General features: G+C 31.3%; 2 protein-coding genes across 3 annotated transcripts; one reads left to right on the plus strand and one right to left on the minus strand.

Moving 5' to 3' along the window:
• The first annotated feature begins 345 nt into the window (after positions 1-345).
• On the plus strand, positions 346-66934 carry LOC127706306 (prolyl 3-hydroxylase 1-like). Of its 2 annotated transcripts, XM_052210820.1 has the most exons (19): positions 346-835; positions 9392-9544; positions 12933-13104; positions 28704-28829; positions 29688-29824; positions 30460-30609; positions 31146-31307; positions 33119-33175; positions 34708-34864; positions 36312-36399; positions 43913-43985; positions 44311-44545; positions 45513-45619; positions 50484-50579; positions 51239-51337; positions 53830-53980; positions 55713-55827; positions 59693-59765; positions 62168-66934. In XM_052210820.1, the coding sequence occupies exons 1-19, from the start codon at positions 479-481 to the stop codon at positions 62669-62671; spliced, it is 3012 nt and encodes a 1003-aa protein (XP_052066780.1). In that variant the 5' UTR covers positions 346-478; the 3' UTR covers positions 62672-66934. The 2 variants fall into 2 exon arrangements, with proteins under 2 accessions (XP_052066780.1, XP_052066781.1); XM_052210821.1 differs by lacking the exon at positions 51239-51337.
• Positions 66935-71023: 4089 nt separating this feature from the next.
• On the minus strand, positions 71024-97884 carry LOC127706714 (prolyl 3-hydroxylase 1-like). Its single transcript, XM_052211371.1, has 18 exons — positions 97367-97884; positions 96096-96248; positions 95551-95722; positions 89487-89612; positions 88501-88637; positions 87135-87263; positions 86441-86599; positions 85880-85936; positions 84586-84742; positions 83971-84058; positions 82993-83065; positions 82273-82492; positions 81739-81845; positions 80574-80669; positions 80023-80173; positions 74432-74546; positions 73614-73686; positions 71024-71653 (listed from the first exon to the last, which is right to left on the minus strand). The coding sequence occupies exons 1-18, from the start codon at positions 97805-97807 to the stop codon at positions 71024-71026; spliced, it is 3084 nt and encodes a 1027-aa protein (XP_052067331.1). The 5' UTR covers positions 97808-97884.
• Between the last annotated feature and the right edge of the window lie 13936 nt (positions 97885-111820).

The following is a 111820-nucleotide window of genomic DNA, read 5'->3' on the forward strand; positions in this document are numbered from 1 at the left end:
GATCCAGGATCAGAACCCCCCAATGAGACCCCCCATTATACTAACTTATCTCCCATTTCAAAGGGAAAATGTTCATACCGTTTCACAAACAACAAATGCAAAAGTTATTGACAATAATTAAACTTTAAAATTAACTTTCAAGAAATAAAAGTAAGCTTTCAAAATAATAACCCCGGTAAATAATTATTAAAAGCGATTCATAAAATCTCATCGTCTGCTATTGTGTTTTGATATCGTCCCTATATTTAGTTACATCCAAACTAACCTTTGAGATTTTCATCTAAATATAAATATTCGAAACTTCTTTAGATTTATCCTTACATCAGTATCAAATTTCAAGATGGAAGAAGCAGACGTCAACATTTCTCTTAGAAGTTTGAAATATCTGTTTAAAGTGCACTGTATCATTATTATCCTCTCCCTCTTTGTTGCAAAAACAAATAGTACCAGTAAAGATGTTTCAGTAACATATGATCACATGTACACATCTGGTTTAAACGCATATGTTGGAGGAAAATGGTTTCAATGCTCAGCATTTCTTGAAAAAGCTATCCAGGAGAGAAAATCTTACAAAACTGTCATAGTTGATTGCAGACTTCATTGTCGCAGTGATTCAGTGCTATCAGATTTCTTCATTCCAGCAGATCTGAATACGTCTGTAGATGCTTTACGACTCAATTTCTTTGAAAATCTAGTTAAAGAATCACATTGTCTGAAAGCATGCAAAACAGAGAAGCTTGGATATCAAATGTCTGAAAATCGTGTGTTACTTGAAATAGAAGAGGATTTTGATAATCTCAAACCATATTCTTATCTTCAGTTTTGTTACTACAAGGTGAATCCATGAGTAATGCATTTAACTATCCAGTAATTATGATTTATAGTAATAAGAAGATGTGGTATGAGTGCCAATGAGACAACTCACCATCCAAGTCACAATGTGTAAAAAGTAAACCATTATAGGTTAAAGTATGGCCTTTAACACAGAGCATTGGCTCACACCGAACAGCAAGCTATAAAGGGCCCCAAAATGACTAGTCTAAAACAATTCAAACTGGAAAACCAACGGTCTAATCTATATAAAAAACAAGAAACGAGAAACACTTATGAACCTTAGTCTTCATGAAGAACTGTAGATGAACAACTGGTTTTGCTTTCTACTGCCCTCCCCCTTTTCACCCAATGTATTTGTTTACTCATTATTGATGGCTTCATTAAACTTAATAGGCTCTAAATTCAATATACTATAATATACTAGAGGGAGCAGAATAATTCCAGTTAGAGTATTAGGTTTTCACCAAAAAATGTTACTGGCCCTTACATATATATGTATCACATGTACATGTTTATTTTCACTGCATTGCTTATGCAAACAGGCTTGATGTTTACTATGAAGACTGTAATAATAAACATTCTGAAGACAAAATTCTAATTTATGTCTTTAGTGAATAATTCTAAGTTGTTTGCACAATTATAATTCCAATTTCATAGAAATGACTGGAACTGGAGGAAGCTGTCAAAATTGCATTCATATACAGTTATTAACACTTTTATTAGAACTTTATTTTCCCAAAAAGTTTATCATTTCACAACAGCAGCCTCTGTGCTATGTGTGTCAGATAGACAAGGACATTCCAGAATTGCTACTGATTAATTTATTCGTATAATTGGAGAAGTAAACAAAAATATGTTTCCCCATTAAGTATTAAAATATTCTATGTAATTGAAACAAGAAAATGTGTCCACATGACACCAGCCCCAGCTTGTACTATCAAATTTCCATGTTCAGTGAACAGTGAAATCTTAGTCTAAACTCTCAATTTGGCATACATTTTAAAAAGTTCAAGCAATTGCACTATTAGAAATTTTCATTTTGATGAGATCACACTTTATGATTACTAACTATAAACAGTTGGACGCCCAGACAGGAATGATAACATGTATGTCCCCCACTATTGTCGGCATAGCATCAAAAGTTTTTATCAAGGAATTTAACCATAAATGCATTTTATTTATCCAGTTGTTGATGGTTATCATTTGTTCTTTGGATAAATATTTTGAATAACTGGCCATGACATGATGATAAGGTTGTCTTGCATAACAGATAAAAAAATCTTGGGAATGACCTAGTTATCTGAATACCTTGGCTTGTACATGTTGTAGTTGCAGATACAAAATTTAAGATGAGGGGTGCACACTTAATCTGCAAGGGGTTTATGGGCTGCATCATCATGTAAAGGACAGCATTAAACTTAGGGGATAGCACCTCTTGAATCCACCCATACCTTGAGTTTTAACTGTTTAACCTACCATGTGTACAATTTTCATTTTTGTAATTAGAATAAAAAAAATAATCACCTGCAAGAAATATGATTTTTGTTACATTTTTCACAATTTTAGCATACACGTAAAAAGTCAACATTTGCAAACTATTCTTTAAAATCTACCCTTGAGAAGAATATGTTGATCAATTTATATTAACAGCATATACATTGTAGCTAATCATTACTAATTGTATAAATAAAATTCCTACTGTGCTGCTGCATTCATTTATTTTCATGGGTACCAATTTTCGTGGATATTTGAATTCATAGTTTTGCCAAAGTCTGCATACATGGCATTCAAGCCTATGGAAAATTTGTACTCCTTGGAACATTTAAATTTCACCTATACCCACGAAAATTGGTATCCCAAGAATGATATTGAATCCACAGTTTATTGAGACCTATCATTGTATGGGACAATCATGATACACGTCACGAACAGTCATAACAGCTGCAGAGAAAAATAACATATAGCCACATATCTATGTAATTTTTTCTGCTAGGGTAATTTATCAGAAATTTTGTTTAATAGATCTTGAAAAAAGAAATAACAAACACAAATTATGTTCATACAGGCATAAATTTCCATAAACTAAACTGTTATTCGGCTTTGTCAATTTGTTGTTCGAAAATTTCATTGAAATATTTGATTTGTGGTCGAGGAAAAGATTAACATTATTTAACAATAACATGTGTAATGAAATTCATTGACTTCTAGTTTAAGAGATAAATAATTCAAGAGACAACTGCATCAGTATATATATACATCAACAGCAGAAACTAAATTTATGAATTACATGTATAGTGTAGATGAAATTTGGAGTTGTCCAAGGCTTATCTAGTCATTTGGTCCAAAAGAAGTGAGAACTTGTCTGAACAGTTTTACATGGTGCATTTAGTTTTACTAATTTATTGTCGAATTTGCCTACAATCTTATTTTTTTGCATGAATAAATTAGTTTTATAAACAGTTAAAGTACACTTATAAAGAACAAGGGTATGAAGACAGTTACTATTGTTCTCTGTGTAGTTTATTCACTTGGACCTTTAAATTTTTCGAATAGAAATCCATCACTCATTGATTACTTTACCTGAATAAAAAAAACTATCTTCTAAGTAGATTGATTGATAGATTGGTGCTTAACTTCACTTTCAGCACTGTTGTGCTATTTCATGGCCGTCAGTTTTTATTGGTAGAGGAAGCCAGAGTGCCGGGAGAGAATCACTGACCTTCGGTAGAAAAACTGCCTTTCTTATACAATTAAAATTGGAGTTGAGTGCACCTGCCATATGTTGTATTCGAACTCAAAACCTCAGTGTTGACAGGCTAGTGATTTAGTAGTTTGACTACTTAGACCATTCAGCCAAAGAGGCCCCTCTCTTCTTAGTAAATGAAAATACATGTATCCACTCACAAAACTGCATGTGATGTTGTATTTATTCAATATCAATAATGTACAAATACTGATTCAAACATTAAAAGTTGATTTCTGACATCTTAGTTCATTTTTGTTTTTTTTGAGTGGCTGACAAATAAAAACTGGAAAATGACAATGTTTGAAATGAGGCTTTCTTAAATGTAAATCTATAACTAAACAAAAACACACAAAAAAAAAATGCAGATTTCAATAGGAGCAATGCTAAAAAAAATTGTCAGAAATCAACTTTTAATGATGTTTTTATTGAACAGATTGAAAATATGCAATTGATTTTGAATATTTACAACATCACAGTTTTGTGAGTTGATACATGTATTTTCATCTACTTTGAAGATAATTTTTCTATTCAGGTAAATAAATCAATGAGTGATGGATTTTTCTTAGAAGAAATTTAAAGGTCCCAGTTGAAAAACTACACAGAAAACAATAGATATTGTATTTATTCAATGGGACAAAAGAACTGACAAAAGTTTAAATACTTTAACCAAGAGGAGATGACTCTTTGGAAAAGTTTCATTTGGTTCGTAATAAAACTTTCCCGACAAGAAAAAAATAGATTGATAATAGCATTCACATATGTTTTGTGTCAACTGTACTGTATTTAATTGTAAAATGACTGCTGCAAAGAAATTTCTACATGTACTTTGTACAAACTGATCATTATAACAATTATCTACAGATTTCAGTTCAAAATATTAAATTTTGTCAATATTACAATAATTTCAGATACTTTAAACCTCTTCCAGAAAAGTCAATGTAAATTCTATCAGGTAGTATTAAGTAAGACACCTACATATATATGTATAATGGTGAAGGCACTCTAAATATTTTATAATCAATGTTTTTTATTCCAATTTTATCCAGACTTTTGTTCTTTAAATCTTTATTTCCATTTTGAAAGAGTATGCATGGTTGTGGTAGACTACTCCCACTCCTTACCAAATCTTTTCCTTGCAGTTTTATATAATTTATTCAAATAATTTTGTTTGACATATATATATAAGGAAGTATGTGGATTAAATCAATGAGACAGAAAACCAACAAGATATTAACATAAAAAAAGCGTCTAAAGATCATTCAACAGTCTACAGGTACAACTCTATATCGTCAGTTAAGTCAAAGTTTTCTAGGTCATGAAATCTCCAAAATTCTTTTGGATTATTTTTAATTATTAAATCTGAAGAAGGTTTGGAGGAATATTGCCTATTTCATTAGATACAGCAGTTCTCAGTATCTGAAAGCAATATTTTCATGAATAAAGTTCATAATGAGATTTTGTATAAAAAGTAAGTACGATGCTCCTTTTGGCGTGGCTCGGTACTTATACGTCCTGCCATTGTGTTATTGTGCTATGGTCATTTTTTGTATTCTTGTCTTTCTTTTTTGCTTATGTGCTCTGTCTTTATGCCATTTTGTTTTTCTTTGTTGATATATTTGTTTTTTTTTATAGTGATTAAGATTATTACACAATGTTGATTGCTGTACCCCTATTTTTGACATTTTTACCTATTTTGTCTGTTTGTTTTGTTCACACCTTGTTTTCAATATAATGGAATTTTATGCGACTGTCATACAAGTGAGAGGTTTAGCTAGCTATAAAACCAGGTTTAATCCACCATTTTCTACACAAGGAAATGCCTTTACCAAGTCAGGAATATGACAGTAGTTTTCCATTTGTTTGATGTGTTTGAGCTTTTGATTTTGTCATTTGATAAGGGACTTTCCGTTTTGAATTTTCATCAGAGTTCGGTATTTTTTTTTTATTTTACTTTTTAAATGAAGAAGTTTTACTTCCAACTCAACAGAAGTACAAACCTTCAAAATGTTTTAGCAATAACTTGCACTTCTATTGTAACATTTTGATTGTGCAGACTTCATTTGTTTCCACCAAATTGGGCAAAAACACATGAACTTATATGCTGAGAACAAAAAAATCATTGTTTCCTGTTTGAAGTTTATTACTATTACGTAAGTTGTAAAATATTTACCACTTGGTGAATGTTAGTTTTAAAGGTTCAGTACAAATTTTGTCTCCTTTTTGTTGATAGTATAGAAATTTTTATGAAAAACAACTTTTCAGGAATTGCCTGGGACAAAAAATAGCAAAGCAAATATATGATAAAGTAATAAATCTAAAATGACCTGTTGCCTATAATTGCTTACATTCACTTCATTTGAGCTTTGGTGGATAGTTGTCCCATTGGCAATCATACCATTTCTCCTTATTTTTATGCCCCTGCAGTAGCGGAGGGGGCATTAAGTTTTACCCTTGTCTGTCTGTACGTCCGTACATCCCAAAGTTGGTTTCCGTTCTCTAACTTTAGTTTGCCTCAACCAAATGATATGAAACTTATACACAATGCTTATTACCACAAAACACAGATCAATTTTGAATTTTGGTGCGTCACTTTAACCGTTCTAGAGTTATGTCCCTTTACATATGGAAAAATTGCTGAATTTTTCGTTTCCGTTCTCTAACTTAAGTTAGCTTCAAATAAATGTTATGAAACTTATACACAATGCTTATTATCACAAAATACAGATCAAGTTTGAATTTTGGGGGTGTCACTTTTACTGTTCTAGAGTTATGCCCCTTTACAATGGAAAAATTGCTGAATTTTTCGTTTCCGTTATCTTACTTAAGTTTGCCTCAACCAAATGTTATGAAACTTATACACAATACTTATTACCACAAAACTCAGATCAAGTACAAATTTTGGTAGCGTCACTTTTACCGTTCTTCAGTGATGTCCCTTTATAACTTTATATGATATAATTATGCAAGCAGGGGCATCATCTGTGTCATTTTCCTCATTTATTTTTGATGTAGTGAACTCCTTTAAAAACTAAGCTTAGTTTGTCTATTAATTATATTGTAAACTCCAATGTTTTACCATGGAAAAATAAATTACTGTAACTAACCCACAAACATTATTTTTACAATAAGGCACCACATTTCACATTTTTTAAGATTTAAAAAAATATTAATAAATGTCATGTTCATTTATCATATGTCAAAGCCACATGTTTCTCCAATGACATATGCTACATAAAAATATTCTAAAAAAGTTGTTAAAAGCATTATTGAGATTTTATGTAATGACTTTATTTGTTTAGTTGATATAAAATAAGAAGTTACTAATACAGTTCAATCCTATTATTGAAATTTACAACTGAGTTATTTTACATAAAATATATTGAGTAAAAAAATTACGATATTTCTATAATACTAAATATAGACACAGTTTCAGTCATTTGAAAAGTTGAAGTCAAATAAGCTATACCATGAATTTCTTAATGGGAATCAGGAGCTTTTTATGCTTTTGGATAAATCATTTGAAAACAGGAAAATTTGCTGCTTTGCATATTTTAATTTTCTTACTGACATTTTTTTTTATGAGCACAAATAGTCACAGTGATTTTCCAAAGCTGACATATGATCATTTTTACCTGTCAGGATTACAAGCTATTAGGTCTGAGAAATGGTTTCAGTGTATAGGATTTTTAGAGAAGGCTATCCAGGGCAGAAAACTATACAAGGAAACATTAATTGACTGTAGATTGAAGTGTAATGGAGACCAAATGATTGACGATCATTTTCTTCTCAAAACTGACAAAAGTTCGAATGATTCTTACAGTTTGTATAAAGGGAATTTTTTTGAAAGGATGATTCGAGAGTCACATTGCTTGAAAAAGTGCCAGGCACAGGAGTTAGGCATTGAAAATATAGTAAATTCTGAATTTGACAAAGAATTTGAAAGATTCGTACCATACATCTATCTTCAACAGTGTTATAAACAGGTACTAGTATATCTTCTTGGACATTTATTAAAGTAAGATTTTGATAAGTTATAATGTTGACCTAAGGTTACTAACTGTTACTTGCATATATATTTATACATTATAATGCTTAAAAGATAGATTAATTTATTAGTCTGATCCAAAAAATTTCCTATTTTCTATCTTTATTTCAATATGTTTTCAAGACATTTTATGTGTTAGGTGTTGGAAGGATAGATCTATCCTAAGCTTCTACAGTATCGCCACAGAAAGCTCCTGAGATGCACATACACCCTTGAATTAATTTTTTTTCAGTTTCATGTACAAATGTTGACTAGTAACATTTTATTTTCATGAAGTATTATTTATATATACGGGGCCTCGGTGGCCGAGTGGTCTAAGTAGTTACTACTGTAATCACTAGCCAGTCAACACTGAGGTTGTGAGTTCGAACCCCGCTTGTGCGGGTGCACTCGACTCCAATCTTAATTGACTAGGATTGTCAGTTTTCCTATCGAAGGTCGGCGGTTTTCTCTGGGCACTCCGGCTTCCTCCACCAATAAAAACTGGCCGCCACGAAATAGCCCAAAAGCGGTGCTTAAAAGTGGCGTTAAAACACCAAAAATCAAATCAAATCAATTTATATATACAGCATGTTAGACATTTTCGTAGTGCTTCCTTGTGGCAGTCCTAACATACCCAGGCAATTATTTAAAAAAAAAAACTGTTAATGAATTATAAGAGCCATTGTTTAATTCTGTAGGCATTTAAACTGGTTCTTACAAGTTTGATAAATTTTGATAAGCCTCAGGTTAGTGTAATTTTGCAGCAAATGTCCAATCGGAACATTGCAGTGACTTCATTTACCATTAAATTGTATCATTATAGAAACAGATTTTATACCTTTATTCTGTTGACAACAATGTTTCTCCATTTCCTATATGAACTATGTATGTCTTGATCAGTGAATAAATATCATAATCAACATGTTGCTCTGGTAGACTCTATATTTATTAGGCTGCTGAATTTCAAAAATATTAAAATTCTTTGGTTTAATAATTCAATAATTTAATCTTTTGATTAATAAATGGTATGATATATTCAGGTCAATTTAGTTCATACATGTCTTTTTCGAGTTACTGAGTTCATCATAAACATGTCATAACTGAGATTTGACTTTTCTAAAGGTGGAATGCACAAAACATTTTTTTTTCTTTCAGCTAAAAATGATTAAAAGTTGTTTAAAAGACTTTAATACAGAATATCGGCCTTAAAAGGTCAAAGAAAAATCCAGGACATCAGTAATTAGAAAAAAGACTACAGCAAAAAAAAAATAATGTTGTTTTAAAAAATGTTTTCATTTCCATAAAGACTCGGCGACTCTTTTCACAAAAAATCTTATGATTAAAATTGATTGTAAGTTATACTGAAATGTGTATGAGTTACAAGTAATTTTACTCTTAAGATTTTTTGTGAAAAGAGCCACAGGACTTCCATTAACAAGAAAAAAAATCAGAATAGAAGGGGAAAACATGAAACTATTCTATTTGTATGATTCTGATCTTTAATCAAACTGATGAAACAAAATACCAGCACAGTTCATGTTGCTCAGTCTTTAGTTTTCTATGTTGTGTTTTGTATACCGTACTGTTGTTTGTTTTTTGATCGTTTTACGTTTTTTTGCCATGGCATTGTCAGTTTGTTTTTTACTTATGGGTTTGAATATCCTTTAAGTGTCTTTTGCCTCTCTTTTTCAGGCACATTTCAAGTTTGTCCACTGCCATTTTCAATCTTATGTAAGAAAGACTATGAAAAAAGTCTTGTCAATCCGTGTTTAATCTGTTTTCAGTTAGAGAGATATACAGATGCAGCATGTGCAGCATATACCTATTTCCTGAGGAACCCAAATGATCAAGATACAGTTACAAACATCCAATCATACAGACACGACTATAGAGTTAAAGATGAGGACTTTAAGGATTTGGAAAAAAAACCTTATCAGGTATGTAAAAAAGTGACCTCAGGGACCTTCAAATTTTTTTTTTACATCTAATGGAACAAAAACAAGTATCAGTATGTCATGTATGTATGTACTATAAATTCAGAAATTATTGCGTGCATTTATATTGTGATTTTGGAATAATTATCACAAATGTGAAATTAATTATTGCGATTTCCGGAAAAGCTGAATACATTATATGTCTCAGATGTTAGAATGCGAGTTCTTATTATTGTGATACTCGCCCAGTCGCATTATTTGCCTTAATAAAAACCTCACAATAATTTCTGAATTTACAGTATCAAAAAGACCCTCATTGGTAGTCAAGGTCGTTAAAAAAAAAACCTTGTCGTATGTATCAAGTCATTTTCTTTAGTTCTTTGTAAGTGATAGTCCATTTTGTCATTACTTACTTAGCATCTTTCATTCTTAACATAGTTAGAATAGAGCATTATCAGATCCTTGTAAGCATGGACACAGGATCTGCATTTAAGTCAGATTGAACAAATTTATAATGGTAAAAAAATATTCATTACAAAGGAAATTGAAAATCTTTATTTGAAAATATTTCACTCCTCTGGAAAATAGGTTTTCATCCATTGCAAAAACAGGTAAGCAGTCTTAAGGCCAATAATAACAATTTGTGAAAAGGATAAAACATTGACACTGAAGAAGGCCATTTGATGAGATGAAATATTTGTCTATATGATTTTACATGAATAATGTATACATATATATTCAAAGTGATAATTTATTTGAATGTAACACTAGTGTCTGATAATAATGTCTCATAAGTTCATTCATTTATCATTATATCAATAAAAAGCAGAGACTTACAAATGTATATCAAACGGAAGAACTTACTGGACTTGATTGTAATCCCCCCTCCAAAGTTTTCTATTCTTAAATGCTTTTATAATTGGGTATAATATATTTTGAAGGGTTTGCCTTCTTCAAAGTAATGGGATTTAGTTTGAAAATGTAGAGATTTCAAAAGAACTTTTATGTAATAACGCAAATCTGCTTTTATAATCTATGGTTTTGAAGTTTTTTTAGCACATTAGGTACCAGTCTTATATTACAACTCCAGTTTCCGGTGCATGTCTTAATATTAAGTGAAAAATAGTCCATTTTTTTTCTAGACTCAATGTTTTCAGTTTGATTAAAAATTTTTGCTGAATTGAAACATCTATTTGAATGTAAAAAAAAAATGAATATTTTCGGGACATCAAACCAGGTAAGTGGAAGGATATCATGTTTACTGGAAGTGGTGGACAAGTAAAAACTGCAAAAAGAAAGTAGAAAAAAGTAGTTTTGACTTCAAGGTTTCATGAATTTTTATTCTTCGTGGCATGATACACTTTTTTGGAGGGGGGATCACAATTTCACATTACATGTACTACATACAAGATATGTGCATGGAAAAAATTATCTATGTTGCATTTTATTCAATTTTAAACGATCCGCAGTTTCACATGTAAGCCTATGGATCAGACAATTTTAAGACTGCAACCATTGTTATAAATAGAAATTAATACTCCTGTATAATTTTAATGATTGTGGGGGACAAGTTTACCAGATTTTCTCTTTCAGTTGTTCACGTAACATAATCAACTTATCTGGTACATTTAAAATTGTCAAAAGGATATAATAAATTTACATTTAAAACACATGTTAAGGAATAAGGATTATAGATTTTATAATCCAAACTCAGTATATTATAATCATATTAGCATCACATAAGTATAATCATGTTCAGTCTCTAACTTTATGAATTCAGTGTCATCTGCAGTCTGTAAAATAAGTCGCCACATTATCAATTATGAAGATACCTTAAATATTTATTATACCCCACGCTTCAAAGAAGCAGGAAATATAGTTTTTTACCCATTAGTCTGTCAGTCTGTTAGCCATCTTGTTTTCTTCATGCTATATCAAAAACTAATCAAAAACTAGGATATTTGGTCACATATAATGTGATTACAGGGTCGCTACGTCTAATGTCAAGGTCACTGTACTATAAATAAACTAATTTATGCTGGAAAGTGTTTTCAAATACTTTTTATATATGATTACACCCTTACTTGTTTATGTGGTAACATACAATAAGTGGATAGAGCCCTATTGATTTTGTGGTCACTAAATTTTAGGTCAAGTTCATAGTTACTAACAATAGACAAAAAATGTTTTCTTGAAAGGAGTTTCAGGATTGTAAAACTATATTCTTGTCACAAGTATAAGGCTTTCATTTTTGTTAGACATAATAAAATAATTAAAAAGTAGACAGAAAAGACCATGCCAGCAGGTCAGTTAGACTGGGTTTTTAGACGGCGGCTTTCCAGTTGGAAATTGCGCCCTATATTTACCTAATTTTACAGAAGAAAAAAGTACTTAATGTTTTTGTTTTTGAACTTCAGTTGTGAGTTTAATAATAAATAACATTTTGTGTTGCTTATTTGTGTTTATTTTTATTGTTATCAGATACAGCTATTGGATTTCTTAAATATGAATGTAACTTAAGTTAGATCAGTTAGTGGTCCAGTGGGAGTCGTGTATACGCACTATCCCACGGAAGATACAAACCATGATAGTGTAGGTTAATTGCACCCTGGACCCAGACATGAACATGTTCTCTGACTGGTGATCAGTCAGACAGAAAACATACCCCTGTCTAACTCCCGAAATGCAAAAACTGTTTCATGATATACCTCCTGAAAATTCCAAATTGTATAAAGACAATAAATGAATAAATGTAAATAAATATATTAAACTATTAACTTATTGATATTATAAAATAGGGGACATCCTACTACTAAATTAATTTACAAGGATTCCAATACGAATTGTACATGCTTGTCCATTCAGTACAATCGATGTACTTTGTGCTGACATCACTGTTTAACAAGCTACGTACACGACAAACTGGTTAAACTTTAAAATAATTTAATACCCTGTATATCATGACTACCATGTCAGGGGGCGACCACTAGTTGGCACCGCTAATCTACATGTCTATATGTAGTGTGAACGACTTATTATGAATAAGTTTAATAATTGAATATGCAAAAAAGATGTTATAGCTTAAGCAACAAATTTGAAAACTTTAAATAGTGGAATTACAAATTGTTCTATAGTTATATGTAAAAGATGAATGCTTAACCTTAGGCAAATGGAAAAGTTGAATATAACGTTATAGTAAGTTGAATTTGTTTAATGTTGTTTGTATAATGTCTAGTGGTGACTATTTCATCCATATCTTAGGCAAAGAGTTTTTGTGATGTTTGCCTTGGTAAGCTTGAAATTGTGTAAAGGCAGCTAATATGATATATTGATGCAGGAGGATATTAAATGATAAACAGACTTTATACCATAAACTGTAAATGTATTGTAGGATTACAGAATAAAAGGAGAGAATGCTTATGACCAGGATGATTGGACTTACGCAATAGAATTGATTGAGCTTGCTATTACAGAATACTACAAAGAAGAAGAGAGGTGCCGAGTAGAATGTGAAGGACACTTTGACCACCAGTCCTTCCCAGACTTTATTCAGGCAATAGCTGGTAAGCTTAAATGTTGGAATTGTAAAATTCATGACTATGACCAAGGATTTATAAGTCCACTAAAGCTGAATTTTTATCTGTTTGATGTCTGAACAATATTGTATGCATATATTATCTCTGCTTTTCAACAAAGTTTGTAGGACAGTTTTTCATCAGAGATCAAGATTGAGGATAATGGTTATATCCAAGCTTCTGGTTAACCTCTGTTAGCCTGTGCATAGTTTCCATGAAATGATTTGTTGCAGCATATTGTTATTGCATTTTCCTCTTTCGATCTACATGTCTGTAGACAATTTGTTTTGAAAATTTTTTCTGTTTGATTTTATGTTCCGTAAAATTGATTAAAATTGGTCTTCAAAATTACAATGTTCAAAAAAATCATTCTGTTGGAGGTTTTGAAGTTGTTATATATTTGCATCTTAAGATCTAAAATATGGAGTGATATAAAGAATTAAAAAATAAATGGTCAAATTTGATGTTGAAAATTTTCAACAACATAGAAAAACAAGCATTTGTGAGAGATATCCAAATGTTCTCAATTATCCTGTATCCAAACCTTTTCCATAACAAGCATACCAGGCATACTTTATTTTACAGACGAACTTAAATCAAGCAATTCTGAAAAAAATCAAATACAGTTTAAAAATACCCCATAATAGACGAAAATAGTTAGTTTCGAATTATGTTTGTCTTTTCAATTAAAAGAAAAATGTTTGTACAAGAAAAAAATCATTTTTTATCTGCATTAAATTTTCAGTCAGTCAACTTTCTACCTTTTATAAAATTTGTAAAAATATTTTATAAATATCAAATACAGTTTCTGTGATTTTATTATATGCAAATTCAGCACAGGCACTTGTCTCTGAAAAATATTACCTATATACATTAATATAAATATAATTGTTATATTAAAGTGTATAGGTAATTTTTTTCAGAGACAAGGCCTTTGAAATTCAGTTAAAAGGAATAGTCAAAATATAAATTTCTATAATCTTTTATTGTTTGAATTAATGTCTGTTGACAGCTTTCTAAAGGCTTTTGATTGTACATCAATATATATGTTTGACACAGTAATAATGCCATAGTAATAGATTTTTGACAATGTGTAAAACATCAAAAGGGAAACTTGTAACATTGTTTTCAGCAAATTGTTTGTAACAGGTGAGATACAATGGTATATTTCTTCTACCATTAAAACAGTGGTGGATATTCCTATCTAGAACATGTGCTTAAATACACAACAGTGTACACCTACTGTAGTTTTTTTACAAGTATTAAGGGTACCTACTACAAAGCTGGGGATGTTCAGTATAACCTAAACATAAAATGTTACTGTGAATTTCAACTACTATAACTAGTTTAAATACTGAAATAAATACCTGGAATGAAAAAAAAAGATTTTGGAAAAGATTTTATAACACTGACTCTTTGTAACCCATTAACAATATTTCATGGCCATAGTATTTTGATCCCCTTACCAAAGAAAGTTTACCCTACCTTATTTCTCAGAATTTCAATTTATGATAGCATTTAAACTACATTTGTTCTTTTACTAGTTATAATGCTGCAGTTAGCATCTAGAATAAAAAAAACAACTGTTGGAATAGACACCTTCATATAAGTTGTTAGTCCTGACTCCCAATTCATGGAAAATTGAACTCCCCCCCCCCCCTCCCCCTTTCTATAGATGTCAGAATTTCAAATCATCATAGTTATTTAAACTATTTTATCAAGTTAGAATGGTCCAGTAAGTATCTGAACTTAAAAAAAATATGCTTGAAAAGATACATTTACACTTTTCCTAAACCATGACATTTTGCCCTGTACCCCTATCCAAGAAAAATTGGAACCACTTTAGATGTCAGAATTTTAAATCATCATACTTATTTATTCTTAATGCTACTTTATCCAGTTATAATGCTCGAAAATAGGCATGTTGAATCATAAAAATATGTTGAAAAAGATATCATAACATTTGCTTAGCCAAAAGATTTTACCATGGGAAATTGACACTCCCTCTAATAGTAAGAACTTCAAATGATCATGGATATTGAAACTACCTTATCAAGTAATGTTATTTTATCTTAGTTATTGTTTTTTTACTATGACCATGGAAAATTGACTCCCCCCACAAAAAATAATGTTTAAATTTTAGATTAGTATTTAAACAACACTAATGACTATTTAGTTATTATTATAATGCTTCAATTAGTGTCTGGAATCAGAAACTTAAGATCTGAAAACACTAATCTTAGCCATAATAATTTGACTTTTGTCTTTTAAAATTGAGCCTCTTGTTGGCTGTAAGAAACCTTTTTTTTTAGGCTTTGGGTATTTTTACCCCATATTATTGAATAAGGACCTCCAAAGCAAAAAGAATTGTCCCTGGGTCAAATTTAAGTTTGGTCAAATTACCATGTTAATGGTATACCTACTTCACCGAACTGCAAAAAAGAAAGCTAGAATTATGAAAATGGTAAAAAGACTCTAGGCACTCGTACTACATCTTCTTATTTATATCTATGGTATGAACATCCTTTAGAAAGAGAAATTTACCACTGTGGAGGTTTCTAAAGTAGATTGCTATGCCAACTCTATATTAAGAAATAAACCTGGAAATTTAAAAAAATAAGGGGCTACTAGACCTGTAAACAATATTTTAGAAAGCTAGATCACATATTGAAGGAACTATTAGCCTTTACTAATATCCAACATCCTTGTTCTGGATTACGTGATATTATTGAATAGAGTACTGAAGCTGCATAACATGATTTATTAGTACAGACGTTCTTGGTTTTTTTTATCATGTTAATTGGATCATTTAACTTGCAACAGTTTGTAGAATTAATGAACTTCAAATTTTATGACGTATTTTAAAAGCAAAAAGTAATACTATGGAATCATTATTATTTGGGATAAACCAATGTTTGATTGTTTTTCATAGGTATAGGTAAACTAGATTTAAATGTTCAATTTTCTATAGGCTTGAAGGCAGACATTGACAAAACCATGGTTTCAAATAAGCACAGAAAATGTCATTTTCCTCAATCCATGGAAATTGGTATCCATGAAAATATATGATTCCACAGTAAATGAAAAATAACATAACAAATAGTATGGAACACCTGTAACTTTGTGCTAGTATAATGTTCGTATTTAAGGTAATTACATGAATTAGATGTGTCCATTTTAAAGGCTTATTAGGGCTTATGTTGTAGTGTTTAATTTATTTCGACTTACTAAGTACAATTTGCTATGGAATGATTACCCTTCCTTTGATTTAATCGTCATTTGCAGTTCTCATTTCATTTTAATACCTGTCATTGAATTGTGCAGATTTTCTTAAATCTACTTTATATTGCCAGATTTTGTAAACAAATCTTTTGAATGAAGGAATGCTAAGCATAACTCATATGTAATAGAGAAATGTGATGCATAATACATAGAAAATAAGCTGACCGCAGGATAATTTCAATATTACATATTAGAGAAAAACATACAATGAGCATTTCAATATACATTATACATAAGAAATGACATAAGAAATGACATAAGACTATATATACATTATACTTAAGTCAAGTCATCAAGGTGCAAGGTGATAAAATAAAGCATACTACACTCCTATAAGACTTTAATTCCACTTAATTGCTTTTATGAAAATGTTCCAAAATATTTTTGTACATATCTTTATTGTAAAGAGTCATTCAAAAGGTGAGAGGTAGTAATTTTTAAATGGCTAAAAAAAGAGGTTTTGAATTCTTTCTTCTAAAATGGTATTCTTGCAAATTTTACAGAAATCTTTAGTTGACTCTTTATATGAGTTATTGCTCTTAAACAACATTTTTTTATCCTGTTTTGTGCATAAACTAAAGAAGATAGGGCTGCAATTGAAAACATCTTTGTTTCCCCACACCCCTAATTTTTGCTGGTGGGTAGGTAGGTAGGATTTTTTTTTTTTTTTTGAAAATGTATTTGTCAGACATGTAGTAAACATAATGTGTGAAAAATTTGAAATTACACTCAAGGTACTCCTTTTTTGTGTTGATGCTATTCATCAAGCTTTGTGTTCACCTTTACTGTGAATTGTACCCTGTTAGGCTGTTATTGATAAGCAGCTTCGTACATTTTGATAACTACTGTATTGTATACAAAACATTCTTATTTCTGACGGTATAATTGTGTCGTTTTTGTGTAACAGTAACATGTTGATATTCTTTATACACAATTTAAAAAATAAATTTTCACAGCTTTAATTCAATAGCTAAAACAACTTAACATTTAAACTCTATTGTTTAAGTATAACAAAAGTAAAACATAACATGATTTAATAGTATTAGGCCTTAATTAATAGACTCGAATGCAATTGACTTTTTTTAAAGATTGCTGTATGACTAGCACTAACTGAGTACTGAAAAATGACTAGAATGCTTTTTTACTTAATTTTCTTGATAATGTAATAAATTCTGGAAAGTTATTTAACACTTGAATAATTTCAGTTTATATTAAAATGTTTAAATAAATATACATGTATTAAATACCTGGAACTAGATCAGGACACTCCAATTCAAAGTAAACCCCTCAACTACTTAATAGATGAAATGTTATAGTTTTATTCAAAGACGTTAAATGAACAACAGCTCAACACTTTGTCGCTAACTTGCACCAAAACCTTGTCAGTGAAAGCCTGCTGTCACCCGTGTCAGTGACATCTTCAAATACTTGATAACAAATTCATTGTTTTCCAAATGTATACAATCTGTTGTTTACTAAAGTTTTTATTTTTCCTGTGTGTGGATATTTTATCCTTACACACGAAGAGAGGGTAATTTTGTCTGCCATTGACACAGATCAATGGGAACTACGCAGCCTTTTTTCAATTTTTGTGTAGCTGAAATGTCTGAGTAGTTCCAATTGGACGCAGACACACAATAAATAAGAAATTGAATCCTGATCGTTATTTCCAGAGTTGGTCAGACGAAAAAAAATAAATTAAGAAAGGACCCAAAAAATTTTGGAGTCAGTGGTCTTTTTTCCAGTCGATCGGGGTATGGGAAAACAAACCTTTTTGTTTTTTGGCTTAGAGAGAATATTTAAACAAAATGATCAACAAAAAAGAGATTTTTGTCATGAATTATATTGTAGTATACAATGTAGGAGAGTGTCCATTGTTGAAGATGCACATAGACCTAGGCGAGTGACTTAGGATCTCTAGAGCCTCTAGTTAGTTTTGAGGACACTATGTCTAAGATCGATGTCATATTTACTACAACAGGACCAATATTAGTGCTGAAAAATAAAGGGAGTTTCTGAATTGTAACTCTAGAATCTTACATGGGATTGGAACCAAACTAGCTTAGGTAACAGATCCTTGATTGGATTTGATAAAGTATTCATGTAAGAGGAGGGAGATCTCTTTTTTACATCGCGATGACTGTGAGGGCATTCCGATGTATTGTTGCCGACGAGATTTCTACTTACGTAATTTTCGTGTTTGACTGTTAACAGATCTATAAATACGCGGACATTATCGAATGCAAAATAACATTCCTTATCGCTTGTTATAAATTCATTCCTTAAAGGGAAACTCCGCCAAAAAATGAAAAATTGATATTTTGTTCTTTAAGCATAAAAAACCACTTGTTCATAAATAAAAAACTTTTATTCTCTATGTAAAGAGATCAATATCGATTTTTGAAATTCACTATCAGTTCTCGACATATCGCCATCTTGTCGGCATGTTCGATCTAAAAAGTCACGTGATATCTATAAACCACAAAGAACAAAAAGAATCGGGGATTTACCGACCGTGCGTTAAAAACTCCCATCATCAATTGGGAATTACCGTAGACGGTTATTCAGTGTCAAAATGTCTTGTCAAGCGTACGGTTGTTCTGTCAGGCAAGGTTATGACAAAAGTCTACATACAATCCCACAAAAAAAGACAGAATTGTATCAGACATGGTTGAACAACCTTAAACTAACAGCAAATAGTTGCATCTATAGCAAGCACAAGTTGGTGTGTGAAGACCATTTTGAACAATATTGTTTCGAGGGAGATTCGATGGTAATTATCCTTTTTTAATAACAAAATAACCTAGCAGTTCTGATAGCTATAGTTATCAAATCCTTATATGATAAGATCTCGTTGAATAAAAAAAATATAGATTTGATGAGGAAGAACAGATTCAATTATAAGAAAGACAAATGCAGTGTTCTTGGAACAATCACTGATTTACAGAAGATTCATTAGTATGCCTCTTTTATATAAAGTGCATTGATTTGTATAAAGAATAGTTCCGTATTTAGACAAGATAATTTTTCAATTAATAAAGTTATACGATATAAAATAACATTTTTTTAATTATGATATTTAACGGCTATTGACAAGGAGCAATGTTAGGAAGAGGTTTTAGCTGGGACATAATATGTTGATATAGTATAATATTCCCAGGTTATAGATATGTAAATATCGGACATCTCAATTTTTTTTATTAAAAGTGTTTTTTTTTTTAACTAATCTTTAAATTATATCAAATTGATACGGGATCAATTCGGAACGGTCACTTATAAAGACACTAAGCTGTACAGTTAAATGTGTGACTCTTTCTGGTATGTTCGGTGAAAAATTTATAGGTTTTTTTTCTTTTTAAATTTTATTTACGTTATCTTATTATATATATATATTTTGGCTTCCTCCCGAATTGATAATAGGTATGTCAGAATTATTGATAGATGTCGTGTCAGAGCGACACATTCAGTTAGGTATTCCAAGGACGTATATTAGATACACGTCCCTGGGTATTCCAGTGACATCCTGTCAACTAAAAATTCGTATTACACAATTATATAATACAGGTTCATGCATGGCCTCTTTATTGAGGTACCCGGTGTGCACAGGTAACATTTATTGAACCATATATTTGTGTCTAACGTTGTTTATCGTGTGTGTGTTTGAAATTATAATTCCACCTTTTAATGAATGATGTTCTTATAATAATATTATCCACTATTTTTGCTGATAATAAGTTTAAAAAAATTATAAACATGACCTTTGAACATTTTGGTAAAATGAATATTGTTTTGTCATGATTCTGGACCATATTTTTGAGAAAAAAAAATTCTTCACGCAAATACAAGCTTTTGTCGATTGGCAAACATGCAGATATATAAAGTAATGCAGCACTTATAGTCACTATCCATATTAATTCATTGAAGATAAGAGAGCCCCTTCTATATATGTCTAATGTCCCTATCTTTATAAGGATTAGGACGACAGGGGAAAAAGGAGCGGAGATAGAGTGGCATAGTGAAAAAAAAATAACCGAATAGAGAACAATATAGAGAATGATCGACGAAAAGCAAAATAGTTATTGTAAAGGAGCGGAGATAAAGAGAGGTATAGTGAAAAGAAATGTTTGCTTGACAAAGTTATTGCTCGCTTTGATATTTTTAGTTATACAAATTCACACATCGTGTTCCTTATTGGTATTCACGTGCACTAACTTGATGCTGGGAACAGTATATAAATATATATGTTCCTGCTTGATGTGTTAAGTTTCTGCATAGCATGGTTAAAAATAATTAGTATCCCATTTGTTATATCGTAGTGTCACGGTGTTACTTTGTTAAATTTATTTAGTTTGTTAATGATTGTGTAAATAAGAATAAATCTGTATAAAAACTTCATACCATTTTAGTGATTGCCTATATGCGTTTGATTATTGTTACATTTAAGATACATATATACATTTAGAACCTTTCATACATCTTAAAGTAAAAGATGTGTGTCTGAGTTAAACGACACAAGTACCCTGTAATACTAGTACGATTGTATAGCATGTAAAAATTCCTACTCAGTATGGTTGTATTGGAAATCTTTTCATACAGATTGACAACTCATGGTCCGACATGCATGTAATATTTTCCACATGACGCTCATAGTTCTTTCTACCATCATCATCTTATTCATTAAATATTGCTGTAAACATCGATGATTCACACCCAAACAAAATGGGAGTAATATACCTTCAGATCTTCTCCGTGGTATACACTTGTGAAATATATAGACGAAATTCGGTATTGAAGTGAATCTACATCTCACAAACACAATTTTTGAATTACGATTCTGAGTGAACACCCACGAAACCAATACAAACGTATGGCAAGATATAACCATGCAGGCATTTAGTTTTCGTCAGACACAAGATAAATAATCACTCTCATAAACGTATATATGCATGCAGTTTCAAATATCAAGAACAAGCGGTCGATGCCTATAGATCATTGTTAAGTCCGTTTACTAACTGTTCAGAGTCAGACATGTCAATAGTTCATTCTTGGAACCTTCATATATCCCATCCGACGATGGGAACTCTTTCTGATGGTGTTGACGACATAAGCTTGTTTATCTGTACAAGTGGTTGCATGGCCTCTCCTGCCCCAATTTACAAACAAATACGCTACTAGTCTGCTATCTCTGGAGCTCATCCTCAATGGCGCTTATGCGTCAGGAAACTTACAAGTATACTAGTAAAGATTGTTTCAAGAACAACGAGGTTTGGACGAACTGTTCTAAATTCGTCAATATCAGTAATACATTACTAAGATATGCCTTTAATTACAATAACTGTATTACTAATTTGAATTAATGACGGCTATCCTAAAAAAAATCCTCAAATAAATTAATGTATTAGCTTAGATTTATATTGTATGTATATTTATTAATGAAATAAACGATAATTGGTATTCTTTTCACAAATAATTTGTCTAAGTGATTTTCAAATGAATTTAATTATGTAAGAATGAAATGTTGATAAGAAAATTTAAAAAAATCATACATGTTGTACTGTTGTACTTTTTCAATTAAAAACTGTAAAATTGCGATAGTTTTACGATTGTTAGCATTTAAACATCGCCAGATTTAAATACAAGTTAAAGAATTCCGGTAAAGTAAATTAAACAGATGTGCAATGATTATTAATTGGGAAATGTAAAATTTAATTTTTAAGATTAAAAGTACTATTCTTTTAACTTCATATCTTAACTTTATGCTAATTGCATAGAACGTAACCGAAAATTGTTCCATTTTAATATTGTAACACTTCCGGAATTAAAAAGTTGAATGTTATTAATTTTCAATTAATTTATACAATTTAATTATTGTTTCTCTATTGTCATCGGGTATTTCATCTGGGTATATTAAACACGCTATACTCTTTCTGTTAATCCATTCAAAATGACTATATTCACACCTGTGTACGCTTGAATTCACACCTGTGTACGCCTGAGGCTAAATTGCTGCAAGGTAAAGTTCAAACGAATTCTCCTCAAATCGAGAAATAAACAATGACTTTACAAAATAATATACACACTCTGTTCACAAATATTTTGCATTGAAATGGTTATCAAAGTTATAACGGTAAATAAAACTTAAAATATTTTCAGTTCAATATCAGTAAAAATGTTCTATAGATATTTTATGAAAAAATCTCAATAATTTATGAAATTAATTCGAAAACATTTATATTTAGATAACTTCATATAGGAAGTTTTATTCAATCAATACAAAACGGTACACACATATTCATTTTCTTTCATTCTTATATTGTGGTTATTAACTACGACCAACGGTCATCTGTGCGCTTTTAATTACGTAAAATTCTGATAAGCAATTAAGACTTTAACAGATTTTATTTTTTCCCATGATTCAACAAATCGGGTTAAAACGTCACAACCCAGTGACGTAGGTCAACCAAAAAAGTTACAAATACTTGATTTTCTCCGTTATTAGAAAGAATATAAATTTAAAAACTTTGTGAATGTGTTTTTTATGTTAAGATGAACATATTTAGATGATAAGTAAAAAATCGCGGACTTTCCCTTTAAATGAAAGCTCATAAAATATTTTTGTTAAGAGCATAAATTAATAATATGAAAATGTTTTGTCGTTAGAAATATATATATAAGGTAAAAATCATTGATAATATCTATGCACAGGTACAGAAAAATTGTGTTAACGCATGCGGAAGAATATCTCAAGAACGTTTTGCGGGAAAATATGAATGCCTGCTCAAATCCAATCTATTAGAAAAATCATATTATTACAGAAGAGTGTCCACCATGCATTTGCACTGCACTATTATTAGAATAGTAAAAAAGAATGATATACAAATGGATGAAAATTATATTTTATACATGTAACTGTTATATACAAACATGAATATAATATATAACAACAAACCAGTGTATACTGATTTTTATTATATACTTAGTAGTAAATACAGATAAATTGTATGTGTAATACAATCATTGGCAAGCATGCTGTATCAGCCACCCGTGATGATATCGAAATCAGCACGGTTGCAAAGACTTTATCACACCTTTAATCTGTATGACGTCACGTCATCGATTGCAGTTACTGTTGCAAAGGCTTTATCAAACCCCTAATCTCTATGACGTCATATCAAACCTATAATCTGTATGACGTCATTTCAAACCTCCTTATCAGTATGACATCATGTCACATAAAAAAAACATCTACATAAGGTATATGTATATAATGAAGTGTATATGATATGACTTTTTAAATATCACACACCGTATCAACCCTCAACCAATATAATCCCTCGAGCAGAGCTCTTGAAAAAGCCATATGATATTCTCTATGTATCACTACAATATAATAGTTATTACGGTGATGTTGAACTCCCTGTCATTTATTCATTATCCACACACGAACTTGTCTCAAAAAAAAATATATCCCTGTACATTAACCTCACTTTCAGGTATACAGATGTGATTTTTTTTTCTGAGACAAGTGCTTGTGACCATCCAAAAGAACTTGCGGTCATCCGATGTTCAGTACTTCAGTACTTTGATTATTTTAAGATCATTACATTCAAGGTCAAGATCACAGTTACTAGTCTAGGAAGGAATTGAAACTTTTGAACAAAAGGGACAGAAAATGTATATTTTACACTGCATTACCATACTAAACATGACATAACATGAATGAACAAAAAGCTTGGCTCTGTGATGAGGGAGAGAATATTGAATGTATGCTTGTTTTGACTCACACTATTTTTTTATGGTTTTCATGTTTTTAGGGGGTGAGTGAGAAAGATTTATTACCCTCTTCATTCACCATGAAAATTACAATTTCAGTATATTTTTGGCTTATATCCTTCTACTCAATATTCTTCAAAGTAAGAGAGTAGTAGTCTGACTATCAGTAATTACACTCTTTAATTATATGGAAGACAACTATGCCATTATACCACTAAGCTGTTGCTGGCTAGAAATAAGTTTATGACATTGGGTATTGGGAGCTTGTTCACTTAGATTCTTTGATTATTTTTGTTTAGGAAGTTGACTAATTTTGTTTGAACGTACACTTTAAAAATATTACCCAGAATGCATTAGATCTTGAAATTGTAAATTTTAGGCAAAGAATGTAATAAGATAAACAAAAGGATTTCCTATCAAATCATTCATAGTTGAAACATATTGTGAACTATTTACTTGTCACATAATAAACATGAACAATCTTCCTGATGAATGCATTCAGTTCAACCAAACTGAAATAACAAAGTAATATCCAAGTCGTAGTAAGATTATTTTTTGATGATATGCAATTTTTCTAAGGAAAAGTACAAAAAATAAAATCTGACATCAATAAGAATTTCATATTTATAACTAGAAAACATATTGAGAAAAAGTTACTGAAATCTGCAGAATTACCTGATAACTTTTTATCCCCCCTTTTCAACTACAGAAAGAAGTTTTGAAGAAATGTCAAAATTGTGAGCTCACCTTCCTAAAGTAGGCTTGTTATTTATGACCTTCACTGATCCTTCGTTGAGCATCTTCCAAAAGCAGTAGTGGCATCAACACCCATCATCTGACATGAAGTCCAAAAGAAAATATTTAACTAAAGTCTATGATGGTTCCTTTTAGGTCATTAAATAATCCACTAGATGACTGGATTTTATGGCTTATACTATGATAAATTTTGTCATGGGATCAACACATGGGTTTAGAAATAGAGTTTTTTGAGCCATAAACAATATCTTTACCAAATTGAAAGACACATTGATTTTAAAGTTATAGGTCAAGGTCACAGCAGCACAGAAATTTAGGATTTGTTTTCTTCAGATGATTTCTTTGAACCATGTCCAACTTTTATTTATCTTGGTTTCATTTTGCCCCATGGGATGAAAACGACTCCTATCGATGTTGAGGTCATAAGGTCAAAGGTCAAGGTCACAGAAGCAATTGGAAGACTGAATTTTTTTTAATAAAAACTTGGGATTCTGGATGATATCTTTTGAGTCATATGTCAAAACAAAGCTTGTAATGACCCTTCACAAGATAAATACCTCTATTTAATGATTTTTTGGTTAGTAGTTCAAAGGTCAATATCGTCATGCCTACAAAGATACTGAAATTGAGTGGGAAATTTTGTTTCCACATAATATTTTGGAGCCATAAATCAGATCTTAACCCATCTTTGGAACAAAGGTAAATTTGGGTTAACTTAAGTAAACTACCCTGATATTAGTTTTGAAGTCAATAGGTCAAGTGTCAATGTCACAGCAGCAATTGATAGATAGACATGTGGACACATTTTGGTTTTCAAATGCCATCTTCTGAATCATATGACCATTTTTCACCAAATGAAGCTTGAAAATGACCCTTGGATAGAACAAGACTAATTTTGATTTTTGGGTCAGTGGGTAATACCGGTAGTTCAAGGCCACAGTATTGCAAGTTTATTGTCAGTAAAGGATAATTTAATCCCAAAGACATGGCTCAGGGCTTAGATACTGGCTCCAATTTAAAGAAGGTTAATAGTTATTTAGAATAGATACTTGCTAATCAGCATTCTTCACATTAACCACAAGCCCTATGGCAAAGGCCAGTATAAATGTTGTCAGACCACTAAAATGTTCCTAAAAAGAGGCCTCATAAGCCATATGAATTTAAAGAAATTTCATGAACGAATAGTTTTTCATTCTTGTTTGTCAAAAAGTTTTTGATAAAGACTGCATCAGTAAAAATTAAAATGGTAATTTTTCTTAAAAGTTGTGTAGAAGTGCTGTCTCAAAGTTAACCTCATGTCTCCTTTTATTCATAATAACTCCATGTTTCAAAAATAAATATGTATTATTGAAATTATATCACATACAGTTGTAGATAACCACTGTAGCATAATCAGTCAAAATAAAATTTAATAAGAATAATTATAAGAGATAAGAATAATTATACGAGCAATGTGTATTTTAACAATGCCAGAGTTTTATCAACAACTTTTGTCATTACCCGACCATTACTGTCAGTTTCATTGCATGTAAATGAAAATTAAACTTTTTTTGTGACAAGCCAGTCTTATTGTCATTACTGCTAAATTCATGTCAAATAAAAATAAAGTATTATTCAGTATTTGCTAGTGAAATCTGATATATTTCTTCCCTATCTTAATGACATTTTATATCTCAGAAAATGTTACAATTGAGGCAATAGAAATACTTTTGATTGAAAATTATGATGTTTGAGAAAGTACATTAATTTTCTTTACTCCGCGATTAAGGAAGTATATTAATTACCAGTGTAAGTTTCTTTACACCGTGATTAAGGAAGTACCAGTGTAAGTTTCTTTACACCTTGATTAAGGAAGTACCAGTGTTTGTTTCTTTACACCGTGATTAAGGAAGTACAAGTGTAAGCTTCTTTACACCGTGATTAAGGAAGTACCAGTGTAAGGAGGGGGGTGCCCCGGTGTGCCCAGGCCCCCCCTTATGGAGCTTCATTTATGGTTAATTCAGACTTTTTACCGGTTCCACTACAAATTTTTCAAAATCCTGGATCCTCATCTTAAGTAAAACAGAACACGGACAAGGTTTAACAATAAGGCATTTTAAACCCACAGTTATAGCAGTTTGGACCAATAAAATGTATAGAATTCATAAATACATGTTTTTCTTTTAGTTTGACTGAATACAGACTTGCTAGATGTTGGTTAATGGTTTTTTTACCTGGAAAAGGAGGTTAAGACAAGTAGCGTCAATTGAAAACCTTCACCTATAATATACATCTGTTCCCTGACAAAACATGATGAATGTTCACACAGACTTAAACTGTCTGCCATCATATTATTCAGCATTACAAGGAACAGTATATATTTGCCATATACTAGCAATGTAATGCTCAGTAGGTTGAAAAAATATTCATAAATCAATTTGATCCCATAAGTGGAATTCCTGTGCAACACCGTGATTATAAAAAAAAATCTGTTTAAATATGACCATTATGAAAAATGACTATGTTTTAAGAAGATCTATGTTTGGTTTGAAGGGTATGTTTCCTCTGCTTTACCATTCACTGTTGTTTAAGTTTAACCAGAAAAAGTAATTATACCTGTATAATCCAAACAATCCAAAGATAAAAAATAATTAAAAAAAAATTCTCACTTCCTACATCTAAAGTATTGTTATGTCGAATCTATTATTAGGTCAAGTACGTGAGCTCTCACTTGTTGTCAGTGTTTATTCCCCTCATCCGTTAATAACTTTTTGTTGATTCTTTTCCTCAGGAATGACTTCAATACTTTGAGTCAATCTTTTTCTCATTATCCTTTAGGGGCTTACTTTCATTTTGTTTTTTATCAGATAACTCCCATCACCCAGTTCAGATGAACTATGTAAAAAATACACCCACTGGACGTTAAGCAACCAACAATCAACCAACCAACAATCAATCAATCAATCAATCAATCAATCAATCAATTAATTTTACACCCTAGTATAAAATTGAGTAAAGGAATAATTCATAAGAAAGAAAGAAATTTGTTATCTTGTGTAATTAAGGGTATACAGAATTTTACAACCATCACCAAACTTCATATAACAAAGATATCGTTACAGCATGGCAGAGATAAAATCCTACTAATGGCCATGTTCTTGTAAATGAGACAGTCTAGGTTTTCTTTTAATACATGGTAATTGAATTTATTCTGTCATTTATCTGATAGATGTAAGTGTATTAAATGCCAATAGATTTTTTATTAATTTTAACATTTGAAAAACATATATATACATAGATTTTGAAGGTATAGAACCACTAATTCGGGCCCGGTCAGAAAGAACATACTAGAAAGTAGTACATATATTGTAAACAAAATAGTTCCTACGCATAGCTGCAACTTTGTCAATAAGTAAAATATTTGGGTAAATTTGGTATCAAATGAAAGCTTAAGTACTTGGGATCACTGTAGGCCCCTTGTTGAAAATTTATTTTGAATAATAAAAAAAAATATGATAAATTATAATAGGAGGGCACATTTGCCCTGTTGTTCAGATCGGAAGTACCTGACTTTGTACTACCAAACTTCTGGGAACCAGTGTGCTCTAATATGTTGAATTTTTCAGCACAAACCAGGATAAGGTATAGTTTTGACATGAAATGACTGCCACTTTATTTGAACTTAAGGCAAAGTAGCCATTAATGCTTAAAATTGCAGAATTTAACATAGAAAGCAATGGGGCTATGAATTAGTGGTTTTATTCCTTAAAGATGTTATGTTATTTATTTTTTTTCAGATCACTACATCTCTGTGTTACAGTGTCAGTTTAAATGTGAGAGGAAGTTGAGCATTCTCTTTAAAGATTATCTGCCAGATTTTGTTGGACAGCATTATAATTTTCTACAATATGCATATCACAAAAGTGAGTTTTGTTACTGTAATAGTTTAGTTATGTTATAATTCCCTCCCTTCAGAATTTTATGCACAGGCAGTTTCTGTAAAGGTCATACAGATATATGCATCAGAAATCAGAATGTGCATTTTGTCTATTCTTTAAAAATCGCAATAGTAAATGCACACATTAATATCTGAATTTACAATATTATGTTACAAATAAACCTAATTTTGGCAGATAAGGACACTTGTTCAATTTTATTAATAAAGTGCCATGGCAATGCAAATGCTTAAATGGAAATGTGGGTTATGTGTCACTTAGACAGCAACTCAACATGAAAAATAACCAAAAGACATCTAGAGGGCAATATACATTATTCAACAATAGACAACTGTCAATACAATATATATGCCAAGCTATAAATTGTCAAGAGTCTATGGAATGTGCCCATAGAACAAAACATTAAGGTGTGACATAAGATGGTCGCTAGCAAGAATGACTTATGAGTTCATATCTGCCTTTTCCCAAAAACGACCCTTCAAAAAAAGTAGTTATGGCAGGGAAGAAAGTTAAGTTTGTAGGGTGCATGACAAAGAATAAAGGAGGAGAATAAGAAAAATGTATTTTCGCCTTCAGTTCATTCTGTTTTTATAAAGAAGGCATTCCAGAAACCCTGGAATATATTTTTACTTTGCCTTACATAGTATATTAATTTAAGTTGGGGAATGAAAAAAATAGAAGTCTTTTTAATATCTACTTTAAACTAATGCATTTCTTCGTTGTCTTAAGAAAATTAAGAATAGTTCTTAGCATTCTTTTGTTATTTGTATTATTATAGAGTTTCATTTTAAATGTTAAAGAATATGAGAATTATCTTTTTTTAAGATGGAAATAATGACAAGGCTGTTGAGTGTGCCGCTACATACCTATTGTTTAATCCAAATGATGAAGAAATGTTACGAAACAAAGCATTTTATATGCAGAAACTTGGATATCATCAAGCTCATTTTGTACCTCGTCAGGTAAATTATAACTTACATACTTGTCACTTCAAGAAACAGGCATTGTCATTGAAGACACAGTATTCCCATAACAAGGTATTTTTTTTGGCTCCACTGCATATTGTATTTATAATCTATGTCCGTCATTCTGAAATCCAACAATTGATTGAGTTTTTGTTTTGTTTTGCCTGCAGATATCTGACTTTTAGTATATAATGTCATTATGATGACATACAGATGAAGTTTTGGGTTTTGTTCCAGTTGATCTACTTATGGCAGAATAGCAACACTTGGACATAGAATTCATAAAAATTGTACTTGTCTGGACTTTTTTCTCAAATGTCTGTAGATCTGGAGCTGATTTTTTATACATTAGTGTATAATAATAACTTGCAATCAAGTTTGACATTCTTTTGGTTGACTGACTTTTTGTTGAATTATGTCCCTTGGAATTAAAAAATTTCATAAAAATTATAAAAGTCCAGAATTTTATTGCAATCCTTGTAGATCTGGAGCTGATTTTTTATACATAAGTGTATAATGATAACTTACAATCAAGTTTGACATTCTTTTATATAGAATCCAATATAAAAGATTTGGTACTTAGACACTACCATTAGCAACATGAATGACATATCACAGTGTTTATTTTTCAGGATGCCAAAGAATATGAAAACCGTAGAGATAAAATGTTGGAGTTGTTGTACTTCATAAGAGATGAGTATAATGTAATGGAAGAGAGTGAAGAAGATACCATGAAGGGGGATAACCTTAGAGAAATTGAGTTGGAATTAGAAAAGATACATGTAAGGGAGATAAATCACTCAAATGTAAAGATTGGTTGTTAGGTTTACACCATGTTATTTTAAAACAATATTTAAAAAACATGGTATTTATTAAAAAAAAATTACTGTAAGCGCTTTACTCATTGAAAAATAATTATATCTATAAACTTAAATATGGTACAAAAAGTGAGGTAAAAAAAGGGGGGGCAAAAAATTATTAAAGTGTTGTGAATATTCAGACTTCTTCCAAATGCTTATATATTTCATGACATCTATATAATTGATACTGGAAAATGGTAATCTATTAGTTACTACTGTTAACTTAGAAATTATTGTGTACATTTATTATTGCGATTTTTAAAGAATTTTCAAAAATGCAAGACTACCTATTGCAATTTCAGGAAAATCTGAATACAAATATATGTAATGAATTTAGAATGTGAGTTCTTAGCGATGACAACTCTTGTCTCTTAAATATATATTATCAGATGTGTTTAAATAAGCTAGTCTTACCTATACTGAAAAAGTCCCTTATGGCTATTTGATTTGGTTTTTAGATGAACAACACCAAATCTAAACCAGAAAAACTGACCAAAGAACACTACATGGGAATTTATGAAAAGATTGGAATCAAAGTAAAAGAGCATAAAAACGACAGATTTGTTGCTGATGATTTTTACAGAGATGATCAGTGTAGAGAACTTGCCAATTTTGCAAATGTAATTATCTGTTCTGTGTTATGAATACCAGAGAAAGGCTTGTATAGTCCGCGGTTTTATTCTCCAAAATTGGACCTTCCAGACGGGGTGCGGACTATAGAGTACAATAAGCAAGAAATAAGAGAAAAATTTCAATTTCGCGGGCGAGTTGGTTTGTTTACGTTCCGCCATCTTTGTTATTTCTATTGTAGAGGGCGCTCTTATCATTTTTCAAACTAATAATTTTAACTAATCCATATTAATAAGTTATTTATATTCAATATCAAATTAATACTGATAAATATAAAAACTAAACCTTTCATTACAAATTTCTCGTTTCTTTTCAATGCATTGGTTGAAATAAACTGGTATCTGCTTGATTGAAACGATACAAACATAGTGAAAAAGACAACCGTAAACCAGCTTAGAATTTGTAAACTACAAAACGTAATCGGTTATTGTTCATTCCGTTTTGGTGTTTCATACTGACTAATATGGTTTGTATTAGCTTAAGACCCTTCAAACATTAATGTGATAGATATATTAAAGACTGTTTTACAAAAGGATGGAACTGTTTTACTTTCAAAGTCGTATTATAGTGATATCTGTTATGTACGGATTTCGACTCTCACCGGTTAATTTCTTCTTTTACACGTGCTTTTTAAACTTCCTGTTTAAACATACACAAGTTTCTAAATTGTTTTTTAAGTGAATTAAACTTATTTTAACAATCATGAAGCGTTCTAGAATCATTTACAAGCAGTTTCAGCTTCTGTTTGATGATGGAAAACAGGTTCTTCCAAGAAAATACCGCAAACGACCGCACAGGATTTGAAATTACCGGAGTTTCATTAGACCTTTTCTAACAGTTACAAAAAGTTTTTTTACCTAAAATTTCGTGGGGAGAAGGGGGTGCGGACTATGTACCACTGCGAACTATACAAGCCTTTCTACGGTAGTCATAAAATCAAGGAATTATTTATATCTGAAATAATTTTTAATTCTAGAAATTTTATAAGAAATGTATGATGAAAACTAACCCAACTAAATAGGGTTAGCCACACACATGGCTAAGGTAAATTTTACTTTCACTGATATTTCAGTATGAACTAACTAACCCCCCTTTGCCATGCATGCATGGCTAAGCCTCCTAAATTGGGTTAGTTTTCATCTGACATACATTTCTTATCAATTTAACCCCCCTTTGCCATGCATGCATGGCTAAGCCTCCTAAATTGGGTTAGTTTTCATCTGACATACATTTCTTATCAATTTTCCAGAATTCAAAATTATTCCAGATTCAAATGATTCCTTGTTTAAAGGATATTCTTGTAAGGCAAAATTATAAAAACTAATTCCATAAGGATACCATAATGATATTTCATAATTTGTATTTAGAGCAGTGAAGTCATAACTATTTTGTAACAAATCCCAGCCAGTATAAAATTTAAAATTCAGTCATTTTATGGGTTCAAATGAAAAAGAAAACTATTTACTTTTGACTCAATAAGGAATTGTAAATATAATTATTAATGACTTTAACAGCTCATTACTGACTGTTCATGAATAAGTAGAACATTTTGAAAAAACAACTTCCATAAGTTTTCAAATCTTAATATCAGGTGGAAATTTGTATAATAAACCATGCATTTTGTGTGCATAACATTTTTGGAAAAGAACTCATCCTGTAATCTAGTAAAATTAGAACAAAGAAAGTATTTTGTACCCCCCTGAAAGTAAAAATTGTGAATTATTAAAACTAAAATTATGGATTAAATATATTTTCTGATATTCAATTACATTCAATGGATATTTCTGATTTTATATTATAGATATTGGAACCTAATTCAAATGGAGTCCGATATTTGAATGTAGCTGAAGGTTTACAGGTACATATTGTCTCTTATAGCAAACTCCTGCCATTTCTCTAGCGATTTATTATGAAATTTTCTGTAGAGGGTTTTCCATAATATTATATAAACTCATCAATTAAATAAGAATCATTAAATGCATGAACTTTTGTAGCCTTAAACTAATGCAGAGTGGCAGGAACATGGAAACACAGATCTTTACAACATTAGAACAAAAAATACTAATGGCTATTGCTCAAAGTTTGATTTAAAAAAAGACTCATCAGTGACGCTCGAATCAAAAAAAAAAATTATAAGGCCAAATAAAATACAAAGTTGAAGAGCATTCAGGACCTAAAATTCCAAAAAGGTTTTGCCAAATACCACTACGGTAATCTATTCCTGGGGTAGCATATCCTAAGTAATTCAAAGCTTTGTGAACAGTTAATTTATAATTATGACCATATCAATGATAATTCATGTCAACACAGAAGTGTTGACTACTGGGCTAGTGATAACCTCAGGGAGAAAAACTCCACCAGCAGTGGCATTGACCCAATGGTTGTAAATATAAGCATCATAAGATACCAGGATTCAAATTTTATACGCAAGACATGCGTTTCGTCTACAAATGACTCATCAGTATCGCTCGAATCAACAAAAAAATTAAAAAGCCAAATAAAGTGCAAAATGAGTCTTTTTCTCATAGAACTAGTTCTGATAGAACCAATTTCTGTTATTCATTTGTCTTTATCAAACCAACCATGAAATTAGCTTTAAAAATATAGGATAGCATGAAGTAAGGCATATAAAATTGAGAAAGGAAATGGGGAATGTGTCAAAAAGACAACAACCCGACCATAGAGTTTATATTGTACCTATATTCTTCTTAGCTTAAAAACCTCTGCTTTTATAGGTATCACATGGCCACATTTTGAGTGACCAATCAATTAGTTTGAGTTAGATTCTTGTTTACCTGTAAATTCCAATGAAATTTTTTTTTTCATTGGGACTTTTTTCATTTAATGAAGATAATGTCAACATATGATTTTGTTTTTATTTAATGTTAAAAATAAATAAACTAGATAGAGCAATCCTTAGTTGTTAAATCTTATAAAATGGATGAATACATAGTTTTCACTGATGTCACACATAGGGGGAATTCCACTGTCATCCACCATTTTGTAGGTCAAGCTATTCAAAGCTTGCCTTTTAGTTTGTTTACAAGTTTACCTGTGACATTCATTTATTGATTTGACCGACTTACAGTTATATTAAATATAACTCCCAATAGTTTATCACTATAAAATGCAAAATACTTACAAATTTCTGAAGCAAAGGCATTGTCAAATTTTACAAATGAAAATAAACTTTATGGTTGGTGGGATATAACCAAAAGTGTTGTCCAACCCCTCTACTTTTATTCCTGGAATGCCTGTAACAAGCAATCATCTACAATAATTCATGCATGACAAAAAATTATCATAATCACAAATAGCCAATTGTGATTTTGTCACTAAATATTGCAACCTTGTTTGATTATAATCAGATTTCCTTTGTTTTTTTAACAGCGAATAAAGGAAAATACAGAATTGGAAATTTCTCTGAGATTGTTTTTAAGAGCCAGTGAGCTAGCACGTCATTTCAGTGCTCATTTTTATAACAAGACAAGTTTCTTTATAAAGAATGCTGCCATAGTCTGCGTAGACCCTGGATCAGAAGATCAGCGTATGTATTGTTGAAACAGAAAACTAGATATGAAATTTCAAGATTAAATATGAAGAGACATGTGTTATCAAATACTACTTGAACTTTAATAAAAATGGGGGCTGTTATTTTTGTTTTTCTGGCTATATAACAAAAAAGATGAATTTATAATTTATTGTCAAATTTCTTAGTTAAGGGGGAATGCGCCAAAGGGCCATCTTTGGCCTAAAAAAATGAAGTATTTCAAAATCAGCTGATTTATGTGCAAAGACAATAAGTATATGCAAAGACTAAACTCCAAGATCTTTCAAAGCAGTCTTTCTTTATGAACAGTCTACAACATTAACTCAGAAATAACAGGTGGAACACTGAAAAATAGCATGCATACATGGATTTTTCTAGCATTCCACAGAGTCCGGTATTCGGACCCATTCCCAATGGCAAATACCCTACATTTTTCCCAATTTTGGGAGCAAAATTCCCAAACAATCTCAAAATTTATTTTCATCTTTATTATTCATGACAGTGATGTTCATTTTGTTCAACCGCTAGCTTTATGCAGAAAATCGCCAACAAGTAATGTGTAAATCCGAGGAAAATCGTATCTGACTGACAAAAACATAAGGTGCAAAAATTTGTACACCATATCCGGATTTCGACAATAAATGTCTCTTCAGTGATGTTAGGAATCGAAACGGTATTTGGAAGGCCATATAATTTACCTCAATTTGAGATTGACTCTTGAATTTTGAAGAGTCAAAATAGGATGAACGGATCATATAAACCCGAAGGCAAATATAATACAAGCCCAAACAAAAAAATATAAACAAGTCTAAATTGAAAACAACGTTCAAACCTATGATTGCGTTGGATAAAAACCGCAATTTTTATAGGTGTGCATGCAAAACAAATTTCTTGGTAGAGTGGTCTAAATACAGCACAAACAACATTTTCCAAAAGACCAAAAAAGTGAAAAAGTATATTTTAACAAAACGCATTTATTGTATCAAGTAATTTGACATTTTTTACATTATAAGTGAAAAACTATATTTAGATTGAATCAAATAGCAAATATATGTGCAGTTTAAATTCTTTTTTTAATTAAGAATACTTATATCAATGGAAACATATGTTGATCTTTTTCGCTGATTATTAATCAGGGCTGTTTCAAAAATTATAGCTAAGGGTCTTTGTAGTCCTTTTTATATCAAATTTTATGGATTTTTTTTGGTTTGGGACATATTTAATATGAAGTATTAGGTAGAACATTCCTTTATTGAAGGGTTTTTCTTTCTGAGGAGTAATTGCCTCCAAAGACTTCCATGTACTTGTTTTTACTTTTTCTGGATTTGCTGTGATGGACATGTTTAATAGCTTAAAATTAATTTCACTGTGTTACATAAACATGGATAACCATAAGTTAAGAAATATGAATAAGTCAAGAATATGGTTTTAATATTTCTTTCAGATCCAGAAAACTGTATACCACAGGAAGATGGGAGTTGCTTAACAGAGGATGAAACTGATGATAATGAACTTCTTAATGATCAATTTGTGTAAGTTAAATTTGTGTGGACTTTTCATGTTTTTATTGTAAATTTTCCAGCATCATGCAGCTGTAGTAGCAAACTTATATTTGACAGATAATATTCCGTATGTGAACCCAATGATAATTCAGGAAATCGAAATGTTTTTATTTTTTGGAATTTACCAATTTCTAATGGGTTCAACATTTTCACGAATGACTTTAACCTCTTCAGCACTTACAATTTTTCCAAGGAAATTAACTTCTTGATTAAATAAACTGTACTTTATCTTAAATTTCAAGTTGTATTTCCTAAATCTGTCCAATACATTCTTTAAGTTTTCCAAAAGGTTATTAAAACTGTCCCCTAGTACTAAACAGTTAGTCTTCAAATAAGGGCAGTCACTCTTTCCTTCTCAGTCATAGCAAGACAAGCTGTATCACTATTAAATGTAGCAGGATTGTTCCCCAGTCCAAAAGCTAATTTTACAATTTCAAATTAACCTTATTTTGTAATGATGGCTGTCTTGTGTTTGTCCCTTTCATTTATTTGTAACTGCTTATATACTGTGGCCATATCCAGTGATGACATACATACATTTCACCAAGCTGCCATCCCTCTTCCATACTAATACTTGACTGGCTGCTGCCCATTCAGAGTTTGATACCTGAATGAAATGTTTCAATTGACTTGCTACCCATTCAGAGTTTGATAACTGAATGACATTTTTTACAGACTTATGTTTTAGATTTTCTTTTTAAGAGTGAAGGGGTGGTCTGTATAGTTTTTCAGGTCAGTCCTTGTTAATGTGTCTTTAATAGTCAATTTTTTTTAAGGGAAAGATAATCCACACAGTGCCACAAGCTGCCATCCTTCTTACATACTGATACTGGTCTAGCTGTCCATTCAGAGTAATACCTGAATAACATTTTTTACCAACAGATGTTTAAGATGTTCTTTTTCAAAGTGAAGTTTTACATGTCAGTCCTTGCAAATGCGTCCTTTTGGTCAATTGGTTAATGGAACAATAATTCATACAGTACCTCAAGCTGTCATCCTTCTTCTGTTCTAATACCGGACTAGCTGCCCATTCAGAGTTTGATATTTTTTACCACCATATGTTTAAGTTGGGTTTTTTTTCAAAGTGAAAGAGTATGCTACAAAGTTTTCATTTGAGTCCTTGTAAGACAAGCTGTATCACTACTAAATATAGCAGGACTATTCCACAGTTAAAAATTCTAATCAGCAAGTTCAAATTGACTGTACTTCATAATGAAGGCTGTCGTATGTCTGTCCCTTTCATCAATTTGTAGCTGTCAAATGATGACATAATAACATTTCCCACAAGTGTATTTCAATGTGATTCGATGTTTGGAATGGGAAATGCATGTTTTATAGTCAATTTGTTAAGGGAATGAAAATCAACACAGTACCCCCAAAACGCCATCCTTCTTCCGTACTAAAGACGGCTGCCCATTCGGAGTGTGATACCTGAATGACATTTTTTTACCAACATATTTTTAAGATGTTCTTTTTCAAAGTGAAGGGGTGTTCTTCAAAGTTTTTCATGTCAGTTTTTGCAAATGTGTCTTTTATAGTCCATTTGTTAATGGAACATTAATCCACACAGTACCTCAAGCTGTCATCCTTCTTCCGTTTAGAATTAGCTCCTCTTCTAAATCTGTGGCTAGCATGTTACACACTATTTTTGTTCTTCAAACTTCCCAGTCTATCTTGTCTGCTACTTCTGCTGTAAATGTTCTTCCTGTATTGATACCTTTAACAACAATAGTATGGTAGTTTGGTATTATTTTTATATAGACAGAAAGAGGGTTGTCGCAATACTCATATAATGGAGATTGTTCACAGTTTAATTGTACCACATGATACACATGTATACATATTTTACGAAATCAGCAGTTCAATGAAACCTGTTTTAAGCAGTCACTCTTGGGAAGTACCAAAATGGACTGCTCAAGAGAGGTGACCTTTTAAATGAGGTCTGAATAAAAAATTCTGATGCTGACATCCCCTCTGGCCAAGATCTGGGGAAATTGTTTAAATGTTTTCAATCGATAGAGTTATGGTTCAGTTAAATATAAAATGGTGGATTATGGCGCTGTTAATTCAGGGTTCGACACTAACGCTAGTCCGCTAGCCTGAGGCTAGTAAAAATTAGGGAGGGCTAGTAAAGTTTTCATCACAGTAGTCCGACGGGCTAGTCAAAATTTTTGTTTAAAATTAGGAATTTCACAAAATTTTAATAGTCAACAAATGCCAGATTTTTTGCTGACCTTTGCTGTCTTTACTGTACAGTTTATTCACATATATTTTTAGGACTTTTTATTGTCAGACATTTTTAACATGAAAAGTACTTTTTGAGGAGGGGAAAGAAATGAAAATAATGATGTAATTAATACATTGAAAACCACATGTTTTACAAACACTGTGATGATTCTGATCTCAAAAGTGCTTTCATGATATCAAAACAATAACATGAATACGAAATTTACATTCATTACTACTGATGCCATCACTGTTTGGGATAAATGTACAACTTATTGGGAGGAATCTGAAGCCATTTTTTTTAGTTTAATATTGGGAATTTTCTCCAAAGGAAAAAACCTGTATTTCGGATGTAATTTGAGGCAAACAATATCATCATATATACATGTACCAAGGATTTTTATAGTCTTACTATACAAATCCTTGTATATACTTAATAATAAGTCTTTGGTAAAAATATACAGATTTTTAGGGGGGAAACTGACAAACAACAAGGGAAAAGAAGGAGTCGATGAAAAATTATGACAAAAAAAACGCAAGGGCAAAACTTTCCTCTTTTGTGGGTGTATTTTTGAATCCATTACTTATCCATCTTCATTAAAGACACTAGTAATAATGATAAGTAAAACGAGAGAATGATGAAGTAATGATCTAAAAGGGTCTTCAAAATAAGTCGAAGACATTCTTAATATAGATGAAAATATTTTTTTTTTTGGTATCTGTAATTAGCAAACCAATGAAATTTCATGAAAAAGACATGTTCAAAACCCTCTGTTAATGCTCCAGAACACAGGATTTTGCTTCATTTATATCAAATTTTTCTCGGGGGGGGGGGGGGGGGGGGGGGGGGGGGGGGCAGCATGCCCCCAGACCCTCCTAGATAGGGTCATGCAGGTGGCACTACCGTCCAAGTGCCTGGCACTTGGAGGGCGTGTCAATTGATAAGAGGACTAGTAGAAAAATGATTTCACTAGCCCTGCAGGCTAGTACATACATTTAGTTATTGTCAAACCCTGTAATTTGAAGAAAACATTCAAAATATCTTAATATTTGTGGAGAAATAAGACGGTGATATGGTTTTCAATGGATGCAGAAAGGAGTGGAACTAATTCACCTCATATTGTGCAATCTTGGTTGCAAACGGTTTAGATTTTCAGTTTGACTTCGATACTGACCACATATAATTTTTGTCATGATTGAATTGGAAGTACATGACGGTTGTTAAAAGTTGAAATACAAATTTTGTGCAAAAATAAGGTGGCTGCTGACCTAGTTAGACAGGTCTGACATGGGACTAGCTGCCCATTCAAAGTTTGATACCTGAATGACATATTTCATCAACATATTTTTAGGATGTTCTTTTTCAAAGTGAAGGGGTGTTCTTCAAAGTTTTTCATGTCAGTTTTTGCAAATGTGTCTTTTATAGTCAATTTGTTAATGGAATAATAATCCACACAGTACCTCAAGCTGTCATCCTTCTTCTGTTTAGAGTTATCTCATCTTCTATATCTGTGATTTGCATGTTGCACACTATTTTTGTTCTTCAAACTTCCATGTTTATCTTGTCTGCTACTTCTAATGTACAATTGTATGGTATTTTGGTATTATTTTTATATAGACAGAAAGAGAGTTGTGTTAATACTCGTATAATTGGGATTGTTCACAGTTTAATTGTACCACATGATACACATAGATATAAGAAGATGTGGTATGAGTGCCAATGAGACAACTCTCCATCCAAGTCACAATTTGTAAAAGTAAACCATTATAGGTCAAAGAACGGCATTCAACACAGAGCCTTGGCTCACACCGAACAGCAAGCTATAAAGGGCCCCAAGAATGACTAGTGTAAAACCATTCAAACACAAACCAACGGTCTAATCTATATAAAAAACAAGAAACGAGAAACACTTATGAACCACATCAACAAACGACAACCACTGAACATCAGTAATATTTTACGAAATCAGCAGTACAGTCAAACCTGTTTTAAGCAGTCACTCTTGGGAAGTCTCAAAAGTGACTGCTCAAGAGAGGTTACCGGTACCTTTTTAAATGAGGTTTGAATAAAACATTCTGATGCCGACATCCCCTCTGGTCAAGATCTGGACAAATTGTTTAAGTGTTTTCATTGGGAGAGTTTGGTTTTGCGTCAGTGAAATAAATAAAAAAAAAGGTGGATTCTGGCCCTGTTGATTTGAAGAAAACATTCAAAATATCTTAATATTTGTGGAGAAATAAGACAGTGATACTGTTTTCAATTTTCAATAGAAGCGAAAGGGAGTTGAACATGAGGAATTCACAATTTCTCCTATCGTGCAATCTGGTTTGCAAACCGGTTTAGATTTTCAGCTTGACTTCGATACTGACCACATATAATATTCGTCATGATTAAATCGGAGGTTAAAAACATTAAAATGACTTGTTAAAAGTTGAAATGAAGATCTCCTGCAAAAATAAGGTGACCGCTGACCGAGTTAGACAGATGACTACTGAAATGAGTTAAATTATATGGAGAAAAGTTTTGGAGGATCTGTAAATGACTGTTACAGGCAGGTGACCGCTGAAACGAGGTGACCATTAAGGCAGGTTTGACTGTATTTCTTGGTTTTTTGTTTGAATTGCATGTGATAAATGACAGTTCCTAATATGTAAAATTATATGGATATATGATCAGCGAAAATTTAAAAGTCATTGACTTAAAGCTGTGGTAAATATTGAATAGGTATTTTATCAGCTGTATCTTTCAACTTTTAATTTTGATAAATAAAATTACATGGCTAAGTAACATCAATGATTATTATGCAGAATTGACTTGTAAAAAACAGATTTGTAATTCCAATTGAAAAAATTATATTTTAATGGGCTCTAATATTAAGGTGCAAAAAAACTTTAAAATAATTTCTTTGTGTACAATATTTTTGCATTGAAGTATGTTGCCATTTTACATAAAATACAAACAATGAGTGAATTTTTATTGTGTTGTATGTGCATTACATCACAGAACTACAATACAATTAGAAGCTATTTTAGTAACAATGTATAAAAGTTATTGGTAGTGAAATCTGCATTCTTTTCTTTCAGTTCATTTTTCATTGTTTCAGCTCACTAGCAATGCATGATATTGGTGTTACTTTTCTAGTTGCTAAGTTAACATTTCGGAATATCTTTATATCTTTCCTGAACTTTCACTCAGGTAACCAAAATGTGTATACTTTTTCAGTCAGCCAATGTATTTTGACCTTATTATCATGTTGCTGTATTGAGGGGGGGGGGGGGGGGAGGGGGAGGTTTACAATCAGGTCTGTTCCTCACCATCTATTTGTGACAAGTCAGCAATAGTTGGTATGTGGATTTGTTGTAATGACTTTATTTCTGTCTGACGTATGCCATAAGACCTTGACCTCATTTTTACACACCGTAGTTCAGATTCAGTTTTCAGGATGAGGTCTCCTCCCCAATAATACACATGACAGGACAACATTATTTGTTTCTTCATTCTGAAATGTGGCTTTTGACATGACATTTGTATTTCATTGATCAGGTTAAGTTTTTAAGGCTGTTCTATAATAGGTATACATCCTCATGTCTATCTGACATTTTCAAGCTCTGGAGGTCAGGAAAATATAACAGGATTGTTCCTTTGTAACTTTGCCTTACAGATCAACAAATTTTTGTAAAAAAAAAAAGTACATTTTCTCTGGATATGATAAATTTCCTTGACCTCATTTTCATGGTTGAGTATGCAGGAATAGGTGTGTTACTCTGTTAATATTGACAGGTTGTCAATGTTTGACATGAAGTTTGGTTGTAATCGTACATATATCTGACATATTTGAATTGACCTCAGGTTTTTGTCCAGTCGGCAACTTCTGTCCCAGAAAGCTCGACATAGGGATAGTGATCTGGCGTCGCCAGCAGCAGCGTTAACTAACTACTTAAAAGCTTTATATTTTAGAAGGTTGAAGACCTGGATGCTTCATACTTTGTATATAGATGCCTTATATTATGAAGTTTCCATCTGTCATATGTCCATTGTCATTGACCTCATTTTCATGGTTCAGTGATAACTTGAAAAAAAAGTTAAGAATTTTTGTAATGTTAATTTCTCGTTTATTATGAGTAATAGCATAACTATATTTAGTATGTGCGTACCTTGCAAGGTCTTCATGCCTGTCAGACAGTTTTCATCTGATCTTGACCTCATTTCATGGATCAGTGAACAAGGTTAAGTTTTCTTGGTCAAGTTCATATATCAGATACTATAAGCAATAGGTCTACTATATTTGGTGTATGGAATGATTGTAAGGTATACATGTCCTACTGGCAGGTGTCATCTGACCTTGACCTCATTTTCATGGTTTTTTGGTTAAAGTTAAGTTTTTGTGTTTTGGTTTTTTTTGCTAATACTATATGCAATAAGTCAACTTTATTTGGTGTATGGAAATATTTTATGATGTACATGTCAGTCTGGCAGGTTTTATTTGACCATGATCTCATTTTCACGGTTCATTGCTCAGTGTTAAGTTTTTGTGTTTTGGTCTGTTTTTCTTAAACTATAAGCAATAGGTCAACTATATTTGGTGTATGGATTGTAAGGTGTATATGACTGTCTGGCAGATATCATCTGACCTTGACCTCATTTTCATGGTTCATTGATCAATGTTAAATTTTCATGGTTAAGTTTGTTTCTTAGATATTATAAGCAACAGGTCAACTATATTTACTACATAGATTGATTGTAAGGTGAACATATCTGTCTGGCATGGTTCATCTGACCATGACCTCATTTTCATGGTTCATTGGTCAATGTTAAATTTTCCTGGATAAGTTTGTTTCTTAGAAACTATAAGCAATAGGTCAATTATATTTTGTGTATGGAATGATTGTAAGGTGTACATGTATTTCCAGTATGGTTTAACTGACCTTAGCCTAATTTTCTTGGATCATGTTAAGTTTATGTGATACTTGAAGCTTTATATTTAGGACTATCAACATAAAATCAATTATCAGTAAAGCACGTGAGACATTTCAGCATGTGCACTCTTGTCTTATTAGGTCTAAGTCCTTTATATATACATGTGGGTAAAAAAATATTTGGTACATTAAATTATAATAAAAAGAATATGTACTTTTAACAGATGTTAATTGACCTTTACCTAAGGTTCAGAGTTGATTGACTTTTGAAATAATTCAAATATTACAGCATGCAATCATCTCAGTGTATGTGTGGTAACTCTTTGTTTTGTATTTGCAGCTTGATATCATTCCTGACAGAAGATGAAGAACCAGGGCATTTTAGTTTCCTAAATAGAAGACATAAGAAAGAGGTAACACATATAAAGATGTACATTGCTTTTTGTTCTGTACTTTGTTTTACTTGACAAATAAAGTAAGACAACAAATGTAAAGCAATATAAATGTAATACAGAAAGTAATAAAGAAAATTATAAATAGATGTTACATTGATTTTTTTTGACAGTGTAAAAAAATCGATTCGCAACAATAGAATCTGTGACTGATTTTTTTCAAGGATTTGAATTTCTTTATTTTAATGAGATTTAAAAATCAAATAAATGACTGTTTATTTATCATCCATTGAATGCAAAGCACTAACAGAAAAATTACAGATTATAAACTATTTATGATTTGCAGATGCCTGTTGTGTCAAAATGTGGAAGAGTTGTTGGCTTTAGATTATCTGACAGACAGAGATCAGAGAGATCAGAATCACAGAGATGCTCTATGGTTTTAATATTTACATCTAACAGAAAGGAGGACAGTCCGGCTCACAGAGAAGCTTCATTATACCTTTTGGATTTAGAGAAAAGTCGTCTTGAAGTAAAAGAAGTTAATAATACAGAAGACATGAAAAAATTTTACGACAATGGTAAAATTTATAGTTTTTTGTAGTATAAGCAATAGTTAAACAAAGCAATATTACTGAAATGACAAGGTTCTCGTTAATGCAGGTACATCATGTATCAGGTTGTATGAAGACCAGATATTTTAAAATATACATTATCACAAATTTAAAAACTGGTGTTAATATTTCCAACCAGTAACCACTTTTAAAAGTATTCTTTGGTTTTCTTTAATTTCCATCGTGATAGAGCTATAATGTATTTAACTTGTCAGGAATTGGTAAGATATTTCAGATCGATGATCTTTGAATAGACATCAACAGAAGGATAGGTACAATATCTTTTTTTCTGTCAGGTTTAATGATTTTAAAATCAGGTAAATGAATACTTAAAAAAACTGGTTATGAGCAAATTGGTCTTCAAGTTTTTTAGTTGAAATCCATATGCAAATGTATTTTTGGACAGATTTTGTGTGACTGCAAACGCTGCATGTTTCTTTGATATTGACCATACGGCATGTATATATTTTCTACGGTCATAACCATCTCCACCGATGACTGAAGTTAGATAATATCCTCTCTTGTTTAATAGTGGTTGTAGGATCTCAGCTGGGCCATTGGCAATTAATTATATAATGATAATAACTGTTATTGTCTGCATTTTTGCTGCAAGTTTAAAGTAATTCAAAATTGAGAAGTCTTTTTCTAAGACCCTCTTACCCTCAGTTTTTAGCTAGAACACTGAATGAGATGTTTTATTTTATTTAAAGGATTGCACTTAATATATCATTGACACTTCAAAGTGTATTGGAGTAGTCAGTTTGTTATGATTTTATATGAATAAAGGGAGATGTGGGTAACACACAATCAATGAGGCAGCAACCAGACAATATAAAAGAAAAGCAAACGACAAAAGACATTTAGAGGTCAGCATACAGTATATAATCATCAGAGTTTTAAATACTGCTTAATTTGGGGTTTTTTCCACAATTAGGAGTAAGAATAGTGATGGGTGAAAAAGAGTTAAATAGTAACCAAAGATTTGCAGCAGATGGTCTGATAACTGAAGAACAGTGTCAAGCATTGATAAATATGAATCAGGTAAATTTTGCACCTTAATTGATCAGAAATTAATTCATTATTCCAATTTTGTATGTTGAGTCATATCTGTGGTTAGCTTCATAACATCAAAAAAACTCATACATTTGTAAATTTGTTTAATAATGTCACTACAGTAATCAGCCTTGTATAGTTTGCACTGGTACATTGTCCGCACACCCCTTTTCGCCACGAGAATTCAGGTAAAAAAATTTTTGTAACTCTTTGAAAACGTCTAATGAAACTCTGGTAATTTCAAATCGTGTGTGATCGTTTGCGGTATTTTCATGGAAAAACCTGTTTTCCATCATCAAATAGAAGTTGAAAATGCTTGAAAATGATTCAAGAACACTTCACGAGTGTTAAAATAAGTCAAAATCACAACCAAAAAAAATTTAGAAACTTGTGTATTTTTAAACCGGAAGTTCGAATAGCACGTGTAAATGAAAATAAATACGATGAGAGTGTACAGAAAATCCGTACTTAATAGATATCACTAGAATATGACTTTGAAAGTAAAACAGTTCCATAACAGTTCGATAAACGACTTAGAAATAAAAGATCTCATGGCAAACGCAAAAACCGTAATCAACTTATTAAACATCGTATAAATTATACACTTGCTGATCTGTTATCTATAATAAAAAATAATGGCAGACATCAAGTATTATGCAAACTGGGTCCGATAACAATAAGTAAATTATATGCTATTTTTCTGGAGTGTGATACAATTTCTTTTTTTAGCCCAATGTATGAATACACCCGTATTATTACAGCCTTTTGTCATCATAGGCTATTTCCTAGTATCAATAAACCTGAAAATCATAAACGGCATTTTCTTAAATTAAAATATATAAATAGAGGTATTGATTTTATTAACTTATCTAGTATTTTCAATGACTCTACCATCCAAAGCCAAATACCTCCATATTTTGATAATATAGAACCACCTATTATTTCGTATTCTTATAAAAAAAACCAGCAGAAGTTTGATTTTTAATTATACGTCAGTTACATCAGACGTCAATATAGAAAATAATGTTCCTTCCACTTGAGATTGTGAAACATCTAGTTTTAGATATGTTCCCTATGGTCATGTCCTTACAGGAGACCTCAACATTGTCGAAGACCGTGAGGTCATAACTTTTCTTAGAAAGGACCGAAATATCGTCCTCCATCTAAAATAGATTGGAAACAGTGTCTTCAGGTCATTAAAGACGCTCTATCTGTCTTACTGTAAAAATTGGTGTAAACGTGAAAAATCTGATAAAAAATCTCTAGACAGTTATTGGAATAAAATTATGAATACTGTTAATATTCGTATATCTCATTTTGAAACAATTCTGAAATTAGTAATACGGTCCATGATATTCCCATTTCCAGAATAAAAAATAAACTCCAAGTACTCGCAAAGCGGTTTGTGTTCGTACCGGCAGACAAAGAAACCAATAATGTAGTGGTGGTGTGACGCATATACTACACGGAAGTTCTCCAAAACGAAATTACAAATTCATCTACATCCAGGTCCGTACGCTCCACAGAGAGTCAAATTGTAAACAAGCATATCACTGCCACTACCCAGCTTAAAGCCTCTTCCGAACATTTGAAAGTCCCTACTATGTACTGGTTACCTAAATTGCACAAAAAACAATTGAAATTCCGTTTCATCTCCGCATCTAGTAAGTGTTCTACTACCAATCTATCAGTGCTTCTAACTATCTCCCTTACTACTATCAAAGAACTTGTTATTAACTTTTGTAATAAAGCTTATGAAAATAATGGTATTAATTATTTTTGGAGTGTTAAAAATTCTTGAGAATTTTTAGATAAAATACATGCTTTTGATGGTCCTTTTAATTCTGTTGACAGTTATGATTTTTCTACTCTCTATACTACACTTCCTCACAATCTTATCAAGAAAAAGTTTTCATATTTGATTAAATGGTCTTTTGAAAAATCTCATTACAAATTTATTTGCTGCAACTCGTTTAAAGCCTTTTTCTGTAACGAAAAAGGAAAGTATGCTAGATACACTTACTGGAAATGTGAAGATATGATTGAAGCTTTAAATTTTCTCCTGGACAACATATATGTACGTTTCGGCGATAAAGTGTATTGACAAGTAGTAGGTATTCCTATGGGCACTAACTGCGCCCCTTTAATAGCAGATTTATTCCTGTATTGTTATAAATCTCAGTTTATGACCAAACTCAGTAAAGACACCTCATTGTTACATTTGGTTGATACTTTCAACAATACCTTCCGTTATCGAGATGATATTTTTTCGTTAAACTATCCAGAGTTCTCTAAATATACTACCGAAATTTACCCAAAAGAACTTACTTTAAGTACATCTAACATAAACAGCAGTAGTTGTCCTTTTCTGGATTTGGACATTTCAATCTCAAAGGAAAACTCCATACTAAAATTTACGACAAAAGAGACGACTTTTCATTCCCTATTGTTAATTTTCCTTTTTTAGACGGCGATGTTCCTTTGGCTCCATCATACAGTGTTTATATATCCCAACTCGTTCGTTATGCCCGTGTGTAAAGTGATGTCATAGATTTTAACGAACGTAATCAATGCATCACTGGTAAATTATTAAGTCATGGATTTCGTTACCATAAATTACGTAAAACTTTTACTAAATTTTATCATAGATACAAAGATTTGATTAGTAAATTTTGCTGTACCTGTAGAAAACTGATTAAAATTGGTATTTCACATCCTAAATTTTCTGGTAATATTGAACTTAAAGCACGGAAATCACTATGTGATCTGTGTAAACTCATCGAACCTTTAAACAAACTTATTAGTAAAGGTTATCATACCAATGTTGTAATTAGATCTTTGAATATAGTTTACATTGGCACTAATATCGATTTTGTCATCAGCAAATTAAAACATAACTAAATTTGTATTCTTTTCAAACGGGATGTATAAAGACACACCCACTTTCATTTTGATCTATAAAGAGGTTAAACTCCTAACTATCTTACTGTCTGTCGATACATTTATTTTTAGCATTGCACAAGTCATGTCTTCTTTGACTGTCCATGACGTTAAAATACTAAATCCCTGGGATGTGTTTTAGTTGATTTTAGTCTCTGATGCATGATTTTTAATTATTAATTGTTTTGGCTTTTAATTAGCTGTCAGTAACTGCGAGTAATTTCAAATCGTACTTTCTTGTTTATTTGACCTGTTGATACTAATTGTAATGACTTTTGTTATTTAAAGTTATTCAGGGTTATATCTGGTCTATATACCAGCTTTGATAAGTGTTTGGTATTACTATAAATTTTCACTTCGTACTATGAACATCAAAATTATTTATTTTGTAAAAATATTTCCTTTCTCTATTGGAACTGTACACGTATACATAACAACAAAATTATTTTCATTTACCTGTGTTTAAAATAATTGCAAATGGCTGATATTTTTGTTCGAGCATATTGTTTTTCTTAAATTGTTGAACATTTCATACCGATATAACATGTTACTTTTATTATTCTTCCCTTAGTTTATTTATTTAGTATTTGCATTGTATCATAGGTCAAATTTATTTGTTCATTGTATGTTCATTGGTGTTAATATGTCCGTTGATTCAGTTAAGCTATTTCAGTTGATATTTTATAGTGTGTCTTTCTATGTTGTGATGTTACACTATTGTTTCAGAAAAAGGGTGAAGGTTTGGTACCATTAAAACGTTTAAACCTGCTGCATTTGTTTGCACCTGTCCTAAGTCAGGAATCTGATGTTCAGTAGTTGTCGTTTGTTGATGTGGTTCATAAGTGTTTCTCGTTTTTTATATAGATTAGACCGTTGGTTTTTCCGTTTGAATGGTTTTACACTAGTAATTTTTGGGGCCCTTTATAGCTTACTGTTCGGTGTGAGCCAAGGCTCCGTGTTGAAGACCGTACTTTTGACCTATAATGATTTACTTTTTTAAATTTTGACTTAGATGGAGAGTTGTCTCATTGGCACTCATACCACATCTTCTTATATCCATACTTGAGTAAAATAATGTTTAACATATCTATATTTTGATGTTTGAAGGATCTTAAGCTAAAACAAAACACATGCGTCAGTATGAAACACCAAAAAGGAACGAATAACTGATTACATTTTGTAGTTTATACCTCGTTATGCATAAGCTGGTTCACTGTTGACTTCTACACTTTTTCATTCCGTTGTATTCAAGCAGATTCCAGTTTTTTTTAAGCAATGCAGTGAAAAGAAACAAGAAATTTGTAATGAAGCATTTAATTTTGAAGTTTATATTTTATATTGAATAAAAATTACATATTAATATGGATTAGGTAAAATTATTAGTTTTGAAAATGATAAGCGCACCCTCTACAATTTCAATAACAAACATGGCGCAACGTAAACAAACCTCGCGAAATCGATTTTTTTCTCTTATTTCTTCCTTATCGTACTCTAGACTATAGTCCACACCCCTCTCTGGCAGGCTCAATTTTGGAAAATAAAACCGCGGACTATACAAGCCTGAATTCGGTTGTATGAATTCTGGCACAATCAGAATAGTTTTGTGGGTTTTGATGAAATTTCTCATCTGGACACAATTTTTTTTTTTTTTTTTATAGGAATACCATTTTGAAACTGATAGACAATAGCTCAATTTATCAACCTTTCATTGAATTGAATGGGAAGGCCAAATTTCTAACCTGCATGGATGTTTGTTGCTTTTCATGATAATTTGTGTAAGTCATCAAAAAATCTGTGTTATTTAAAAAACTGTAAATAGCGAAAGTGTTGAATATTTCTTCTGTTCATTTAATTTTTCCTTTCATAGAAAAATGAAGTGTCATTTTTCTTTATTTTTTAACTTATTTTGCAGGAAGGTGCCATCGGTGGAGATGGTTATGATCGTAGACGATCACCCCATACCAAAAGTGAAACATTTGATGGTCTAACTATCAGTAGGGCAACAGAGGTATCTATTTCAGTCTGCACTCATATTTCTTAATTTTTTATTGACATTTGAATTTCATTTTGCCAGCTTTTTTCAACAGCAGCTTGAGGCATGGCAATGTTTTTTTTAAAGATGAAATTGTTGATAAATTGAAATAAAAAATTATCTTTTCAATTTGTTGACAAATATCAAAAGACAAATTCGATATGTAACTATCAGGCTACTGTCTGTAAAATTGAAATGATTGTTAGAAAATGTCATTAACCCATTTACATTTTTTCAGAAAATGTAATATAGTTTCAGCTTGTGGTATTTACTTGTTCATACTTTTAGTCCAGTAAATTAATATACTAAATGACTAAATATATCTGATAAAAATATTACTTTGAAATGCAACAAATAAATACTATTTTCTAAACTAATCTAAAAAAAAACAGTTGAAATGACCAATTTTATTTTGTCATGTTAATAATTATTTTAATATGGAAGTATCTGTTAGATGTTTACTTTAATTCATTCCAATCTACTGTTTTCACTCAAAGTGGTGAACAACGAATTTTAAAATGTTAAAAAGAATCTCAAAGATTTTTTGTTACTTTGACATTTTTCAAAAAGTTTATTGAGTACCAGGTAAAATATCAAATTTTCTACAAAATTTTTTGACTATTCGTTTACCACAGAAATCGTTCGAAGATGGAAGCAGCAAGAAAGCTGGAAATTTTTCCCCTCACACAAAATATGAGCTATTTACGGGCCTAAATATATGGCATACCATGGAGGTTTGTAAACAAAGTCCCTGTATCATCAAATACAATATGCATTAACAAATACCTAGAGCACTTAATCATAGATTGTATATGTCACTGTCACTGGGGGTAAAGGTTGGAAAAATCTTTTAAATATATGTGTTTAAAATGTTTTCAACTTTCACTTTGGATTTATTAACAAACTTTATATGTTTACCCATTAACAGAATTGTCACTGTAAACTTACATTTTCTCCATCTTTCACAACTATTTCCTGTTATATGTTTTACATGGGGAGGTACTGGTGATAAATTCATCCAGTACATGTATATGTTCTGTTTAATTTGTTGTTAGATATGGATTTTCTTGAAATTTTCTCATACTTTGTTAACACATTGGATTCCATCTAGAAAAAAAACAACCCAATTATATACATTTGTTAAAGAAAGATATTAAAATTGATTTTTCTTATAAAAGATAAGGCAAGAAATGGGAGGATGGAGAATTTAGCATAAATGGCATTTGGAAATGAATTTAACCTACCCTAAATATTGAATTGGTATTTATGGTCTAAACATGTATGAGAATTTTTTTCAAGTTATCTTTTTTGTATGATTGATAACAGCAGCAGTTTTAAATATTAGTTTTATGCTTGTGTGTGTTTGATATTGAGTATTGACAAAACAGTGGTGTGAATGTATTTTTTTTTTTACATTTGATGAATTTATTTCAGCATGTCACTTTGCTCCACAGGAATTTCATTACAAACATTTTTTGCTTGATTCTTCTTTTGTATGATAGTGATGAATCATGAAAAATTACTGTGAATGCTTTAACTCAAAAATACCTCCATTCTCTTGACTGAATGACATTATACAATCACTTCAACAAAGCTGAGGAAATGTTATAATTTATCTTGCCCTCCACATCTGTGTGGCAGTTTGAATGTGAATCCACATATATCAGAATCTGTAAGAGAGAGGATCATCTAATTTTTGCAGGGATAAGTTTGTTATAAGGTTACATCCAAAGAAGGTCAATATGAAGTGTATTTTTAACTTTAAGTGACTTCAAAATTTTGCATCAAGTTTTTAGAAGCACCAAGAAGAGTGCTTAGTTTAAGATTCATTTAAATCATATGATTTGTACTTTTAAATGTAAGATCTTGTAGTCATATAGGATGTGTGTTTTGTTAATCTACTGACTGAGATGAAAAAGGGGGGGTTGAGAAATAGAAAAAATAGTTTAATCCTGACCCCATTTTCAATTGCCTGTCCTCAGTCAGGAGCTTTGTCAGTAGTTGTTTTAACATGTCATATATATATGTTTTTTGTCATTAGGAGGATTTACAGCTCTTTGAAATTTTCTGTTAAATTTATTCACAGCTTTTATAGAATCTGGACAATTTAGAACTTAACTTATTTTGTAGACACCTGTCTATTGTTGAAAAATGTATTTTGTTTACTTTTATTAATGGGTTGCTGTCTCATTGACATTTACCCCTCATCCCCTTTTATTCATCTTCTACAGAGCAGTTTGAGATGTTAACTTTTTATCGATAATGCAGATTAATTGGATAAGAAAACATTTAATACCTTTGCATGCATTTGAAAATGTGCCTCTGACAGCAAAATAGTTTTAAAGTGTTCATATCTAGCAAACTATGAAATTATCAAAATATATGAATACAAAAATATATATTAACGAATGTTGAATGCACTGTGTTTTTAGATAAAATTTTAGTGGTAACTGCATGTGTACACTAGTTGAAAGATTTATATGTCATTTCATCTCAAATGTACTTCCGATTTTCAGATTTATCCTCTTAAATGTACTTCCGATTTTCAGATTTTTAAACTTGTAAATTTGTTTCTGTTTTGTTGATACCACACCAATTCCTCCAATCTGTATATTTGGATCATCTGTGAGCTGTTTTGTTTAATCAATAAAAATTGCAAAGAATTTCTGTTTAAGGAGTAAAAATACTGCGAGTTCATAATTTTTTAATGTAATTTTTAGTTAAATCTAAAAATGTGATATGGTGAATAACACCATTAAGAAATTGGATCTTAATAATAAATACTCTTCTACAAAATGTACAGATATCACATTTATTCAGCTGTCATTATTTTCTTGTGTCAAAAATATATTGAGAGGTAAAATATGTATGCGTAAAATATTCTATAAATTGTCATGTAAATTTGGATTCAGTCTTTTGTAATGGAATTTTTGATTTTATAATTAGAAAATGTTTTTTTTATCTGTTTTTTTTTTTTTTTAATAAACTTAATATCAACTAGAGCTGCATTACATAGATTCTACAAAGTGTCATCCGTGAATCAAAACTTCTGCAAAAAAAAAATTGTTAAAAAAAAGTGTTTCTGCAATTAATTCTGTTCAATATATGAACAAATTTATTAAAAAAAAAAAGATTAAAAGTTTTATGAATTTAAGGAACTATACCTATGATTACAGACTTTTCTTGTTTAGGAAAGATTTTAATTCTAGACTCCATTATTTTGTAGTTGGTCCATGTTGGGGTTATAAGTAAACAAGCAGCCCAGCTGTTTCTGGATGCCAGTGACTATGGAAGACTCTTGGTGGAAAAGTATTTTAACTTGACACAACCATTACACTTTGATTATACACATTTAGTCTGTAGGACTGCTGTTGAAGGTATTTTTATGAAATCAGTTAACATAGTCATTTTTGCAATTTTTCTTATCTATGAAGTGGCCCATTGAAAAAAAAAATATTTATGAAAAAGAGTCTATATCAGCAAACTATTTCCTATTTTTACCACCTGAGTTCCACATAAGCAGTTTCACAAATAATATAAGTCCCGATTTAGATAATTTGTATATTATAATGCACTTGTCACCAGAACCTGAAGTTAATAGAGGATTTTTATTTTTTCATTTACCGTAGAAAGGCTTGTATAGTCCGCGGTTTTATTCTCCAAAATTGGACCTTCCAGACGGGGTGCGGACTATAGAGTACAATAAGCAAGAAATAAGAGAAAAAGTTTCAATTTCGCGGGCGAGGTGGTTTGTTTACGTTCCGCCATCTTTGTTATTTCTATTGTAGAGGGCGCTCTTATCATTTTTCAAACTAATAATTTTAACTCATTCATATTAATAAGTTATTTCTATTCAATATCAAATTAATACTGATAAATATAAAAACTAAACCTTTCGTTACAAATTTCTCGTTTCTTTTCAATGCATTGGTTGAAATAAACTGGTATCTATCTGCTTGATTGAAACGATACAAACATAGTGAAAAAGACAACCGTAAACCAGCTTAGAATTTGTAAACTACAAAACGTAATCGGGTATTGTTCATTCCGTTTTGGTGTTTAATACTGACTAATATGGTTTGTATAAGCTTAAGACCCTTCAAACATTAATGTGATAGATATATTAAAGACTGTTTTACAAAAGGATGGAACTGTTTTACTTTCAAAGTCGTATTATAGTGATATCTGTTATGTACGGATTTCGACTCTCACCGGTTATTTCTTCTTTTACACGTGCTTTTTAAACTTCCTGTTTAAACATACACAAGTTTCTAAATTGTTTTTTAAGTGAATTAAACTTATTTTAACAATCATGAAGCGTTCTAGAATCATTTACAAGCAGTTTCAGCTTCTGTTTGATGATGGAAAACAGGTTTTTCCAAGAAAATACCGCAAACGACCGCACAGGATTTGAAATTACCGGAGTTTCATTACACCTTTTCGAACAGTTACAAAAAGTTTTTTTACCTAAAATTTCGTGGGGAGAAGGGGGTGCGGACTATGTACCACTGCGAACTATACAAGCCTTTCTACGGTATTTGAAAACTGCTCATGGAGTACTGTAAATTCAGAAGTTATTGTGAGGTTTTTACTGATGCAAGTAATGCGACTGGGTGAGTATGGCGATAATAAGAACCAACATTCTGATATATAATGCATATATCTGAAATCAAATCCCAAATTTTGGTTGGTCATGTCAAAATTAAAGTAATGAATGCTTGCAATAATTTCTGAATTTACATTACTTTTGTCACTTGATGGTCTCCTTATTTTTATATAGATTCAGAATACTGTGTATTCATTTATTTCTGTGGATTGAACAAAATTGCATTTTCTTGCATATTTGATGTCATGGTTTTCCCAAAGTCTACATGCAAGCTCATGGAAAATTTGTACTTCATTGAATAATTTGTGGTTCAGCTATATCCATAAAATCCACGAAAATTGGTATCCAAAGAATAATAAATTATCCATAGTTACTTGATTGAATGACAGCTAGTAATTTGTTTTCCATACCCTGTTATTAATGAGAAAAAAAAGGTGGTATAAATTCCTTGTAATGCTAACATGTAGATTTAAACATCTGAATATCATGTCTATGAATTTCAGGTTCACAAGAAGATAGACAAGATCTAAGTCACCCTGTACATGGAGACAATTGTGAACTACAGGCAGATGGTTCATGTATAAGAAGATTTCCGTCATATGTACAGAGAGACTACAGGTAATTTCCTCAGTACTTTATGTTCATTTTTCGTCTCTATGTATGTTGTTGACATTTTTCAAGTACATATTTGTGGTAAAAAAACAAGTTAAGGATACCAGGCTTATAATTTTGTATGCCAGATGCATATTTCATCAACATCAGACTCATCATGGCGCTTAGGGATCATAGATTTATTCTTATGAGGAAGCTCCGAGCATGCTCGGAGGATGCTCAGAGCTTTTTCAGTAGGCTCTTCTCTGCAGTTTATGTGAAAATAATTATCATGATCCATTAAGATGTCAATCAAATCTACACCACTTCTATAATAAGGAAAGTAGAGCATTATAGAGGAAGCTCAATTAACACCTGTGTAAACATCTAATCTATTCAAATACATTTTGCCTGAAATTTTACAAAACTATAGAATAGATTAGAAATTCTTCAACAGTACTGTGTAATGCTTGGAAAGAAATCTCATGTCTCCACAAAAAGTGAAAGTCTTTAACAAAAAATATACAATTATTATATTTTTAAAATAATCATTTCTTTTTTTATAATAAAACAAATTCTCAAATTTTATAATTAGATGATATGATTTAAATATAGTTTATATTATATAATATGCTACATAAAAGTTATCAAGACACAAACAACAGTCAGGGGGCGATACTAAACAAGTTATTTTTTTTTAGTTACTTATATTAATAGGTATTTTTTGTTTTTTTAAATTATTTGATATAATCTCAATTGTTATTTTAAATGTCAAAAGTGGACTAAATGTAGTTTTTAAGAATTTTTATATCATTTCATTAAGTAAAATTAAGTATTTATCCAACTTGAGATGAGTATAGAGAGATTACTTTAAAAATAATGACAAAAATATTACTTTTATAAATTATTTTATACATCTTCGAAAAACTAAGCGAAAAACTAAGCACAATTATTTAAGGAACATATGTAATTGTTTTTGATAAATATTTCAAATTATAAATAACTTCAAGTCTTAATTAAATCACAAGGTTCCATCCATTTATATTTGTTCATCTCTAAGATTTTGAAGGAAAATGTTATTTTAATAGCCCCAAGAGACCAATCTATGACCAAGAAGTGTGGCATCAGAAAGGCAATTAGTGTTTCAGGAGGATTTAAATAGTTTTATACTGCATGGGGAAAATAACCAGATGTGAAAATTTGTTAAAGCTTGTAAAACCTGTATGAATGGACACCTATAGAAATAATATTAACAGAAGTTACTTATTCATGATATATAAGTAATATTTGAAACAACCTTGTTTTTCAATATAACTTGTATAGGTTATTTTGAAAATTACTAGTTTAAGTAATGCCCTTAACTAAACAATGGTATTTTTTTTTATAAAATAGCAAAGTTAGTTTTTTATATAAAATATTTTTGCAATTTTAGGGGACATGGCTACTAAAGCTTGTAAACAGAGAAAAAAAAAGGGGGATAGAATTTGGTTGGTTAATTCTGGTGATGTCTTCTTTCTTATATGCACTGAAAAATTATGTTGTTTTATTACTATAGTACAGGACAAGAAAAAACTTTACTCATGTCAAGTATTTCTTAATTTATAACATAGATAAATTCTGCACATATTTTTGGAAAAATACGAATTAAACAAAGACTGATAGGGGGAAACAATTTTATATTAGATTTTCATTCAAGTACAGGTCAGGATAAAACTTCACTTCTTTATTTAAAATAAAACCAAATCTGCACAATTATAAAAAAAATGACAATTAAAGTGAGACATACTAGAGGGAAAACAATGGTGGTATTACCTCCCCAACCTTTGCTATTTTATAAAAAAAAAAAAATTATCATTGTTTTAATAGTTAGGGGCATTACTTAAACAAGTAATTTTCAAAATTGCTTATACAAGTTATATTAAAAACAAGGTTGTTTCAAATATTACTTATATATCATGAATAAGTAACTTCTGTTAATATTATTTCTATAGGTGTCCATTCATACAGGTTTTAAAAGCTTTAACAAATTTTCACATCTGGTTATTTTCCCCATGCAGTATAAAACTATTTAAATCCTCCTGAAACACTAATTGCCTTTCTGATGCCACACTTCTTGGTCATAGATTGGTCTCTTGGGGCTATTAAAATAACATTTTCCTTTAAAATCTTATAGTTGAACAAATATAAATGGATGGAACTTTGTGATTTAATTAAGACTTGAAGTTATTTATAATTTGAAATCTTTATCAAAAACAATTACATATGTTCCTTAAATACATGTAATTGTAAGTATGCTTAGTTTTTCGAAGATGTATAAAATAATTTATAAAAGTAATATTTTTGTCATTATTTTTAAAGTAATCTCTCTATACTCATCTCAAGTTGGATAAATACTTAATTTTACTTAATGAAATGATGAAAAAATTCTTAAAAACTACATTTAGTCCACTTTTGACATTTAAAATAACTATTGAGTTTATATCAAATAATTTAAAAAAACAAAAAATACCTATTAATATATATTAAGTAACTAAAAAAAATAACTTGTTTAGTATCGCCCCCTGACTGTTGTTTGTGTCTTGATAACTTTTATGTAGCATATTATATAATATAAACTATATTTAAATCATATCATCTAATTATAAGATTTGAGATTTTTTTTTATTATAAAAAAAGAAATGATTAATAAATATAATAATTGTATATTTTTTGTTAAATGACTTTCACTTTTTTGTGGAGACTTGAGATTTCTTTCCAAGCATTACACAGTACTGTTGAAGAATTTCTTATCTTTTCTACAATTTGTAAAATGTCATGCAAAATGTATTTGAATAGATCAGTTGTTTACACAGGTGTTAATTGAGCTTCCTCTATAATGCTCAACTTTCCTTATTATAGAAGTGGTGTAGATTTGATTTACATTTTAATGGATCATGATAATTATTTTCACATAAACTGCAGAGAAGAGCCTACTGAAAAAGCTCCGAGCATCCTCCGAGCATGCTCGGAGCTTCCTCGTAAGAATAAATCTATGATCCCTTAATTATAGCAGTTGAAGGCAAAAAATAATTGGAAGTTGAAGAGTATTGGAAGAAGTCAAATTTCCAAAAAGTTTTAAAAAATTCGCTACCAACAACAACCATTTGACACTAAGCTTCTGGCTTGGGACAGGCACATAAGAACATAGTGGATTCTGTTCCTTTTGTCATGAAAACAATTAGGAAAGGGTTAACTGGCTAAAAGAAGAAATTGATATTTCCGTCATCTCAGGTTTGATTATCATGGTATCTAATCGGGGAGGAGAGACAAATCTCTTAAATAGTGTTGAGTACATGCTCTACAATGTTTTAACATTTTCAGTCCAATACAGTTACTCCTATATGAAAGTGTTATGGATGCAAGTTTTGCAGATTAGGGTTGCTCTGTAAAAATTTGAAGGATTTTTGGAACCTACTTAAATTGGAATTTGAGAATGTTGAGACTTACTGCTATGGGAACTGGCAACTTGTTTCAAACAGTAATTTGATATTTATTACTTTAGAATGAAAGTAATTTTGACCATGATTGCAATGTATGTCCATGGTGCAAATGGGTTGTTGCCCAAACTTCTGACTTTCAGGATTTAGGCAGAGTACAGAAACGCTCTAAAACAAATAATGTCCATCTCTTATTTGTTCGAAGACTTTTTGGGAAATAATTTATCCTGTGCTGTAAAATTGCTTAAAGTAATTTATTTAATCCAATATTTTTTTATTAGAAATTTGATGTAGACTAATGACAGACTATAAGAAAAAAATAGTTGTTATTTTATTCATAAGAATGTCTGGTATTGAAAATATTCAATTTTTTTTTTACCTGTAATGATTAACAATGGGTTTGTTATTTTTTGCAGCTCTATCATGTATCTCAATGGTGATTTTGAAGGTGGAGAATTCTTCTTTGCTCATGGAAATAAATCAGCCCAGGTACTGTGAAATATATTGTAATATGTCATAAATGTACATAAACAAAGTCTGTGTCTACTTGATAGTAACTTGAAAAAACACCTGTACCAGTCAATTTTCAATTCTTTGTTGCCATTTAAATAGGTATATTAGCCTAGAATATAAATATTTAGCCTATTTCAAGTTTAAGTATGGGTCTGAATATAGGGTTCTTTTGTACTTTAACAATATCACAATAGCAATCCATGACTTAAATTTTGGACAAGGTAAATAGCATGAAGCCAAATTAATCAAATCCTTTTGTATGAAATGGGATAAATTGCCCTTTCAATTCTCAAGGCTTAATATCTATTTTCTAAGCTATATAAATTTCGCTTAGCACAACAGTCTTATTTTATCATTTTAAAAGCAATTAAGACAAATGAAGTACAATATGAAAGGAGAAAAGAATAAATGCATCTCCAAAAGACTGTAAAATCGTCAGCCTGCATGTTTCTAAATGACAAAACAAAATTGAAAAAATTAACTATTCTTATTTTAAGATATGGCACTTTTTTATATATATTTCCTTATTTGCAATGTGAGTAACAGTGTGTTTAATCAGTACCTACTGATTCTTCTTTCTTTTAGTACCTCATCTATCTTTTATACCTCAGCAAATGACAAAGAAACACCATTTCAAACTAAATAGTTACATTCTTAAAAAATAGACTGCTGTACTGGACTACCATACTCAGGTTATTACAGGATTAAACAAATTTTTTCTGGAGGTTATTGATGTGTAAACTGGGGCGATTAACTCACAAACTGAATAAAAGTCAACTCCTCCTACAGTTTTTAACCCAGATCCTTGAAACTTCACAGGAAGATTTCACCAAGGGTCCGGAAACGGTCATATTTACCAGTCATGTCCTAAGATGAAACTATTTGTCCTAAACGAGTAATTGGGATTTAGGACAAATTTTATTTTTTTACAGAAGTAATTTTGGTCATTTCATTGACTCAATGTTTGAAATCGGATTTCTTAATCGCCATTTTGCACTTGTGATCACTTGTTTTTGTTTATAATCCCTTTCCTGTAATAAAACTGCCACTACAGTAGATTGATAACCCTGAGGGCCCTCCTAATACCTATATCAATGCCTCCGGGAAACATTGGCTAATGATCGCTAATCACTTTTTACCTGTGGTTTTAATTCACACCTGACAGTGATCACAAGCTCAGAATAATATCTTTAAAACATTAAAGTTCCCTGACAAGTGTATTCATTATTTATTTACTTTTCATCAAAGACAGTCATCAATTCTGATTTAAAAATTAAATCTAAATTTACGTAGAAAAAAGTATTTTTTCATGAGTAATACATGTGCTTTATTTACTATGTAATACGCATTCGTGAAATTGTCTTCAGCAAATTTAATATTTAATCGTAAAATGCAAATTGATTTCATGCTAAATTAAACGAGTGCAACTATTATCTGTTATATTCAAACACTTTTAAAGGTAATAAAATAAAAAAGCCATAAAAAGCCGGTGATTTCCTGTCAATTTGATAAACAAAACAAATCCCGGAAATGAATCCAGAATTATTCGTACTTTAAAATATCGCAAACTTCCGGTTTTAACTTTCGTCAAATCGAAAGACACGTAAACAATGTCTGAGAAAATAACCATTTTGAGTCATTAAAATCATTTCAATTTTAGACTGTTGCCTTCCCTAAACTGTCCTTCATGGTAATGGTAAGACATTTACTTAGTAAATGCGATGAAACAGCAATACAAGTTCGTCATGTTAGTTGATGCTATGAATATAGTCAAGTTGATATCGACAATTTGAAAAGGGGCACCAACTTTTCAAACATCTCAAAATGACCGAAATTGTCTGGAAAAATTTCCTGATCCTTGGATTGCACATATGTTGAAGTTGTGTACCTGGTATTATGGAATTGTTTCAGTAATTATTGCTCAATTTTCCAGACATGGGAACTAAGTCATTTCTTAGCAAAATTAATGAAAGAGGGTACAAGATTTGCGTAATCAGCTCCTACAGTTTTCAACCCAGATCCCTGGAACTTTGCAGGTAGATTGCACATATGTTGAAATTGTGCACCTGCTTTTATGGAATTGTTTGCAAATTGTTAAATCTTATTTCAAATAATTAAATGTTCAGTATAAAGCATTCTCCATTGTTTAAGAAGCATTCTGCACGACCCAGCCATTTGAGTCTTTGATCTATTTTTTTGTGCTTACATTCACTGCAATGAAACGATGATAGATATCAGTATTTAATTTTTATTTTCTTATCAATACACAGATAAGTTAATGCATGAAATTATCAAAGTGGTCATCTTGACCTATAGTTCCAACTTCAATTATTTTACAGAAGTATCATCAGTTATTTATTATCTATTAACATTTTCAGATGTACATAAAACCTAAATGTGGAAGGATTGTAGGTTTCAATTCTGCTGAGCTTCATGGGGTGAAGGCAGTTAAAAAAGGTAAACGTTGTGCCCTTGCTATGTGGTATACAATGGACTTGAACTTTAAAGAATTAGCCAGAATTGAGGCTAAAAAGATGATTGATAAGGTACCAGATGATGTTCATAGAAATCTGAAATCTAAATCTGAAGAAAGTACTAAAGAAAAGAAAAGAAATGCAGATGAAGAAAACAACATTAAAAATGAACAAAATTCACATATGGATGGATTAGATATTACTAAAACAACAGAAGAAAGTTTGATCAAACATGAACAGAAAAATGAAGAAAAAGGTGTAAATGGGGTAAAGCAAAAAGAGGGAGATGCCCTCACCGAAAAAGGACAAAATTTAACTGAAGATGATTATAGTCTTAAAAAGGTAACAGATATCCATCAGAAGGGACAAAATTTAAATGAAGAACAGAAACTTCATGAAGAATTATGATGGCGGATGGTGCTATGTTAAAATATTTTTGACTCTTTTGGTATATGTAATCTCCATTGAACCTTGGGAAATGTCCAGTGGCATTGGTCGGTCCAGTTAAACTGGAAGATACTGGTTGGAGCCTTAATTGAAATTCATTATAAAATTCATTATAAATTGCAAAATGTTTCATAGTTTAAAACATTTGAGCCAAGATCCTCACTTTTGCATTTCACAGGAGATTTGATTTGAAGATTTGTCCTAGATTTTTTTTTATATCATGAAAAATGTAATTTTTCTGAGCTTTAATTTTTTTTTGTTTAGGATTTGAACAGGTCTATTGACACTAGTTTGACTTTGTACTGATAGGAACAAGTTCAAATCTTACACTTAAACCACTGTATGCTTGCTCAGTAAGGTTTATTGATATTTTATTCAATGTGCTTTTGTATGTATTTGCTACAAATTACATGTATATTAGCCAAGAAGAATGAATAATAATTATATTTGCTACGATTCACATGTATATAAGCCAAAAAGAATGTATATTAATTAAATAGACAATCATTCCTATGTTTCATTTATGTTATAAGATCTGTTTTATGGTGCTTTACTGATGGGTATTTGATTTCACCAATCTTGTCATAAGTTAAGCACAAAATTACTTTAAAAAGATGTTCATATTGTATTCATACAACTTCTCATGCATGGCTTAATGCATTATAGAGTCACTGACTGTATATCACATAGCATTATACAGTCAGCATTAGAATGATTGCAGTATAAATTTGTATATTAGGTTTGTAATGATGAGAGTTGGGATTGGGTCTTGTCATGGCATTGTTTTGACTTTTTATTTAATATTATTTTTATAAGTCTAAGCTCAATTTAGGGGAAATATATGGTATGAATTTAAGTGAGAAAACAATACTAGATGTACCAAGTGTTCTAATGTATCATTTGTTGCCAGACAATGCAAAAATCATGATATCTTAGAATATGATTTATATACATAAATAACTCTTTAAACTAGGGAGTGCTTAACTTTTGATAGGCTGTGAACATATTTTGTGTATATATATTTGTTATGGAAATCCAATTTTATTGAATCTCATTTTATTAAGTCATGTTTACTTTGACCTTTTAAACATTGTTTGCAGTATGCAGATCTGTATATTGAGGTAAGTTTTTGTAAATGTCAGATAGTCTTCCGCAGATCTATATTTACAAGCTCAATATTTGTAAATGTTGAATTTTTTGGGATTACAAGAACAACAGCTGGAAATAAAACCAGTAAGGGAAAAAGTAATTCAAATGGTACAGTACTATTCACTGTTCAGTTTCCTCTGAGTTTCTAACTTAGTTAATTAATTTGTTATTAGAAATTGCTTATTAATGTTGTAAGTGGCTCAGAACTTCAAATTAAAACCTCAATCTAATTTTTTCATACTCCTAATAATTATTTCACAAAACTTAAATAGTTCAAAAGTAATCCATGGTTTTTGCTGTCATGAAGGGGATATCACTTTGAAAAAGAGTTGTAATGTCCACAAGTTAATAAAAACATGTGTATAAAGCAACAAGTTTTTTTTTTTTTTTTTTTTTTAAAAGAATAAATTAAAGAGTAAGAGCAAAGACTGGTTGGCTTGGAGTTACCTTGTGAACTATCATGTTAAAAAATCCGTCTCAGGGTTTCGTTCTATTACAAAGCAGGGTTTACATTATTCCTGAATATACATTTAATTTGCCACTGGAGGGGAAACGGCCATTCATCATTTTCATCATCAAATGGGCATTATCTATTATAAGGAATAAAGTCCTCAATCACAATGCATGTGTATATAAATCCTTTATGCACATCTTTTTACATTTATTACCAATCCATAATATATAATCGACAAAAAATATTTCATTCAGTGATGGCTTTGCCTGCTAATTAACTTTCTTGTTTTTTATTACTGAAGTTCACCAAACGGGACCTTAATTAACAATCAACACAGAATCATGCAGCACCTAAAAAATAAGTGAAATGATAGACATGCAATAGAGGGATTCTTTTTTGTTTATATTTTCCATGCGTTTCTATTTGTTAATTAAAGGGAGTAAATTTTGGTAAAGGTCATATTTGGACCCCAATTATTAAGTTCAATGTTTCAAGATAAAAAATGTTTTAAGTTGATATAAAGATATGTGAGAAAGTTAAACAGAACTATATCTGCCAAAGCTTTATTTTAAAGCGTTGTATTTTACATGGCAAATAGGTCAAAAATAGATATTTTTGTGAAATTTGACAAAGTTGTCAGTATTGCAACCAAATTACGGCCTAGAAAACATAGAACACAGACATAGACAAACTAAATATTCAAGTCAGATATGTAAAATGTCATAACAAACATTATGATAAAAGATCAGATTTTGTTGACACATGTACTTTATGTTTACTGTCCAAAAAATCAATGGAAATTTACCCGTTGTCATTGAATTTTCCTAATCTGAAATTTTAGCTAGAAATAGGGGCCATTTTAGGGCCTTTGGAACCTTCTCCTTTGTCATAACAGATGTTAAATGATTTGATGTATTAAAATTTCCTTTCAGAATCACTATCTAACTTCCACATTTGTATACCTTTTCTTAAATCACGATTTTTCTCTTGCACTTACACTGCGCGGTTACCAAAGTACTAACGAGAGGTCTCGTGGTTAAGGTCACTGCATGCGGAAAAACTATCGGCAAGTAAGGGAAGACAGTTCAATAGCAATACATTTTTAAAAATTTGAATGAGACTAAGGATTTTATTTTAAAAGAAAGTTCATGTACACTGGTTTTATAGTAAAACTTAGCCATTCAAGTTTATAAAACATATTCAACCTCCTTTTTAATTAGAAGTTTCATATGACCTTAAGTTATAGAGTAATTAAACTTATTTTTATCCATGTTTTCTGACACAAAAATCTGGTTAAATATGGGACTTTTACTATTTTTTGCCTATTGTAGCATACTAATACCATATCATATTCAGTTCAACTGATTTTCATCATGTGTAGAGGACTCCACATTACCACCATTTTTTTCTTAATTTTATGCAATTTAATCACTTTAATTCTCAAAATGAGCACATTTCCATATAAATCCCAAAAATTAGGTGATTAATTACAAAAGCTGTAAACTGGGATGATACCACAATTGTGCCAATGTTCTGCAGTCTACATTTGAGAATATTAAAGGTAGCAGGATACATTTGACTACCTTGTAGCAGTTCTGTATGTTTTAAGTCCAGTATATATCTCTATGTATTTTAATCTTGCTAGATACTTTATATCTGTAATTTTAGAATAGTGAAATGCTTATTTTTTCATGTTTTTGCTACAATTTATGATATACTGTATCTGTATTTTTGATAAAAACTAGTTATCTCAAACCCTGCAATAATAACATTAACAGTACCACTTTTACTGCACCAGACCACAGTAAAAATGACAAAAATTATAAACTGACAGTTAATCAAAATGTATAAAATAAATCATGCCGTGGAAAGTTCTTATGTACTACTAAGATAATACTTTTGAAGACTAACAGTCTCAAAAAATAAATCATAAACTAGATCTTACTTTGCTGTTAAGGCAATATAAATGCTAATTTTAATGATCAAGTTTATTGAAGTTTACCAAATATTCTTATATACTGTGGATTCAGTTATTTTTGTGGGTACCAACTTTTATGGTGGGATGAAAATAAATAAAAAAATATATTTTTGTGTATACTTAGATTAATGGTTTTGACAAATTCTGCATACAATCATTTATAAAATTTGTACTTTGTTGAATATTTAAATTGAAAGTTCTTTTTTACTCTCAAAATTCACGAAAATTGGTACCCAATGAATTATTATGAATCCATTGTATTTAGTTTTCAATATAGGCTAGGTTGAGAGTATTTACAAAGTATCATATGAAATTTAGTGCTGTTATTGTTAAAACTATTTGATAAAATCAACTCTATTTTTTCAATCATGTTTTAATTGTCTCCCTTATTAATAAGATTGTACACCCCCAAAAAAATGTCTGCAAGTACTCATGGCAGTTTCACCCATTTATTTGAAACATGTCATTATTATTTACGGTTGTTTGCAATATGGAGTCAAGAGTTTGGCTGATTTTGCTTCCTATGTTTATTGATCTTTTGAAAGGCGAACTACAAACTAGACAAACTATTTATTTTGTAATATGACATGTTATGATGTTTATTGTTTAGAATATTGGAATAAATCAACTTTATTTTTATTGATGCATGTTTTATTTTTCTCTTTGGTTATGACTATTGTACAGAAAATACCCTCTGCAAATACTTTTTTTTCTTCACAAAATGTGTTTGAAAGATGTAATCAATATATCTATTCACTTGCTGGTCTTGAACAGACATGAAATATTTGCAATTGGACATTAAGCAAACAACAATCATTATATCTATAAATAAATGCAACAGTAGTATACGGCTGTTCAATAGTCATAAATCGATTAAGGGAAAACAAATCCTGGTCACAAACCAAAACTGAGGGAAACGCATCAACTATAAGAGGAAAACAACAGAAACACTGAACTGCTACAAAAAAAACGCCAACATACATAGAAACAGACTATTTGATAATAACTGCCATATTCCTGACTTGGTACAGGACATTTTAAGAAAACCCTGATCAAAGGCATTTTGCTGTCTGTCTCTTGTTCCATCTAACTTGTCTGTTTTAGATTTCCCAGCAACTACACATCACAGTGATTTGAAGAAATTGAGTTAAGCATGAAATGTATGTATCTCACCTTTCTCTAACAAGGTTACTTCATGAAATATTTGCTCTATATTTCACATTGTCAGACTCTCCATAACTATTCATAATGTTGATTTATGATTTCACTTTATCATGAAATTAACGAATGATTGGAACTGTATGTATGTCTTTGCTAAGCCCTTTCTATTAAGTGTTTATTATATTTGAAAAAAACCCATAAGAAGATGTATGGTTGCCGATGAGACAACACTCAATGAACAAAATCTGTCATATTAAATTTTAATATCATTATTTGAATGAAGCATTTCCTGAAATCTTACTATATTTTCTCACGTGCTTCCTGAAACAAATTTTATTATCACTTTGTTGGTCTCTCCTTCTGTCTATCTGTGTCCGAAATAAATTGATTCCAATTGTTAACTTGAGTATCTCTTACTTGATTGGAATGAAACTTATACAGTTCGAAGATGTAGCGAAGGGGAAGTAGGCTAATGATTTTTGAAGTCAAAGCTCAAGGTCACTGTTACTTTAAATAATATGTTTTTTTGGAAAAAAATGGTTTCCTGATGGTAACTTGAGATTTCCTTGCTTGAATTGAAAGAACCCTATACAAATGGAAGACATTTGGAAGTGGAGGAAACCGATTGTTTGTATGGCCATTACGTCAAGGTCACTGTTACTTGAAATATAAATACTTTGGGAAAATGTGGTAACTAGATGGTAGTTTGAGTTTCCATTGCTTAATTTAAACAAAACACATACAGATGGAAGTTATAAAGAAGATAAAAAATCTAAAGATCAAGGTCATTGTTACAAAACAATTAAAAAAATCAGATGCATGGTATTCTTGCTTGATTGGAACGAAACTAAAACAGATAGATAATATAGAGAAGGGGAAGAATCCTACTGATTTTGTGATCAATAGGTCCAAGTCAATGTCACTAAAACATTTTTTTTAAATGTTGGTTTCAGGATGGTATACCTCTATGAATAGTTACACATTAATGGCGGTGAAAAATTAACAATAACGAAACATGTTAATTTGAATCCCCCGAGAATACTACTATTTTGGACCCTTGAAATACAATGTTTTTCTCTCAATAATCGATATCAGAAATTTATTGAAATGTAATAATGGTATCTCAAGTTATAAAGTCAAACATTAGGAAACGTTGTTGCTTTGTTGCAAAACAGTCAACTACTTTAGAAATGTGCTGATCAGCCCAAACATAGAGCTACTAAAAAGACACTAAGGTTTACATTACAGATATATGAATATGTAGAAAATTTCAGGATTTTAGTTAACATACTGAAACCATGGCCAAATACAACAGATACATTCTTGTACGATGCTGAGACTATAAAGTAGAATCTTGATCACCCAAATATGTTCAATAATGACCATGCTGAAATCAGTATTGATGCTGGTTTCTCCGAACAACACAAGTCGTTTATGCCAAGTGGTAATGCGATCTCAAGTTAGTACGTTTAAGTGTGTTGGTGGGTATTGACTCCATAATGTCACTTCAACCTGTTTATTGATAGAGCAAAAAAAGGGCAAAAAACTTGTATACGCCCCAAAAGACAAGAACATATATAAACATCAGAAATATGGTAAATTACAACGGTGCTGTAATCCAGCATAAATCACCACATGTATACTTTATGTGACTAATACTTGAGATTCGCAAAATTGCATTACATACATTTTGTGGTCTTTTAACAAAAACATGGAAACACACCACTTCATATCTATTACTGTCACATAAACGATTTTGAAATTTATCAAAACTCAATTGGATTTGATGTCCTGCAACATAGCTGGATCGTTTTCTTGATATTGATACAGTCGAACGACTTCAATCTAAGATCTATGACAAATGTGACGATTTTAGCTTTGTGATTGTTAACTTCACATTTCTTAGAAATAACTCATCCACTGTCCCTTCATATGCTGTGTCATTGAGACTTTCGCGCGTGCATGTTCACATTACACATACTTACATTAACAGGTAAAGGATCCTGAAACAAAAACTGTTCGAGCAGGGTTATGAGGACGACGAACGACTGAAATAGACACTGTATAAGTAAACGGCAACGTTAGGTCTGTCTCAACTCAATAACGACATGGTTTAGCGGTGCTAGATACCAGCACAACTGTCTGATGGTAAATTTACCGATTGTGTCCTAATATAACGTATTTCAACATTTTGAGTGCGGATGAACATGGTGTCCAATGCAGGCATAGCAGGAGACGATTACACTGTCGATGTACATGGTCTCGTTCCGTTAGGAGTCCATACGATTCCCCTCAATTTTTGGTATGATCTTGATTTGTATATTTAAATTGATTTAAGATATTTTTTAAAACATCGATAACTACTGTTGTCTCTAATTTACTCTGCCTCTGCTGGTGGACTGATAGTCCCCGAGTGTATCACCAGCCCAGTAGCCAGTACTTTGGTACTGACATGAAAATACGGATTTTGTGTTATTAAAATTTGCTGTTATAAAATTTGGAAATTTGGAAATTATTTAAAATTAAGGAATGTATCTCCCTCATGCAAAGCTCTGATTCCTTGCCCAGCATTGGCTATATTTTTCGGTCCTTTTTGGTTAATAGCTCTTCATATTTTTAATAAGCTTTGGATTTTCAAATATTTTGGCCTCGAGCATCACTGAAGAGACATTGATTGTCGAAAGGCGCATCTGGTGCAGAACAATTGGTACCGTTTATGTTATTACTCCTGTTCAGATCCTTGGATGAAACATCCGGTAATAGGTATCAGACGGTAGGGATTGGTTATATGCCTCTTTTTCAAACTATATTTAAAGCGGGAAATCTTTGGAAATTAAAGAATATACCTCCCTTATGCGCTTTGCATCCTTCGATTCCTTTGAGACAGTTTCATCTTAGGAGAAAGAAATCTAATGGCTCCCTTTTTTCTCTTTGAAAATTTGTATTAACTTCATATTCTGGGATATTTTTTTTGTGATTAATGTATTTAAAGGCTGGTATTCCAGAAACAAGTGATGTGCGCACGGAAATCATATCAATTGTGTTTTTGTCTCTGTAGTTTTGAAAGTCATTTTCTGATTGTGTCCTATATACGATTTTACATTTTGACTAAGTAAAAATCTGCATATTCTCATAAGCATTTTAAATATGGTCCGGTCGCTTTAGTGTTAAAATGTTATCTGGGCTATCATTGTGAGAGCATAAAATGTCAAAATTAATTTATTAGTTTAAAAGTGCTATTTCATATGTAAAATTAAATATTAGCAATTGCCTTACTTCAAAAAGTTATTTGTATCACCCGCTCAATTCAACTGATCGTAAGATTATTTTTGCAAGATTATTTTGCAAGTAAAAATGATTTAACTCCACTACATTTTGTGCCTGCACATCGTATTCGTCGCTGTTGGTATTTTTGATCGCTGGTTTTTCAAAGAGGAGTCGGGTGTTGGTCGTAGGTGTGGTTTGTTAATTGTAACTGTCCAATGATCTTTGTAATTCCTGTTATCTTTTTAATGTATTATTAAACATATGCAGTTTATTTGATAGGAAGAAGTAAGAAAATAACGTTTTATTATAATTCATTATGTGAATTTTGTTTTGCATCCAAATTTTGTTCCTTATCATAAGCAGTTTCTGGTTCATGAATATCATCATCTTCAATAACTTCAATAGTTACTCCATCATCTTCTTCAGGTGTCTTGTTTTCTTTTGTTTCGTGCACTGAGTTGTTTTTGTCAAGTTCGTCATCTTTCCTTAGTTTATTGTCTTCAGTTGTAGTTAATTCTTTTTGATTTGAAAACTCTTTGTCTTTCTTATTATTTACCCTTTGTTTAAATTCTTTACTACGTTTATCGTTGAGTTTCTTTTGTACCGATGCTTCTTTAATATTATTTTTCTCTTCGTCATTTATATTATTTTCTTTTGTGTTGTTTCTTCTTTTTTCTTGTGTTTTCTCTTTCTCTTTTTCATTTTTGTTTTTATTCTCAATTGTCATAAATTGACTGTGTTCTTGTGCATCCACTTCATTCGGTATCTTGTCTAATATTTGTCTGACTTGTATTCTAGTCTGTTCATCAAATCGTTTGTCTAAGGTATACCACATAGCTAGTGTACAACGTCTACCCTTTGTAACTGCCTTGACACCATGGAATTCAGCAGAATCAAACCCTACAATCATTCCACATTTGGGTTTGATTGAAATCTACAAAGTACATGAAAGCAGATTTTTATCATACCCGTTTCCACAAAATTGTTTAAAGCTTACTTAAAAGATATATCACATGTTGGCTTTTCAAAACCAAACACCAAATAGCAAGAACTGACAAAAAGGCATTGAGAAAAAAACAAAATTCTTATAGAGTTATATACATTGTATTGTATTATTGATCATTTTCAATTATAGTTTGCGTAATGTACAATTCTGTTCTAGCGTCAAATTTACTCAGAGTATGCACTGTTATCCAGACTAATACTTACTTAGAACTGCCAATTTTTAGCTACTAGATTACTCTTATCGTGTGATTATAGCCGTTATACAGCTCGCCATCAAATTTTGTGACAAGTCTGTAGGTAATAGTATAAGAATTTCTGGAGGGATAGACATTCTTGAGAAGTGTTTGATAAGCAAATACATCTTTGAGGATTAGTCTTTGTACGTTGAAATATTTGATTATTTAATTCTGTACAGTACCTTACCACATAATTTTATTAAACAAAAACTTTTCTATTTGATAAAATGATATTTCGATAGTCTAGATGCATCTATTATGTTGTTTCTTTTACTAGCCTAGCAAAGAAATATCTATTTATTTAAAAGTCAGGGTATGTCGTATCTTATAAAATGATATTTTAGTAAAGGTCTGAAAGAAGGCTGAACTCGTAAGAATTCCTGATTGCTTTCATCTTTGATGGATAGTTGTCTCATTGGCAATCATACAACATCTTCAAATTTTTATATTATACCGTAAAACAGTATTTTCATTGGTATTTTAAAGAGGAGTGAACTGCACGTCATTTAATTGCTGCTCACAAGGAAGCTATTAAACCAAGAGTTCCAAATGGTGAAGTTGAAATCATCCCTTCGTAAATTTTACGGACGCCATCACGAGTTGGTTGACCATTATGGAATAACCGTTTCACAGATGATATCGGATATGTTCTTTATGTCGTAACTACAATACCCTTCCCTTTTCACGAATTAGACTATTTACCGGATTTGTAATAACATAAGCAACACGACGGGTGCCACATGTGGAGCAGGATCTGCTTACCCTTCCGGAGCACCTGAGATCACCCCCAGTTTTTGGTGGGGTTCGTGTTGCTTAGACTTTAGTTTTCTATGTTAATTGTGTCATCTGTACTATTATTTGTCTGTTTGTCTTTTTAATTTTGGCCATGGCGTTGTCAGTTTGTTTTCGATCTATGAGTTTGAATGTCCCTCTGGTATCTTTCGTCCCTCTTTTAATTGTTAACTGTACGATTTTATTCTATATGTAGGCCATATGGTCATGAAATATCTTGGAAATGTTTTTTTTATATCTCAATGACATGTTTCTAACAATTTGAAAATACATTAATCAAAAGATGAAGACTCCATATTGATTATATATGAGCTGCGTCGGATAGAAATCGTATACGTGTAAATGTATAAGACTTTGTTTGATTTAAGAACATTCAAATACGATATTAAAGATGAATGTTGGTTTGTTTTGTAGGGTTCTTATATCAACTCAATTTTCACACAATTATACAGACTTTACATAGAAATTTTTCAACCAGAAATAAGGAACAATGTATTGATATTTATTTGTATAAGGTCGATTTCTATCCGACGCAGCTCATATGATTAACGATCCACATAGATTAATCGTCATGTTATAAACCGTAAAGGCGAGAACGTCAAAAGTCACAAACATTAGTCTTGCAACTTTTTTTTCTTATTTCTTAATTTGCCTATCCAGGATTTAACGAGTTCTGATTGATATTTTTAAAAGTGTAAACCACAACATTGTGATTGGCTAACAACGTCCTCAACACTTAAAAATCAACCAGTGATGTGACGTTTAATTTTGAGGTACACACAATGAAAAATCTCACTGTCCTTTACATTCTGAAACGGTAAACTAAATTTGACTTGCACTTAGTTACTACAATCTATGTACCTGAGCTGACCAATTTTTATGAGCAAAGAAAAATTCACCACCTTCGAAGTCACCATTCAGATATAAAAGCGAGCTGCAATATAGATAATTCATTTAAATACCTTTTCAATCAATTAATTTATAAAATATCACTACTCGCGTGTTATACACCTTTCCACCATTCCTGCGAACGTTCTTTGTTGTAATCAAAACAATCCAAATTATAAAACCCCTCAAAAGCCTGATGACGTTGTGCCAATTTGGAATTTCAGATACTTTAGCCTAAAGCATTAATGAAAAAACATTAATTGTCGAAATGCGCATCTGGTAAGATAACATTGGTACAGTTAAAGTTATTGCTACGAGTAGTTTTACTTAGTGAAAAAAAAATCGTATTCATTTGCGTTCAACTCCGTAGTTTTCTTGTTTCATTGCTTCTGTGAAAAAATGTGGCTACCATACCTAGCTTCCTAAGTAGATCATTTTGATCCTGCTTTTTATATTAAGTGGATTTTTATTTAAAAATTGAGAAAAAAAATGAGATTAGAGAAATATTGTATCATACATGATACAGGGGTGGAATCTTTTTCTCAATACTTTTTTTATAATATTACGGAAACTTAATCATTCTTTTTATTGATTTTTAAAAATGAATTCTTAATGCACAACGACAGTAAGCATGATCATGCATGCGTTTTCATGATATCGAAATAGTAAATCAGTGAACGACAAAAAAAACTTGATATCATAATTTCAAAAAATGAAGAATTGGCTTTACACAATGATTTACTTAAAGTTTAAGTTTGGTAAGAATAAGAGAAATGTATTATCTGCATTACCTAAAGTCTCTATGTACATATCCAGAGGGGTTTCGTATACATGAACCATCTTTTTGAATGTCACAGTTATCTCCATGTACTGGGTGACTTAAATCCTCTCTACCCGCTTGTGCACCTGGAATAACAACCATGCTAAAAAAAGACATTATAACCACAGACTGTCTCACCCTAATACATTGTCTATACAGGCTTAAAAAGTTTTTTTATTGAATTTTTTGATATAAGTAAACAAGTTGAGAAGATACCTTTCAATCAAAGACCATAATTCAATGGAAGACACAGAGCAACCTTCTCTCAAGTCAATGCTGACAGCAAATTCAATCCCATAGAATATCGTATCATCATCAACTCATCATAGATACCAGACTTTAAATTTTGTACGCCAGACGCGGTTTTCTCCTACAAAAGACTCATCAGTAAAAATGGTTAGAAATGTATAATAAAGCACGAAGTTGAAGAGCATTGAAGACCTAACATTCCGAAAGGTTTTGCCAAATATAGCTAAGGTAAACTATTCCTGGGGTAGAACATCCTTAGTATTTCGAAAAAGTATGTGTTTATAAATAGTTAATTTATAATTACGACCATATCAATGATAATTCATGTCAACATAGAAGTTAATTAAATGGGTGATGCGAATTTTTCTGAAATCATGTAATGACGCTTCATTTTCAAATATTGATAAAATTGGAACAAAATTATAATTGTTTGATATAATTCACAACATCATTCTACAAATCAATTTAAACAATTTTTCACAAAGAAATGAAAAGAAACTTTCAACTGCATAAAGCATTTTTAATTCCATTTAGCTTTTTGTTTAAACGAAATGAAAGAAGTTAATAGTTGTTTTTATGTCTTTACATCAATTAAGAAGGAGGAAAATAATAATTTATAACAGTGTCTAATGACTCGTCCCTTCAGAGAAGTAATTAAAAGATTACGAAATTAAGATTGATTTAAAATATCCCGAATATATTGGAGGAAAACACTTACAGTGGTTTAAAAAAGAATCTGCTGTTTTACTGAAACTGTATTAATGCAAAGGTATCTAACCTTTTAAAATGAGATTTCATTTGAAAATTCTTTAAGGTTTTATCTGTTTGCATTCATGATCACTCATTGAAAAGTATCGATTGACTCATAACAGGAATTGTCAAAACAAAATTAATGAGTTTTCGGAATAATATTCCACTTTCAAGAATGGTGGCTCATCGTGCAATGAACTATAATTATTCAAGGAGTTTATAAACTAACAAGCAAACTTTGAAACCACGTGACCCTTTACAAAAAAATCAGAATTATTATTCTTATTTATCATGTTTTAACGGTAACGGATGCGTTCATCTCTATTCTCAAACGGCTTAAAAAAATCATATATCTAAGGTTGGTACCAATAGGCACTTTACATAATACCCCTTGGTATCTTTCGCCTCTTTTACTAGAAATTTAACAAATGTTTTCTATATTGAGTCAATGTTCATATCCACATTTTTCGGATCACCAACTTTTATTTTTAGAGGCAAGGATAAATGTGTCACAGAGAAACAGAATATTTGTTAATTCTAATATATATAGTCTTCCCTAATATATTATTGAACGTTTACTGGTAACACACTCTCTGTGGTTAAATACAATTTGACTTATTTCACGAAAAACATTACGAGAAAGAACACTCGAAAGTCATGAATATTTCAGTATTTTTTATACTGTACTTATTCCGTAGGCTTTAGCCTATTACTATTCCAATTGCTCAAAAAGATTACCAAATTGCAGTTTGATTTCATCTCCACAAACTGATCAACTGGTAAAATATTTCAAGTAATTGCTTCAGTGATAGGTTGTTAGTGTGAAGTGAGTGCAGTAAAATAAGCTTATACTTACCATCCAACTTCAATTAATTATTGTCAATGTTATGAAATTCATATAGAATAATGACTTACTATAATATGAGGCACTGATTTAAGGTTGCACTTTGTAAATACAGCTGTTTCTCAAGCCACACCTCTTTTTGGGAGATATATAATATTCATAGATATTTTGTTTTGTTTACGTACTGGTTCCCAGATATGATCTCTATGTTTCATCTCATAGAGACATAAATTGGGAATGTTACCAGTATAAAAACACATGGTAGCGGTGAAAATTGAAATCTGAGGAAGACCTAAAGTGAAGGTAGGGGTAGTACAGAATTTTAGTATAAGTTTAAACTGTTAGAAGTTCGGGGCATATAAATGTTGAAAATATGCCGCACAGCCCTATGTTTTGATCTTTGAATAAAAAAGTAGTGCATATCAACTTTCCGTTCTAGGATATAATTTTTTACGAAACTTCATGGTAAAAGTGGCACAGTTTTAGCCGCAAAAGGAGTCCCTATGGGAAATTGCATTGTCTATATTTACAGAAGTGCAACCTATATTGGGTAAAAAAGAGAACATAAAGAATTTCACCAAATCTGGTTTATCTCAGAGATTTTAATGAAATTAAATCAAATATAACGTTTCATAAATATTTCATATGAAGATTGAGAAAATCCTGGGCCTTAATTATGATGACTCAGCATAAATTCACAGTTTACAGTATGCATAATTTACTTATAGCCCGGAATGCAAAATAAATTCATAATATATGCATATTTGTAATCTAAATTGTTTAGAAGTGCTTATATTTACTCTTCGCAGTCATTGAAACTCATAGATCCTTGATGAATATTGTTGTTGGGGTGTTTTTGTCTTAGGAGTTCGGGGCATATAAATGTTGAAAATATGCCGCACAGCCCTATGTTTTGATCTTTGAATAAAAAAGTAGTGCATATCAACTTTCCGTTCTAGGATATAATTTTTACGAAACTTCATAGTAAAAGTGGCACAGTTTTATCCCCAAAGGAAGTTCCTATGGGAAATTGCATTGTCTATATTTACAGAGGTGCAACCTAAAAGGTCTAACTTTGATATGAAAACTTCTATCCAAAATAAATTTGTATAAATAACTAGATCAAAAAATTGTTTTGTTGACTAATAATTTATAGCTTTGTTTTCTAACAGGAAGGTATTGCATAATTGTAAATTGGATATTTTTATATAAGCAATCACTAATCTACTGATAATAAAGGGAAATAATTCAAATTTTAATCAGCAAAATTTTGTTATGTCAACTGTCAACGTCCTTCATATTGACATTTTATCAGTATTTTGTTCTAAACATTATTTCCATGGTTATCAAACTATTAATCTGTTTTTAAGATGATTAAGATTTTGAAAAAAAAGCTGTTGAGAAAAAAATTTTGTGACACATTCAAAGTTGTATAAATCATACAGATTCCTATGTAAATTAAGAGGTATCACCAGCCTAGTAGTCAGCAATTCTGTGTTGACATGAATTATTATTCATATGGTCAAAATTATAAATTAAATGTTTTGAAAAAAATTTAATTGTTCAAAATACTAAGCATTTTCTACCTTCGAAGATTTGATTTCTTATAAGGAGTATTTGGCAAAACCTTTTAGAATTTTGTTTCCTCAATGCTTTTCAACTTCGTATTTAAATTGGCATTTCAATTTTTTTATTCGAGCATCACTGATTACTAAAACAAACTTGTGTCTGGCGTACACAATCATCAGCCGGGTATCTTTGAAATTTTTTTTACAATGAGTGAATACAAATTATTTCCCTTTAATTCCAGCAGATCAGTAATTGTTATAGAAAAAAAATATCCAACTTACAATCACACAAAACTTCCTGTTAGAAAACAAAGCAAGAAGTTAGTGACTCACCAAACAACTGTAACAACTAATTATTTATAAAATGTCATTAGGATAGAAGTTTTCATGTCAAAGTCGGACCTTTTTAAACCAGTGCCTTATATTACAGTAGGTTATTAGTTAATTTCACCGACCGTGCAAGGGCTGTATAGCCAGTCAAGGTCGTTAAAAACTTCCATTTGTTGTTAATTTCACTTTCATTTCACAGACATTTTGTAAATGAAGTTGGATGGTAAGCATTACTTTTATTTCACTGCACTCACTTCATACTAACAACCTTTCACTGAAGCAATTCGCTAAAATATTTTACCAGTTGATCAGATTGTTGAGATGAAATCAAACTGCAATATGGTAAACTGTTTGAGCAATTGGTATTGTTATAGGCCAAAGCCTTCAGGATAAGCACAGTAAAAAGAACTTCAGACTCTTCAATAGTGCTTTCGTTTGTTTTTACAGATAAATATCCTTGCCTGGCTTTGGCTATACTTTTTGTCCTTTTTGGTTTATAGCCACATAAAGTTTTGATAAGCTTTGGATTTTCAAATATTTTGCCCTCAAGCATCACCAAAGAACATTTTGTTGTCGTAACGCGCCTCTGGTGCACTAAGATTGGTACAATTGATGTCAATACTATCTTAATATTTATGCAATGAATACAGCCAATACATTTTTGATAACGTTGTTAAATACTGTTTGCAAAAGTATGAATTATTCTAAATAATAAGGATGTTCTTGTCCCAGGAAGAAAACCCTGGCCGTGTTAGGCGCAACTTTTTGGAAGTTTTGGTCCTCGGTGCTCTTCGGCTTTGTACTTGTTTTGGCTTTCAAGCTTTTTTCATCTGAGCGTCACTGGATGGTCTTGTGTGGACGAGACGCACGTCTGGCGTATTGAATTTTAAGCACAGTACCTTTTGTTAGCTATTATGTGTTTCTTTGTCCTATATGTTCTCCCATTTATTTGTATTGTGGTCAAGTCATGTGATGTTGTCGTTTTGGTGTTGTGTTTGACGTTGCCATTAAAGCGGGAGGTTTGGCATGCCACAAAACCAGGTTCAACCCACCATTTTTTTCTTAAAATATCCTGTACCAAGTCAGGAAAATGGTCATTGTTATATTATAGTTCGTTTCTGTGTGTGTTACATTTTAATGTTGTGTTTTTGTTGTGTCGTTGTTCTCTTCTTATATTTGATGCGTTTCCCTCAGTTTTAGTTTGTAACCCGGATTTGTTTTTATCTCTATCGATTTATGAGTTTCGAACAGCGGTATACTACTGTTGCCTTTATTTAAAGTCAGTGATACATGCCAATGTTGTAGAAATGTGCAATGAATTGTCGGAGTATCACGTTTGTAGAAAAAAACTATTTGTATTATTACCAAGTACATGAAAAAATATATTTGATACTTGTTTTTCTGATGAGGTATTGGTGTTGTAAACAGGAAAATATCCAAAACAACCAGAAAATAGCAGTTGCCATTTTATAACAATTTTGTCTACAATTCCTCGTTGATAAATAAGGAAATTACCCTAAGGCATAGTTGACATATGACTCCACGTATCCAAACATCCCTGGCTTTCAGATGATTTGTTTAGACGTATCAAATGAAGGTAAATCCAGAAATGCGCTTCGGACGCTCGAAATTTATAACGCGTAAACAATGTTATAACAAAACTATCGACTTTAAAGGCAAATCCATAAGAACCAAACACTCGACTATACCAACCAACAGAACGACTGGATCAACTATCATATTCCTGAATTGGTGCAGGTATTTTCCGAAGACAATTTTCAGAATATGAAGAATACACAAAATTCAAGAAAAAGACTATACCTTCTATTGCAGTCCTGCAATTCAACTGAGTATAATCAAAGTATAATGGCTGCGTTAAGTTGAAGTACTTTTCTACCAAAACCTTTCCATAATCACTTGCATCTAGAAAGAGCCGAAGTCCCTGTTTACTGAGTATACCAGCATATGTCAACTACAATATAAGAATAGATAAAAGCATAAAATTTAAACAGAAAATATAAACATTGACACTATAACTTTATATTAATGAGTATTATGAATAGTATTGATCAATACAAAAGCAAAAGACATGATATTTTCTATATTCTGGTAAATTGATTAATGGTAAAATTAGACGTTTTTTCATAAGCCTAATTTTCTTCCTCTAATCTAAATATATAATTGTGACAACAATGTATGCAACAAACAAAAAAATATCATTTCTATTCTTGTGCAGTAAAAGAATATGTCATTATGTATAATTTGTCTGCATTTATTTCCTGTAAAGGACTTATTATCGATTACTTCTAGCCATACGTTAAATGAAATATAAATCTGTGGTTTGTTTTATATATCAATATATAGAGAGTTACCTCTGCAGCTCTACTAAGAGTTAGTCCAGCGAAAACTTCACTTTTAGTCATTGGAGACTTTTTATAATCAAACCCGTCTCCACCAATAGCACCTTCCTGAAAATATTCTAAAAAAATATATTTGTAACTTTGTTCGCTGGATAAACGGCATAGTTATCATTGAGAGGTCAAATAAAACTGACTGCATATTCGATATCCTTGATCTATTAACTATACAGGGGATCAGCTAGTCACGGTACTGTGTCACAAATCAAGACTTGACCCTAAATAGAGCAACATTTTTGCTAATTCAATTCAATCTGAAAACATTAATTTGAATCATCACAATGTAAGTTCGTGCAATAGAGTAATCCGGTACCTAGCAAATGCCATGAGTAACAAAATTGTTGAGCAGCAACTGGTCATCCTTCCGGAGCGACTGACTTTGAAACCAGTTTTATTATGTGATTTGTGTTACAAAATTTATGTTTACAGTGTTGAGTTTTGGGAATGTACTGTTGCTCATCTGCTTTTTCTTTTGGTATTCCTGTTGTTTGTTTTCTCTAAATTATAATTTTGATTGCCCCTTGTTAATTTCCTCCCCTGTTTGAAGATAGAATCCCCTTTGGAAAAAATGAAAACAACACGTTATAAATGTCATGCGTCCGAAGCACTTTTCTGGATTTACCTTCATCAGGAACGCTCAAAGCCGAATATTTGAAAGCCAAGGATGTATAAGTACCTAAACAGTTGGAACTTTCATTTTTTTCATAAACATTTCAGATGCTACAGTCACAGTGCTGATGTTATTAAAAGGGAAATAGTTTTGAATAGACCTAAAGATAAAATAATACTGAGCATTCGACATAAGCCATTCTATTGACCTCACTTTTAACACTATATCACGCTATCCGGTCAGTCTGATGACAAATTATTCAAATCTTGAATTTTTTAGAATGTTATTATTTTGCCTGTTTGAATGAATACTAAAAATTTGCAAGTTGTAGAAATCCGTAAGTATTTATCATAAAAGTGGGTACTTGTTTAGATATACATAATTTGTCTACAACCTCAAAGCACACGCATGAAATTGTGATATTGTATATTTTAGGAAATATTTTATGATATTTTTTAGAATGACAATAATGCAAAATTAATGCAGGGGAGATTGGTTCTTCCTAGTTACCTGGTTGATCTCTATCAGGGTTTGACACTGCTCTTCAGTTAGAAGTCCGTCGGCTGCAAATCTTAGTTTACTTCGTAATTCTTTTTCACCCATGACAATTCTAACTCCTAAAATGTAAGGCTAAATTTGCAATCACATTTGCGATACCAGCAACGCATAATTACTTTTAAATTCGATAACATCAGCGTTCTGAAGTTGAAAATATTTTACATGTATGTTGCACTTGCTAAACGGTTGTCTAGATGTCTACCTGTAATGTTATTATTTTAAGAAGATTTTTTAATCAAAAGTGACCTTATTTATGGGTAAAGGAAACACTTTTGTAAAATAAAATGTTTTGATTCTGTACACAAAAAAAATCAAAATGCTTAAAAATCGTTTCTCCATTACGTTTAGTTACTATATGCATTGGCGTAAAGTGTTAAACATTCTTAGTTAGATTCGAAAACTTCCACCCAAGGCTGTATCTTCCAATGGCAAATCTTTTACAGTTATTAAATTCTGATTGAATTATGTATATTAATTTGTTCTTACCGTTCTCATAAAATTCCTTCATGTCTTCTGTGTTCGCTTTTTTAACTTCATTACGTCTTTTATCTAAGTCCATAAGATAGGTTTTTACTGCACTGTCCTCTTGTCTGTTAGATGAATAAATGAAAACCATGGAACATCTCTGTGATACTGATCTCTCTGATCTGTGCCTGTCAGATAATCTAAAGCCAACAACTCTTCCACATTTTGACACTACAGGAATCTGTCAATTTCACCACAAGTAACCTTATCTTTATACTTCATTAACACAACTTGTTTTACAATCATGTATTTTCAGTAACCATTACTTCAAGACCTTCACTTTGCATTGACAAACAATGTTGACAGTTAAGTACAGACTTGACAACGTTATTATATTCTGCATCAATTCAAATTTTCAAAGTTTATTGTAGATGATTCATTCAGAGGTATAAACATTTTATTTTATTCTTACCATTCGTTATTTGCCGATGCTTAATTGAATTAACAGTGAGGTATCATATAAGAGTAAATTGATTTCGATATCACAATATTCCAGGTAGAAGGTACGATGGGTATTTCAATTTGGATTAGCAGTACATCTTTATCGGAAATATCTTCTTTGACTGTAATGAATGCTAGACTTTATAGACGCCCTTAGAAACACCTAGTGATATATGTTCTAAGCAATAAAAGCATAAATTGAGGAAAACTCTTTTGGCAAGAACTGATAATTTTACGTACCTCTTTTTCATGTCTTCTGTCAAGAAAATTAAAATGCCCTGGTTCCGTGCCGTCAGTTAAGAAGATTGCTACACTATAAAATAATAAAACGAAATTAAGAGAATGACATGGATTTTACTGAAAACGAGATATGTTGAGAGGAAGAATATGTGCGGAGAAGTATGATTTGAGGTCTGTTATGAAAAGAAGGCTTTCCTAAACGAAACACCAAAGTCAATCTTTAACTCACTATCACGCAATTACAAAATTTCAACTCAGTATATAAAAGCATAACAAAAGTCAGACAACTACTTGATTTCAGCATGGCTGAAAGACGAAAGGACATACATAAATAACTCATTATTCCCAGACCATGAAATGACGAGTTCTGTATTTACTTCTCTCCAAAGAAGATGTGTCTTGTAGTAATATAGTGCAGTGGTTTCAGGTTACGTGTTTTTTTTTCATATTTGCTGTCATAATGTGGTCTTTCAATAGAAATGGAAACTTTTATGATGTAAATAAAACAGAAAATATAATTGTTTTCACTGTCGAATAAATCGTTATTTCGAAGTGATAATTCCCAAGACAGTTGTAATATGTTTAAAGAATAAGACAGTTGTAATATGTTGAAAGTACTAGTGATCTTTCGTTGTTATGTTGATTTAATATACTAGTACATGTATGTGTCTTTGAAGTAAAAAGAAAAGTAGTTTTGATAAATTTTGAAAATTGCTCGAAAGCATAATTTAATATTTACTGTTGCCTGGAACTTATTGCGACGATATTTGAAACCAGCTGCATCGACCAAGTACTTGTAGGCAGCCTTAAAGTATTGACTTATGCAAATTATACAACCGTGAACAAAACAATTGCAAACGTATAAAAAAAAATATGAAAAAAAGATTGACAAAAGTTAATTTTCCACTGGAGTCATATATATCAAAACTATAACGTTGATGACTTAGTAATGTAAATCAGAAGCAAACTGCAACTTACACAAATTTATCATTTATGAGTTCATAATTGTCGATCTCTTCCGCAGTTAAACAACTGCCATACTCTTGTGGTATGCAATCTTCTGAATCTGTCAAATATTCTGAAAACTTTGGAATCATGATTATAAATTCATGTGTCGGATAATTGTCGAAATGTTAGAAGTGTATATCTTTTATTATCATAAGTTTGATATCAGAAGTACAGTAAAGTTTGTATTGATTGTCTATAATTACTTAATTATATCCACCGCATTTTAAATCTGAAGGATAGTTGTCTAACTGACAATAACTCCACATCTCCTTATTTTTATACTGAAAACGAAAGATACTTGAATTTGAGTTCCTTGGTGTAAAAACTATTTGAAGGGTTATCGTTTTGCTTTAATTTGTGGTTTTATCTAGAAACGGGCATGCATTTTATGTTTTAAATTTTGTGTCTCGTGTAATGAAAATGTCGTTATATATTCCAGCATTCAATCAATTTACATTATATCATTTTTACCTTTTAATTGTTAATAAATATTACACTTAAATTATAAACTTTGTCAAAGACATACTATCATTATTTCTTCAATAAATTTGATTTGTAGTGATCATATGAACACATAATACGTACATTGATCTTCTGTCTCAGGATCAACACAAACAATGAAAGAGTTTTCAACAAATAAGTTCGTCTTATTATACAAATTGGCAATAACATTCCGACCCTGATCACTAGACCATGAAATCAATCTCAAAGAATTTTCTAACTTTGTGTTTTTCTTTACATGCTGTGAAATAAATAAATACACGAATAATGTCAACGGTTAAAATATACAAGTATACTAATTTTAATTCATCGCTGAACACATATTATTTGGCTTATTCATTCATACTGAAAAAAAGGTGTGTTTTTCTTATCGAAAGGCATCGATTTTCTTCTGAAAAAAGGCAAAACTTCCGTATGCAAATGGGTATTCCCTCACCACGAGAATCAAAAGTACGTCTTTCAGTTTGACATTTCTATTTGAAAAAAATTGCTACTTATTGCCCAAGTGTTAGGTATACCATGTATGGCATTGTTTATTATATGATCTTTGTGAGTAACACATCGCATTAACTTTGTTGATTCGAGCGTTGCGTCTGGCATACTGAATTTTGGTCCTTGTGTCTGTGATGGGTTTATTAACAACCACTTGGTCGATGCCATTGCTGGTGGGGGTTTCAGTAGTCAGCACTTCTGTGTTGACATGACTTATCATTGATTTTGTCATAATTATAAATTCACTGTTTACAAAACTTTCGACTTTTTAAAAGGCTAAAGTGTTTTCTACATCGGAAATAGATTACTTTAGTTGTATTTGGCAAAATCTTTCGGAATCGTGGATCTGAATGCCCTTCAAATTCGTACTTTATTTTGCCTTTTTATCTTTTTTCGATTCGAACGTCACTGATAAGTCTTTTATGGAACGGCAAATGCTCTTCCAGAAAATAAAGTTGTTACAATGCGAATAAAATACTTGATTGAGTGATTAATGTCAGAGTGAGTGTTACCAGACTCCAATGGCAAATATAGCATGCGTATCCAAGACATTATTACTTGTCACTCCGAGTCGACCAGTGTTTGCTCCTAAATGACACCTGCGTGGTAACAAAACAACACATACTGATATTTACAAGTTTTTGTTTGTTCCAGCCAACAATATAAAACAAAAGGTCCCTGCACTCAAGAAGAGCACGATATCTTGAGACCAGCTAGACGGTTAGAGAGGAGGGCTATAGAATTATAAAAAGGAAAAAACTAAATCATAGTAACAAAACCACTACTAAGTCCGCTTTTCACTACTACTAAATAACCAAAGCTTTCACTTTGCCTGTTCCTTCCAATAATGTCAACTTATTCTAATGAAAAGCAACAAATATTGTACCTCTAAGCTATCTGCTATTTTGATAATACTTATGCCATCAGAATTCGGTCCCGCCATCTGAAATAAACAGTACAAAAGTAAAAAAGGTCGTTTATTTCAATTATTAAAAGGAAATGATGCAGATGAAAAGGTACTACAAATTTAGATATCAAGGCTAAAGTTTGTTTTAAGGCGACAGTCATAACGTAGCATTATATTTTTTTTAAAGACTACTTAGATATTGTATCAATAAAAGCATTATGTATTCATCATACTAGTGCATAAAGAATATTTCTTCGAATCCAATTGAAGGGTAAATTGGTAGAATGCCGAGTATGATATTAAAATACGACAAATGCAGTATTTTACAGGTCTGGTAGATTAGAAAAAAAATTGATGGTGTAACAAAGAGTATAAAATATGATATGACATTTTCAAATATTAATATAGAAGATTATAGAACAATTTGGAAATATTAGAAACTTTTCATCATGATTGAATACCTTTTTTTATTTCAAAAACAATATGTATTTTCTATGTCACATGTGCTCAGTTAAATGACTTTTGAAAGGTGATTCATACATTTGTAAAGTTTGTCAGTTGTTGACACTGGTCTTTATTGAGGAACCCATCAGCTATAATTCTACCATTTTCAATCACTGTTTCGCTGAAACCGATCTTTTCATGAACTTCCATATGATATTTCTCATGTGTCTTTAATCTAATTTGAATTTTGGTCTTCTGGAAAAAAAAATTGATAAGAAATATTTTCAGAATCAACCCTATGGAAATAAGCATTTAAACTGACGATATAGAATTCGTACCATCCTAATACCTGAAATATCCAAGGTATATTAGTAAAGCATTTCAATACAGAAAAATAAAAGAAACGTGTCAGTCTTCATTATAACTATAAACAAACTAACGAAATATTTATTTAAAAAAAAAAAATAGATTTTTAAAATAGCAGATACATATGTATTTGAAAAAATACGAATAGTAACTGATACAATGATATAGCAACAATGTTATCATAACCTTTATAATCAGCGTAATGTGCTAAAATGAAAGATTTGAATACTGAAAATAAAATCCTTTTCAATGGAACTAAATTCTCACAACCCTGAAATGTGATGACATTTGGCGTATCTTTCCCCTATACATTTGATTTGGAAATTAAATTGAATTCTATTCATTAGTTTTTGTACCAGCAATATAGGTAAATATCTTTCTTCAGATTTGAGTTGTAACTGACCTTTTGAGGTCTTTAACTTACATGTTTCTTGTCGGATCCATCAAAAGTATCTTCATCCTCTCCCTGTTCTTTCATCTTATTGAGTTCGTCTCGTAAAAAGTACAACAACTTTAACATTTCAGTTCTGCGCTTCTCATATTCTACAGCTTCCTATAATTAAGTCATAAAAGAAGCTTATTAGTATAAAGAAATCATTTGCATGTGAATCGTTAAGTGAAAATACAAACTTAGTTATATTTCCTCTTTTTCTCCTTTCTTATTATCAGTAATAAATCCTAAATTATAAGAAACCTAGTCTTGCAGTTGATGAAACAGTGTATATTTGGGAAGGGGGAGGCGGGATTCCAAATTAGCCTCAATTTTAAGGTTTTGTCATTAATGTTAAGATTAGAACAACAGCCTTACCTTGAAAGATAGCTTGTAGCAAAAAGTTTTTTGCAAAGATGTCAAGGTGATGTTAAGTTTGAGTCTTTTCCTAATAATTGAATTTAACAAAAATAGGGTTTAACGGGAATTTTATTTCAATATGTGAATTTTGAAATGTGTATAACGTCACAATGACATACCATGTAAAGTTTTTGGTTCGTGTTGCTCAGTCTTTAGTTTTCTATGTTGTGTTTTATTTACTCTTATTTGTCTGTTGATCTTTTACTTTTTTAGCCATGGCGTTTTCAGTTTATTTCCGACTTATGAGTTTGAATGTCCATTAATTATCTTACAACTCTCTTTTATGCCCTAGTGAAAATAATCTTTTCATTTTTATCACCCCATTCATCAATCATATATAATCATTATTTTCAAAGGTTTGCAAAATTTGACCATTTATGGGCCACATTATTGGTTCTTACAGTTTCTTCTCCTTTACAAAAACGCAAGATACTAGTCGCGCGATTCTTCTACATACATTTGTAAGATTCACATGTAGAGCTCCTTTCAAAAAGTTGAAACCGAAATATAAAGGTGAGGAGCATTTTAAAAAACAAATATTCCAAAATGTTGTGCCAAATCTTGCTAGATCAGCTATGGCTGTGATAAAAATGTTTAGTGATTTGAATAATATTACATTTTTGGAGACCAGCTGTGGCTTCGACCAAGTGGTTGTAAAAACCCTTTAAAGATGCAAGGCTTATAATTTGGAAATCCAGATGAGCGTTTCGTCTACATAAACCTAATCAGTCTCACTCGAATTAAAATAATTAGGAACAAAAAACACTATGTTTAAAAGCATTTAAAACTAACAAAAATGGTCAAAATGAGGCAAAAGCCATTTATGACTAAGCATTCGAAGAACTCAATCTTATCAACGATATACACATGTGAAAGAATGACCTGAACACGTTATTCAAATTTTGACAATGCTATCTACTAATTTTTTTTTTTGCTTTACCTGACGAGCTTTAAATTGTTCTTGATTATATCCCAGTTTTTTCATGAAGTATGTTTTCTTGTTTAAAGTGGCCTCGTCGTTTGGATTGAAGACAAGATATGTAGCTGCGCATTCCACGGCCTGTTCATCGTTTCCACCTAAAACAGATTAAAAACTACAAAAATATGATGGTACATTTTTTTAATTTTACAAACATTGTGCCAATCGAACGAATAGTACTCTTAAACATTGTTAAACACAAAAACATATCTACAAACAAAAGTTATCCAGCAAGTCAGTGTAGAAGCACAATCTTTTGGTCCAATGATATCTTTAAAAACTAACAGTCAAGATAAGTTTTTCGACCGGTCTGATAATAGTTATACTGTCATTCGGTATATCGAGACACGTGATCATGATATTATAAGTAAATGTGGTAAAGTAATGTGATTGGATCGTGAAAGATCTGGAATTGAATGTGAATGCAATAAAAGAGAGGCAAAATATACCAAAGGGACATTCAAACTGTTAAACTTGACCAAATGCGATAGTTTGAAATGAAAACAATGTTTCCAAGTAAGCTTCATTTGGGTTTTGCTTTATCTTGTTTTGGTAGGGTTAAATGTTAAAAAACTATTTGAATATTCCGGGATAAAAAAACGAAGATTTTCATTTTTTTTTACAACACATGGTTTCGAATAATTTGTGATGTAGTCATGTGTTAGATAGATGCAGTTAGTTTATAAGTTTGTGTCTGAAACTTAAAAACAGAAATAGGAAAAATTTATCGTTGTCAATATAATGGAATTTTATGCGACTGTCATACAAGTGAAAGGTTTAGCTAGCTATAAAACCAGGTTTAATCCACCATTTTCTACATAACAAATAACAGTTGTTATCCGTTCGTTTGATGTTATTGACCTTTTGAATTTGCCATTTACTTAGGGACTTTCCGTTCAGAATTTTCCTCGGAGTTCGGTATTTTTGTAATTTTACTTTTTACTCACTTTTATGATATGCAGTTTGTAGAAGATGATAATGCTGTCCGACAAAATCTGGTAAGTAATCTGTATGTATTATGCTCAGCTTCCTTTGACATTTCAGTTGACATTCTAACACAGAAATATAGTGACCTACAAAAGAAATAGAAAATTCAGCAATCGAACTGCGTCAGAATTTGGCCTTACTCACATGTAAACCAAACAGTTTTGAAAATACTCTTAAATGATCAAAAGAAATATTCTACTTCCCAAAAATCTTTGGCGTCTTTGTAAGATTTGTATGCAGTCCTTGACAATTATTTTTTGTGTTGTTTTTATTATTTAAGTAAGTAATGTTATACAATGTATATTTATAATGTAAGTTCATACTGATCTCATTTGTTGTCACGTTAACCAGTTATGTCTGTATGGGATGCTCACATTATTTTTGTCAATATAACGGAACTACAGTCAATTGTCATACAAGTAGGAGGTTAATTGTAAATCGATAAAGAAGAGACAAATCAAGATAACAATCCAGAAAACTCAGGGAATCGCATGAACTCCAAAAGGAGCGAGACTAGCATCGTCATCAGTGTAAGCATCTCCTGTTATGGATGCATTACCCCTTATGCGAATACATACTAAGTCAAAATGTCTAAATCGGGAAAGTGACACAATCGTTATTTGCATACATTCGTCGTCGAAACTGCTTAGCTAGTGTCACAGAGTAATTATGTATAGAATTAAGGTGACAGTAGTTAACCGATGTTCTAATCGAGTGAATTGATTTAAAAATCCCAAATCAAGGTAACAAACAAAAACTGTGGGAATCGCATGAACTCCAAAAGGAGCAAGATCTGATGCGGGAAAGTTCTTCTTCTGACAAATATCATTTTTGATATTTATTTTTTTATTTCTTTTAACGATATTTCCTGTAAGAGAAATTTTTTGCCTAGTTGTTGTCTCTTTTCTTCGACTTTTTGTTTTTAATTTTCACTTTGGTATCCTCTATTTCTTTCTTTTGCAGGTGTTTCATTGGGACTTGATTTTTGTGTCATAAGAGAAATGACATAATCTCTTTTATTGCCTTTCCTAATCTTGTTTGTTAAAATAGACGTTAGTGCTTGTAGTTCTGTCTCATCACTCTGTTCACAAATTATCAATTAAAACTTTCAAGGCGATTCAAACTCAATATCTTTGCTACCTTTACAAAAATCTGATTGGAAATTTGCTGTTTGAAAAAAAAAATTACCCCATTTATGCCTAGGGTAGAAAAAAACAAAATGTTTCGAACGATTTTAACTTTCTACGAACAGTTGATTAATCGAAATGACCACATCAATGGTATCATATATCAGCACAGGGGTACTAAGCTGGTAATATCTCTGGGACAAAATGAGTGGCAATGTCCAAGTAGTTGTAAAAACTCGTATCAACGATACCAGACTTATCAAGTGCAATACACGCGCAGTTCTTCTGTGTTAGACTCATTATTGGCGCTCAATTAAAAACAATTTAATGATGCAATCTCTTACAAAGTTATTGAAGAGCAAAAACGTCCAAAAGGTTATGCCAATTAAATGATAAATGCTCAAATGGACTATTTGGTTGGTCATATCAATGATGACGACACTCTGACCAGCTATTATATCGATCCGGTAATTGTAAAACCAGTCTTATAAGTGCACCCGACACTCTTTTTGTCTGCATAACAATTATTACATACATTCGAATCAAAACAGTTGGAATACCAAATTAAGCCAGGTTGTCATTTTTGAATATTCAAACTGTATTCAGTTTCATTTTTATATCTAAAAGCATGAAAGTAAAGACAAATTGTAGGGAAAACTAATATTAAACTGTTAACGTATTAATCTAAATAAATGAAAATAATTCAAATCTGATTATATATATATTTATTCAAAAGTCGCGATCACTAAAATATTGTACAAAGAAATAAGACAGTGCATCTGTTATTTTTTCATCGATGTATGCTCGGATGTTTCGTTACCGCAATATGTTTTGCCAATAAAAAAAAAAGTCATATAAGCGGGAAGTTTGGCTAGTCATAAAACCAGGTTCAACCGTTTCTATGTATATTGGCGTTTATTTTTGTAGCAGTTCAGTGTTTCTGTTGTGCCGTTGTTTTCCTCTTATAGTTGATGTGTTTCCCTCGGTTTTGGTTTGTGACCCGGATTTGTTTCAGTTAAATCGATTTATGTCTATTGAACAGCGGTATACTACTGTTGCCTTTATTTATTCATCGCCAATCAAATGTTGACAGCAATCACGGTAGCGTTCATCTTATGGTATATTTGTTGTTTCTATAAAATCTTCATATTCGAGATTCGTAATTTGCAAATTGGGTTACGGCATTGTTTTTCAATTCGAATGATTGCCTAATAAAGTTGTTCAAACACACATTTGTATACAAAAAAATCAAAAATTTGTAGAAAAATTAACACACCTATCACTAAATGATGGGAACCTGCATTCAACAAGAAAGCGATAACAAAGGCATTTAATCTTAGAACGTATGATTCTAACAGAGGAGGCGGAATAAGATTGTATCTAACTTGGAAAATTTCGATTTTACTACGCATACATTAAAAATGTTAAGAAAAAAATTAATGCTTATTACGATATTTTATTACAAATACAAACATGTGTTAAACGAATGTATCACATGCTGTACTTATCATTAGTTAAACATATTTTTACAACTAATCCCGATTTAAGCATGACTTAACTCGATGTATTCATCCGGTAAAAACTGTTTTTATTTATGACGTCCTTATTGGAAAATATTTCCCCACATGTTTCAAATGTAACTTGCCAGCAATATATGGAATTTTCATGCGTAGTAAATAATATAATTTATTCAAATCAAAGATCATAGGATATTAAATCTTAAATTCAAATTATTTACTTGCTTTTGATTTAAGACCTATAAATAGAAAAAAATACACAAAAATAGCATTTTCAAATATGCAACACATTTGTTTCATATTTCCTTTTTCATATCGCTATCTTTAAAGTTGTTTCCTTACCCTACGAGAACCAATAATTCTTTCCTCCCTTGTTCTCCGTTTTAGCAAAAAAAGCTTATATCAAGAAACCAGAATGTATATATTGAACAGAATATCATCAAGCTACAATACAGTATCAATAAATAATACCAAACTAATAATTTAGTATTACAGAAGAGCATTTATTTTACGAAAGACACTAATTGGTTAACGAATCAAAACAGTTAAAAAGCGAAATGGAAAAAAGAAAGGTATATTCTATTTTCGTATTGAAAAAAACCCTTAGAATTTATACAATGTTGATGTTTGTTTTTAAAATGTATATATTGTAAATTATTTTAACATTTAGAATTTTTTTATTTACACAAGTGCTATAAGGAAGACACTTTAAAGTACGTTTGAAAAGTTTTACAGTCACGATCATAAATTTGCTGACCGTTACAGTACTTCGATGTTTCAATTTAATCACTGTTATATTTACCTAATATCCACTTTTTGTCTAGCTTACATTAATCAAGTTTCGTCATGACGGCTGAAGCTTGCATCGGCAGTTCTTCGTGTCTTAAGTCTTTTTACTATTTCTGTGCTTTGTGTGCTAAAGAGTCAGGTCGTTTCCGTTTGCTAAATACAGTTTGTTCTTATGTTTTGCTGTTACACCACTATTCCAGGTACAAAGAAAGGATTGAATGCTCGCAAACATATTAACCCCGCAACATAATGTATGTGCCAAAGTCAGTAGCCTGTTATTCAGTGGCTGCTGTTGGTTTCTGTCTGTCATATTTTTTTTTCGTTTATTGTTTTGTACATGAATGTGGCCGTTGGTTTTCTCGTTTGAAATAAGAATTTTGTCCATTTTGTCATGTAGGAGTCATATAGCTTATCATACAGTATGGGATTTGCTCATTGCTGAAACTGTGTGGTAACCTATAGTTTCTTACATCAATCTCATATGTCTCTTGTCGATAGTTGTCTCATTTAGTAATCATTACATATCTTCTTATTCAATTTTTTTATAGAGCAGACGATGTTACCCTGTCAATGCATCTAATCTCACTGTGATAATAGTTCATGTGATTTTGATAATCTTTAATCATCAGAAATCTTACGGTATCGCGCTATTGTAAACGCAGGGTCAATTCCTCTGCTGGATGACTGTCAGCCTCTGGGGATATCTTAATTTGAGTAACTAAGTACATTTTGCTATCATGAAAAAAATGATTTTGAGCTTAGCTGTATACAAGTTGCAAGTGTAATTGAAAATCAAGGATCATTTCCCCATCCCAAACTGCTTTCTTATATAATTAGCATGATATTTTCCTATTTTTAGCTCACCTGGCCTAAAAGGGCCAAGTGAGCTTTTCTCATCACTTGGCGTCCGTCGTCCGTCGTCCGTCGTCGTCCGTTAACTTTTACAAAAATCTTCTCCTCTGACACTACTGAGCCAAATTAAACCAAACTTGGCCTAAATCATCCTTAGGGTATCTTGTTTTTAAAAATGTATCCGATGGCCCCGCTCATCAACCAAGATGGCCGCCATGGCTAAAAATAGAACATGCAGTTTTTGGCTTATATCTCTGAAACTAAAGCATTTAGAGCAAATCTGAATAAAAATGTTCATCAGGTCAAGATCTATCTGTCTAGAAATTTTCAGACACATCAGACAACTCGTTGTTGGGTATCTGCCCCTGAATTGGTAATTTTAAGGAAATTTTGCAGTTTTTGGTTATTATCTTGAATAATATAATAGATAGAGATAAACTGTAAACAGCAAAATTGTTCAATAAAGTAAGATCTACAAATAAGTCAACATGACCAAATTATCAATTGATCCCATAAGGAGTTATTGCCCTTTAAGGTCAATTTTTCACAATTTTTCGTAAATTTTTGTAATCTTTTACAAAAATCTAATCCTCTGAAACTACTGGGCCAAGTTAAACCAAACTTGGCCTAAATCATCTTGAGGGTATTTAGTTTTAAAAATGTATCCGATGAACACGTCCACCTACCAAGATTGCCACTATGGCTAAAAAAAGAACATGGGGGTAAAATGCAGTTTTTGGGTTATATCTCTGAAACAAAAGCATTTACAGCAAATTTAACATCTTTTCCTCTGAAACTACTTGGCCAAATTAAAAAAAACTTAGACACAATCATTATTGGATTATTTAGTTAAAAAAATGTGTCCGATGACCCCGCTTGCCAACCAACATGGCTGTCATGGCTAAAAATAGAACATAGGGTAAGAATGCAAGTTTTGTCTATTATTTTGAAAACCGTTATGAATAGAGAAAATCTGACATGAGCAAACATTTTCAGAATGTTGAGCTCGTCCAATTGTCCATAAACGTCAAAATTGTCAGACGACTTCTTATAGTAGTTATTGCTCTTAAATGACAAATTTTACCATTTTTTTCATTTTTGCCTATTATCTTGAAAACTATAATAGATTTTTTGCAAATATGATCAGCAAGACAAATTCTACAAATAAGTTTGCATTGTCGAAATTGTCAGCCGACTTCTTATTAGAGTTATTGCCCTTTGGTGATGATTTTTACCAATTTTATGTGTTTTACATGATAAAAAATTATAGTAGAAAATAGACACTTAAATTACAAAAATTATCAGCAAGGCAAGTATTTACAGATATAGGTAGTAGGCTATCACTCTTTATAGGAGTGATTGCCATGCCCTTAAATAAGGATTTTTTACCCTCTTTTGTGTTTTGAGCAAAAACTTAAGAAGATACAGAAACTAAACAGACTAAATGATCAGCAATACAAGATCAACAGAACAGGGATTTTTGTCATGAGTTCTATTCTCGTCTACAATGTTGGAGAGTGTCCTTTGTGAATATGCACATAGACCAAGGTGAGCGACACGTGCTCTTTAGAGCCTCTAGTTGTCGTTTTGTGGTAATTTAGCCGGTTGTTTTGAATAAATAGATATTTTGGCTTCGAGAATCTTTGTTGCATTTACTAAATTGAAGAGGTCAGTCAACGTCAGTTAGAAAGCAATATGTCATGGCTAAGGCGAGAAACAGTAATTATGTATGCACTTACCAGCTATAGCCTGATATAAGTTTTGAGCAGATTGGTGGTTAAAATGATCTTCACATTCTACTCGGCACCTTTCTTCCTCCTTATAGTATTCTTCAGTAGCAATTTCAATCCATTCTATTACTTTAGTCCAGTCACCCTGATCAAAAGCCTCTTCACCTTTGATTCTATATTCCTGGAGCAGACACAATATCATTTTTGGTATTAAGATCTATATATGCATTATAAGTGATATCCTCTATCCTCTAAAAAATTGGAAAAGTTATGCAAAAGTCAATCCAAAACTCATTCTTCCGATGGCACAATTACAGAAAAGTTAACTTTGCAAAAAAGCTTATGTTTTAAAATTTCTTTATAAATACGAGTGTGATAATGTTGTAATTTCATTCTGAATTATACAATGCAAATCTTTAAACTGTCTATTTTTGCATTAAGTGGAAATATAAATAATTTGTTTATCGCAACATGACACGGAATATTTAATAAATATTTACTCTACACTGGTGCAAGTTTTATACCTATTATAAACTGATCGTTTTTCCTAATACCTGATACTTTTTGGTCTCAATATTCTTGACGTCTTCCTCGTTAACATAAAATTCGTCTCTGTAAGTATAAATACTAGCAATGGTTTCCTGATCTGTAGGATTCTTAATGTAATACGTATAAGCTGCACATGATGCATCCGTATACCTCTTTAACTGAAATTTTAAGTTTGTTTAAAAATTTTAATTCGTAAAACGAAAATATGTTATTGTAAATCATGGTTTATGAAGTTTTTCAGCGTGAATCAGATATGAATGCTAAACATTTCTACAGATATGTACCGTATATACATCTTATTCCATCTACTTGTAAAACGCTTCCCTTTACACAACTGGTGTATATATATATATATATATATATATATATTGATATTTATAGTAATTATGAATATAATATGTGTTTTCAGCCGTGTTTCACCTTCGCTGGTGATCCAATGAATGGATCTGTCGTAAAGTTGTCACTTGTTTAGACGTACTTATCAAATGATTATTTCTGTGACTCAATCTCACGATCCTTTACAGATATTTAGCATCCGCAATCAATTCCATCTTCATGCCTAATATATCATGTACTGTGTTACAGCTCTAGAATCTACTGACAAGGAAAGGTAACATTAGGCCACCGAAAGCTGAATTTTTAGTTCAGTCTAGGTGGCCGAGTGGTCTAGAGCGCTGGACACAGTGCAGGCGGTGTTGTCTCGAAATCCCAATAGCATGCATGAGTTCGAATCCCGGCAAATTTGCAGATTTAACATTGTTGTGCTGATATTTAGAGTAATTATGAATATATATATATATAAACTTCATACGCAGGTGGAATATTCCACATATAAATAGAATTTTTTTTTGGGAGACAATTAAAATCATCTCTTTTGTCGTACTGTTTATTTCCTGATTTTAGTCAAGACATTGAACAGACCTAATTGTATGTTTTGTATCTTTTGTTTCAAGTTCAATAGGGTAGACTCCATCAAAGTTTGCACTAAACTTCAAATTATTACATGTATAATCATGACATCAAATGATAAAGGTATCTCCTTATCAGTCTTTTTCAAGCTTCTGCTTGACGTCTGCTTCATACGAATAAAAAAAGGGGGGTAACAGCTGCTTTCCATGGGAAAGTCGACTTTCTGTAGAGAAATTTATTCCATGATCAACATACACAAAACTTGGCAAATATTTATTATTTATGCAATAAATAACAGTAATAAAGAAAATCTAGTTGACATGATCAATAAATATTATTTCTAACTGAAAAAAAAATAAATAAATACCTCTTCATAACAAATCCGAAGATGTCTATATGGTATATAGCTTTCAAAATCTGTGTCGATCTCTTCAGAATTTTCAATCTGGTCATACCCTAATTTATTTTCTTGGCACTTTTTCGTACACTGGGATTCTTTAACTAATTTTGAAAATGACTTCCATTTTAACAAATCATAAATGTCATTTGTGGTATTCAAGTTTGGATTATTAACAATCTCCGATCCTTCACGGCACTTTAATCTACAGTTGAAAACTGTTTTCTTATATAACTTCCTGCTCTCGATAGCTTTTTTGAGAAATCCAACACACTGAATCCAATTTCCTGATTCTAAAGCTTTTAATCCCTCTGTGTATAAATGATCATACGTCAGTTTAGGAAACTCGCTCAAACTATTTGTTTTCTTCAAACAGATAATCAGTATAAACATCAACATTTGTAATGCCATGGATAGTAGTTCTAACTCTCTTGCAGAAATGAAGGCGACAGTAGTTTACCGATGTTCAAAACGGACGGGTATTTACTGTTTATGTAAACCTAAATTGAAAAGACTGCAACATTTCAGATGTATTAATCGGTTTCGTGGTAAAGGAATATTACAACGTATCAGCTCACCTGGTCCATAGGATAGGCTTATTGTTATTGTATTAAATCTGGTCTTGTGTTTATATACATTTTATAAAATTTTCAATATTCTACACCAGATATGCTCATGGTCAGAACTCAGAGAGCTAACCAAATATAAAAAAAAAATCGAAAGACAGAACCATAACAGATTGTTATAAATCGGTTATGGTTATTCAAAAGAAAGGAACAACAGTTATGGACTATTTTAATGTTTCGTTGAAATTTTGTTGCTACAGTTTACTGTGTTTATACCTAAACCGCTATCATTAAACTCATCATGGATACCAGGCTAAAAATAAAGCACTTAAACTGGTACGAAGATAATACAAGAGTATGGAAGGGATTGCGTTTCAATGCCAGTGCAAAAAAGTGGATAAAAAACGACTCATACCTTAACTTTTTGTGTATGTACCTAGTGTATAAAATTTCAGTTTCTTCTATTTTAGCCTTTGCAATTACACAAAACACTGCCAAAACTAATACCAATTCATCATTTCGGTACCTGTTCCATGATTTGATTGACTAATATCAAGAAGTGTTGCTCTTTCAATAGGTATTTAAAAGAAAGTTTTACTTTCATGGTTAATCTATCAATCAGGAAAAATGAACGTATTACACACTGCATGCATAATTATCCATTTAGTTTACAAATTCAAACAAATCGAAAATAAATATGGGCAAAAGAAAGAACGAGACCAAAACAGAAAATCCCAAAATGAGATAGTTTCACCATGAACTATCACAGAGTGATTTAGGGATTTTAAGAACAATTTTACGCCTGGGTATGACTAAAAAGTGAAATAACAAAAATACCGAACTCCAAGAAAAATTCAAAACGGAATGTCCTTTACCAAATGGCAAAATCAAAAGCTCAAACACATCAAATGAATGGAAAACAACTGTCATATTCCTGACTTGGTACAGGCATTTCCTAATGTAGAAAATTGAGGATTAATACTGGTATTATAGCTTTCTTAACCTCTCACTTGCATGACAGTCGCATGAAATTCCATTGTATTGCCAGCAATATGTGAACTAAACAAACAGACATAATAGGTAAAAATATCAAAAATAGGGGTACGGCAGTCAGCATTGTGTTATAATCTTATTCACTATAAAAACAAACAAATTCGCCAAGAAAGAAAAACTAAATGGCATATAGACAAAGCACATAAGCAAAAATGAAAGACAACAATACAAAAAAATTACAACAAAATAACCCAATGGCGAAATGTATAAGTACCGAGCCACGCGAAAAGTATATTACCAAAAATGTACTAAACAGTAAAGGTAAATAATTTGCAAAGACAGAAATAAGCATCAACAATCTTCAAACAATATGGCTGGTAGACGATAGTATATAATATCAAGCAATAGTCATCGCGCGTAAAAATTCAAAGTTGTCACCACAGCAAATCGATGTTTAACAAGACCAATACCTGGTCTTGGCCTCCATCGGTGCATGTAATTGATTGAGGTAACATTATATTGTAGCATAACTGATCATTCCCTTCAATAATTGAAGCGAAGAAAAATTTGACAATGAGCGTTGTAAAATTTTAAACTATCGGCAAACAGGAAGTGGCTTAACTGCAGATGTTAGAATTGCTTACAAGCTACAACTCATCATTATCAAACTGGAGAACAAATGTAAAATCATTCCCTTCCATAGAAGCCAGGACAAAGGACAAGGTACGATAAGGCCCGTTGTTGGCCCCCCTATTTTCTCATTTTCTAAATTTTGTTTTTGGAAAGCTACTTATCACGTTAAAATATTCCCTGAGGTTTGAAGTTTGTTTGGATGAACTTCAAAACCATTAATTTCAAAAAATGGGTGAGGTTAGGGGGGTAAAAAAGCATCAAAAACGTCAAAAGAAGGAAAAATAACGATTTTTGGCCATTGTTTCTTAAAATTTAATAGCGTGCGCCTACGTGACCCGAAAAAAATTATGGCGAGTTAGACAGCAAAAACAGTTCTCATGACCTTGGAATAAAAAAATTCCCGGGTCACATTGGCGCAGGCACTAAAAAAATAAAAATTTGTTGTAAAATCACCTGCAAAATGAATAATAATTACAATATTTGAATAATTACAGAAAGTTAACCCCCCTCACCTCACCCAGTTGCGAAAATTAATGGTCTTGAAGTTCATCCAAACAAACTTCAAACATCAGGGAATGTTTTAACAAAATAAGTAGCTTTCCAAAACAGAATTTGAAAAATGAGAAAATAGGGGGGCCAAAAACAGGCCTTATCGTACCATGTCCTTTGATATGATTCTTTGTACATTGAGTATTGTAAAATTTTAAACTATCGGCAAGCAGGAAGTTGCTGCACAGCAGATGTAAAAATTGATTACCCGCTATATCTCATCATTATAAAGCTGAAAACGAAATATTAAATCCATTCCTTACATAGAATCCAATGAAAACTTGACGAAAGTTTTCTATCCAAGTTCTTTCGAACGGACGGAGTCAAGCGGTTCGCGACGCAGGTAACAACAAAGAAGTATTTTGTTAGCAGTTTTCTTCTTTCTGTCTTCCTTTTTTTTTGGTAGGTTAAACTAATTTACCTTTTATTTACCAAAATACATCCATGTTACAAACTGTACCAGGTGAGCGATTATGAATTACTAATTGTTTCTAATATAGCAAGTTTAGTTTATGTAAAATTATTTGCTTGAGAAGCTTTCTAGAAATAATATGATTTGAGAATGTTTAATGTATATATGGCTTTATCGATCTATGGTTTAATAGTCATTATATCAAACAAAAAAGGCACAATGCTAATCCGAAAAATGAATTTTTGATTTGTTTACATATTCTTTGTAACATGTGTAAAGTGATCGAAGATATTTATGTCGAAAATTTTATCGACGATTATAAAGGATTTGTATAGCAAAATTATTTAACCAACAATGCCTTGGCTAAAAGAATCCCTGTGCTCTCTAGAAATATACAGGAATGTAATCAAATTGGAATAGTTTATAAATTGGTTTATTTAGCGCAATTTTGGCTGGTATTTAACGGGTGGAAAAATACAAATGTTGATAGGTACTTAGAAATATTCTGTCATGTGTATATGTTACAGTGAATTCGTATAATCGGGATAATGTAGGATCCCAGATCTTTTAAGGATTATGCATAATCACTAAAATCGTTATTGATTATACATAATCCTTGAAAATGTTTAGTGCTTTTACATAATCACTGAAAATGTTAAAAATATTAACAAACTCACACAATTGATTTCAGGAATTTTCAATAATGCAAAGATCATTTGTTTGATAAAAAATACATCAAATATAGACAAATTTATCATCCGTATTTATTACTAAAATTATAAAATATCCACGCACTATCTGGTCATTCAGTTAGATATTCGTCGGTTATATCTGTGCGATGTTATTAAAAGACAATGAAATGATCCAATCTTCAAATCCGATTTCTTTAACAATGTGGTGCATTGTTTGTAAAAATATGGAATAAGAAATGTACTGATGTAGTGTTGATTTCAGTTCTTTCTCGTAACCCTGTTGAATCAGGTTTTATGTAATGGGCATTCACCTGTTAGTGAAGTACTCATAATGTGAAGATGGACTCATAATGTTTACCTGGGGTATAAAAACTTAAGTGTTTTGAATATTTTAACATTTTATAAACAGCAAATTTACAGAAAATAAAATGTCATGTCGGCACAAAAGTGCAAAGGGCTGATACCTTCGAAAGGAAACCTCCTCAAACAGTGGAGTTGACCCAGCGGTTGTAAAAGCTCATCAAATATACCAGACCAACAATGTGGTACGCCAGACATGTGTTTCTTATTCATAAGACTACTCAGTGGAACTCGAGTCAAAAGTAAAATAACAAAAATACCAAACTCAAAGGAAAATTTAAAACGGACAGACCCTTATCAAGTGGCAAAATCAAAGGCTCAAACACATCAAACGAATGGAAAACAACTGTCATATTCCTGACTTGGTACAGGCATTTCCTTATGCAGAAAATGGTGAATTAAACCTAATTTTATAGCTAGCTAAACCTCTAACTTGTATGACAGTCGCATATAACTCCAATATAATGACAACAATGTGTGAACAAAACAAACAGACAAAATAGAAAAAATTGTCAAAAATAAGGGTACAGCAGTCAACGTTGTGTTATTATCTTAAAAACAAAATGAAATATAGATGAGACAATGGCTACGATTGCCCCCAAAAAGTAATAATAAGAAATAATTATTGTTATTTCCGAGACTAATTGCCAAAAAATAATTTCCTGACAGGCACCCGATTTCATACGGAAATTGCAGGTAACAATATTATAATTACTTATTGTTACCTGCTGGAATTGTTACCAGCAAAATATATTCAGACAGGGCACTGTCGGCATAACATTAAATTTGCTATTTTGCCGGCTCTATTGAAATATTTATATCTACTTTAAATTGATTTAAAAGTTACATACTTATACAAAATTTCCGTAAATTGGTGTTCTCAAAATGTGCCTGGACAATCTTTGCTCTATGTACATGTATAAAATACATGTAATGAGAAAGTGAGTTCTGTTTAATTTTATTAACTACAATAGAACAAATCAAGTCCAGCACAAATGCGACAATTGGAGACCACATTGGTTTTAAGAAGTTAGAGCTTAGGAACTGAGATGACCGCTTATGTCAAATTCGAGGTATAAGTCTAAAAATGAGGCGGGAGGGAGCCGTGTCTGTTATTTCTTTAATTTCTAGTTCTGGAGGATATATCAATTGAACCCAATCAGAAAAGTTTGGATTGTTAATGGAAATGTCATCATTACAGTTGGAATGCCAAATCAAATACAAAACAGACATTACCCTAAAAGGTTAAACTGATTACTGAAGACACAAATTGAAGTCAAACGGAAAATACCTTATCCTGACTACTGAAAAGAAAAGGAGGTCAATGATATAAGACATGTGACATCAGGACAGATATCATACTCAAAGTGAGCCTCATACTTTACAACATTGGCACCACAAACTTATTTAATAATATATTATCCTTAAAACTAAACCCAACTACTGGAGAGTGAAAATTTTGTGAACATTAGAGTAACAAGTTGCCAAGATAATGAGGTGGTTCATCTTAGTGAAACTAAGTGATTTAGCATTGTCATCTGTGTGTTTGTCTGATATTATTTTTTTTCATTTGTGAAAATTGTTATAAATGCTTACATCTACTTCATTTGAACATTGGTGGATAGTAATCTCATTGACAATCATACCATATCTCCATATTTTTATATAGTTTTCATATCTATGGAGCACTAATCATAACAAAAACTTGTCAGCTTTCAGATTCCTCTATGGAAATAAAGTTCTGCACAGCTTCGTGACCTTTTATAGATTAAATTGATTTTTCAGTTTTCTCATTTCCCTAATCTCACAGTAATTGTTTTGTATAAGGAATTGTGTTATATCTGCAATGAGAAAACTATCTGACGCAAAACAAAGGATGAAAAAGTGAACCAATTCTGGTCCCAGAAGTCCACATCACAGATCAAAGGATTAGAAAGTGAACATTGATTGGTCGCTGCCACTGTTCGTTATCCACAACTATACATTGCAGACTAAAAGATAGGAAAATAAATTGATACTGATTACTGTAGGTTTGCTTTTTATTTTTCACTGAAATAATGAAGATAATCCTGGTTTTCAGTGGAACAAAAAGGTTAGTTATCAAAATTTCATTAAAATATAAACTCAAAATAAAGTGTAAAAATATTGAATAAAGAGATTCATATGTTATAAGGTACAAATTCAATAACAAAATATCTGAGATCCAATGTTTACATACATGTACAATGCCACATACTGAATATAACAACAGCACTAAGTATTCTAACAGTATTTCAAATTAATGGCACTTCATATCTATGTAACACTCAGAAACGTGTCCTTCCCCCCAAACGTGTCCGATTCCCCCAAACGTGTCCACATCGACGTCACTGAACTGCAAAACATGTCTAGTTGTAAAAGAGCGCTAAAGCGTGTCATTTGTATAAACGCCCAAACGTGTCCAATCCCTCAAACGTGTCAAGCTTATTTGTTTTACTTTTACTGGAACTATCATTCGTGTCCATATTATAAATACGTAGGTTATTTGGTTATTGCTTTTTCATTAACGTATACTCATTTTACTATTTCATAAAAAAATAGAAATAAATTACTTTAGGTCTTTTTTAAACCAGTAGTATAACCTGGGTTAAAGTGGGGGCGTCTGTTCGGCTATGGTGGATGTAAATGTAAGCAGCCATGCTCAGTTAAACTGTAGATATCAAATCAGATACCTCGTGTAGAAAGAATGTCACTATCTCTGCGTATTAAAACCTTTGTAGCAGTTCAATCTTTCATGGTGCCATCAGTAGTATTTTGGGAGGCAACATTTTTTTTTAATTTCCGCAACTTTTATTAAAACGGCCTCTATTACATAACGGAGATTGAAGTAGTTTCTTACTGAAGTCATAAAAAAATCGGACTTTACTCGCTCTTAAATTTTTTAGATGAAAATCCCAACTAGTGCTAATCCCGAATAACCGTAAAAATTAAGGCCCAATCCAAAATTCCCGGAATAATAATAGAATCTATCTACAGTATTTACTGATGTCGTTCAAATAATGCATGAAATATTTGGCACCGGACGTTATGTCTCTTGTTCCTGTGTCTTTAGTGATGCTCGAAACCTAAAATTTATTAAAAAACCTGATAACCAGTTTATGATTTGAAAAGCTTTTAAAATATCAGACCTGTTGAAAAAAGGGAAGTCAATTCTGGTGAAAGCCCGCCGTGCAATATTCGGATTAATATAAAAGGCATCATCGGAGTTTATTAGTACAAAATAATTTACACAGTAAACGATTAATTCAACTGTACTAGAATATGTATGTTCGATCTTATTGAGCATGAAATACTTGCAACTGGACAATAAGCAATTTCAGTCAAAAGTTAATTCATATGTTACAGATTAAACTTGCAATTATACAAACTAATGCTAATAAATGACCACTGCATCAACTGTCTCCCCCATCATAGAATTGCCGTTCACGTTATTGATTTCATTAGGAACATACATGTATTAGCGCTAAAAGACGTGAGACGTTCTGGCGTTTAATAGTGGACACGTTTTGGCGAATAACAATTATCGGACACGTTTGGGCAATATTGAATATAACGGACACGTTTGGGGAGAATGGACACGTTTGGGGGAATCGGACACGTTTGGGGGGATGGACACGTTTGGGAGTGTTACATCTATGTAAATGTTAAACACAAAAACGAACTAATGGTGAAGACATGCATTTGACATGAATACTATATATGTATATATGTGTATGCAGAAGGATTTTTACTGTTTTCAACTTAAGGTGGTACCCAACACCTTGACTAATATTAATTTGGCTCGTTTAATTTTCATAAAATTTTGACAAAATGTTTACTTTGACCCTTTGACAAAAATGTAAAAATTTCAAAAAATTTGAACCAACCACTTTATCAGAAAAATTTCATTGGTTATATAGCAGTTTGACAAACACTAATTTTGATCATTGAGAAGCTTAATATTTCCTTATCAATACAACGTAATTAAAACGTTAAGCTGATTTTTACAGAGTTATCTCCCTGTAGTGTTAGGTACCACCTTAATTGTGAAAAATTCCTCACTCATACAATATTTGCTGTATAGTATAAACAGGAAAGATCTGCAACTTTGAAAAACATCACTTACTCATCAATTCAAGTGTTAACAAAAGATAGCTACATGGTTTTTACCTGGGAATATTTACATTATTTCTTGTTTACCAGAATGTAACAAATATGTCAGACGCACAAAAATCCTTTGCCATAATGAAAATGGAAAAATCAAAATTTGAACCCCAAAAACATTTCTTAGTCCCACACTTCCTCAAGAATAGTTTTCTATCTTTCTTTTAGCATAAGCTATAAATTTCAGCAACAAAATGTTATTTGAAAATTTTCTCCATTTAAGAATGTCCCACCCTCAAATGAAATATGTGAAAAAAGCCTGGCCTAACAGTCATTAAAATTTTGTGTAGGATTGTCATACTTAAGAATCAGAAATCTACCAATCAAAATACTGGATTTAGTGTTACAAGCACAAATTTTGTACTCCAAGTACCAAGTACAGATTTATGACTAAAAGGTCTGGTCTAAAATGTGAAACTGTATATGAGTCTGTAAAGGGTAAAATGTAAGTCATGATTACCAAAATGTTACATGAATGAATACAACGGTAAAATATCAGTAATCTATCACTAAGCAAATCTAGAATAGGAACCTAATATAAAACAGACCCAAAATCACACATGCATAAAATGTAGGTCATAGGTAGATTGAAAGTTGTGATTTTTATGCAAAAGAAATTTGGTACAGCAAATAATTTTACTGTTAGAGAGTTATACAATATTTAAATATCAATGATATGATCAGGATTCTACAAATATGAATATCACCAGAAAATTACCTAAAATATTATTGCATCAAAACTGTGTCATAGTGATTCAATAGTTGTTTCATTCTGTTGCACTAATCTACATTATTGATATCACTAAGTACCTGACAAAAACAAACAGAAAAGAAAAACTTAACCGTGCTTGATGTACATGCGTATGGGTAGACACATGTAATATTTATGCCCTAGCTCCGTTTCTGTATTGTTATGAAAATATTACATTTTTAAGTCCATCAGAATTCAGCAAAGCCTTTTCACTAGCAACCAACTCTAAAGCTTTAGGAAATGCTGTATGCTCTACTTTCTTGACACGTTCAGATAATTTCTCCTCTGTATCACCATGGTAAACTGGTACAGACTCTTGTACTATGATAACACCACCATCTACTTCCTCCTGTGAAAATCCAGTTGAATGTAAACAGATTGATCAAGTATTTGACAAATTTCTCACGATTTTTATTTTTTTCAATTTAACAATCAAAAAGAATAATCAACAATTCATGACCATAAAATTACTAATGTTTCCATAATCGAAGGTCTTGCTGTTATATAACCTTTTGCCCTAAGTTGCATCAAACAAACATCAATCAATCAATGTAATAAATGATATAAAACATTGAAATGACACATATAACTGGAGTTTCAATTGCAATTTCAAGCAATAGCAAATTTCATCCAAAACTGACAGTTTCCATGGTAACAATTACCATTTATAAATTTTCAAACACTAACTGTAAATATAAGCATGACTGGTTACATTTCTGCATTTCTGCATTCACAGTTTCCACGGTTACCATCTTGAAAATTCCAAAGTCATCAGCTAAAGATTGAAATACTGTTTGAAAGAACTGTTTAAGTTTAATTAAGACAAACAAGTGGTAACTCCAATTTGTACTTACTGCTACAAAATGTACTGTGCAGCCAGATATCCTAACATTGGCTTTGATCACTTGCTCATGTGCATTATGTCCCTTGAATGGTGGAAGGAGAGATGGATGAATATTCAACATTTTAGCATGCCACTTCCTCACAAAACCACCTATAAGTACAAAAACCATGAATTAAGTCCCTTGAAAAAAATAACACATAAAACATAAAACGAATTACAATTCAGTAACCCCAGAACTGTGCAGACATATAACAGAGTTGCCCAGTCACAAGTTTAGACTTCATAACTGGAGATTTTAATTGACATTTTATTCATGTTTTCGGTGTAAATTCTTGATTGTAAAACTACATATATCTCATTGTTGTAAGATAAGATCATTATTATTAATATATTCTCTGAAAAAAATATACTTTTGACAAACTTAATGAAGAACTTTTGCATTTGTTATATTAAGAAATATGATTTCTTAAAAAATTATTTATGATAGTTTTGATATATCAATTCAATCAAATATAAAGTTTTATTCAAATTCTGTGCAAATTCTCAAATCACATATTTAGCTCTCAGGAGCTTTCAAGTTTTCCATTTTCATTATACCTAAAAATAATCATCAGATTTCAAAATATTACCTGTTACTCTTCCCATTTTCATTTATTTTAGCTATTTGTCTAAACATAGATGAAGATGCCAACGTCTTGCTATCTGGGACTCTTCACTTGTTATTGGGATCTAAATATGTCACATATTATAATGATGCTCTCAAGCTAAGTGTTAACAAATTTGTATTCTACGGCGTTGGTTCACCTTTATGGAGTTATAAATTTGTATTTGGTCATAAAAACTCATAAATGCTACAACTTGTCATTTTTGGCCCACTACAGGACCTGGGCCATTTTTATTTAATATTATGGGGCATGACCATGATTTATAGTTTCAAAAGATCTACTACTTCTTTATACTGTTGTGAAGCAGGCTTTCATACCTGTTAATATTCTCATAAATCCTGCCAAGCAGACAATATCAATACCAGCAGACGTCAAACTAGCATGCAGTGCTTTATCAAAATCATCTCTGCTCTTAAAATCTTTGTGGGATATCACCTGTTGAGACATATGTAGAAAGTATGCAAGATATTGTTTTGATATAAAGTGACATTCATTGCAGAAACAAACAAAAATATATACATAGTGTTTTAAAGTTGTTAATTTTATTCAAGTTGATACAAGCCATAATTATGTTACTCAGAAATAGAAGCTCACAAGTAAGGTGAAACAACCCTGAAAAGAACCACTGCAGGATTGTTTGACTTGCTAACATCTTACACTTAAGTTTATTATGACCAAATACATTTGTTTTGTTACAATTGTAGCAATTCCAGATTTGACTGCCATGGAAACACTCAAATTTTGTAGCATTCCTGATAGGTTTGCCTTGATAAGACCCAATAAATTAATTCTGTTATTTGAGGAAATTCTAGATGTTTCTGACTCAATATGACCTAATGCTTTTCTTATGTTACATTTGTGGCAAATGTAGATGTTTCTGCACTGGTCTTAAGACTCTGGGCAATTGGTTTGTTATTATATGTGTATATCCAGCTTTTTCTGCCTTGGTTAGACATTGTGGATTTGGTCTAATACTATGTGAAAATTGATGATTTTCCTTCTTAGTTGAACCCTTTACATTCAATTTGTTACCTTTGTGTTGATTTTGCCCTAGTTAAACCCTGTCCATAAAAGTCATATGAAACTTTAAATTAAAAAAAAAAAAGTTGAATATGCTTTATATAATTGAATGGCTAAGTTTTACTATAAAACAAAAGAGCATGAACTTTCGTGTAAAATAAAATCCTTCATAAATGTACTGCTATTGAATTACTGTCTTCCCGTACACTCATTCGCCGATAATTTCTTATATGCAGTGACTTAACTATGAGACCTCGCGTTAGAACTTCGGCCCTCACACAGCGCAAGTGAAAGGGGAAAGTCATGATGAAAGATGTCATCAAAGGTAAACCGGAAAGTAAATAGTAATTTCTGATTCTTTAAGAAAAAATTTAATACAACAAACAAATGTTAAGGCAAAGTTTAATTAACAAATGGGGACGCATGGAAAATATAAGACAAATATATCATGGCTCTATTAATTCAATTATTTTTCACGTACTCCACATGCTCTGAGTTGATTGTTTATCAATATCACGATCCGGTCAACTGCGGCAACAAACTTAAAAGTTAATTAGCTTGCTATCAACAATCACTGAATGAAATATTATTTGTCGATAAAAGGTTTTAGATTTGTAATAAACACAAAACAACGCGCACACAGTACTTAGTTTAGTATATATAATAGAAAAACAAAGGATATTGGGTATCCATCCATGACACAAAATCGGAGCAAAAAAAAACACACAAAAAGCAAAGTAACGGCACTTTTATTGCTGTTCTTCATCTCAAAGTCACAGTGAGGCCTTCAACACGGAGCAAAAAAAAAACTCTCACCTCACTGCAAGTTTAAGACGGCCCCTAGCATCGGTTTGAACGGAATTCTTTGCAAAAATAATTTGGATAGACTTTGTAAGATGCAACACCACCTAATCGGGTTCGGTCAAAAAATAATTGATATGGGATTTACATATTTTTAGTAAAATCATTTGTTTGTACCATCACCTATTTTCTCAACATTTTTGCTGATGACACTCACCAGATCGGTTATAAAATTTGAAAATTTTTTTACTCAAAAACTACTTATTGTAATTACACAATTTTTTCACAGAGTTTAGTTTGATTATAATATTTTTTATATTCATTGATATTTTCCACTTGTATCACATGTTTTGGAAAGAATTACCAAACGAGATTCAACGAGACTGAAACCTCAGAAGAATACATCCTTAAAATATCCAGTGGCAAAAACTGCATGCAAATCAGGATTAGAACATATTGAACTGGTTTAGAAAACTTATGGTCTGACAACCTGTCGATATAATGTACTTATATTTTGACATTGCAAAGGTCATGCTTTTCTCAGACTGTTTATGATGTCTTTAATCAAAATCTGTTGAATGTATACAGATTGATACTTTAGTCTAAGAGAAAATGATTTACTTGTTAGTAGTTTAAATGGGATTTGGAAGTGCATTTTGTGCATATGTTTATCATCAAAAAATATTTTAAAACTAAATCATTGTATGTTTACTTGTTTTTGTTTATATGTCTTATATGAGATAAACTACTGATTCAGCTTGATTTCTACTTCATAATAAAAAAGGTCACATTTCACTGGCTTCCAATATGGGTGGTAATGTAATTACCAACTAAAAAGTTTAGAGAATTATTTGTAAATATTATCGTGCTGAATAGCTATTTTACTGTTTCTCACTTTCTATTTTAATTGTGGCAAAAAATGCTCAAATAGAAAAAAATCATCTTTCAAGGGCAATAAATCCTAAAATGAGTCAGTTGACAATTTCACCAATGTTGATTTATTTGTAGATCTTATTATGCTAAACATCTTTACTTTTTGAAATTTCACTCTATCTGTAATGATTTCTGCAAAAAATGAAAAAAATACCAATTTCGGTTAAGTTGACTTATTTGTAGATCTTATTTTGCTGATAACTTTTGCTGTTCACTATTTATCTCTATCCATTATAGTATTTGTAGATATTATTTTGCTTAACACTTTTGCTTTTTACAATTTCTCTCCATGTATTAAAGTTTCTGCAAATGAGTAAAATTAGTCTTTCAAGGGCAATAACTCCTATAAGGGATTAATTGACAATTCTTCCATATGTACACATTTATAGTTTTTATTGTCCTGGCATATATACTGTTTAAAATTTCTCTCCATCTGTTTTCAAGATAATAACCAAAAACTGTGAAATTTGAAAAAAAAATTACATTTCAAGAACAATATCTCCAAAATGGGTTGTCAGACTTTTCTGAAAATTTCGCAGGAGATAGACATTGACCTGCTGTTCAATTCTACACTGAAAGATTTGCTCTTACTGCTGTATTTTTTTTAGATATAAGTCAACAACTTTGAAATTTACTAAATATTGACATTTCAGGGGCAATAACTCCAAAAGGTTGTCCGATTTTTTCTGAAAATTTTACAGTAGATAGACCTTGACCTGTTGATCAATTTTACCCGACAGATTCGCTCCATTTGTAATTTGTTTTAAATATAAGCAAAAAAAAACTGAAATTCGACCCTATGTTGGCTGACCAGAATAATTTCAATCATTGCATGATTTAGCCTCATTTCATATTTACAAAGTTTTGTTCAAGTGTGGAAGTTGCATAGAAAAATATCATCATCTAGATAAGAATAAAAATTGATTGAAAATGTCAAATTGCAACTGGCAGAATTATGATAGTTAAAAGTTTAGATTTAAGATTATTTGTTAGATTAAAGTTAAGCCATAGAGATGCAATTTA

The sequence above is a fragment of the Mytilus californianus genome, unplaced genomic scaffold, assembly GCF_021869535.1.
Source record: "Mytilus californianus isolate M0D057914Y unplaced genomic scaffold, xbMytCali1.0.p SCAF_6, whole genome shotgun sequence".
NCBI lineage: Eukaryota > Metazoa > Mollusca > Bivalvia > Mytilida > Mytilidae > Mytilus > Mytilus californianus.

Bases quoted from the DNA above. Each gene is read 5' to 3' on its own strand.
- LOC127706306 (XM_052210820.1), top strand. From the start codon at position 479: ATGTACACATCTGGTTTAAACGCATATGTTGGAGGAAAATGGTTTCAA. The intron at 28,830-29,687 runs GTGAGTTTTGTT...TCTTTTTTTAAG, and splicing joins ACAATATGCATATCACAAAA to ATGGAAATAATGACAAGGCT. The intron at 31,308-33,118 runs GTAATTATCTGT...TTTATATTATAG, and splicing joins AACTTGCCAATTTTGCAAAT to ATATTGGAACCTAATTCAAA.
- LOC127706714 (XM_052211371.1), bottom strand. From the start codon at position 97,807: ATGGCATTACAAATGTTGATGTTTATACTGATTATCTGTTTGAAGAAA. The intron at 74,547-80,022 runs GTATAGTCTTTT...TTGTTATTCCAG, and splicing joins TTGCAGGACTGCAATAGAAG to GTGCACAAGCGGGTAGAGAG. The intron at 73,687-74,431 runs GTAATGCAGATA...TCTATATTGCAG, and splicing joins TATGTACATAGAGACTTTAG to CTCGCTTTTATATCTGAATG.